Source organism: Coturnix japonica, chromosome Z, assembly GCF_054131305.1.
Source record: "Coturnix japonica strain WE chromosome Z, WE-NBRP24, whole genome shotgun sequence".
Classification (NCBI taxonomy): Eukaryota; Metazoa; Chordata; class Aves; order Galliformes; family Phasianidae; genus Coturnix; species Coturnix japonica.
Genome location: NC_140702.1, coordinates 2,971,105 through 3,087,975, shown reverse-complemented (window position 1 = coordinate 3,087,975; position 116,871 = coordinate 2,971,105). Strand labels below are relative to the sequence as shown.

General features: G+C 46.7%; 7 protein-coding genes and 4 long non-coding RNA genes across 21 annotated transcripts; 6 read left to right on the top strand and 5 right to left on the bottom strand.

Moving 5' to 3' along the window:
* The first annotated feature begins 1,813 nt into the window (after positions 1 to 1,813).
* Positions 1,814 to 15,249, top strand: LOC146753500 (uncharacterized). Of its 7 annotated transcripts, none has more exons than XR_014940012.1 (13): positions 1,814 to 3,481; positions 3,846 to 3,946; positions 4,392 to 4,519; positions 6,136 to 6,264; positions 6,952 to 7,168; positions 9,836 to 9,980; positions 10,072 to 10,276; positions 11,090 to 11,402; positions 12,071 to 12,216; positions 12,701 to 13,037; positions 13,693 to 13,837; positions 14,087 to 14,308; positions 15,044 to 15,249. It is a non-coding gene; the product is annotated as an uncharacterized LOC146753500 (long non-coding RNA). The 7 variants fall into 7 exon arrangements; XR_014940017.1 differs by having other exon boundaries at positions 11,090 to 11,183; positions 11,281 to 11,402; positions 12,701 to 13,837; positions 15,044 to 15,240; XR_014940013.1 differs by having other exon boundaries at positions 1,814 to 3,110; positions 3,376 to 3,481; positions 12,701 to 13,837; positions 15,044 to 15,239.
* Positions 15,250 to 21,545: 6,296 nt separating this feature from the next.
* Positions 21,546 to 28,152, top strand: LOC146753499 (rho GTPase-activating protein 32-like). 2 transcript variants are annotated; one of them, XM_085530545.1, is made up of 14 exons: positions 21,546 to 21,864; positions 22,722 to 22,793; positions 23,140 to 23,262; positions 23,375 to 23,452; positions 23,637 to 23,718; positions 23,989 to 24,132; positions 24,550 to 24,652; positions 24,813 to 24,945; positions 25,438 to 25,517; positions 25,625 to 25,732; positions 25,999 to 26,138; positions 26,623 to 26,815; positions 27,175 to 27,320; positions 27,640 to 28,152. In XM_085530545.1, exons 1-14 carry the CDS (start codon positions 21,766 to 21,768, stop codon positions 28,062 to 28,064), a joined length of 1,926 nt encoding a protein of 641 aa, XP_085386671.1. In that variant the 5' UTR covers positions 21,546 to 21,765; the 3' UTR covers positions 28,065 to 28,152. The 2 variants fall into 2 exon arrangements, with proteins under 2 accessions (XP_085386671.1, XP_085386672.1); XM_085530546.1 differs by lacking the exon at positions 21,546 to 21,864 and adding an exon at positions 22,356 to 22,594.
* Positions 28,153 to 31,239: 3,087 nt separating this feature from the next.
* Positions 31,240 to 33,716, top strand: LOC146753498 (obscurin-like). Its single transcript, XM_085530568.1, has 2 exons — positions 31,240 to 31,393; positions 33,166 to 33,716. The coding sequence occupies exons 1-2, from the start codon at positions 31,306 to 31,308 to the stop codon at positions 33,309 to 33,311; spliced, it is 234 nt and encodes a 77-aa protein (XP_085386694.1). The 5' UTR covers positions 31,240 to 31,305; the 3' UTR covers positions 33,312 to 33,716.
* A 1,673-nt stretch (positions 33,717 to 35,389) lies between these two features.
* On the top strand, positions 35,390 to 47,480 carry LOC146753497 (rho GTPase-activating protein 32-like). 2 transcript variants are annotated; one of them, XM_085530547.1, is made up of 19 exons: positions 35,390 to 35,489; positions 36,601 to 36,707; positions 37,734 to 37,806; positions 37,934 to 38,006; positions 38,353 to 38,475; positions 38,588 to 38,665; positions 38,850 to 38,931; positions 39,202 to 39,345; positions 39,779 to 39,881; positions 40,042 to 40,174; positions 41,180 to 41,262; positions 41,625 to 41,732; positions 42,097 to 42,242; positions 42,693 to 42,891; positions 43,588 to 43,730; positions 44,060 to 45,048; positions 45,336 to 45,421; positions 45,907 to 46,022; positions 46,977 to 47,480. In XM_085530547.1, the coding sequence occupies exons 4-16, from the start codon at positions 37,953 to 37,955 to the stop codon at positions 44,482 to 44,484; spliced, it is 1,821 nt and encodes a 606-aa protein (XP_085386673.1). In that variant the 5' UTR covers positions 35,390 to 35,489; positions 36,601 to 36,707; positions 37,734 to 37,806; positions 37,934 to 37,952; the 3' UTR covers positions 44,485 to 45,048; positions 45,336 to 45,421; positions 45,907 to 46,022; positions 46,977 to 47,480. The 2 variants fall into 2 exon arrangements, with proteins under 2 accessions (XP_085386673.1, XP_085386674.1); XM_085530548.1 differs by lacking the exons at positions 35,390 to 35,489; positions 36,601 to 36,707 and adding an exon at positions 37,192 to 37,361.
* A 5,192-nt stretch (positions 47,481 to 52,672) lies between these two features.
* LOC146753496 (uncharacterized) lies at positions 52,673 to 60,150 on the bottom strand. Of its 3 annotated transcripts, none has more exons than XR_014939995.1 (19): positions 59,995 to 60,150; positions 59,645 to 59,724; positions 59,266 to 59,377; positions 58,866 to 58,955; positions 58,521 to 58,625; positions 58,185 to 58,337; positions 57,876 to 58,027; positions 57,461 to 57,608; positions 57,158 to 57,295; positions 56,862 to 57,038; positions 56,450 to 56,605; positions 56,197 to 56,298; positions 55,977 to 56,079; positions 55,679 to 55,738; positions 55,171 to 55,412; positions 54,799 to 55,025; positions 54,470 to 54,716; positions 53,642 to 53,836; positions 52,673 to 53,324 (listed from the first exon to the last, which is right to left on the bottom strand). XR_014939995.1 is itself a non-coding variant. In XM_085530549.1 (15 exons), the coding sequence occupies exons 1-15, from the start codon at positions 60,067 to 60,069 to the stop codon at positions 55,264 to 55,266; spliced, it is 1,800 nt and encodes a 599-aa protein (XP_085386675.1). In that variant the 5' UTR covers positions 60,070 to 60,150; the 3' UTR covers positions 55,044 to 55,263. The 3 variants fall into 3 exon arrangements, 1 of the variants encoding a protein (XP_085386675.1); XR_014939996.1 differs by having other exon boundaries at positions 52,673 to 53,321; XM_085530549.1 differs by lacking the exons at positions 52,673 to 53,324; positions 53,642 to 53,836; positions 54,470 to 54,716; positions 54,799 to 55,025 and having other exon boundaries at positions 55,044 to 55,412.
* A 174-nt stretch (positions 60,151 to 60,324) lies between these two features.
* LOC146753495 (uncharacterized) lies at positions 60,325 to 62,259 on the bottom strand. Its single transcript, XR_014940007.1, has 4 exons — positions 61,907 to 62,259; positions 60,839 to 60,911; positions 60,591 to 60,711; positions 60,325 to 60,405 (listed from the first exon to the last, which is right to left on the bottom strand). It is a non-coding gene; the product is annotated as an uncharacterized LOC146753495 (long non-coding RNA).
* A 3,147-nt stretch (positions 62,260 to 65,406) lies between these two features.
* On the bottom strand, positions 65,407 to 67,641 carry LOC146753494 (obscurin-like). The gene is made up of 3 exons (XM_085529377.1): positions 67,329 to 67,641; positions 66,076 to 66,345; positions 65,407 to 65,438 (listed from the first exon to the last, which is right to left on the bottom strand). Exons 1-3 carry the CDS (start codon positions 67,639 to 67,641, stop codon positions 65,407 to 65,409), a joined length of 615 nt encoding a protein of 204 aa, XP_085385503.1.
* Positions 67,642 to 67,828: 187 nt separating this feature from the next.
* Positions 67,829 to 75,685, bottom strand: LOC146753493 (uncharacterized). The gene is made up of 6 exons (XR_014940006.1): positions 75,545 to 75,685; positions 74,554 to 74,820; positions 74,323 to 74,402; positions 72,865 to 72,976; positions 72,015 to 72,161; positions 67,829 to 68,067 (listed from the first exon to the last, which is right to left on the bottom strand). It is a non-coding gene; the product is annotated as an uncharacterized LOC146753493 (long non-coding RNA).
* Positions 75,683 to 76,765, bottom strand: LOC146753492 (obscurin-like). Its single transcript, XM_085529375.1, has 3 exons — positions 76,376 to 76,765; positions 75,774 to 76,058; positions 75,683 to 75,732 (listed from the first exon to the last, which is right to left on the bottom strand). Exons 1-3 carry the CDS (start codon positions 76,467 to 76,469, stop codon positions 75,683 to 75,685), a joined length of 429 nt encoding a protein of 142 aa, XP_085385501.1. The 5' UTR covers positions 76,470 to 76,765.
* Positions 76,766 to 98,070: 21,305 nt separating this feature from the next.
* On the top strand, positions 98,071 to 100,460 carry LOC146753491 (uncharacterized). The gene is made up of 3 exons (XR_014940004.1): positions 98,071 to 98,693; positions 99,317 to 99,411; positions 100,314 to 100,460. It is a non-coding gene; the product is annotated as an uncharacterized LOC146753491 (long non-coding RNA).
* A 12,190-nt stretch (positions 100,461 to 112,650) lies between these two features.
* Positions 112,651 to 115,282, top strand: LOC146753490 (rho GTPase-activating protein 32-like). The gene is made up of 6 exons (XM_085529374.1): positions 112,651 to 112,667; positions 112,761 to 112,779; positions 113,081 to 113,162; positions 113,408 to 113,534; positions 113,732 to 113,877; positions 114,197 to 115,282. Exons 1-6 carry the CDS (start codon positions 112,651 to 112,653, stop codon positions 114,604 to 114,606), a joined length of 801 nt encoding a protein of 266 aa, XP_085385500.1. The 3' UTR covers positions 114,607 to 115,282.
* The last annotated feature ends 1,589 nt before the right edge of the window (positions 115,283 to 116,871 follow it).

Sequence of the window (116,871 nt, the reverse complement as noted above, 5' to 3'; positions counted from 1 at the left end):
CACAGGTAATTTAGACCAACAGGCTGTTTGATCAGCTGAGGAAAATAAAGCATCATGCCAAGGGTACTAGATAAGTGAGCAGCTTGAGATCTCCACATTCATGTGATGCTCATGGTTTTAGACAATATTTGCTTCGTGAGGTCACATTGAATGAAAGCAAAATCAAAGATGAATGAAAAAATACACAGGAGAAGAAGCCTCTGAGGCTTCTGAAGTGTTATGACCAGAAGACATAAACTCTGTTAAAGCAAACATTTCTCTCTATTTTTTGTGTTCTTCCAGGGAGGCCTTGATTACCACCTGAACACATGCTGTGGAAGCCCAGCTTATGCAGCACCAGAGCTAATCCAGGGCAAAGCGTCTATTGGCTCAGAGGGATGTAGAGCGGTGTTTGTTTTCCCCTCTTTCCCTTCCCTCTCCACAGAGCATTTAAAGGCAGTGGAGCTCAGGTAGGCTCTCTTGGTTTCCCTTCTGAATTCTGCTAGGTTGCATTGCTTGGTAGCTCTCAGAAGCTGTCAGTGGCCACAGACTAGAAAAGTGCAATTGGTCTCAGTTCACACAGCTGGCTGGTTTGTCTCTGGCTAATCCTGAACTGCCTCAAGCGACTGCTTTGGGGCTTTACAGAACAGCAGCTTCAGAGATCTCTTTCTATTACTAAGTTTTTGAAAGAGCAATTTGCTGTGTTCTAATTATCCATCATTTTTGTGCAGTCTTTTTTGTCAGACTTCTCCTTAGATTCCATGTTGTATGTGAAGATTAATTTGCATTGTGATTTATAATGTACTAAAAATTGAGAGATGTCTGGAATTTTGGAACCCACTACTTGCAGTTGTTAATCTGTCCAAACTGGTCTGGTTTGCAATGCCCTCATCCTTCTTGAATCGCTCTGCTGTTAAAGGCGGAGCAATTCCTACAAGTGCCATGGCCCCACTGTTGTTCTAATTCTTGTTTCTTTGTTTTCCACACACTGCTTTTCAAGCCTCCTTTTTCTTTACAGTCCAAGTGAGAATTGCACTGTGAGGTGTCTGAACCTTGTTGTGCCTCTACATAAAGAGAACAGCAGCAAAGCCTGACAGGTGACTGTGCTGACAGCTCTCGTAGCCAGTAACACGTAACTGTGCTAAATCCCTTGTGACGGCTTTGATTTCATTTTTGCCAGTGAAATCCTTGTAAAAGGAACTGCAGCAGTGTGATGAGCTAAGGTGAAGATGCTGGTTTCAGTAGTGCTCTAAGCTGAGCGGAAGGGCAATTGAATGAGGGTTATATGCTTTCTCTGGGACGATAAGGTTTTTTTTCCTGAGGGAAAGAGCCAGCTTTTCATGGGCTATATGTGGGCTTTGGCAAGGGCAGACAATCCAGTCTGTCAGGAAGCCATTTGAGGTGCTTCAGGTTTGTAAGCTTGTCTTTTTGTTTTTCAGGCGGATATTTGGAGCATGGGTGTACTGCTGTATGCTCTGCTGTGTGGGTTTTCCCTTTGGATGATGACAATATGATGGCACTCTACAGGAGGATACCAGTGGGTATCAGTGGTGCTAGAATACACTGAGAAGGGAAATAGCTGAGCTTGACAAGAGGCCTTGCTTTTTGGATGGCAGAACATGCTGAGCTGTGGGTAGAAAGGCCTGTCTGCTGAATATTGTCCCTGTTTTTGCTGCTTTGTCTACCAGTATTTTGTGGATTTGGTTCTACGCTTGGTTGGCCTATGTGGCACTGTAGCCTGATTCTATACCATGATAGCATACAGAATTTAAGGAGAAGTATTTTCCTGCTTATTTGATTTCCCAGAAATGAATGTTCCTATTGCCAGCTCTTCTCATGTCTACAAAGAGCAAAGTTCTGCATTTGCCATTAGAATTTCCTCTTCCAGAATCAGGAGGTAATGTAGGACCCCACAGATTGCCTTCAGAATTCAACAGTTAGTTCTGTTTCCTTTCTGAGTGCATAACAACCTGAGCACATGAACTGAATGATGTGGCTTTTTAGTCTGGTACAAACTCTGCTGTACACTGAAACTTGGTCCATTTGTAAGCAGGACTTTGTCCATTTTGTAGGACAGCAGAAAACCCTTTGTGCTAATCATGATGCCAAGAAGCAGAATGCGGCAAATGGCAGATGATCCAACTGCTTCAGGTATTCATTGCCTTAAAACTGAGAATAGTTTTGGACTGCGAGTTTGTAAGCAGAACGGAGTTCTTAAAGCTGTCAGAGATTATTTCTGCACTGTTCAGTTCTATCTGCCTAACATACACCGGATCTCAGAACTGCATTGCTTGAACTGGTGGAACTTGTTGAAGTGAACTGGGATGAGCAAATTTTAGAACTTAGTCAGAACGCAGTAAAAAATGGATAATCTCATGGGTATTAAGTTACAGGCTTGCTATTTCTGCACTGAATTTGTTTTTATTTTAAATGGTTGTGATCTGAAAGTTGCTTGAAACGCAGGCACCTCGGCACTGTTGTGTAACTGAATTTCACACATTATTGAACCTCAAATATCCTGGAATCTAAAACTCTGACTTGTTTTCAGTCTGCTGCTTGAGTCTAATCAGGTTCATAGTGTCTTTGTGCAGTGGAGTGTGTGGGGAGATTGTTGCTGCAGATCCTGGGAAGTTGCTGTGTATTTGCAGACAATGGCTGCTGTTGGTCACTGGGTGCCACTGTTGCTCTGCAGAACAGCTGTGCTGTGCATGCAGCACAGCATGCTGTGCACGCCATGGAACTAGGAATCAAGAAGAGAGAGAAGCGTCACTTCTGCTCTAGTAAAAGTTCTCATCTGCTGACAGGCTTTTGTACTTGAATTCAGAACTCAGGACCTGTTGCCACAGAGGGACTAGTTGCTGAAGTTGGACGACTCTTTCTGATTACTCCTTGTAATATGTAGCCATAACACCATTTAAAAAAGAATCTGAAATCATGGCTAATTATTGACTGCTGCACAGCAGAACACTACCATGCTGAGATTGGGCTGTGAGATGACTTGAAAGCTGTTTCCTCAGTATAGGTCTTATTCTTGCAGCTGGGACACCTTGATGAAGACTGTGTAACAGCTTTCTGTGTTTCACAACAAGAGAAGAGAGAGTAGATCAGCATTAACATCAGAGGGAATAAACGTATGTCAGTAATTCTCTGTATTTAAGCCCACTCCTACAGTAAATAACCTTACTGTATTAACAGACTCTAACACTCACTTATTCTCAAACATGAAATATTTCACACCTTTCAGAGGCAAGGTACCACTGCAGAACTTCATAGTCTACCTAATAACTACATTTCTGAAGTTCACATTTATTCCTTTTTTCTCCTTTAATTGTGTTTTTTCAACCTTTCTGTTATATTTTACCATGCTGAAATCCTTATGAATCTCTGGAAGTCCAGGCAGACTCAAAACAGAAACTGATGGATGAACAGCAGATGTCACATGCTGGCTTAACTCCCTGCTTTGAAATGTTTCACTAATAGGTGGAAAATAACAACACATCAGGTAAGGCAACCAAATAAATTTGGAGAATTACAGTTCACAAATACTTCAGGAAATAAATTAATTCCACTAACTTTCGAAAACAAATGAGAAAAGCTGAACTGAGTGCTGCTAGAGATGCTGTATAAATGTCAATAATAACATTCCAAGCTGTAGAAGAGATTTAAAACATGATGGGTACTCTGGCTTTAACCTGAATCTGAAAGTTGTCTCTTGCAATTGAGTTGTCTTTCTATTAAATAGAAAGTGGTAGCATTTGAAGGATTGTTAAGATTTCCATATAACTTTAGTAAGACTAGATGTAAAATGTAAGTTTTATCTAGGCTAGATCGTTTGTGGAGTCACTGTTTCTTTTCTTTATGTACAGGGAATAAAGAGAACAATCGACCTACATGGGGAAAGACTTCTTCAGTTTAAGTCTGTGATATTTTCACAGTCTTAATTCAAAAGACTTCTAATGCCTGATAAGTAATTCAAGCTTATTATACTACACTGAGTCTGTCAAGCATTGTACCCACGGTTCTCATAGTAGTCAAAAAGCTGCTGAAAATCCAGCTGAATGTCGATGCTCCTTGGAGCTGGGCTGAAACTTGCCCCCAGAAATGGGAGTCCAGCTGAAATGCTGTACAAACTGAATTAGTAGGAGCTTTGCCATTCACTTCAGTAGAGAGATTCTGGCACCAGCTTTAGTTTTCACTTCCAGCAATTGTACAATACACTAACTTTAAAGCAAAAACGAGCGTGGTCTGCTTCTTCATCTCAGACATATTGTGTGAATCAGCTGAGGCCTGAAACTACCCTAATGTGATCAGACGTGAAGGTTGCACATCAAGGGGAAAATATGGCAGACATGCAGAAATTTTCTTTGTACTGACTGTTTTTCTGAAGAGATCTATATCCTCTTGTTTTCTAGCGGAATTACGACCAGTTGTGTCAACCTATCTCTTGCTTCAGTCTAAGAAGGCTCGTGGCAAGCACATTCCCTTGAGATTTCCATCCCAAACATGACGTGCCAGTACCACAGAGTCAGGAAGCCTGGGGGTAAGTTTTAGAGTTGAGCACAAGGTTCTGGTCTAAATGCCTCTGTGTGCTGAAGCTCTGCCCGGGTAAACAGTCTGGTGGCCTAAACATCGGTGAGGGAGCATGTGTGCAACCAGTCTTGGTCATCAAATTTTGTTCTATGATAAGGCCACCCACTCAGTGTATGAAGGCAAAGGATGTAATCTTTCTAGATTTCAGGGAGGCCTTTGATCCTGTCCCTTTGGCTGCATGTTCCCAACCTCTCGCTCAGCCACGTAGACCAATAGTACTATTGAGGTTTGAGATCTTTCTGCTGTGGATGGGTTCCTTTTGTTATCTCTTGGTGGTGTTATCTCTTTTCTCCAGTCATCAGGGCTGTAAGATCTGTCAATGCTTGCAGAGTCTGTCCATTTCCTCTTTCTGACTTCCTTCTCTTGCAGTTAGAGTAAGCTCTGTGGCCTTCCTTACTCTCAGCTGGGCTAAAGTCCAGCAGTCTGTGGCCTTTGGCTTCAGCAAGTTTAACTACATCTTCTAGGCAAGTTCTGGGCAAGATTATTCTACTCAGGAAGCACAACAAATGAGAGAACAAAAATAGCCTCATGAAAACAGAACCATAGAATTGTTTGGATTGGAAAGGTCTGCGTTTTAGTGTTTCATGATCAAATGTTTTAGTAAGTTGGACTGGTCCTACGAAGTAGTATGACTGCAGTAAGCAGTGTACATGGTGTGCTGTGAGTACTGCACACATTCCTCTTGGCAGCTTGTGGAACAGAAATTGTGCATTGTTTGGATTGTGTAAGCATTCCTGTTGGTCTCTTGTGATGCTTACCTTCTTAGAGCACCTTTCCTCGTTTGGCTCTACATATTTTGGTACCTTACTTGTTCTGTTTGTCTTAGCAAGGAAGGTCTTCTTCTGAAGCATCCTCAGTCTTGGTCTGGGCAGCATACTTAGAAATGACATGGACATTACATGAGAGGGTGGTCAAAGGAGGGAAGATCTCACCTTTCTGATCAGTTTCCTTTTAGAAGACACGGTCCTGGAGAGGATTTGCTTTCCTTGTTTCCTAGAGACTTGGATTCTTAGATGGTTTTGGCTGCAGCTATTTCTGATGTTCATTCCTTGTTCTGTACTTTAGTAGCCAAGTGCAAGTGGAGTGCTTTGGAATTGTCTGAAGTTGCCAGGTTGCTTGTGATCACATATGTACTGTGGAGATATCTGTGGTGCCAGTGATAATTCAGTGTGATGAACTTGAAGGCTTTCATTAGAATTGCAGCCCTAATACAAACAATGACTTGAACTCTGTAATTCTGTGTAAAATCATTAGCTAGCTTGTGGTCCGGGTCTTCAAACCAAAGGCTATGAGGTGCTGCTCTTGTTGACGCAGGCTGTGAAAGATGACTTGAGCTCTAAGAGTAATTTCCCTTCTGCTCTTGATATGAACGTCAAATCCAAAATTACAGTATTAAGAACATAATATAAAAGTTGGTGCTGCTGGCTTGTGGACCTGCATTAGCTGTTAGCCATAGTTTGGAACTTGCAAAGCAATCTTATTTAGATTTTAGTGATGAAATCTTCTGATGAAATCTTCCTTTTAATTCTGCAAAAGAATCTCAATGGAACATTTCTGTCTGAAAAGGCTCTGACGTATGAAGATGTGCCAGACTGCAGCCATGTGCCAGATGCGTTTGGATCCATGGAATTTTCTGATGTAGCTTCAGTGTTTGAAGAATCTCCGCTCGATCTAAATACTCAGAGAACAAAGCAGGTCTGTGAAGATGTAGTGCTAGTTTCTTACAGAAAAAATACAGCACTTAATCCAGAAATCTGCTTCTCATTGTATATAGAGCTTAGTCTGTATTTAAGTATCTAGTGGACCTTGACCAAAGGGAGATACAGATTCAGCAAAGAAGCATGTTAAGCATAAATTTTGGTGCCTTCTGCCTGTAGGACATGGTTGGTTTGATGAGAAACCTAACTCCAGTGTTTGGTTTGCACAGAAACAGCAAGCAAAGGAACAAGTAAAGGAGTCAGGGAGGATTTTAAAACACATCGGGAAGCGATAAGGCACAGTTCATAAGATTCTGGAGTTAGGCCAGAGGTAGACAGAGCTTGAAAGGTACCGAAAGAAATTCAAGACAAGAACATGCACAGTGATGTGATTGAAATTTTGCAGCAAAACTATGTGATAATTCATAGTTATGTTTAGATAAGCTGGTGAGGGTTAATCCTAAATGGAGAACTGAGATGAACAAATCAAAAAATGGTGTTTGACAGTGTATAAGAAACGAACTTATTCTAGGAGAGAATCAGAGGTTTCAACTCTTTTGTTCAATAGACAAGTAGTGTATGATGTTTTTATAAGCATTGTGTCTGACCTTCTCAGCTGTTAGAATTTCCTTGACAGTAACTTCTCCGGCTGTGATCAGAAAACCTTTTGTTACATCTCTGGCAGCATTCGAGGCATGATACTCAACTGGGTGATATGGAATTCACACTGTCAACTCCAGTGACAAGAAAAGTGGCATCTAAGAAGCGTGCAAACACAGAGAATGTTGATGCAGAGTCAGCGTTAAGAAATGAGCTGCCCTTTGCACTTCCTGCTCCTGCTCTTTTCAAAGAGTCAGAGAAGCAAGTAGAAGGCATACCCTTTCAGGCACCTACTTCCAAAGGTATGTTGTGTCTAACAAATGGAAACCTAGAACATGTGTAGCTTAGGAGTTTTTTAATTTAAATATGAATGCAAGCCTTGTAGGTCCTAAAATTCTGAAAGGTTTCAGTGTGGGGTTTATTTGGTCACAGCACATACAGCCACCAGCCTGTAGATCTGACAGTGCACTGCAAGCGGTTTAACCATCTATCAGGGCACGGTACTTGTCTATTAATGATAGAAGTTCCCCAGTTTCACAAGCAGCATGCCTTTAGATGCATTCAGATAATGAGACAAGTGCTGTGTTCCTAAAACTAGCATGTGCTTCTACTTCCCATCGAGATCTAGTAGATAATTTCTTTAACATTCTTGATGAGGGTTTTGTTTTGTTTTTATTTTTTTCTGGGCTGTTATTTTGAGTGAAAGAAAAGGGTATGCTTTTATTTAAGCGTGCTTTTGATTGCATCTTGCTTCTAAATTAAATGTAACCTACTGACTTCCTCATGATAGCATTCTAGTACTTGCGTGTATCTGTTCAGCATGCCAATGGAAATAGTTTGACTAGCAATACAGACACCTACATTTATGTGATGTACCACGGAAATGTGTCTGTAGTATCAGCACTTCCAAGTTAAAAAATAAAAAAGAAGTTTGTCCTCAGCCTCTTTTAGTGTTGATACTGTGCATATTAAGTCTGCCCTTTAAGATACTAAGCATTTCTTACAATTTGAGATTCTTCTATTCCAATTGCTCAGGAATTTTCTTCAGAAAGGCTGTATCTTTGCAGGCTAATGTGTTATTAGGGGTTACTGATCATATCACTTCACCTTTGTTAAGTGTTCAACAAAGTGTAGTACGAGGGCTAGTTGTTCATATAGGTTTCATTTTTGTCTTAAGACTGCATGTGGTAACGTGTGATGTTTGTCTTATGGTAAGTTTAATAAGTAAAAGTAGGTATTTCTTAAAGGAGAAGTGCAGTAGTGTGATTTCTGCTCCTTTTTGTTAGATATTCCCGAGAGTTAAATAATTAAAATATTTTTGTTGTCCAGTTGGAAATTCTGACATTCAGGGCAGGCTGAAGCATTCCTTAGAGATAATGAATGGTGGAAGTATCGCTTGGAAATGTTGAGAACATCATTGTCTGGGGACAACTGCAGCTATGCAAAGCTGAATCTTTGAGCTTTTAGACTGAGTTGTCTCCACAAACTCAAAACTGTTCCACGTAACTCTTTTCCAACATGTATCCACAGAACTTCTTAGGCTGCTACTTAACACACAGTATTAACTGTGGGTATGTAATTCACACCTTTCATATGAAGGAAAGTACTTGATGTGGAATGGAACTTTATGAGACAGTAAATTCCTCAGTGTTTATTTTGAGACCAGTGCCAGAGCAAGGAAGCAGTTCTGTCTAATTCTCATCCCTTCCAAACCTGTAATACTGAACTGCACCGCTCCCTCAAAGACTTGACTTACAGAGCTCTGGGGAAATCAGTCTTAAGTTTCTTTTTCAGTCTTCTCATTGTAGTTGAAACCTATTTTATCACTCTGAAGATGCAGACTAGAGATAGGTAGGAGGCTGGCTTTAAAAAGTTAATTGCTAATCATGAGAAGTCCTGACTGAAGAAAAATAGATAGATCAGTTGGCAGAACAGGCAGGTGAAGAAGTCTTCAATTCCAGACGGTCCACTTAAAATCTCTGACCCCAAGTCAAAACCTGTAAAATATTCTAAGGAGGACAGGAGTCGAATGAATGACTTAGAAGGGAAGAGAGCAAGCTGACAGGTGGGTGCACACCCACAGGGATAGCTGTTTATGAGTGTGGATAGTGATAGGACAAGGGGAATGGTTTTAAACTGAGACAGGGGACGTTTAGGTTGGATCTTAGGAAGATGTTTTTCGCTCAGAGGGTGGTGTTGCACTGGAACAGGTTGCCCAAGGAGGCTGTGGATGCCCCATCCCTGCAGGCATTCAAGGCCAGGCTGGATGTGGCTCTGGGCAACCTGGGCTGGTGGTTGGCATCCCTGCACATAGCAGGGGTGTTGAAACTAGGTGATGGCTGCGGTTCTTTGCAACCCGGGCCATTCTACGATTCTCTGATACAGGGGGATATGAGTCTATAGGGTGGACAATAGGGGGATGTGCTCGCAGACACTCGTGCAGCCCTGTGCACACACACATGCGTGTGCAGTTCCATCCTCGCTTTATGCAGTCCTGTGTGCACTCACATGTGTTTTGTATTGATTTCCCACTGAATCCTCCTGTGGACTTGTAGTTAGGCTGGGAGTGAAGGGGAGCACTGGGTAGCTGTTTGTGTTCCCTGCTGTGTGCTGTGGGGTTGTGCTGGCAGCGGTGCAGTTGGTTTGTTTTCCTTGGGAGTGTGGGAAGGAGCTTAGCAGGCCTGGTTCTTTTCTCAATGGATTCTGATCCCCCAGTGTCACTACACCAGGGAGTGCACGATCTAAAGGACTTCTGGGTTGTAATAAACTGGTATCTCGGTAGCTTCTATTATTTCAGAATGGGTGTTGTAGTGCAAGCAATCTGGGGGGCATGATTTATCGTCTCCGTAGCTAACGCTGTGTGGGACATTTTGACCTGCTTTGGCTTGCCAGTGCTTTCCTCTGTCTCCATTTGTCTGGAGCCTCGTTGAAGTATATGCCTACTGTGGAAATATTTTCTTCTTTCCTAGCTTTTGTGGTATAAAGAAGCGCAGAAAGGTGCTGGAACAGCTTGTTCTAGATGGCATCTCAAGGCAACTGGAGAAGAGGAAGAATCTTCAGGAATAGTCAGCATGGATTGACCAAGAGCAAATTGTACTTGACCAACAGTGCTAGGTGAGCTTCTGCTTTAAAGCATCAAGCTGTATAAACAAGGCAGTTTTAAAAGCAAGCTTGCCAGTTCTTATTTAACCAGTGATTTTTTCAGGAAGGAAAACTTTGAGATGCTGTTTGCTAATGGAAGATGGAGAGAGGAAAAGCAAGAGAAAGGCATGGTGTGCATAGCCACCACATCCCATCTGCAGTGTTCTCCCCCTGTGCAAATGAGGAGCTTCAAGCATCAAGCTTGGCCTGGGCCATGGAAAGGGAGCATGCAAACATCTGGGCCAACCCCAAACGAGTTAGTTCTGCAGGTTGGTTGTTTTCTGCTGTTTGTCTCACATCCTGTTGCTCAGCGGTAGATTTGTTCATGTTCAGTGCCAACAGGAAACTCTCACAGCATTTTTGTTTCTGCTGTCCCAGCACTTTGATCCCTTGCTGCTGGGATGGGGTGCTTGAAGAATGATACATGTGTTGATGTCCAGCCTGGCTTTGAGGATGAGTCTGCATCCCTGGCGGGACTGAGGGTGGGAGCAGGCCAGGTTGAATCCGGTGCACTTTGCTCTCGTTCTTAGTGCTTGTTCTTGCGCAGGAGGGCAGGTGGTGAACCTCATGAGCCAGTGCCTGCAGGTGGGGTTTGCAGAGAAAGAGGTCCTGCAGGTCTTGTGTGACACCCATGGAACCGTAGCGAGGCTGCATGGGTGTAAAACACCAGGAATCAACAGAGGTGTGAGGGTGAGCTGTGGGCTGCAGTACCACAGGAAGGGATGTGTGTGCTCTGGGTTTGGATGCTTCTGTGTGTTTTAAGTGACTGAGATACCACTGCTCAGTCTGCTTGAGTGTATAGAACAAGTGTAACATCCATTCTGATGGAGAATTGTGAACGGAGTCCTATGGGTTTGAGACCTGCCATTAAGCTTGTGGGCATCATCCAGGAGTTGGGGATGAAGGAAGGAAAGTTGGGGTGAGAGGATGAGGTGTAGGAACAGAAACTTCTTTGGTCCATATTAACTCCTCCCTTTTTTGATTAGGAATCGATGTGGGTTTTTTTTAATAAAGAAATAGACACATTGCGAAGCCTATGAATGAATTGATTCACGCCTGCTGATTGGTGCTGTTCTCTACAGGGAGCTGCAGTGGAAATGGGCACTTGTGGTCCAGTGTCTGGCCCGCTCCCGTGAGCTCAGATCAGCCAAGTTGTCAAGGCCTGGCTCTTGGTTGGTGAGTTGTGCCAAGGTCAGAGAGTTGGATTTTCTGGGCTTTGAGACACGTCTTCCAGATGCACGTTGTGTTATTTCTGATGTGTTGACCTGTTGAGGTCCAGCCCCAAATGAGGATTCAAGTACTACCACTGCAGGAATGGTTTAGATTGGAGTTGGAATGCAGAAGGTTGGAGTCAGCAGGAGCAGGGAATCGATCATCCCCCTGTACTCGGCACTGGTGAGTCCTCACCTTGAGTTCTGTGTTCAGTTCTTGGCCCCTCACTGCAAGAAGGACACTGAAATCCTGGGATATGTCCAAAGAAAAACATTGAAGCTGTGAGGTGTCTAGAGCACAAGTCTCTTTGCAAGCACTATCTTAGAGGCAGCCTTGATTTCTCCAGCCCCAAGCTTTGTGCCACAAGAGCTCTCCTGCTTCTAGCTGTGATGTGAGACCGTATGGAAGGCTCTGCAGAAGTCCTTCCTTTTCTGTATTTTGTGTGGCTTTGGACTTGTTTTCGTCTTTCTCAAAGCCCAGTGCACTGTCCCCATGGGACTTAATAAGACACTTGGTGTCTCTGGCTGGGATCTGCTCGGTGATAAACATGCATGCGAAGAACTTAGTGATAGTGTGGGCTCCAAACCTCTTAAGGTAAACTTCTTTTTCCGTTTCAACACGATGCTTAGTTCTGCTCTCCCCCAAACCCAGGTGCACAATTTCTAGATGGCAGTTTCTACTCACTTGTTTAGCTGGGACTGCTGTGTCCCTGATCATCCAGGAGAATTTCGTCAGTGGCATCACTGTTTGCCCACTGTGGAAGTCTCCAGAGCCCAGTTTTTGGCTACAGAAATTCAGACTTGGGGAAATGACCTTGGGGAAATGCCTTGTAAGATCTGCCTTTTCTTCAGATCCCAGCAGAGCCAATCTTCCTGCGCCAGTGGTGAAGCTGCCTGCATGGAGCTGCAGACACAGTCATATGTTGTGGAATACCTCATCAGCCACACAGATGTCATCTTCTGCTCCAAATCCACACCAGCCGTGGGAGAGTGAGCAGGTGAGTGTCTTCCTCCATTAGCTTGATCTTGATCTGACAGCTTCATCCAATCCAGGGCTTCGCCAAGACCTTTGAAAATTCTATTACTCTCGAGGAGACAGCAGGCTTCTGGGCTTAGATTAGAATATGGTGCCCCATTCCTGGATCCTTAGTGTGTCCAAACACAAACCTTACATGGAGAAAACGGTCACTGCTGTTAAGATTTTTTGCAAGCAGGTGAAGCTTGATTGAAGTGTTACAGCAAAGCTTTCTGAGATCCCTGCCCCCTAGTTTTTCTAGGGTTTTTGTTTGCCTGTTTCAGTATAGTGAGTTGCTATTAATTGTGGCTGTGTCCTTTGCCACTAGCATACCTCTGAGCACATGGTTATTTTGAGCTCCTCTTCTTCCAGTGTCTCAGATAAGCAAGTCTGAGAGAAATGCAGAACTGGGATGGCTGTGCTGCTGCTTTCTGATCCTCCGTCTTACCTGTGGTTTTCCCTTGCAGGGCACAGTTCTCTGCCTGGGCCCAAGTCTGTGTGGGTCTCTCCATCCACAAAGCTGCTCACACTGCAGGAGGCACAGGCTGAGAGGAGAGGCCAGAGCAGCTCTCCTGTTGCAACACGGAGCAGCAAGATACAAGTGGAGGAAGGGCCTGCAGCTGTACTGAGGAACTTCAACGCAATCATTGATTTTCCATCTGAAAGATAAAGAAAGAGGAATTCCCTTTCCAGCCCCTACCATCATTGTTTGGATGATTTTTATTGGTTTATTTTTTGTCCATTATATCTTTGAGGATTCAACTAACACACAGTTGCCCTTTGGCCTCCGTGGAGCCACACAAGGTGCCTTTCCTTCCTGGTTGGGCAGGCAGTCACAAGATGCAGAAAGCCATGCTGGTGTCTATCCTGGTCTGTGCTGGCTGTACCTGGAAACATTGGGGTTTTCCAGATTTCAGGGCCACGCACATGAAACCAATTGTGCTTCTCCTGTAAGCAGAGCTGTTGGTTGGACTTGCTGGCACTAGAAATTAAAGGTGGCAGTGAGCTGAGGCCGAGGAGGTTTTAACGTAAGAATCAGAGACCTAACCAGGTCCCCCAGCAGACACAGCAGTCTGTCCATGGAGCGCTCTGTGAAGGACTTTTTACCTTCTCCGAAGCTGACCCACAAGAGAGCATTCAGTGATGACTTGTGAGCACCGTTTCCTCAGAAAGCAGTTACACCTGCCGGCTCCTGTCCTTTCCTGCTGCTGAGACTTTGCTCACATACATGCTCCGCATCTTGCTTGACATGGTTGAGAGGAATGTAGCCAGCAGGACATGAGGGCTGAGCTGTAGGAATGGATGCATCCTCTGCTATTTGAAACAGAGCGTGTTTCTAAGCTGTGTTTCAGCAGAAAGCAGGCAGTGCCGGGAACAGGCAAATATAGGCAAGGGCTCGGTGCAGCTCATCACTCACCCTGCACCACGACTGACAGCATGCTCTGTTTTCTCTCTCCAGACCAAGTTCTCCCAGTAAGAGGGCAGAGTCAGCAGCTGGCAGTTGGTGTTCCTGCTTCTGCCTGCACAGACCATCCGCTGTGGCCAAACGCCAACTGCAGAGCAGTGCCAGGGAGCCCTCTGAAGCAGAAGTCATGGTCCTGCAGGTAAGGGTGCAAACCCAGCTTTCAAAACACTGCTTGTCAGCTACACAGGTAGAATTCATGCTTTCAGTGGGCTTGTACCTCCTTCTGTATTCCTGCGTTCAAGCCCGTGCCTGACATCTTTGGTTGACTCCTGTCTTTCTCAAATGAGTCTCGCAAGCTGCTTAAAACCTGCTTGACAGGCAGCACCAAGCCTTTGCCCTCTTGGATAGTGAAAGTTTACACTAACTGCTGTGTGTCTACTTCTTCCAGGCGAATCGAGCCCTTGCCAACTCAGGAACCCACCGGCAAGTTGCAATGATGCACGTTGTACTTCCATCAATGGAGTGCACTTAGGATGCATGAGTCACTGCAGTTCCAAGGACACCCTTCCACATGACAGCAATGATGGAGAGAAGGAGGTCTGACCTACTCAGTTTTTGGCCCCTCCATGAGAGAAAACGTTCCGGTTCTGGAACATCTTCAGCTACGAAGGTAGTAAGGGGTCTGGAGCACAAAGCTTACAAGGAGCAGCTGAAGGTGTTGGGATTGTTCAGCCTGTAGAAGAGGAGGCTCAGAAGAGACCTTATAACTCTCTGTAACTTCCTGAAGTTAGGTTGTAGTGAGCTGGGGTTTGGCCTCTTCTCTCGAGTAATCAGTGATAGAACTAGAGGGAATGGTTTTAAGCTGCGCAAGGGAAGATTCAGGCTGGACATTAGGAAATATTACTTCCCCTAAAGGGTATTCAGGCATTGGAATGCACTGCCCAGGGAGGTGGTGGAGTCACCAACCATGGGAGTGTTCAAGAAACGTTTGGAATATGATTTATCCAGGAATTATTGGTAATGGCTGGACCAGATGATCTTCTAGGTCTTTTCCAACCTTGATAATTCTGTGATTCTGAGCTGAGAAGCTTTTCTTGCTCAAGTCCTGCTTCCAAGCTTAACCACCTACAATGAAGTTGATGTCAATTTTCTGGTGTCCTTCAATTACGTGTCCGCATTTGCCCAAAATCAGGAGGTAACCAGCTACAGTGAAGTGAGCAATTTCAGTGCCTGTTTCTGATGGTGGCAATGAGTTCAGAGGTCACACTTAATTGATGGTGCCTGTTTCCATTCTGACAAAGGCTGTAGTTGCAGCTGACTTCCCGAGGCTGCCATACGTGGTGGTGACGCAGCCTTGGGCTTGTGCGTTTGCATGACTCCCACCTTTCCTTTCTGTGTCTTGCAGGTCAGCTGGTGCTGGAAGCGGCCGGTATCTGAGTAGGAATGAAGGTGAGTGCAGGAGCAGCTGCTGAGGGGAAGAAGGAAGTCCATGCTAATGAGCTCTGAAGCATCTGCAGGTCCAGTACGAAAGGAGGCAGCAGTGATGCAGGGGGCTCCCCAGCAGGAAGCAGGCTGATCCAAATGCTTGCTGAGAGTTTGGAAGCCCAAACCCTTATGGTCTCTGTAAGGGTGGCTAATATAAAGATGTTAACCAAGATGATGGTAAATAGTCAAAGGTTGTTAGCAAAGGAAAACTCACCAATGTCGATGCCTTGACCAGAAAGCTGAGGCAGTCTCAACTGGGGAGCAATCTCCAAGAGATGCTGCCTCAGTGGTGGTCAGCCTTTAAATGAGGTCTCAGAGGAGGTGGAGTCGAGATCCACCCCTTCTGGGAGCACAGCTAGATTACTCTCACCTGTGCTCCCGCAGCTGACCCAACACTTGCCTCAGCTGATTAATCAGAGGTTCAAGCTGTGATTTCCCATACAGTCTCTAAGCTGAAGGCAGCATCTCCTTGATCTGATGGTGGTGTGCCTGAGTGAGGGAGTGATCCAAGCTGGATTCAGAAGAGTCATCTTAATTTCTCTGCTATTTTACTTCAGATGACACCTATTGGGTGTTGGTTTCTTAAAATTTGGATCTAGGAGGTGGCCTCTCCCTTTACTTCTGACGAAAGCACAGAAGTGCAGCAGGAGTAGAAGACAAAGAGGTTTTCTTCGTGACAGGAACACCAATTATTTGATTCAAATGTAGAACTGTGATGAAGATGGTGAAGAACAGATCCGCCTCAATGATATGCTTGATCTCATAAGGAATGAGCATGTGATCAAAGACAGACAGCATGGCTTTAGCAGGGGAAGGCCATGCCTAACCAATCTGGTGGCCTTCTATGATGGAGTGATGGCATTTGTGGACAAAAGGAAGGAAACTGATGTCATTGACCTGGACTTGAGCAAGATCTTTGACATGGCCCTCCACCACATCCTTATCTCTAAACTGGAGGGATGTGGATTTGACAGGTGGACCACCTGGTGGATAAGGGATTGGTTGAAAGGCCACAGACAGAGGGTGGTGATTCATGGTTCTGTGTCCAGGTGAAGGCTGATAACAAGTGGTGTCATGCAGGAGTCTGTCTTGGGACCAGTGCTTTTTTACATGGTTATCAGTGACACCAATGATGCAATGGAGTGCACCCTCTGCTGTTTGCTGAGTGGTGGGGCTGATGCAGTGGAAGGAAGGGATGCCATTCAGAGGGAGCTCAACCGAGAGGTTGGCCTAGGTGAATCTAATGAGGTTCAAGACAGCAAAGTGCAAGGTTTTGCACTTGGGCTGGAGGAATCCCAGGCATTTCTACAGCCTGGGAGGAGCAGTCCTTAAGAGAAGCCCCGCAGAGAAGGACCTGGGGGTCCTGGTGGATGAAAAACAGAACGTGAGCCATCAGCGTGCTCTTGCAGCTCAGAGAGCAAATGGTCCCCTGGGCTCCATCAGAAGAGGGGATGGCCAGCAGGGACTGGGAGGTGATTGATCTTCATGATCCTTGAGGTCCCTTCCAACCCGGGCCATTCTATGATTCTGTGATTACACTCGCTGTCAGAAATAACGGCAGCTGTACAGAAGCTGGATATATTTGGGGACAGTTCTTGTAACCAGCTGATTTTAAGACCTTGCCAGAGTTGAGAGTCTAAATTGCATGTCAGAAGAAAGCTGGGAAAGTGGTTATTGCTCATTCTTTTTCATTTGCTGATTCTTTCTTTAGTGTTCCTTTTCCAAAGGAGATTCTGGTGATGGAAGCAGTTGAAGAAAGAACCAAAGCAGCTCTTGCCAAGAGTGCTTGAAGTCCCTGTGGAGAGAAGCAAAGAACTTGGGCTTCCTCTGGGATGCTCCCCACCATGTCTCAGGAAGGAGACAACTGCTGTTCCACTTTCTGCTCTGTGTGTGGAAAGGTACGTCTGGGTTTCTTCTGCTTGTTTTTTCTTTCTTTTTCTGGCTTTGAAGGAGAAGGGGTGGAGCAAGGGGAGACCCACTGGTCATTTGTTACCTCAAGAGCAGGATGGATTCTGCATTGACTGTGAAAAACCTGGGCTAGTAGCATGGGCATGTTTCAGGCTGGACTCTTCTTTTGCTGCTTGGTTTCCTTTTGGCTACAGGGAGACAGCTGTCTAAAAGGTGTGTTTTCAAACCCACTCTCCAAAACCATGTTTCATTGTTGCAGGTGGTTCAGTGTGCTCTTGCAGTGCAGATGCTGTAGTTTGCTGTAGAATCTGAATGGTTTCTGTTCCTAGGGGAGGACTGGGAGGAGGTAATGAGAAGAGAATTCAATGCCTGAGGTGTATATTAGTGAGAAATATTGGCATGAGGTGCTGAAAGTCTTGAGCTGTCAAAGGCCAGTGTTGCAGAAAGGAACCAGGTCGAGACTCGAACTCGTGGGTACTCCAGGGTTGATTTTATTAACAAGCTCAGTGCTCAGGTGAAACATTTTCCCTAACAGCCAGTTAGGCTCAGACTCCTTAACCTGCTGGAGCAGGGTGGAAGCAAGGAGTGGGCACTGCCGTCCCACAGGCTGCACTTGGTTCTGGTCTGCCAGGTCTGTGCTGGCCTGGATTTCTTCTGAGAAGTTTGTTGGAGCTGCTTGGAGTAGTGAAGGGTGGGGAAGAAGTGCTGCTCAAGAGCTAAGGCTCTGCTTGATCATTTTGGATGGATTTAACCATGATATCTGAAGACACAGTTTCCATCAGAATGGTCCCAGCATTGTGCAAGTGTCTCAGCTGAAGCCCCTGAGCAGATGTGTGAGAGCACCCGCCTCCTCCAGCTGAGCCATTGGAAAGCTGACTGTGCCCAGTAATTACAGCTTCTGCAGATTGAATGTGCTTCCAAGTGTTTTCCTTAGTGATCAATCATGTCCCAGCACTGTGATATTCCATCTCTGGCACAATCTGGAGCATCTCTGCAAACCTTGGGTGCCCATTCCCACCAGCATTTCTTCCTTTCTCTCTTTAGAATCAGTGTGGTGCAGTTCCCTGTGTTTGTGAGCAGCAGAGATCCAATGGCAGCTTTCAGCACACAGAGGGATGTGATGGGGACAGACTGTCCTTACCGCCATGCAGAAGGGAGTTTTTACTGTCCTCTATCAAGAAGTATGAAAGAATAGAGTTTGAATGATACTTGTGAGCAGGTGCTGTGCTGTAGGGGATGTCAGGTAACCATTAATTTGGGGGTGCAGGAAGGAGCAGTGAAAGTGATGTATTAGTTTGTGTTTTGGCTGTTGGAGTGCAGTTCCATTTTTGGGAGCAAAACTATGGGCTAAGATGGAAAACAGAAGGGAGAAGGCTGATACCTGGATCGTGGGCTGAGCTTTGGTGACTGCAGCCATTTGCAGTAGAAGTTTTGCACAGTGGGGTTCAGAATGGGAGCTGATGATGAATGGGAGCTGCTCAAGGGACAGACTTCCACATACAAGTTCCAGTGCCTCAATGACTTTCTTGTAGCGAGGAGCCCAAAACTGAACATAAGACTTGAGGCGCAGCCTCCCCAGTGTTGAGTCCAAGGAGATGATTACCTCTCTGCTCCTGCTGGCCACACTATTTCTTAGACAGGCCAGGATGCCGTTGGCCTTGTTGGCCACCTGGGCACACTGTTGGCTCATGTTCAGCTGAGCATCGACCAACAGCCCCAGGTCCATTTCCTCTGCACAGTCCTGCAGCCACTCAGCCCCAGGCCTATAGCGCTGCATGGGGTTTTTGTGGCCAAAGTGCAGGACCTGGCATTTGGCCTCACTGAACCTCATCCCATTCACCTCAGCCCAGTGAGGTTGATCCAGCTTATCTAGATCCCTCTGAAGGGGCCTCCCTTCCCTCAGGCAGATTGACACCAGCTCCCAGACAAAAGACAAAAAGAGAAGAAAGCAGAAATGAAGAAGGCTTCTCTGAGAGCTGACCCTGCACCTGCAGAGGTGAGTCCTTGTTATGGACAGACACAGCTCTTGTTGTCAGGGCCTCCATGATGAAGATGTCACTGGCTGGGTGGATGGGGGGAGAGTGGTAGATGTAGTCTACCTTGATTTCAGCAAGGTTTTTGATACTGTCCCTAGTGACATCCTTATAACAAAGCTGAGGAAGTATGGGATAGATGAGTGGACAGTGAAGTGGGTCGTGAACTGTCTGACTGGCAGAGTGCAGAGGGTTGTCGTTGGCGGTGCTGAGAGGGGATTGGATCCAGGTTTATAAATACCTGAGGTGTGGGGGCCATAGTGGCACGGCTGGTCTCTTTTCAGTAGTGCGTGGGGACAGGACTAGGGGTAATGGGGTGAAACTTGTGCATAGGAAGTTCCACATGAATGTGCACTATAACTTCTTTATGGTGAGGGTGACGGAGCACTGGAACAGGCTTCCCAGGGAGGTGGTGGAGTCTCCTTCTCTGGAGATATTCAAGACCCGCCTGAACACCTACCTGTGCAACGTGGTGTAGGGAGCTTGCATTGGCAGGGGGGTTGGACTCAATGATCTCTAGAGGTCCCTTCCAACCCCTACAATTCTGTGATTCTGTTGGAATGTGGGAATGCAAGAAAGAATATTCTGAGCAAAAGCTGTGGAGTGAGATAAATGGCATGAGAAAGCAAAGCTGATAACCAAGGAGGGCTCCAGAAGAGAAAACGAAGTCCAATAGGGCATATTTAGAGACAGGTGAAGAACCCTTGAGCTCACTGAGGAGTACTAGGGTGCTCTGGAATGTCTCTTGGGCTCCCTACAGCACACATACTTGCTCTGGGGCATGTCTGGATGTCTGTAGAGCTAATTGCGGGGCCCTGAGAGACCTCTGGGGCACATTAGGTGGCACTGGCTTCCATGTGAGTGTTCCCAGGTTCCCAGAAGTCAACAGGGAAGACTTTAGAGACCCCTTGGGAAGATTCAGTGGGGCCCTAGAGTGATGTAGCAGCTTGTGTTGGTTGCATCTGCTTGGCAGGGAAGCGATTTCCCTGATGGGAGCTGACTGACTGGGAGGTGATTCCCTTGGTTTAATTAATTTAATTACCTGGATTATAATTAAATAACACTGTTCAGCGTTCAATCAAGATTAAATTTTTCCAAAGTACTTCAGTCATGCATCTGTAGCAGATTTGCTAAAATATATCGAGTTTATTCAAAATTCCAGTGATGCTCCTAAAGCACTTGAAGTGCATTTGAGGTGGCGAGTGACAAAACAGCTCTGAGAGAATCATCATCAAATCAGAACATGGGAACGGTAACTAATAGCAGAGATTCTGATAAGAATATTTAAATTTTCAAATTACCTTTTTCTAAAGTTGTATTTCACCAAGTTTCATCAATGTGCACACTGAAAAGCTGACTTGCTGTGTTTCTTTTTATAAAAAATCATGTGTTACAATTGAGAAAAGAAGGTATAGCATGTAACATTCTCCAAGTAAAGTGCAAAAAACATTTCTTCACAGTTCCAATTAATGTCTTCTGTTTTGTTCAGACTCACTAAATGATGTATTTCAGGGTACATCACATGGGAATATAAGAAGACTATTCAGAACAGGAGCTGCAGAGCAAGATGAACGGCATGAGAAGGTAAGGCCGGGAACCAAGGACACAGCTTTTGTGTCACTCAGCCACCTGTGGCAGAGGTCAGGATTTCAGCAAGGTTTTCTGCAGACGTTCCTTGAACACCCCCAGGGTGGGTGACTCCACCACCTCCCTGGGCAGTCCATTCCAGTGCCTGGCCACCCTTTCTGAGAAGTAATATTTCCTAATGTCCAGCCACAACCTCTCCTGCCGCAGCTTGAAACCATTCCCTCTAGTTCTATCAGTAATGACATGAGAGAAGAGGTCGACCCCCAGCTCACTGCAACCTCCCTTCAGGAAGTTATAGAGAGCAATGAGGTCTCCCCTGAGCCATCTCTTCTCCAGGCTGGACATTCCCATCTCCTGCAGTCTCTCCTCATATGGCCCCATTGTGCTCCAGACCCCTCACCAGCTTTGTTGCCCTTCTTTGAACACGTTCCAATGCCTCAGTGTCTTTTTTGCAGTGAGGGGCCACAAACTGGACACAGAATTCGAGTTGTGGCCTCACCAGTGCTGAGTACAGGGGGACAGTCACCTCTCTGCTCCTGCTGGCGTCACTGTTTCTGATGCAAAATGTATGTAAGTGTCACATGTGTGACATCCTTTTTGATGGAGTTCTGTGACTGGAGTTCAATGGATTTGAGAGCTGACTTGAAGCCTGTGGGCATCACCCAGGAGTTGGGGTGAGAGGATGAGGCATAGGAACAGGAACCTCTTTGGTCGTTATTAACTCCCAACTTTTTGGTCAGGAATCTCTGTGTGTTACTTTATCATGTAAAGAACAGAGTCATTGTGCAGCTTGTGAATGAATTGATTCACGCCTGCTGATTGGTGCTGTTCTCTACAGGGAGCTGCAATGGAAATGGACACTTGTGGTCCACTGTCCAGCCCCCTCCCATGTTGGATTTTCTGGGCTTTGAGACACGTCTTCCAGATGCACTTTGTGTTATTTCTGATGTGTGACCTGTTGAGCTCCAGCCCCAAATGAGGATTCAAGTACTACCACCGCAGTCCATTGGGACTGTAGTATTTCTTGCTAAACAGAATTCGTGTGCAACCTTGTCTTTCGTCTGCACAAAGGATCTTGTAATCATCTCTGTCTGTGTTTCTTTTAGACCCAGAGATGGAGCAGAGAGGAACACAGACTTGGGTGGATCTTCATTCAGGAGCAGGGACACGTCATGCTCATCTGAGGTGTCTGGCTGACAGCAAGAGCAGAGAGGTAAGTTTCATAGGGTCGCGTGCCCATTTTATTTTATTTTTAATTCATGATGCATAGAGGCGTTCCCCAGACAAAGTGAGCATTTCTCAACTGGACTTTGTAGAAATGAGCTAGGCAGTGAAAATGGGTTTGAAGCATTCCTAAGAGCCCCGCAAGAGAATGCTGAGAGTTAATCTGGCACCCTCCTTTGGAAACGTCCGTTGTCTGTCAGCTCTTCAGCTGTGCCCTAACACCTCCCATTGCGCTGCCACACCAGGATAGAATTCCAAGCCCACACTGAGTCCTGGAATGTTGTGGTGCCGTGTTGGAATCAGATGTGACCACGTGGTCTTGGCTCCCCGCCTTGTGGGGGGTCATGGTGGACCAGGCTGTTGGCCGTTGGTGATGTCATAAGCGGCTGGAATGAGGGGAGGAGCGGTGCGTTCTGTGTTCCTTTGTGGGTGAGCTAGTGGTCGGAGTGGTTTGTTGCGTTGTGATTCTGGTGCCTTTAGTGCCGTTAGTTAGTGCTGTTAGTTAGTTAGTGCCGTTAGATAGTTAGTGCCTTTAGTTAGTTAGTGCCTTTAGTTAGTTAGTGCCATTCGTAGTTAGTTAGTGCGGTTCGTTAGTTAGTTAGTGCTGTTCGTTAGTTAGTTAGTGCCATTAGTTAGTTAGTGCCTTTAGTTAGTGACTTTAGTGCCTTTTTCTTCACACCGTCGTGTGTGAAGATAGCTTGAGGTCATCTCACTGCCAGGTACGTGCCATATTTTTTCCCCCCGCATGGTTTTGCCACAGGGTATGCAAGGGTAGTTCTGAGGAAATGTGTCCATACTGTGCTGTGTGAATAGAGAAAACAGAAGTGTGTTTCTGCTCTGTTCCAGCTCTTCACTCTTGCTGTGATGGGTGCTGCGTGCAGTGGGATCAGCCGTGAGCCAGAGGTGGCGGCGACAGAGGTACAGTATGAAGTTGTGGCTGGTCTTTGTTCCCTGTGTTGAGCCATTAGAAGGAGCTGCAGATGTATTCTCCTGCAGGAAAGAATGGGCCAAAAAGGGCCTGGCCAGCTGTCTGCGCCAGTGCCATTGCTGATTAGTCTGGGTAGAGAGAGATGCATCTTTGCATGGCCTGGCAATGCACACCAGGAAGAGAAATAACTGTGATGAGACATGCAGCTCCTTCTGAAGTGCTCCTGATAAGGACGGAGTGCATTTACTGCAGCTTTCTCTGCAGATGTGCTCCTCACCTTGAAATCCTCCTGGTTTGTCCTCAGCTCCTGACCACGGTCTGTTCTCTGTTTTGCAGGCTGATAACATGCGGAAGCCGCAGCTGGAGCGTGCTGTGTCATCTATTAATGTTCCAGCTATTGCGGCAGCCCATGTTATTAAGTCCTACGTCGCCCAGGGGCCGGGTGAGCTCTCCCTTGAGGTAAGCAGTTAGAGGCATTCCTTGTTGTCATGCATAGAAGAAGGCAGTCGTTTGAGATGTGTTTTCCTACCAGATTTGCTGAATGTGGGATTGACGTTTCAATCTCTTGCAGGTCGGAGACCTGGTGAGCATTGTTTCTACGCCACCAAAGGAGCTGAGCCCCTTTTGGAAAGGCAAGCGTGGCTTTGAGGTAGGCACACGTTTGTGACTAGAGAGCACAACTTTAGTAGAGTCAGGAGTCTCAGGTTGGAGCTGCTCTGCCTGCACAGGATGGCTTCTGGATGCAAACGGTTGCCCTGTGTCGGTGTCAGAGGACCTTCCCTTTCACTCTGGGTTCGGTCTAATGCCCACCTGTCTTTTTGTTCTTATTACAGGTTGGATCTTTCCCTGGTGAGTGCGTGGAACTCATCAGTGGAAAAGTTCCCGAGTCCCTGGTCAATTCCTTGCCAAAGCCAGGTACATATGTTACGTTTGATTATGCGGGTTAGTAAAATGGGGTCAGAATGTGGCTTTAAGGGGGTTCGTTAATGCCCAAGTTCAGCAAGCTTAGCAAGAGTACTGCATTAAGCTCCTTGGGCACCTCCAGGAATAGGGAAAATCTGTTCTTGCGTGTCCTTGTTGGGAATGCTCTTCCCGTTGTTACATGGCCTGTCAAATGCATTATGTTCAGCCTCATCCAACCGAGCCAGGCCTGAAATGAACTGGTTTCTTTGTTTTGTTGTGCAGTGCCAAGGAGACGGGGCAAGCTCATCCCCTTCCTTCGCTCCTTGGTGACGGCCCGCTCCAGGAGAGCAACGGAGCCGGAGCCGAAGAAGGAAGGGGTGTTTGGGTGTGACCTGGGGGAGCACCTTCTTCGCTCTGGCCGTGATGGTAAGGAACAGCCCATTCCTGACATCTTCCTCCGTTGGGCATGTAAAGGTGAAAGGGGGATCATAGCCAGCAATTGTTTCAGTCTGAAAATGCAGGAAGCCTTCTGGCCACAAAGTGCATCCTGCATCCTTTTTGTAGCTCTTCTGGTCTTTCGATTCCTGAGGGAGCTGTGATGGGACTTGCAGTGTCTGTGGCTTTGCCAGACTTACTTTCTCCAGGCTGTTGATATGTCGTGGCATTTCTGGAAAGCCAAGAACACATCTCTGTGCAGTTTCCTTACAGCTGTCTCTGCCAGCTTTCTCCTCTCTGGAGGAAGCAAGCGGTAGCCCGGCTGGGCTTAGAGGATGGGATGTGAGAAGGGCGCGGCCTGAAACAGGACTTAAGAAGCTGAGCTAACTGCTGGCTCTTGTTCTGTAGTCCCCCAGGTCCTGCAGAGCTGCACTGAATTCATAGAGCAGCATGGCGTAGTGCAGGGGATATACCGCCTGTCCGGCGTGGCGTCCAGGATCCAGCGACTACGGTAAGAGTGCTGCGACTGACACAGCTGTCAGTAGGGGCCCGTGCCATGCTGCAGGCGTTCAGAGGAACCCCTTCCTTTCCTTGACTGTATTCTGTGTGGCTTTGGACTTGTTTTCGTCTTTCTCAAAGCCCTCTGCCCAATTCTGTGTCCTTCTCTGCAGCCATGAATTTGATTCGGAGCAAGTTCCCGAGCTCAGCGTCCGAGAAATTCACAGCGTGAGCTCCCTGTGTAAAATGTATTTCAGGGAGCTCCCAAACCCTCTGTTAACCGACCAGCTGTATGACAAGTTCTCGGTAAGCTCAGGGCAGTGTCTTGGTAAAGATATGTACCTCTTCCCGGGGCGTCCTGGCTAGTGATTGCAGCAGTGCCCCAGCTCTGAGGTCTTCTTTCTGTTAGCCCCATGAGGCATGTCTTTGCCACATCCTGCCTCTCACTGATGGTACTTGTAGTGCCAGGAGGTGCTTATTTAAGCTATTCACAATGCTAGTGAGAAATCCCTTTCCTTTGTTGTTCCCCAGCTATTGGTAGAATGGGGTTAATAGTAAATTGTAGATGAATGCGTGCTGTGAGGAGCTGTGCTCCACAATGAGGCTGTAAAGACCTCAGAGTTTGCACTGCTTGGCCTTGATGGCACAGGCTGCGTGCTGCTGTGTTCCCCTGATGCCTCTTGGAAGGCATCGAGTCTGCCTCAGTGCTGACCACCAGCGCGCTGTTTCCATTGTTCCCAAACCTGTGGCAGCTCTCCAGCCTGACTGGTGTCTGAATCCCTTCCTGCCTTTTTCCAGGACGCTGTTGGTGCTGCAGAGGAGGAGCGGGTGCTCAGAATGAAGGATGCCATCCAGCAGCTGCCCGCTCCTCACTACAGGTCAGTGCTGCACTCGGTCTGCTGAGCTGGATGAAGTTATGTTTGTTTTGTGCACTGCAGCACGGCTTGCTTTTTGTTGCTGAACATCTGCCTCTCTTGTTTTCCAGGACTCTGCAGTACCTAATGAAACATCTGGCAAATCTGGCAGGGAACTGCTCCGTGACAAACATGGACGCTAAGAATTTAGCGATAGTGTGGGCTCCAAACCTCTTAAGGTAAACTTCTTTTTTCTGTTTCAACACGATGCTTAGTTCTGCTCTCCCCCAACCCCAGGGGCACAATTTCTAGATGACAGTTTCTACTCACTTGTTTTGCTGGGACTGCTGTGTCCCTGATCATCCAGGAGAATTTCATCAGTGGCATCGCTGTTTGCCCACTGCGGAAGTCTCCAGAGCCCATCTTGACAGTTTTTGGCTACAGAAATTCAGACTTGGGGAAATGATCTTGGGGAAATGACTTGTAAGATCTGCCTTTTCTTCAGATCCCAGCAGAGCCAGTCAGCCTGCTCCAATAGTGAAGCTGCCTGCATGGAGCTGCAGACACAGACAGATGTTGTGGAGTTTATCATCAGCCACGCAGATGTTATCTTCTGCTCCGAATCTACACCAGCCGTGGGAGAGGGTGAGCATCTTCCTCCATTAGCTCGATGTTGATCTGAAACCTTGATCCAATTCTGGTCTTCTCCAAGACCTTTGAAAATTATTTTGCTGTCGAGGAGACAGCAGGCTTCCGGGGTTAGATTAGAATATGGCACCCTGTTGCTGGATCCTTAGTGTGTCCAAACCCAAACCTTACATGGAGAAAACTGTCACTGCCGTTTAGGTGTTCTTCATGCAGGTGAAGTTTGATTGTAATGTGGCAGCAAAGCTTTCTGAGATCCCTGCCCCCTAGTTTTTCTAGGCTTTTTGTTTGCCTGTTTCGATACAGAGAGCTGCTCTTAATTATGACTGTGTCCTTTGCCACAAGCATACTTCTGAGCACACGGTTATTTTGAGCTCCTCTTCGGTGAGTGGCTCTGATATGCAAGTCTGACAGAAATGCAGAACTGGGATGGCTGTGCTGCTGCTTTCTGATCCTCCGTCTTACCTGTGGTTTTCCCTTGCAGGGCACAGTTCTCTGGCTGGGCCCAAGTCTGTGTCTCCTGCTGCAAAGCTGCTCACGCTGCAGGAGGCACAGGCTCAGATAAGCGGCCAGAGAAGCTCTCCCACTGCGACTCGGAGCAGTGAGATCGAAGTGGAGGAAGGCCCCGCAGCTGTACCGGGGGCCTTCCACACTGTCATTGATTTTCCATCTAAAAGGTAAAGAGGACTTCCCATTCCAGCCCCTATCTTCATTGGTTGGGTGGGTTTTATTGGTTAAATATTTGTCCATTATATATATATGAGCCTGCCAGCTCCTGTCCTGTCCAGCTGTGGAGCCTTTACTCACATGCTCTGCATCTCGATTGACATGGTTGAGAGGAATGTAGCCAGCAGGACTTGAGGGCTGAGCTGTAGGAATGGAAGCATCCTCTGCTGTTTGAAACAGCGTGTTTCTAAGCTGTGTTTCAGCAGAAAGCAGACAGTGCCGGGAATGGGCAACTATTGGCAAGGGCTTGGTGCAGCTCTTCCCTCACCCTGCACCATGACTGACAGCATGCTCTGTTTTCTCTCTCCAGAACAAGTTCTCCCAGTAGGAGGGCAGAGTCAGCAGCTGGCAGTTGGTGTTCGTGCTTCTGCCTGCACAGACCATCCAGTGTGGCCGAACACCAACTGCAGAGCAGCGCCAGGGAGCCCTCTGAAGCTGAAGTCGTGGTACTGGCAGGTAAGGGTGCAAATCCAGCTTTCAACACACTGCTTGTCAGCAACACAGGTAGAAATGATGCTTTGAGTGGGCTTGTACCTTTTTCTGGTGTTCAAGCCCGTGCCTGACATCTTCGGTTGACCCCTGTCTTTCCCAAATGAGTCTCTTGTCAACACAAGAGCTGGGCCTGCATGAGGATCACTTTCAAGGCAGTGACACTGTTGCTAGAAGCCTATTTGCTTCTGCCCACCACCACTACATAGCCAAATGGCAAGAACCTCTTTCATGATTCATCTTGTGAATGTTCGACACTAACCGCTGTGCATCTGTTCCTTTGTAGGTGAATCGAGTCCTTGTGTAACGCCAGGACGCAGCACTTATTATGATGCAGCATCCTGTGCTTCAATCAGTATAGAGGTGTTAGGAAGCACAGGATGCTGCAGTTCAAGTGACAGACTTTCATACGAAAGCAACGACGAAGAGAATAATGTCATCCTTGTTGAAGCCGTAATTCATCCCATACCTGCTGAATCTGCTGACCTGAGCCTGCCAGACACCACAAGCACCAGCTTTGATGGTGACCCAGTGCCTTTCGAGGACGGCGCAGCCCAAGCACAACCCGAGTGCCCCAACAGCAACACCATCATGCAGGCTCAGGTCAGCGTCACCGAGGAGAAGCCAAACATTTTGGAGGGGGATGTAGAATCAAACCATGAGTCCCAGGCTACAGAGGGCAACAGCACGACTTCTGAGCCACTCTCGTGAGACAACAGAGGATGAGTCCCATCATTCCGCCACACCTCACATCCCCTTTTTTCTACTATTGAATAAAGGCACGTGTGTGCTCAATCAACGCCTTGACTGAATTCTGAGTCTTCATTCGCAGAGATTGGGATGAGTGCAAGAAACATCAAGGCAGCTCACCTTGGAACGCTCTGGCTGTGGGGTGCGTGCAGGGACACTGTAACCATAGAATCACAGAATCACAGAATTACCCAGGTTGGAAGGGACCTCAAGGATCATGTAGTTCCAACCCCCCTGCCTAGCAGGGCCACCAAACATACACATTTACTAGATCAGGTTGCCCGGAGCCCCGTCCAGCCTGGTCTTGAACACCTCCAAGGACAGGGCATCCACAACCTCACTGGGCAGCCTGTTCCAGGACCTAACCACTCTTCTAGTAAAGAACTTTCCCCTAACATCCAACCTAAATCTTCCCTCCTTCAACTTAAAACCATTTCCCCTAGTCCTGCTATTATCAGCCCTTTCGAAGAGTTTACTCCCCTCCTGGGAGTAAGTTCCCTTCAGGTATTGAAAGGCTGCAATGAGGTCACCCCGCAACCTTCTCTTCTCCAGGCTGAACAAACCCAACTCCCTCAGCCTGTCCTCATAGGGGAGGTGCTCCAGCCCCCTGATCATCTTTGTGGCCCTCCTCTGGACCCTTTCCAAAATCTCCATATCTTTTTTGTACTGAGGGCTCCACACCTGGACACAGTACTCCAGATGGGGCCTCACAAGAGCAGAGTAGAGAGGGACGATCACCTCCATATCCCTGCTGACCACCCCTCTCCTGATGGAGCCCAGGATCCCATTTGCTTTCTGGGCTGCCATAGCACACTGCTGGCTCATGTTAAGTTTCTCATCTATCAGGACCCCTAGGTCTTTTTCAGCCGAGCTGCTCTCAAGGACAACTCCTCCCAGCCTGTACAGGTGCCTGGGGTTCTTCCAGCCCAAGTGCAAAACCTTGCACTTTGCCGTGTTGAACCTCATTAGGTTCACCCGAGCCCAGCTTTCCAGCCTGTCAAGGTCCCTCTGAATGGCATCCGTTCCCTCCACCGTATCGACTGCACCACTCAGCTTGGTGTCATCAGCAAACTTGCTGAGGGTGCACTCCATTCCCTCATCGATGTCATTAATAAAGATGTTAAAGAGCACCGGTCCCAAGACAGACCCTTGAGGGACGCCGCTCGTTACCGGCCTCCACCTGGACATAGAGCCATTGACCACCACCCTCTGTCTGCGGCCTTTCAACCAATTGCTTATCCATCTAGTTTTCCACCCATCAAATCCACCTCCCTCCAATTTGGAGATGAGGATGTGATGGGGGACCATGTCAAAGGCCTTGCTCAGGTCCAGGTAAATGACATCGGTCGCCTTCCCTTCATCCACCAACGCCGTCACTCCATCATAGAAGGCCACAAGATTAGTTAAGCATGACCTTCCCCTGGTGAAGCCGTGCTGGCTGTCTCGGATCACATGCTTGTTCTTTATGTGATCAAGCATGTTGTCCAGGAGGATCTGTTCCATAATCTTCCCAGGCACAGAGGTGAAACTCACCGGCCTGTAGTTACCCGGGTCGTCCCTGCTCCCCTTCTTGTAAATGGGAGTGACGTGACCCTTCCTCCAATCATCCGGGACCTCACCTGACAGCCACGACTTCTCAAATATGATGGAGAGCGGCTCAGCAACCACCTCAGCCAGCTCCTTCAGGACCCTGGGATGCACGCCATCTGGCCCCATAGACTTATACTCATTCAGTCTAAGGAGGCACTCTCGGACTTGCTCTACCCTTACAGTGGGGAGGGATTTACCTCCTTGGTCCCCACATGGAGGTATGGGGGTGCAAGACTTAGGGACGTGAAAAAGACTAGAATCCTGGCCACCAGTGAAGACCGAGGTGAAGAACTCATTCAGCACCTCAGCTTTCTCTTCATCTGTTGAAGCCATTTCTCCTTTTAAATTTACCAGAGTAGGTACGCCCATTTTGGCCTGTCTCTTCTGGCCAATGTACCTGTAGAAGGTTTTCTTGTTGTTTTTCACATCCCTCGCCAAGTTCAGTTCTGCCTGCACTTTGGCTTTTCTGATCCCACATCTGCAAGTTCGGACGGCATCCCTGTATTCTTCCCGGGTGACACAGCCTTGTTTCCAGAGCTTGTACACCCCTTTCTTCACCCTCAGTTCTCTTAGCAGGTCCTTGCTGAGCCATGCCGGTTTTCTACCTCTCCTGCCCACTTTCTTAATCAGGGGAATGGAGACCTCTTGTGCTGCCAGGAGGGCATCCTTGAACAGTAGCCAGCTCTCCTCAACGTCCTTATCTTTGAGGGCAGCGCGCCAGGGGATCTTGGCCAGCATTCCATTGAGAAGCTTGAAGTCTGCTCTTCTAAAGTTGAGCATCCTGGTCCTGCTCTTTGCCAGGCCCACATCGCTTGAGATCACAAACTCAACCAGGGCATGATCGCTGGAGCCCAGGCATCCTCCAACCTTGACGCCTTTGATGATCTCCTCAGCATTGGTGAGCAGCAGGTCCAGCAACGCTTGACCTCTGGTCGGTCTGTCCAATACCTGAACCAGAAAGCTATCATCAATGGATTCCAAGAGCCTTCTGGAGCTCTTGCAGCTCGCCGTGTGGTTTTCCCAACAGATGTCCGGATGGTTGAAGTCCCCAACTCCTGAGGTCTTGCTGCACAAAATATTGTCGGTTGGAGTACAGTCTTGAGCTTCAACTCTAACACAGAAATTCTCAGCCAGGATTTTGTAGCCTTGTTGTGAACTGGGTTTTAGGGTGAAATCTCAGTTTTCTTTGCACCTGACAGTGTGAGAATTTGCTCTGGCACTTTGTGTACCTCCCCGGTGCTCAGCTGTTCCTTCCCTTACTTGGGGATAACGTCATTTATTCAAGGTGATGTCCAAACGAGCTTGTTAACAGTCCTCCGCAGTGCTTTAAGCTGTCATAGGTCAGCCAGAATTTATGCAAGTTCTATAGCCATTCCTACATGTTGAAAACACTGCACTGTGCTTAAGCTTCAGCATATGTTCCAGTAAGCACAGTTCCATTAATTCTAGGGGAGTGGGTGAATTAAGCATAGATCTGAAGGCTGCATTTGCTCAGTGCAGAGATGGAAGGACTAATGGAGATCTGACTTGATATTTTCCCTTCTAGGATGGGAAGGAGCTGCGTCAAAGTAAAAATGTGTGCATTACTTCCCAGGGAAATAAGAGAAGTCTCATGATTCACAAGTGTGAATATGAAGATCAGGAAACATCCACGTGCCAAGCAGCTGAAGACAAGACACCAGCTACCCTAAATGTTCATGGTAAGTTTAACTGAAAGAGCAAATAAATCCTCTTGTGGTGTTTTGCACCACAGGAAGAAATGCTTCATGGGCAGTTTGGGCATTTCTTGGTTAGTCATTTTGGATACCTTTCTCTTTTTTCTTTATGCTTATGACAGATTTTCCCTCCATGTGTTGCACTGGTTAAACCCCAGTCTGTAGCTCATCAGCGGGCTCTGAAGCATCAGACTGGTTACTGAACACACGGGTCTGCTGTGCCCTGGTAGATGCCACCTTCCAAAGGGACGTCTGAAAGGGTGTTTATTTCTGATTTCCTACTAGATGCTGTCCTCATGTGGCCACTTGGGTTCAGTGTTTGCATGAACATGAACATGTGTCCTGTCCCATGACTTTGGTGAACTCTTATTTTCTCTCTCAGTCTGCAACCAGGTTGGGTTGCTGTTTCAGTACTGGCTGTTTTATCATAGTAGCATAGTTTCGTGCGGGTTGGAAGGGACCTTAGAGATCATCAAGTCCAACACAGGGGTTCGAGCCTCTTCTGTAGCAGAGCGGCACTTCTACCACTTGCACCACAGGGGGGGATTCGAACGCATATCATTCAATGAGTGTTTTGACTCTGGAATGATTAATGACCAGGCTGTGAGCAACCTCATCTAGCTGTGAATGTCCCTGTTTATTGCAGGGGAGCTGGGCTAGATGGCCTTGAAGGGTCTCTTCCAATTCTAAGGATACTGTGATTCTAATCTGCTCTCCCCAGCAATTAAGCTCTTTTACTCAATTCGCTCAGCGTTTGAAGGATTTCCTCTTTCTCCTTTCTTTTGCATTTGGTGGATGTTTTTTCCCCAGTATAAACATCTGATGTGTGAAATAGAAGATAGATAAAAGGAGTCAATAAAACAGGAAAATCAAAAGTGTTCAGCAGCTTATCCTTTTAATACTGTGGCCTGCTGTATGAGCTCTGCTCCATGTGAGGGTAATGCCAGTTTTCCAGCTTTAGAAGAGCTGCATCCCAATTACTTCATATGATATCAGTCCCACCCATGGCAATGCAGGCTGTCCCTCCTGTTCCCTGTATTCTCCTACTGATTAGTTCAGAATTCCATAAAGCGTATTCATTCAACAGACATGAAACCGCTTTAGTTTCTATATTGGTGTTGTCAGTACTGGTAAAGATTTATTGATCCCTCTTTAAAAATCTGAAAGCAACTGGAAATGTCTCAACTTCTGTATCACGTTGTTCTGTTTTGCCTGTTTAATTGCAGAGAAGACTGCTGTCTTCATGAAGTCTGGAAAATTCCCATTGCTTCTGATGTAAATGTATCTCATTTTGCCATGAAAATCACCAAACACGTCAAGAATGTCCTGGAAATGTTTCCTTTCTAAACATCCCTAAAATGGAGAAATGGTTCGAACACCAGTAGGGGTAGGATGGAAACAAATTAGCTAATAGAAACATTTCTTGTCATAGGCAAAACCCTTTTTCTCACGCAGCATCCTAGATTTGTCCTCTCTGTTAGGTTTTTCCCTCTGTAGCTCATTGAATCTTCATTGTGCTCCATGGACTGAGCTGCTCTCCTTGTAGTTCTTCCAGAGCAAAGCCAAGAGATTCACGTCTCTTTTTTTTTATAGCTTTCTGGTAATTCTGAGTGTAGAATGTCTTAGAGAATACATCAGTAAGGAACGCAGCCATGTTCTGCAAATCCTGAGTTAAAACACCAGGACTGCTACTCACATCGGTTACAAATGCCTTTTCTCCATATAAACCTCATACTAACCTATCTCTTATCTTCCAGAGCTGAATATTGGCATTAGCAAACGGCTGAAAAACACTGAAATCCAGGAGGTAGAAGATTGCACTTTTGAATGCATTCTGTCCCATGAAAGTATTGATGAGTTCAAGTGGACACTGAATGGAAGCAGAGTGGAAAGTGGTGGGTAATTTAAAGCTTCTGACGTGGGTTGGAAATAGACTCTCCTCATCAAAAGTGTGACTCCTACTGACGCTGGGGAAGTCGTTTTTACTGCCCGTGGTCTAACCTCCAAAGCCTCTCTGTCTGTGAAAGGTAATGAGATGGGAGAGATTCTGGGGTCTGATTCCTTCAGCTGTCTCCTGATAAGTTTATTGTGAGAGCTAACTTATAATGTGGTTAAAGTGAATAGCAACCTTCTACTTGAACCTTGAAGCACTGAGAATTTCTCTTAAAAATAAGTGAAAGGAGGAACCATTTTACACAAATGTGAGAACTACCCAAAGCACTGGGGTAGTGTTGGCAACGGGCATCTCACTCCAGCTTGTTCCATTACCAGTAATTCAGGAATGATCTGTTGAGGGAACTGTGGGAGCAAATATCCTCTAAGTATAAGCTGAAGGGATGGCCTTCACATCATCTAGCTGTACAACAAATTCCTATCTAGAACATGTGCATCTGAGAGCATCATCTGAGGCTCCCAGTGTGATCAGTGGAGAGAAGGAAGAGGCAGTTTTCAGACATGGTTCATCATCCTCAATGGGGTAGATTTAAGACAGAATAAATGGTGCCTTGAATTCTATTGTCTGTACTTTACAGATTACTGCTGGCTGTAGGATGGCCTCTGCTGCAAGTGCCTCTCTAACTTATCTCCAGCATGTAGATGCGTGTATTTTGAGAGAGGCATCCTACCCTAAGTGTATGTTACTCAAAAAGCATGTTTTCTTTCAGAAAAACCTACTGAGGTAACAAAACAGCTGGAGGATAAGACAGCAGCAGCAGGGCAGGACATCAGCCTGAGCCGTGAGCTGTCGAAACCAGATGTGAACATCAGGTGGTACAAGGATGGCAAAGCAATCAGAAAAAGCCAGAAGTACGACTTGCAGCAGGAGGGAACTGGGGCCATTCTGATCATCCATGACTCTACCGCCAAGGCCAGCGGGGAGTACACCTGTGAGACAGAGGACTCTAAAACAAAAGCCAGAGTCACTGTGCAATGTGAGTTGAAAAGCACACTGGGGATGGCATGTAGAGAAGTCGAGGTAAATATCTGCAGCCTGTGGGTGATGTTTTTCTCTTCTGTTTCCTTGAGCGGGATCAATTCTTAGTTTTCAGAAAATATGGTGGATTAAAATATTTTAGTTAAAATAATCTCTAATCTGAATGATAAATGGCATGAGAAAGCAAAGCTGATAACCAAGGAGGGCTCCAGAACAGAAAACGAAGTCCAGTATGGCATATTTAGAGACAGGTGAAGAACCCTTGAGCGCACTGAGGAGTACTAGGTTGCTCTGGAATGTCTCTTGGGCTCCCTACAGCACACATACTTGCTCTGGGGCATGTCTGGATGTCTGTAGAGCTAATTGCAGGGCCCTGAGAAACCTCTGGGGCACATTAGGGGGCACTGGCTTCCATGTGAGTGTTCCCAGGTTCCCAGAAGTCAACAGGGAAGCCTTTGGAGACCCCTTGGGAAGACTCAGTGGGGCCCTAGAGTGATGTAGCAGCTTGTGTTGGTTGCATCTGCTTGGCAGGGAAGCGATTTCCCTGGTTGGAGCTGACTGACTGGGAGGTGATTTCCTTGGTTTAATTAATTTAATTACCTGGATTATAATTAAATAACACTGTTCAGCATTCAATCAAGATTACATTTTTCCAAAGTACTTCAGTCATGCATCTGTAGCAGCTTTGCTAAAATATATCGAGTTTATTCAAAATTCCAGTGATGCTCCTAAAGCACTTGAAGTGCATTTGAGGTGGGGAGGGACAAAACAGCTCTGAGAGAATCATCATCAAATCATAACATGGGAACGGTAACTAATAGCAGAGATTCTGAAAAGAACATTTAAATTTTCAAATTACCTTTTTCTAAAGTTGTATTTCACCAAGTTTCATCAACACTTGGTGAAAACACTGAAAAGCTGACTTGCTATGTTTCTTTTTATAAAAAATCATGTGTTACAATTGAGAAAAGAAGGTATAGCATGTAACATTCTCCAAGTAAAGTGCAAAAAACATTTCTTCACAGTTCCAATTTATGTCTTCTGTTTTGTTCAGACTCACTAAATGATGTATTTCAGGGTACATCACATGGGAATATAAGAAGACTATTCAGAACAGGAGCTGCAGAGCAAGATGAACGGCATGAGAAGGTAAGGCCGGGAACCAAGGACACAGCTTTTGTGTCACTCAGCCACCTGTGGCAGAGGTCAGGATTTCAGCAGGGATTTCTGCAGACTTTCCTTGAACACCCCCAGGGTGGGTGACTCCACCACCTCCCTGGGCAGTCCATTCCAGTGCCTGGCCACCCTTTCTGAGAAGTAATATTTCCTAATGTCCAGCCTGAACCTCCCCTGCCGCAGCTTGAAACCATTCCCTCTAGTTCTATCAGTAATGACATGAGAGAAGAGGCCGACCTCCAGCTCACTGCAACCTCCCTTCAGGAAGTTATAGAGAGCAATGAGGTCTCCCCTGAGCCATCTCTTCTCCAGGCTGGACATTCCCAGCTCCCGCAGCCTCTTCTTATATGGCCCCATTGTGCTCCAGACCCCTCACCAGCTTTGTTGCCCTTCTTTGAACACGTTCCAATGCCTCAGTGTCTTTTTTGCAGTGAGGGGCCACAAACTGGAAACAGAATTCGAGTTGTGGCCTCACCAGTGCTGAGTACAGGGGGACAGTCACCTCTCTGCTCCTGCTGGCATCACTGTTTCTGATGCAAAATGTATGTAAGTGTCACATGTGTGACATCCTTTTTGATGGAGTTCTGTGACTGGAGTTCAATGGATTTGAGAGCTGACTTGAAGCCTGTGGGCATCACCCAGGAGTTGGGGTGAGAGGATGAGGCGCAGGAACAGGAACCTCTTTGGTCGTTATTAAACTCCCAACTTTTTGGTCAGGAATTTCTGTGTGTTTCTTTATCATGTAAAAAACAGAGTCATTGTGCAGCTTGTGAATGAATTGATTCACGCCTGCTGATTGGTGCTGTTCTCTACAGGGAGCTGCAATGGAAATGGACACTTGTGGTCCACTGTCCAGCCCCCTCCCGTGTTGGATTTTCTGGGCTTTGAGACACGTCTTCCAGATGCACTTTGTGTTATTTCTGATGTGTTGACCTGTTGAGCTCCAGCCCCAAATGAGGATTCAAGTACTACCACAGCAGTCCATTGGGACTGTAGTATTTCTTGCTAAACAGAATTCGTGTGCACCCTTGTCTTTCGTCTGTACAAAGGATCTTGTAATCATCTCTGCCTGTGTTTCTTTTAGACCCAGAGATGAAGCAGAGAGGAACACAGACTTGGGTGGATCTTCATTCAGGAGCAGGGACACGTCATGCTCACCTGAGGTGTCTGGCTGACAGCAAGAGCAGAGAGGTAAGTTTCATAGGGTCGCGTGCCCATTTTATTTTATTTTTAATTCATGATGCATAGAGGCGTTCCCCAGACAAAGTGAGCATTTCTCAACTGGACTTTGTAGAAATGAGCTAGGCAGTGAAAATGGGTTTGAAGCATCCCAAAGAGCCCCGCAAGAGAATACTGAGAGTTAATCTGGCACCCTCCTTTGGAAACATCCAGTGTCTGTCAGCTCTTCAGCTGTGCCCTAACACCTCCCATTGCGCTGCCACACCAGGATAGAATTCCAAGCCCACACTGAGTCCTGGAATGTTGTGGTGCCGTGTTGGAATCAGATGTGACCACGTGGTCTTGGCTCCCCGCCTTGTGGGGGGTCATGGTGGACCAGGCTGTTGGCCGTTGGTGATGTCATAAGCGGCTGGAATGAGGGGAGGAGCGGTGCGTTCTGTGTTCCTTTGTGGGTGAGCTAGTGGTCGGAGTGGTTGGTTGTCTTGTTGTTGTTGTGCCTTTAGTGCCGTTAGTTAGTTTGTTCTGTTTGTTAGTTAGTTCTGTTTGTTAGTTACTTCTGTTTGTTAGTTAGTTTTGTTTGTTAGTTAGTGACTTTAGTTAGTTAGTGCCGTTAGTTAGTTCCTTTAGTGTTTTTTTCTTCACACCGTCGTGTGCAGCAGCTTGTAGGTAAGCTGAGCTGGTGTGGGATGGATGGGTGGGCAGTGAGGTGTTGAGAACTGCTGGCTGTCGGAGCTCACAGCACCGTATTGCTTACTCTTGACCATCAGACGTAATTTTCCCCTGGTACACACGTTCCAAAGGGGGTATCAGTAAAGTTGGCACCTGTCCCGTGCTTCTTCCATTGTCTTTGCTCAGTAGTGGAAGCGTTGTAAAGTTGCTGGGTGGACAGACATCACGTAGCCTGAGACTCAGCATGTCTTGCAGCAAGTGGATGGGATGGTTGTGCTGTGTGTGTTATTCCATGACTGTCTTAGCCCTGCTCACTGACCTGCTCTTTCTCTCTCCTCTCCTCGCCCTCCGCCCACTGCCTCGGTGCAGCTTTTGCTCTCATTCCATCAGAGCAAAGCGACAAGGAACTGCTGCAGATAGCTTGAGGTGATCTCACTGCCAGGTACGTGCCATGTTTTGTCCCCCCGCATGGTTTTGGCTCAGGGTATGCGCGGGTAGCTCTGAAGAAGTCTGTCCATACTGTGCTGTGTGAATAGAGAAAACAGAAGTGTGTTTCTGCTCTGTTCCAGTGTCTTCACACTTGCTGTGATGGGTGCTGCGTGCAGTGGGATCAGCCGTGAGCCTGAGGTGGCGGCGACGGAGGTACAGTATGAAGCTCTGGCTGGTCTTTTTTCCCTGTGTTGAGCCATTAGAAGGAGCTGCAGGTGTACTCTCCTGCAGGCAAGAATGGGCCAAAAAGGGCCTGGCCAACTTTCTGTACCAGTGCCATTGCTGATTAGTCTGTGTTGAGAGAGATGCATCTTTGCATGGCCTGGCAATGCGCACCAGGAAGGGAAATAACTGTGATGAGACGTGCAGCTCCTTCTGAAGTGCTGCTGATAAGGACGGAGCGCATTTGCTGCAGCTTTCTCTGCAGATGTGCTCCTCACCTTGAAATCCTCCTGGTATGTCCTCAGCTCCTGACCACAGCCTGTGCTCTGTTTTGCAGGCTGATAACATGTGGAAGCCGCAGCTGGAGCGTGCTGTGTCATCTATCAACGTTCCAGCGATTGCGGCGGCCCATGTTATTAAGAGCCACGTCGCCCAGGGGCCGGGTGAGCTCTCCCTTGAGGTAAGCAGTTAGAGGCGTTCCTTGTTGTCATGCATAGAAGAAGGCAGTCGTTTGAGATTTGTTTTCCTACCAGATTTGCTGAATCCGGGATTGACATTTCAATTTCTTTCAGGTCGGAGATCTGGTGTCCATTGTTGACATGCCACCAAAGGAGCTGAGCCCCTGTTGGAGAGGCAAGCGTGGCTTTGAGGTAGGCACACGTTTCTGACTAGAGAGCACAACTTGAGTAGAGTCGGGAATCTCAGGTTGGAGCTGCTCTGCCTGCACAGGATGGCTTCTGGATGCAAACGGTTGCCCTGTGTCGGTGTCAGAGGACCTTCCCTTTGGCTCTGGGCTCGCGCTAATGCCCACCTGTCTTTTTGTTCTTGTTACAGGTTGGACTTTTCCCTGGTGAGTGCGTGGAACTCATCAGTGGAAAAGTTCCTGAGTCCCTGGTCAATTCACTGCCAAAGCCAGGTACATATGTTACATCTGATAATGCGGGTTAGTAAAACGGGGTCAGAATGTAACTATCAAGGGATTCGTTAATGCCCAAGTTCAGCAAGCTTTGCAAGAGGAGTGCATTAAGCTCCATGGGCACCTCCAGGGATGGGGAAAATCTGTTATTGCTTGTCATTGTTGATACTGTTCTTCCAGTTGTTACATGCTCTGTTGAATGCATTATGTTTGGCCTCGTCCAACGGAGCCAAGCCTGAAATGAAGTGGTTTCTTTGTTTTGTTGTGCAGTGCCAAGGAGACGGGGCAAGCTCATCCCCTTCCTTCGTTCCCTGGTGAAGGCCCGTCCCAGGAGAGCGACGGAGCCTGAGCCGGAGAAGGAAGGGTTGTTTGGGTGTGACCTGGGGGAGCACCTTCTTCGCTCTGGCCGTGATGGTAAGGAACAGCCCATTCCTGGATCTATCTCCGTTGGGCGTGTAAAGGTGAAAGGGAGGTCATATCCTCCAATTGTTTCAGCCAGATAACGTAGGAAGCCTTCTGGACACAGAGAGCAGCCAGCATCCTTTCCCTAACTTTTCTGGACATGGGATTGGACTCCTCTATTCCCCAGGGAGCTGTGATGGAACTTGCAGTGTCTGTGGCTTTGCCAGAATTACTTTCTCCAGGCTGTTGATAGGTTGTGGCATTTCTGGAAAGCCAAGAACACATCTCTGTACAGTTTCCTCTCAGCTGTCTCTGCCAGCTTTCTCCTCTAAGGAGGAAGCAAGCAGTAGCCTGGCTGGGCTTAGTGGATGGGATGTGAGAAGGGCATGGCCTGAACCAGGACTTGAGTAAGAAGCTGAGCTAACCACTGGCTCTTGTTCTGTAGTCCCCCAGGTCCTCGAGAGCTGTGCTCAGTTCATTGAGGAGAATGGCGTAGTGCGCGGGATATACCGCCTGTCTGGCGTCATGTCCAAGATCCAGCGACTACGGTAAGAGTGCTGTGACTGACACAGCTGTCAGTAGGGCCCCGTGCCATGCTGCGGGCGTTCAGAGGAACCCCTTCCTTTTCTTGACTGTATGTTGTGTGGCTTTGGACTTGTTTTCGTCTTTCTCAAAGCCCTCTGCCCAATTCTGTGTCCTTCTCTGCAGCCATGAATTTGATTCAGAGCAGGTGCCAGAGCTCAGCGTCCGTGATATTCACAGTGTGAGCTCTGTATGCAAGATGTACTTCAGGGAGCTCCCAAACCCTCTCCTCACCAACCAGCTGTATGACCAGTTCTCGGTAAGCACAGGGCAATGTCTTGGAAAAGATACGTACCTGTTCCCTGGGCGTCCTGGCTAGTGGTTGCAGCAGTGCCCCAGCTCTGAGGTGTTCTTTCTGTTAGCCCCATGAGGCATGTCTTTGGCACATCCTACCTCTCACTGATACCGCTTTTGGTGGTGCCAGGAGGTGCTGATTTAAGTTATTCACCATACTTGCGAGAATTCCCTTTCCTTTGCTGTTCCCCAACTATTGGTAGAATGGGGTTAATAGCAAAGTGGACTTGGAGAGGAATGCCTGCTGCAAGGAGCTGCAATACGCAATCAGGCTGTAAAGCCCCCCAGAGCTTGGCCTTGATGGCGCAGGCTGAGTGCTGCTGTGTTCCCCTGATGCCTCTTGGAAGGCATCGAGTCTGCCTCGGTGCTGACCACCAGCACGCTGGCCCCACGGTTCCCAATCCTTTGGCAGCTATTTAGGCTGACTCGTGTCTGAATCACAGAATCACAGAATCACAGCATTGTAAGGGTTGGAAGGGACCTCTAGAGATCATCAAGTCCAACCCCCCTGCCAAAGCAGGCTCCCTACACCATATCACACAGGCAGGCGTCCAGGCAGGTCTTGAATATCTCCAGAGAAGGAGACTCCACCACCTCCCTGGGCAGCCTGTTCCAGTGCTCCGTCACCCTCACTGTAAAGAAGATCTTTACAAATGTGCGGAACTTCCTATGCTGTACTTTCATCCCATTACCCCTAGTCCTATCCCCACACACTACTGAAAAGAGACCAGACTCACCACTATGGCTCCCACACCTCAGGTATTTATAAACCTGGATCAAGTCCCCTCTCAGCCTTCATTTCTCAAGGCTAAACAGACCCAGTTCCCTAAGTCTCTCCTCACAGGGGAGATGCTCCAGGCCCTTCACCATCTTAGTGGCCCTCTGCAGGACTCTTTCCAAGAGATCCCTGTCTTTTTTGTACTGGGGAGCCCAGAACTGGACACAGTAATCCCTTCGTTCCTTATTCCAGGACGCTGCTTGTGCAGCTACCGAGGAGGAGAGGTTTGTGAGAATGAAGGATGCCATCCAGCAGCTGCCCGCTCCTCACTACAGGTCAGTGCTGCCCTCGGTCTGCTGAGCTCAGCCCTGCTGCCTTTCAGAGGGTGATGATGCGATTCCAGGTGTTGTCTCACACCTGCAACATCATTCCTGTGCACGCTGCAGCAGCTGAAGGCTGCACTGTGTCAATTGATTGGGTCATTTTCTTGGCATGGGATCATGGTTGGTGCAGCCGATGGCTGCGGCTGTGCTTTGCAGGGCTTGGTGCTGCGGCGTGGTGGCACTGGGAACATTTTATCTACTTCATATTCAGGGACTGTAGAAATGACATCAACCACCATGAAGTGAGGTTTGTTTTGTGCACTGCAGCACAGCTTGCTTTTTGGTGCTGAACATCTGCCCCTCTTGTTTTCCAGGACGCTGGAGCATCTGATGCGTCATTTGGCGTCTCTTGCTGGGAACTGTTCGGTCACCAACATGGATGCTCACAATTTAGCCATAGTGTGGGCTCCAAACCTCTTAAGGTAATCTTCTTTTTCTGTTTGAGCACAATGCTTAGTTCTGCTCTCCAGAAAGAAAGCAATCCTCCCTTCTTCTTCATCTAATGTGCTCTTCTCCTGTAAAAGCTGTCAGAAGTGGCTGGCAGCAGAGGTAGAGCCTGAACTGCTCTCCCCCAACCCTAGGGGCACAATTCCTAGGTGACAGTTTCTGCTCTCTTGTTTAGCTGGGACTGCTGTGTCGTTGATCAAGGAGAATTTCGTAGGTGCTGATGCTGATTGCCCACTGCAAAAGTCTCCAGAGCCCAGTTGGACTGCTTTGGGCTGCAAAAATTCAGACCTGGGGAAACAGTCTTGGAGGAATGACTTGTAAAATCTGCCTTTTCTTCAGATCCCAGCACAGCCAGTCAGCCTGCGCCAGTGGAGGAGCTGCCTCCATAGAAGTCCAGACGCAGACAGCAGTGGTGGAGTTCATCATTAGCCACACAGACGGCCTCTTTGGCTCCAAATCCACGTCAGCCATGGGAGACGGAGCAGGTGAGTATCTTCCTCCATTATCTTGATCTTGATCTAATTGAGGCCACGATCTTTCAAATACACTTTGACTCTCAACGAGACAGGAGGCTTCTGGGCTTAGATGAGAACATGGCACCCTGTTGCTGGGTCCTGAGAATGAGAACACTGTCCCTGCCTTTATGATGTTCTGAATGGGGGTGAAGCATAATTGAAGTGTGGCAGCAAAGCTTTCTGAGTTCCCGGACCTGTCTTCTAGGGTTGGTTTTTTTTTTTTTATGCCTCTTTTCATACAGTGAGCAGCTCTTAATTGTGGCTGTGTCCTTTGCCATGAGCATACCTCTGAGCACCCAGTTACTTTGAGCTCCTCTTCTTCCAGTGGCTCGGATAAGCAAGTCTGAGAAAAATGCAGAACTGGGATGGTTGTGCTGCTGCTTTCTGATCCTCCGTCTTACCTGTGGTTTTCCCTTGCAGGGCACAGTTCTGAACCTGAGCCCAAGTCTGTGTTGGAGTCTCCTCATGCTGCAAAGCTGCTCACCGTGCAGGAGGCACAGGCCCTGAGAGGCCAGAGCAGCTCTCCTGCAGTGATAAGGAGCAGTGAAATCGAAGTGGAGGAAGGCCCCACAGCTGCACCAGGGAGATTCCACACAATCATTGATTTTCCATCTGAAAGGTAAAGAGGACTTCCCTTTCCAGCCCCTATCATAACTGGTCAGATGGGTTTTATTGGTTTACTTTTTGTCCATTATATCTTTGAGGATTCAACTAACACACAGTTGCCGAATGGGCTCAGTGGAGCCACACAAGGTGCCTTTCCTTCCTGGTTGGGCAGGCAGTCACGAGATGCAGAAAGCCACGCTGGCGTCTATCCTGGTCTGTGCTGGCTGTATCACGAAACGTTGGGGTTTTCCTGATTTCAGGGCCACGTGCCTGAAACCAGTTCCTGTTCTCCTCTAAGGAGAGCTGTTGGTCAGACTTGCTGGCACTAGAAATTAAAGATGGCAGTGAGCTGAGGCCGGGGTGGTGTTAGCATAAGAGTCAGAGATGCTTTTGAACTTCCCTTATGTCTGCACAGTTCCTCAGAAAGCAGTTAGGCCTGCCAGCTTCTGTCCTGTCTGGCTGTGGAGCCTTTGCTCACATGCTCCGCATCTTGCTTGACATGGTTGAGAGGAATGTAGCCAGCAGGACTTGAGGGCTGAGCTGTAGGAATGGAAGCATCCTCTGCTGTTTGAAACAGAGCGCGTTTCTAAGCTGTGTTTCAGCAGAAAGCAGGCAGTGCCAGGAATAGGGAACTGTTGGCAAGGGCTCGGTGCAACTCTTCCCTCACCCTGCACCACGACTGACAGCATGCTCTGTTTTCTCTCTCCAGTCCAAGGCGTCCCAGAAGGATGGAATCACCTGCTGGCAGTTGGTGTTCTTGCTTTTGCCTGCACAGAACATCACCGGTGGATGAACACCAACTGCAGAGCAGTGCCAGGGAGCCATCAGAAACAGAAGTCGTGCTCCTGGCAGGTAAGCGAGCAAATCCAGCAAAAATCCAGCAAAAACACTGCTTGTCAGCAACACAGGTAGAATTCATGCTTTCAGTGGGCTTGTACCTCCTCCTAGCATTCAAGCCTGTGCCTGTCATCTTCAGTTGACCCCTGTCTTTCCCAAATGAGTCTCTTGTCAACACAAGAGCTGGACCTGCACAAGGATCACTTTCAAGGCAGTGACACTGTTGCTAGAAGCCTATTTGCTTCTGCCCACCACCACTACAAAATGCCAAATGTCAAGAACCTCTTTCATGATTTATCTTGTGAACATTCAACACTAACCGCTGTGCATCTACTCCTTCCTAGGTGACTCCAGCCCTTGTGCGCCTCGAAGACCCAGGGCAAGTGATGATGGTGCATCCTGTGCTTCCATCAGTATTGAACTGTTAGGAAGCACAGGATGCGGCAGTTCAAAGGAAAGCCTTCTATGTGACAGCAGCGAAGGACAGAAGAGTGTCATAATTGTGGAAGCCCTTATTCATCCCATCCCTCCGGAAGCTGCTGACCTGAGCCTGCCAGATGCCACAGTCACCAGCCGGGACTGTGGCCCGGTGCCTTTCCAGGACAGCCCAGAGCAAGCCCAGCCCGAGTGCCCCGATAACAACACCTCCAAGCAGGACCAGGACAGCGTTAATGAGGAGCAGCCGAGACTCTTGGAGGGGGACTTGGAGTCAGGCCTCCAGTCCCAGGCACCAGGAAGCACCACGAGCTCTGAGACACTTTCTCCTTAACATCAGAGGATGAGTTCCATCTTTACCCCGGACCTTTCATTCCCTCCATTCTCCTATTGAATAAAGGCACGCTCGTGCTCAATCAACGCCTTGACTGCATTCTGAGTCTTCATTCACAGAGATTGGGATGAGTGTAAGAAACATCAAGGCAGCTCAGCTTGCAACGCTCTGGCTGTGGGGTGCGTGCAGGGACACTGTAACCATACAGGGAAAGGCTTCCACTGCTTCCTCAAGCTGTAGTCCAGCCCTGCTACTGCTCTGTGGCACAAAGCCCTGAGGGATGTTCCATATTGTTAACCTAAGTGAAGCCAGCTTCATGCACTGTGTTTTGTTGTTGCTGGGTGAGAGGGGGATGCACGTTGGTGAGAAGATGAGCATTGCTGGATCTGCCACGAGTGTCCCTTCTGCCTCTAAGAATATGTCCTAAGTAGGATGTGAACACTGCTGGCACTTCCTCATTGCACGTGCTTGGAGGATCTTCAGTTCTTGCACATTTCAGGATGTCTGTCAGTGACTACGAGGAAATTCTCAAGTACTAGGAATTCCATGAAACAGTTGGAACGGGTAAGTGTCATCTTTGTACAGAAACAGCACGCCTAACAGTCTGTCTCACCACTCTAGAATTAATCTGAGAATAGATTGACAGCTCTTGTCAGTTCTCTAAGTCAGGTTTCATTAGTATAAACTTGGAATTGGATTTTTGAGACCTGTTGGAAATTGATGGTGCTGATTACCTCTTCCTCTAATTAAAGCATTACACACAGTGTATGCTAGGTACTCTGCTTTACCTGTAATATTATATTAGAGAAGAATTCATGCTCAACTTTAAGCATCTGTGTTTTGATTTGTAGGTGGTTTTGCAAAGGTAAAACTCGGGCGGCATCTTCTTACTGGTGAAAAAGTTGCACTAAAAATCATGGAGAAAGTTACTGTAGGGGTAAGCCAAAAGGCATTTAAATATGATAATATCTTCTGTTGGAGTTGTGGAGTTCTCAGGAACATGGGGGCAGGTGGGATGGTACATAGGAATGCAGCCTACTGGTCCCATTGCCTTTTGAAAGATGCTGTAGAGCTGGAAAAAGTTTAACAGAGCACCACAAATCTTGTTCCTCATTGTTCAGAGGGCAGTATTCTCTGGCTTTAAAATGGAGGAAGTTATTACGTTATTACATTACATTACATTATTGTTACATTATTACAGCAACTTTACCAAAATGCCAATGAAAATGCTGAATGTTTTGTTTTTCAGTTTTCACAGCTCTGTTTCACAATTTCTATGGGAGTGATGTCAGCCATTGCTGAGTTGATGTTGAATTGTGTACTGTCCCATATGTGCTTGTTCTGTTCCACAGCAGTCAGATGTGGTACCTGGTATGTCACAGTAGTTAGCGATTTCATCGCTTGCTTTTATGGTCTCTTAAGGATGACTTGCCTCATGCTAAAACAGAAATTGATGCCATGAAGAACTGAAGTCATCAACATGTTTGCCCATTGTATCATGTAAGAGAGACATCAAAGAAATATTTATAGTCTTAGAGGTAAGAAATAGTTTCTGCTCTCTGTGCTGTCATTGTTACTTATCTTTCTCTGATACTCTCTAAATGCATTTTCAGATAACCTTATCTTACAGGGAAGCTGTTTGATGACATTGTTTCTAAGGACCGCCTTTTGGAAGAGGAAGCTCCAGTCTTTTTTTGACAGACTGTTTCAGCAATTGCTTCTGTTCACAGTCAGGGTTATGCCCAGAGACCTCAAACCAGTGAGCATGAACTGCAGTCAGTCTTCCATAAATAATAATGAATGTGTTTTTATTTTTCTGTTGGCAGAGAAAGTTACAGTACTCCACTCCATTCCAGTGGATTGCAGGAGAGAACTGAAGGGGGAAAAAACAACACAAAGTAGAACTCATGGGTTGAGATAGAATTATGTTCTGAGATAGAGAAAAGGATAATAGTTATGTTGAATGCAAAAGCAATTGCTCACCACCTACCAATCAGTGCCCAGTTAGCCTCCTAGTAGTGGAAGAGATTTACATGAACTATTTACCCCCTTCAAAACTCTTTCCACAATATGTCATATAGTATGGAATATCCTTTGGCCAGTTTAAGTCAGCTGTCCTAGTTCTGTTCCTTCTCACTTCTTTGGGCTCTCAGCTGAAGTCTTGGTCCTGGCAGGTAAGGGTGCAAATCCAGCTTTCAAAACACTGCTTGTCAGCAACACAGGTAGAATTCATGCTTTCAGTGGGCTTGTACCTCGTTCTGGTGTTCAAGCCGTGCCTGACATCTTCAGTTGACCCCTGTCTTTCCCAAATGAGTCTCTTGTCAACACAAGAGCTGGACCTGTATGAGGATCACTTTCAAGACAGTGGCTCTGTTGCTTGAAGCCTATTTGCTTCTTCCTGCCGCCACTCTATAACCAAATATCAACAACCTCTTTCATGATTGAACTTGCAAACGTTTGACACTAACCCTTGTGTTTCTGTGCCTTCCTAGGTGATTCGAGCCCTTGTCAACCCCAAAGATCCAAACCAAGTAGTTATGTGCAGTGTGTTTCCATCAATGGAGAGTTCTTATTAAGCACAAATCGCTGCAATTCGGATGACAGCCTTCCACATGGTAACAGTGATGGACACAAGGGGCTCATCCACGTTCATGCTCTCATATCTCCTGGCTCTGCTGAAGCTCCTGACCTGAGCCTGCCAGACACCACAGTCACTTGCCTGGATTGTGACCCAGCGCCTTTGCAGTGCTGCCCATCCCAAGCACAGCCCGAGTGCCCCAACAGCAGCACCACCATGCAGGAGCAGGGCAGCATCAGTGAGGTGAAGCTGAGCATCTTAGATGGGGACTTAGAGTCAGGCTGCCAGTCCCAGGCACCAGGCAGCAGCACCAGCTCTGAGCCACTCTCATCTTGACAAGAGGAGTCCTATCTTCACCCTTGACCTCTCAAGCCCTCCTGTCTTTTATTGAATAAAGTCACTCTCATGCTCAGTCATCGCCTTGGCTGCATTCCGAGTCTTCATTCACAGGGATTGGGATGAATGCAACAAACAGCAAGGCAGCTCAGCTTGCAATGCTATGGCTGTGGGGTTCGTGCAGGCAGAGCTCTGGGTTCCCATTTTGCCTGGCTTTGGGATGTCAGCAGCAAGATCTCTACCATTTTGTATGGGAGCAAATAATCTCTAGCATCCAGGTTGCTGCTCATGATAATCCCAGTCTTCCTGGCTGTGGCTTTGTGATACCTTTCAAAGCCTTTTGATACTCTTTGATGCCTTGGCTGCTCCCTAACACCTCTGTCCTCCTGCCATGTTGACTCATGTCTCCCACTTTGAAGCTGGCTTTGCAGATCATCTCCAGCCCTGTCATCATCACGCTGCAGCAGGAGGTGCTCACCTGGCCCAGTGTCTGGCAGTGCTGCTTGTTCTGCAGATGAGCAGCTGCCTCCTCATCTCTTCAGCTACAGGAGTTTTTCTCAGGGCAGTTAGATGCAGTCATGCTCCTCTGGATTTGGTGTGTTAAATCCATGCTGCATGGCAGCAGTCAGTGCAATACAAAGGTGTTCTGTGTGCCACAGCATTTCTCCAGGGGCTGCCAAAGGTAGAAGCACAACACAGCACCATCCTTCTGACAGTGCATATATTTTTTTTTTATTTCTAATCTTTTGCCAATGTCAGTTAGATTGTTTTAAAATATCCACACACCAAAATCTGACTACCAAGCAAATGTAATGAAAATGAAATGAAGGTGAGTTAGCGGAAAGCACAAGGACATGTTATATTAGGCTCTAGCAAATTTACAGGCAGTCACTGCATGAAGAGGTAGATTTGAGTTGCACATTATATGATTCCCACAAAGATTAAGGAAATCTGAAGCTTTCAATATATTTTTTTATTCTTTTTTCATTTCATTTTTTAAACACCTGACCCAGACCCCAACCCTCACAGGAGCTGTAAAGACAACAGCATTAACCCGCAATGTAACTCTAATCCTAACCCTTACCCTGATTCTAAAATCGTCTCTAACTCCAAATGTAACAACAAAAATGATGCTACAAGTTTGTAGCAAAAGGAACCTTAACCCTGATCATAATCCAAAAAAACAATCATTAAGGTAACAATAATCTTTACCTTAAAAGTAATATTAATCGGAGCCCAGATGATGCCTGCATCCAATCAGAAGCATGCTTTGCATTATTTAAGAGTTGTATTTTTTCCAATGAACTCTCTCTATTATCACGTTTATAAAGTAACAGAGTCTGTTCTTTTTCTCCTGACACTGTGCCTTACTCCTGACATCCCCTGGAAATGACCCAGATAGGGCACCATCAAAGTAATGCTAATAGTAATGTCAGTCCTAAGGGTATCTCTAGCCTCAGTGTTAATGGGACGCTAACAACAATCCCGACAGCCTTAAACATTCTGGTGGTGTGACAGAGGTGCTGCCTTGCACATGCTGGGCAGTCCCGTTGCCTGTTCAATGCAGGCGGCAGCGTAGAAACATGATGCCCGTGGTCAGAATGCCCTGTGGCAGATCCTGGCACCGGAGAACTGACTGGAGAACCATGAGAGAACTGACAACAAATCACTCCACATCAGAACCTGATCAGAATCAGAATCTGAGTTACTGGTTCTACCACCTGTAGTGTAGAATAGGTAGCCAATAAATGCTTTTCAACTGTGATGTATCTTTATTCTGCTCCATGCCAAACCCGTGTCCAAAACCTCATAGGGGTTCACAAAGAACTCTGGCTCTGCCAGAGCCCCCATCCAGACCCTTCTTGAGTTACATTCACATCTAGTTTGGATCCTCTGTATTTCCTGTGGAATTCTAAGCACAGTTTTCTAACAGATTTCTCATAAGCAACCAAAGCCATTTCCAGTTAGCCTCAAAGTCCATCAGTTCTAGTGCTCATGAATGTTGTACCAGCACACTGTTTGTTTTCTTCTTCCACAGAGCCATCGTGTCACATTTTACTTCACATTAAATCATGGAGATGAAAAAAGAGTGTTCTTGTGGATTAACACAGGACTTAGCCCCAGGAAATACTGGTTCTATTCTCATCCTGGTCACATATGCAGCAAACACATCATAAGCCTCTTGATCTATCTGGAATCAAATTTGCTGGCAAAATGGCAAAGAACCCTGCAGGTCTCATTTCTCTATTTGTATCACGAAGCAATCATGGTATTCTAATCCCTTGGGGAATCTGAGGGTAGTCATTCACCCCAGTACCGAGATTACCCTTATACTTAGTAAGTGTTAGATAAGAATCAGGAGAGAAACACTAATCATACATGAGATAAACAAGTAGCAAATGGATTATAAGAGAGTAATCCTATGTACAGCATAGTCTAATAAAATTAACATTGGAGTGGTTGGAGATAGAGAGCCTTTGGGGATGAGAGCACTGGAAACAAAGAAATATTGTAGAGATTCCTTGGAGTTGAGAAATAAAACAAAACAAACTCAGTTTTATTGTGACTTCTCCATTTTCCTACATGCAAAATTAAAGAAGTGATTGAATTATAAATGATAGAAGCAGAAAGAAAATTGGTCTGCCTCTGTGCCAGACTTCATTAAATATTGGCCATAGCAGTATATAAAGCCACAGAAAGGTAAAGTAAATGCAAAGCACTGAATGAGAGAAATGCCGTTTTACCACATGCACCATCACAAGAAGTAATTTCCTGCCTTCAGGGGTAACGAGAGCAATGACATCTTGACTTCAGCTGTTTCTGTCTATAAAGAAAAGTAGACCTGTGGAAGGAGGGAGAGATTTCCTGAAGCTGAGGATCAACCACTGTGAGACTGAGGGTGACTCTGTAGTGAAGGGATGTGGATCAGATCTGTGGGTGTCAGAAGCTCTCACAAGCTTGTCCAGTCAGCAGTGTAGTTCTTACTCTGTGACTGGGTGATTCTATGATTCTGTGCCTCTCCCTTCTGCAAATAGCTTCATAAGTCCTGAGCTCCTTATAAGTGCTTGGACCAGAAGGATTTCTCAGAAGAATGAGAACCCCCAACTAGTTGCCCTGTATTACTGGAAATTTCCAGTCTGGAGCCAGAAAGTCTTCAGATATATATAAGCCCACAGTAGTCCCAGTGCATACAACTGAGCCCTGCACTTAATTGTTTCATCCAATACTTAAGCTCACTCTTTTATTTGTATTTCTTTCTCCTTTCCCCTGTTAAAGATTTCATGGCTGCTCTCAGGTCACCTTGGAGCCTTTTGTACTCCAGGCTGAACAGCCCCAGCTCTTTCAGCCTGTCCTCATAGGAGAGGTGTTCCAGCCCTTGAATCAGTTCTATGGCATGTATCAGTGACCTGTCCATGCTCCAACAGGTCCATGTCTCTCCTGTACTGAGGACTCTGCATCTGGATGCAGTACTCCAGATGAGGCCTCATCAGCACAGAGTAGAGGGGCAGGATCGCCTCCTTTGCCCTGCTGGCCGTGCTTCTTTTGATGCAGCCCAGGATATGGTTAACTTTCTGTGCTGTGAGAGCACACTGCTGGCTCATGTTCAGCTTCCCACCAACAGGAACCCCAGGGATTTTTCGCCAGGACTTTGCTCAATCCTTTCAGGCATTTCCCTTCCACTGAAAGCTTGATCCAGGATCTGGCCTTGTTCATGTGCACGGTGCTTTCTCACTTCATTGTGTGCACGGTGATTTCCCAAATAAGTCCAGATTTGCAGCATTTCCTTTCCAAAAAGAACTGAAGGTGGGGAATAAAGTGGGGAGGAGAGAGATAGATTCCAGCTGTATCTGCTGATCCATCTTTGCCTCATAGCAGGAAATAATCAAACACCTGTCTTAGTTCCTGGTGCTGTTCAAAGAGGAGCTCCTCATGAAAGATGAATTTCTTCCTCAAGTTCTATTGATCACAATACCGGTCTGTTTATCAGTGTTCTGTTTTGGACCCATCACTATAAGAAAGATATTGAGGCCTTAAATCTTGTCCAGTGAAAGGCAACAAAGCAGTGAAGGATCTGGAGCAAAATTAAGCTGGGCAGTTCTTTTTTTTTTTTTTTTTGAGAACCAAAGCAATGATATTTTTATTTTATTTCTTTATTTATTGCTTACATCCCACTGAATGCAGCAAGAATATTCAGAAATATAAGTGTGAGGTGTCACTTCTCTCTTGCTGGTGCAAAAGCAGATCAAACCTCTGCACATCAGGAGCAAAAAGAGACAGATTTTGCAGAGCACTCCATAGCTGGGACTGCAGGAGGGCTCAGCCTGCTGTGCATAGCAAAGTTTCTCTTGTGTCCCTTGTCTCACTGCAGCTTTAAGGAATTCCCGAGGGGAGCTGCCTTAATAGCAAGTTGTACCACTTTTAAAGCTACATTTGTATCGCTCACACAGCAAGAGCTCTTGTCACATGGAAGCCATCGAATGAAAACACTGACATGACAAGAGAATAAGGCGAGATAATGAGAAATTAAGAGCATGAAAAGTAAATGCTCTAGAAAAGCTGACACTTCATAACACTTCAAGTGAACACTTGCCTGAATTTCAAAGTCGACCGATAAAAAATTATTTGCTTTTCTTATGTAACAGAAATAGATAAAGAATTCTGTTTGGATAGGAAAAGATTCCACTAGGCTGCAATTTACATATGGATGCTCAATATTTAAGGAAATTGATTCTTTTACTTTGTAAAAGTGCTGTGCGTCACAGGGCAACCATGGGTCCTGTGATCCATCCTGCCCAGCCCCACAGCACGGGGCTCAGCTGTGACCCAGGAGCAGCCACCATCCTGTCCATGGCAGGGTGACCCTGCGCATGCCATCGTGCCCTCCACCAGGCCATGGAAACTGCATTTTCTTCTTCCCTCCCCCATCCCCAGAATGATAAAAGACAGACTCCATCAAGTCAATAGAGATGCTCCTGTTTCAAGGTGTGCAGAAATTCCCACCCTGCAGTGGTTTGAACAAGGACTGGTGACACGAAACAAACGGGGCTGCAGAAAGCAGAAAGAAATTGGTCTGTGCTTTATGGGGCACATCCTGGAGCTCCTCTGAGATCCGAGTTCAGCACCAATGGGATCATGCAGAGAAATCCTTAAGTCCGAGTTCAAAAGTCGTTTCTTCAGTGACCAAAGGGAAGTGAGAGCGCATAAGGAGAGAATACCACTGCCAGGGCTCAACGCAGCCATTCCCCTGCAGCATTTGAAGCACGGACTCAGATGTGAATGATCCAAATCCTTTATTACAAGTTCTCACATCTCTTATAAACCTTCACAAGTTTTTTTTTTCTAACATATCCAATCAGAGCCGTGAGTCCCTTCTTCTCCTTCCAGAGGTGTCCTTGGTTCTCAGGCTGTTGATCTGGCTCCACAGCTGCTGCTCTGAACAGCTTTTCTTGTATTCCCACATTCCCCCACGAGCCCAGCGCGGGGCAGGGCAGGATGGAGCAGGGGATGCTCCAAGGGACCACAGGAGAGGTAGAAGAAAGCTCCAGTGTGAGACCAGGGCCTCGTCGGCCCCCTGAGCAGAGAAACATGAGCAGGGCAGCTGGAGAGGCTGCGTCCTCATTGACACTCCTGGGCTGAGCCTTCAGCCCTCTGAAGGGCTCCAGCCATGCACCATCGTTCTCTGTAGGATTGTCCTTCAGGTGTGCAGCCGTGGGGGAGTCGTGCAGGATCAGGGTCCAACCCGTCCACACTCCGCTCCTGGCACAACCATCTCCATCCTCACCCATCTGCAGCCCTTCCCCACCCCACTGCAGAGCAAAGTGGGTACCCAGGGAAGAGCAGAGGGTCAGCAGACGTTGCAGTTGGGATTCAGAGATCTCTGCAGGGAAGCTCAGGGTGAGCCAGGTCAGATGCGCAGCTCCGGCTGCTGCACAAACAAAAGAGAGTGGATTTCAGAGTCTTGCTGCCAAAATGCTCCCCAAGAACAGCAGGGGATGCCCAGCGCCAGGGAAGAGGGGACCCTGCATGGGGATATCCCAGAGAGCAGGCAGGGGACAGACTAAGACAGCAAGGTGAGAGGAAGGCACTGAGGGACCAGAAAGCTGCAAGATCCCCTCTGCCCTCTTCGCCCTCCAGGCTCCTGGCCCCACTCAGTGCAAACCCACCCAGGCCCAGGGATGACAAGTCAACACAGGGCACTCTCACCTCCTGCAGGATCTGGGGAGCACCAAGCCCGAGGCTCACCTGGAGGCAGTGAAGATGTGCTTGGAGTTGGTGCAGATGGCGTTGATGGGGCTGCCCTTTGATCTCCCCAACTGGGCCGAAGTTATCCATGTTCCAGACTTTGATCACGCCTCCTTGGTACGCACTCAACAACATGGGGCAGCCAGGGATGAAGGCCAGGGTACAGACCCAATCTTTGTGTGCTCTTGGGATTTGCTGTAGGTACATGGCAGAGCAGAGATCACAATCAGCCTCATGCACTCAGCTGCAGGGCTGCAGATCATCCACTGCTGCCCCAGAGTCAATCCAAATCACCAAGCTGGACTCAAGACTTGGGGCCCGAATCCTCTTCTCAGAGAGTAACATAGCAACTGATGCTCCAAGCCTATGTCCCAAGGGGAAGTGGCAGTTCTGGGTGCCCTTCAGTACACACCCATAGGCACACAGAGCCACTTGGCACACACACTGCCAGATCCCCAGGCTGCCTTTCCAGGATAGCAGGACCTAGACCAGGTCCCTCAGCCTTCCTCCCTCCACACTTCCACATACCCTCGATCACAATTCCACATACCCTCTATTACACTTCCACATACCCTCAGTTACACTTTCTTATACCATCAGAACAGTTTGTCCCATTCAAACACCTTTAATACCATATAACGTTCCCTTAGCAATCCGTATTGTTCAGTTATAAAGTTACTTTCTCTTTAACCCTTTTTCCTTTGTACATGATTCCACTATTTATACCCTCAATCAATGGTTCATACTGCATGTGATGTTATGATGTGGAATATGGACAGCAACAGCACAAAACCATGACACAGTGTTACCGACCCAACAGGCTCCGACCTTAGAGCCGCTCAGGACTTTGCTAGCAGATCTCAGCAAGGAGGCTCCCACCTCCGTCTTCGGCACTCCATGGGAAGATTGTCGGAGTCACTGAGCTGCAGCAATACAACAGGGCTGGCAAAAATGTTCTTGGTTGGTGTGAGAGAACCTGAGCTGGGGCTCATCCAAGGAGATTCAGCGATCACAGCTTCTAGTCCTGCACTTCACACATAGCTCCAGGCAACAGCAAATTAACTGTCCCTAAACACTGCAAAAAGAGGATGGATCCAATTGGATGGCCCCTGAGATAGACAAAACTCACCACCCAACACAAAACACAGTCCTCTCACCTGCTGGTCAGCAAACAACAGAGCACAACACACACCAGCATCCAGGACTCGTGCAAAAAAAGAAGAAAAAGAAATTGCTAGATGGTGTTTCTCAGAAGCACAGAAGCACAAGCCAACTGGAAGATAGCTGCAATTATTCTTGAAAACAATGTCCTTTGTTATCTTGATGTGGCCAGTGTTGAGCGAAGCAAACAAAGTCAGCCCGATTTTCTTACATTCAGATTAATCTGCAAGGCACAAAGTAATAAAGGAATGATTTTTATTAATAAACTGAGTGTTAGCAGCTGTCAGAAGAATGAATGTGTCACACACAGAGGTAAATTCCCACAGCAAAACTAGATGTAACATTTCCTATCCGTGTTTCATCCTCACAGGAAAAGCCTTTCTTCGCAAGATCTTCTGGAAGAGAGATGGTAAGAGACATGAAAACTGAAGGATCCAACGTTAATGAACAAGAATTATCCCTCAGAAGGCTATGCAGGACCAGCGGAAAAGTGCTGGGAGCCTTCTCCGTGCTGGTGCCGCCTTCTGCCTTTGGTGTCTCAGCTTCTGGATGGTCTCAGATGCCACAGAACGGACTGTCAGATGGGGGTCATCTTCCAAAGGCTGAAGGGCTGCAACAGAAGGAAACAGAGCAGAGATGGGACCCCCAGTCTACAGAGAGCCACCAGCTTCCCCTCTGGGCCTTGCCAGCCCCACTCCTTGCTTTTCCTGGCCAGGAGGAGTACGGGAGACTGACGGGTCAGTGGAAGACACTGCTCAGGACTGCCATGAATGATCCTCTGCCCCTGCAGCATTTCCTTGCAGCAGGGCAAAGCACAGCTGCATGCTGCCCAGCTCTGCCCCCAGCCCCAACACACACAGCACTGCCCTCACTCACCACTGCAGAGTTCATTCAGCATCTTCTCACTCTGCTCCCTGGCGTGCTTCCCAATCAGCCCTAGGGAAAGAGCTCTGTCAGACACCCACTCCCCAACATGCTGCCAGAAGCTCAGACCCCAACCCCGCCAGCCCAGCTGCTTCCCCTTCCATGCTGCAGGCAGGGACGGCACCCGAGGGGGGACCTGAGCAAGGCACCCACTGTGGCTACCGGCATGGGCAGGCTGTACCTGGGGGCTTCAGGGCTGTGCCTTCCTGCCAGGGCAGGGCCCAAAGAGGGACGCAGGGGTTGGGCTCACCAATGAATCTGACAGCCTCGCATCGCAAGGAGGCCTGAGAATCCTCCAGGTATGGCAGGCTCTGCTGCAGGTGGCCTTCCACTCCCTTTCTGTCCTGCTGCAGCTGAAGAAGAGCACAAGAGCATGGGGCTTGCAGAGCAGCCACAGCTGCTGCTGCAACCCCTCCTCCAGCATCCCCTTTCCCCCAGCAAAAAGGTGGGGGCTGTGAGATTGTCCTCACCAAACACTTCATGATCCCCACTGTGTTCTTCTGCCGGACCTGCTGCTTGAGCTCCTTCCACTTCAGGAACTTTGCACAGGACACAAGGGCTTCCCCAGATGCCTGCAGAACAACAGATGCAGGGACATGGCACCACACACACAGACACACTTCCCAGTGTCTGAATGCTTGCTCAACTTGCTCTCAATTGCACATCACAGCTGAACTGTCAGCACACCACTGCCTGCACACTGCTCAGCTCTGAAATTCGTACCTGTGCTACGCTCGGGGTCTCGTCACTCATGTGAAAGAGCAGAGGGAGCAGGGCCCTGCGCACGGTCTTCTTCATGCTTCCCTTCTGAGACCACAGCACAGCGTCCATCACATCCATGAAGAGGCGGATGGAACCTTCTCGCACTTCAGATGATGCCTGAGGGAGAACAGGAGGACGTCAGACCTCAGTAGCACACTCTCACTGCCCATGGTGAGCATGAGTGTAGGCTGAGCCCCAGCACAGGGGCCTGACATCACCAAGAACAACCAAGCTGCACTAGCAGGGACATGGCCAGCAGTGCTACAGAGCCCACAAGACATCTCATTCCTGAGAGCCCAGAGAAGGAAAGAAAGGAGAAGACGCTCCTGTCAAGCACCCACCCGCAGAGCTCAGCCTCCCACAACAGACTTACGTGATTAAAAAGAGGCAGGATCTTCTCAGCCAGCTCCAGAGCAAACGGACTGGCGTGCCTCTTCCCCAGATGGTGCATTGCATTCCTGAAGATATTCAGCACCTTCACAGTAATGGCTGTGTTGGCAAACAGCAGGTTCTCCATGATGCCTGGAAGCAGGGCCCGGATTTCAATTGCCTGTACAAAACACACAATTTCCTTTCCATCAGGAGGACAGATGCCAAGGCACAGTGTTGCCTATTGCCCCAGCGCCAGGCTGTCAACATGAGGCCTTCGTTTGACAAGGTCCTGCTCACCATCTCAGGTCTATCCGACAGCAGCACGAGACGTCTGAGCACCAGCCAGAGCACTGGCAGGCTTTCCACATTCAGAAGCTTCTGGAGCAGTGCTGGCTTACACAGCTCCTTCAACAGCTCTTCAGTGGGAGGCATCGCCTGAAACCAACACAGCAGTGAGAGGCAGGCAGAGGCAGCAGGACATCCTGCACCCTGCAGCTCCTGGCTGCTCTGGCAGCTCAAGGCAGGGCACTAGGGAGACACAGCCCAGCCTGAGCTACCAGTGCTCTGTAGGAGAGCACAGTGCATTGTCCAGTAACTCACAGTCAAGCGAAGGAGGCCCAACTCCTCTGTGCTGATGCTCAATATCTCACACAGCTGTTGGTCCTGTAGAACACTGCTGAGCTCATCCCAGATCCGCTTGGATGCTTCCAGCAGGGTCAGCACACTCTTCAGTATGTCCAGGGTAGTGCTATAAACAGAGAGCAATGCTGTGTCAGCAGGGCTGCCTTAGCCACAGCACCAGGGCTCAGGCAGGAGCCTGATGGGGGGCTCTGGGCTGCCATGGTTGGTATTGGCTGCTGCAGCCCTGAGCAGCCCACCAGCACTGGAAAGCACAGTGGGATGGAGGGCCTGCTCCTCGGGATGTCCTGCAGCTTTCCTTGGCTCTGGCACCCAGACCATTTCTGAGCCCTGTTCTTCACATGGAACAAACGTGTGCGGCTGTCTGGGCTGATACCTGTCATTCTGTGGGAGGTCGGTCAACACACTCCTCAGCACATCCCTGGGAAACTGGACGGTCAGCACATCGAGCACTGAGAGCAGGATCTGCTGGACTGATGTGCTCTGGATCTTCAGGTTGGCGTGGATGAATCCCAGAATCTCTGGCACCTGTTGTGAGAACACAGGGAGACTGCTGCTGCCACTGGACTGCAGCCATTTGCCTCCCAGGCTGTGTTATTACTGCCCTTCCCACAGCTCTTTGCTGCCTTCAAATGGCTTCAGTTCCCAAGAGCTGTGGCGGGCAGGGTTGCCTCACTCTGCTTACATCCATCAGCCAGGTGCCAGGGTCTCTCCAAAGCACATCCAGCATAGTCTCAGCCCACTTCTTCTCATCAAAACCATAGTCCCCAATGATCTTCTCCAGGGTTACAAGGGCAATGTCTGTCCTCTGAGAAGGGGCAAGATTTTTTCCAAGGGGCTGCAGTAAGAAGGAAAAAAGGAGGGAAGGCATGTTAAACAGAATGAGAGAATAGCATCTGGAGCAGGATGAGCACAGGCCAAAGGAAGGATAAAGACCCTCCCTTCATGTCAAAAGCATTCTGAGGGTTCACACCTGAGCCGCAGCTTTTCTCACAGGTACACAATTTTCATGTCTCCTTACCTGCTGCCAGAAACTGCTGGTCATGAAGCCACTAAGCTTCCAGATGCGCCCCAAAGCCCTCTCACACACAGCCTGTGTCTTGGAGATGCTGAAAGGCAGCAGCACCTGTGAGGAGAGGAGCTGCTGGTTAGCCTGGGAGCTGCTGATGCCCACTGCAGGTCTGCTGAGCTCCTGGCTGGAATCACAGCATCCATCCAGGCTTCCCCTGAGCTTAAGCCAAGCCCATCATGGGGCTACTGCCGCCAGGGTCCCTTGCCGGCTCCAGCTGCTGCCAGTGCCGTTTCCATGGAGTGAGATAAACTACTAGAAGGGAGCTGTGGGGGCAGAACTTCACAATAGACAGACCTCCAAGATTCCCTGCAGCCGACTCTTGACAGTGGCAATGGGACAGACATCTAGCACAATCTGCAGCATGTCGTCCATAGCTTCCAGGGTCTGTAAAGAGAACAGTGGGTTGTGGAAGTCTTTCAGGGTTCCCTTTCATACCCAGTAGACTGCTGTGAACCCCTCTGGCTGCCAAGGAAGGATACCCACAGATCTGTGCACAGGGGCACCCTGCAAGGCTGCTGCACTCAGAGCAGGCTACAACACAGGCTGTTTGCCAAGCCCAAGGCAAGAGTGAGAGGGGTGAGGGCAAGCAAGGCTGCTACCTTGTCCCACAAACATCTTGATACATCTCTGGACACAAGTAATGCAAGCGGCAGCCCAGAGGCATGGGGTCAACAGTAGATTGCCCAGTACATACCTGACTGTAGAGGGAAATGTTCAAGGCCCTGGCTGGAGGAAGATAGAAGACGACGCTGCAGCACACCTTGAAGAGATGGAGTATTTCTTCCTCCGTAACTGCATTAACTGTGCTGCAATTAGAGAGACACTGATGCTAGGAGCGGTGCCTGGGTGCTGAGGCAGGGCTGGAACAGGTCCTCCCCTGGGCAAGGCTCCCTGAGAGGGATGGGGAGCCCTGCCAGGAGGTGCCTCCTCCCCCATGGGGCTGCTCTGGGTCAGAGGACAGTCCTGATGTCACCAGCTTTGGGGCGAGGGCCAAGACTTAGCGGGGAGCTGCGTCAGGGCCACCAGGATGGTGCCCGGTGTTGTGCTGGCAAAAGCAGAGGCTGGGCAGGTACCTCAAGGCAGCAATGGTGTTCATGCAGCAGTATCTCAGGCCGGTGCTCAGCTGCTCCATGGGCTCCTCACGCAACAGAACCTGCAAAGCACAATCAGGATGGCACCTGGCAGCTGCCAGCACCCAGCAACAGCAAACCTGCCACCGGCCGCTAGGGCCTGAGTTGCCCCAGTGGCCCTTGACAAACACTGGCACACTGGTGCTGCTGTCCACCTCCACTGCTGAGCTCTCAGCAGCACCTGGAGTCCCATCTGGGGCACTTGGGTGTCTGTGCATCATTTCCCTGCCTCCCTCTCCCCCTGTCCTGTCCTTCTCACAGGGTGCAGCTACCTGGGTGCCATGTCCCCTCACCTCAATCTTCTTGCACTGATTTTTCAGCAAGCAGAAGATATCATGGCTCAGTGTGAGGCTCGTCTGTCCAGCCATGCTGCACAGTATACAAATGGAATTGAGGAACTGCAGCTTCTGCACCAGATCCTGGCAAGCACACAGAGACCGAGGAGTGTGAGTGGGGACAGCCATGGCCAGGGAGACCAGGCGTTGCGGGGTGTGGAGCAGCGCAGGACAGCTGCAGGACAGCAGCAGCTCTGCCCGGCCATCAGCCCTCCTGCAGCCTGAAGGCAGAGCCAGAGGGACCATCTGGAGATGCAGGTATAGCCACGATGGAGATGGCTGCTCTTACCATTTCCTTGCTGATGGTGTTGGCTTGGATGAAGTCCACTGCCTCCTGTTCCACATCAGACAGAGGCAGCAATTCAGCATCTGAGCAAGGAGAGAGAGCAGTGCTATAGAGGGGCCAAAGGCAGGCAGGAGCAGAAGGAGCTCTGCCCTCTCCGGCCCTGGGCTCGCTCCCATGGCAAAGTCTGCCCGTGACAAGGGTTCCTGGTGTGGAGCAGGGGGCACTCGCTGCCCCAGCCCTGCCCACCCCGCTTTAGACCCTCACTCACCAGCATGCAGAGGGATGACCTCGGTCACTTGGTAGGGCTCCGCTGGAGATCTTCTGTCCTGGGGAGCCCCACTCTCCTCCCCGGCCATGCACGCGACGTCCATCACAGCAGCTGTGACGTGCTGGAACAGAACGGAAACACACTTCTGTTTTCTCTATTCACACAGCACAGTATGGGTACAATTCGTCAGAACTACCCTCGCATACCCTGCAGCAAACCGATGTGCGGGGACAAAATGTGGCACGTACCTGGCAATGAGATCACTTCAAGCTATCTGCAGCAGTTCCTTGTCGCTTTGCTGAGATGGAATGAGAGCAAAAGCTGCACCAAGGCAGTGGGCGGAGGGTGAGGAGAGGAGAGAGAAAGAGCAGGTCAGTGAGCAGGGCTAAGACAGTCATGGAATAAAACAAACAGCACAACCGTCCCATCCACTTGCTGCAAGACATGCTGAGTCTCAGGCTACGTGATGCCTGTCTGCCCAGCAACTTTACAATGCTTCCACTACTGAGCAAAGACAATGGAAGAAGCACGGGACAGGTGCCAACTTTACTGATACCCCCTTTGGAACGTGTGTACCAGGGAAAATTACGTCTGATGGTCAAGAGTAAGCAATACGGTGCTGTGAGCTCCGACAGCCAGCAGTTCTCAACACCTCACTGCCCACCCATCCATCCCACGTCAGCTCAACTTACCTACAAGCTGCTGCACACGATGGTGTGAAGAAAAAAACACTAAAGGCACTAACTAACTAACGGAACTAACTAACTAAAGTCACTAACTAACAAACAGAACTAACTAACAAACAGAACTAACTAACTAATGGCACTAAAGGCACACGAACAACAAGACAACCAACCACTCCGACCACTAGCTCACCCACAAAGGAACACAGAACGCACCGCTCCTCCCCTCATTCCAGCCGCTTATGACATCACCAACGGCCAACAGCCTGGTCCACCATGACCCCCCACAAGGCGGGGAGCCAAGACCACGTGGTCACATCTGATTCCAACACGGCACCACAACATTCCAGGACTCAGTGTGGGCTTGGAATTCTATCCTCGTGTGGCAGTGCAATGGGAGGTGTTAGGGCACAGCTGAAGAGCTGACAGACAACGGACGTTTCCAAAGGAGGGTGCCAGATTAACTCTCAGCATTCTCTTGCGGGGCTCTTAGGAATGCTTCAAACCCATTTTCACTGCCTAGCTCATTTCTAGAAAGTCCAGTTGAGAAATGCTCATTTTGTCTGGGGAACGCCTCTATGCATCATGAATGAAAAATAAAATAAAATGGGCACGCGACACTATGAAACTTACCTCTCTGCTCTTGTTGTCAGCCAGACACCTCAGATGAGCATGACGTGTCCCTGCTCCTGAATGAAGATTCACCCAAGTCTGTGTTCCTCTCTGCTCCATCTCTGGGTCTAAAAGAAACACAGACAGAGATGATTACAAGATCCTTTGTGCAGACGAAAGACAAGGGTGCACACGAATTCTGTTTAGCAAGAAATACTACAGTCCCAATGGACTGCTGTGGTAGTACTTGAATCCTCATTTGGGGCTGGAGCTCAACAGGTCACACATCAGAAATAACACAAAGTGCATCTGGAAGACGTGTCTCAAAGCCCAGAAAATCCAACACGGGAGGGGGCTGGACAGTGGACCACAAGTGTCCATTTCCACTGCAGCTCCCTGTAGAGAACAGCACCAATCAGAAGGCGTGAATTAATTCATTCACAAGCTGCACAATGACTCTGTTCTTTACATGATAAAGAAACACACAGAGATTCCTGACCAAAAAGTTGGGAGTTAATAACGACCAAAGAGGTTCCTGTTCCTACACCTCATCCTCTCACCCCAACTCCTGGGTGATGCCCACAGGCTTCAAGTCAGCTCTCAAATCCATTGAACTCCAGTCACAGAACTCCATCAAAAAGGATGTCACACATGTGACACTTACATACATTTTGCATCAGAAACAGTGACGCCAGCAGGAGCAGAGAGGTGACTGTCCCCCTGTACTCAGCACTGGTGAGGCCACAACTCGAATTCTGTGTCCAGTTTGTGCCCCTCACTGCAAAAAAGACACTGAGGCATTGGAACGTGTTCAAAGAAGGGCAACAAAGCTGGTGAGGGGTCTGGAGCACAATGGGGCCATATGAGGAGAGGCTGCAGGAGATGGGAATGTCCAGCCTGGAGAAGAGGTGGCTCAGGGGAAACCTCATTGCTCTCTATAACTTCCTGAAGGGAGGTTGCAGTGAGCTGGGGGTCGGCCTCTTCTCTCGTGTCATTACTGATAGAACTAGAGGGAATGGTTTTAAGCTGCAGCAGGAGAGGTTCAGGCTGGACATTAGGAAATATTACTTCTCAGAAAGGGTGGCCAGGCACTGGAATGGACTGCCCAGGGAGGTGGTGGAGTCACCCACCCTGGGGGTGTTCAAGGAACGTCTGCAGAAATCCCTGCTGAAATCCTGACCTCTGCCACAGGTGGCTGAGTGACACAAAAGCTGTGTCCTTGGTTCCCGGCCTTACCTTCACATGCTGTTCATCTTGCTCCGCAGCTCCTGTTCTGAATAGTCTTCTTATATTCCCATGTGATGTACCCTGAAATACATCATTTAGTGAGTCTGAACAAAACCTAAGACATTAATTGGAACTGTGAAGAAATGTTTTTTGCACTTTACTTGGAGGATGTTACATGCTATACCTTCTTTTCTCAATTGTAACACATGATTTTTTATAAAAAGAAACATAGCAAGTCAGCTCTTCAGTGTGCACATTGATGAAACTTGGTGAAATACAACTTTAGAAAAAGGTAATTTGAAAATTTAAATATTCTTATCAGAATCTCTGCTATTAGTTACCGTTCCAATGTTCTGATTTGATGATGATTCTCTCAGAGCTGTTTTGTCACTCCCCACCTCAAATGCACTTCAAGTGCTTTAGGAGCATCACTGGAATTTTGAATAAACTCGATATATTTTAGCAAAGCTGCTACAGATGCATGACTGAAGTACATTGGAAAAATATAATCATGATTGAATGCTGAACAGTGTTATTTAATTATATTCCAGGTAATTAAATTAATTAAACCAAGGGAATCACCTCCCAGTCAATCAGCTCCCAGCACGGAAATCGCTTCCCTGCCAAGCAGATGCAACCAACACAAGCTGCTACATCACTCTAGGGCCCCACTGAGTCTTCCCAAGGGGTCTCCAAAGGCTTCCCTGTTGACTTCTGGGAACTTGGGAACACTCACATGGAAGCCAGTGCCCCCTAATGTGCCCCAGAGGTTTCTCAGGGCCCCGCAATTAGCTCTACAGACATCCAGATATGCCCCAGAGCAAGTTTGTGTGCTGTAGGGAGCCCAAGAGACATTCCAGAGTGTCCTAGTACTCCTCAGTGCGCTCAAGGGTTCTTCACCTGTCTCTAAATATGCCCTACTGGACTTTGTTTTCTCTTCTGGAGCCTTCCTTAGTTCTCAGTTTTGCTTTCTCATGCCATTTATCATTCAGTTTAGAGATTATTTTAACTAAAATATTTTAATCCACCATATTTTCTGAAAACTAAGAATTGATCCCACTCAAGGAAACAGAAGAGAAAAACATCACCCACAGGCTGCAGATATTTACCTCAACTTCTCTACATGCCATCCCCAGTGTGCTTTTCAACTCACCTTGCACAGTGACCCTGGCTTTTGTTTCAGAGTCCTCTGTCTCACAGGTGTACTCCCCGCTGTCCTTGGCGGTAGAGACATGGATGATCAGAATGGCCCCAGTTCCCTCCTGCTGCAAGTCGTACTTGTGGCTTTTTCTGATTGCTTTGCCATCCTTGTACCACCTGATGTTCACATCTCTTTTCGACAGCTCACGGCTCAGGCTGATGTCCTGCCCTGCTGCTGCTGTCTTATCCTCCAGCTGTTTTGTTACCTCAGTAGGTTTTTCTGAAAGAAAACATGCTTTTTGAGTAACATACACTTAGGATAGGATGCCTCTCTCAAAATACACGCATCTACATGCTGGAGATAAGTTAGAGAGGCACTTGCAGCAGAGGCCATCCTACAGCCAGCAGTAATCTGCAAAGTACAGACAACAGAATTCCAGGCACCATTTATTCTCTCTTAAATCTACCCCATTGAGGATGATGAACCATGTCTGAAAACTGCCTCTTTCTTCTCTCCACTCATCACACTGGGAGCCTCGGATGATGCTCTCAGATGCACATGTTCTAGATAGGAATTTGTTGTACAGCTAGATGATGTGAAGGCCATCCCTTCAGCTTATACTTAGAGGATATTTGCTCCCACAGTTCCCTCAACAGATCATTCCTGATTTACTGGTAATGGAACAAGCTGGAGTGAGATGCCAATTTCCAACACTACCCCAGTGCTTTGGGTAGTTCTCACATTTGTGTAAAATGTTGCCACCTTTTACTTATTTTTAAGAGAAATTCTCAGTGCTTCAAGGTTCAAGTAGAAGGTTGCTATTCACTTTAACCATATTATGAGTTAGCTCTCACAACAATCTTATCAGAAGACAGTTGAAGGAATCAGACCCCAGAATCTCTCCCATCTCGTTACCTTTCACAGACAGAGAGGCTCTGGAGGTTAGACCGTGGGCAGTAAAAATGACTTCCCCAGCGTCAGTAGGAGTCACACTTTTGATAAGGAGAGTCTATTTCCAACCCACGTCAGAAGCTTTAAATCGCCCACCACTTTCCACTCTGCTTACATTCAGTGTCCACTTGAACTCATCAATGCTTTCATCGGACAGAATGCATTCAAAATTACAGTCTTCTCCCTCCTGGATTTCAGTGCTTTACAGCTGTTTGGTAATGCCAATATTCAGCTCTGGAAGATAAGAGATAGGTTAGTATGAGGTTTATATGGAGAAAAGGCATTTGTGACTGATGTGAGTAGCAGTACTGGTAACTCAGGATTTGCAGAACATGGCTGCGTTCCTTACTGATGTATTCTCTAAGACATTCTCCTCTCAGAATCACCAGAAAGCTATAAAAAAAAGAGACGTGAATCTCTTGGTTTGCTCTGGAAGAACTACAAGGAGAGCAGCTCAGTCCATGGAGCACAATGAAGATTCAATGAGCTACAGGGGGAAAAACCTAACAGAGAGGACAACTCTAGGATGCTGCGTGAGAAAAAGGGTTTTGCCTATGACAAGAAATTAACTGTTTCTATTAGCTAATTTGTTACCATCCTACCCCCACTGGTGTTCAAACCATTTCTCCATTTTAGGAATGTTTAGAAAGCAAACATTTCCAGGTCATTCTTGACGTGTTTGGTGATTTTCATGGCAAAATGAGATACATTTACATCAATAGCAATGGGAATTTTCCAGACATCACTGCGCTAAATTGCAGTAATACAGTTCTATTGTAGAAACTATTAAGGCTCGTGGGGGAATAGGTGTAAGACATAGTGACCACACTGAATGTGCTTTCAGCACTCCTTTACTTTCCACAGTACTTACCCTGAACGCCGACCTCTGACTTGGCAACATCAGTGCCAATATCACAGGTATATAAACCTGCATCTGACTTCTCGAGGTCATGGATAAGGGGACATAGGGTCTTCCCAGACTGTACCAGCTCATACTTGTTGCCAGAAGTGAGCACAACACTGACCTTTTTCCACACTGGTTTGACCTTCTCTTTAGAGACTTTGCGTTCCAATTTAATCACACCCCGCTCCTCATCAAAAACATCATCCAAGGACTTCATGAAGACAGCAGGCTTCTCTGCTATTAAACAGGCAAAACACAACAATGTGATACAGAAGTTGAGACATTTCCAGTTGCTTTCAGATTTTTAAAGAGGGATCAATAAATCTTTACCAGTACTGACGACACCAATATAGAACCTAAAACGGTTTCATGTCTGTTGACTGAATGCGCTTTATGGAATTCTGAACTAATCAGTAGGAGAATACAGGGAACAGCAGCGACAGCCTGCATTGCCGTGGGTGGGACTGATATCATATGAAGTAATTGGGATGCAGCTCTTCTAAAGCTGGAGAGCTGGCATTGCCCTCACATGGAGCAGAGCTCATACAGCAGGCCACAGTATTAAGAGGATAAGCTGCTGAACAATTTTGATTTTCCTGTTTTATTGACTCCTTTTATCTATCTTCTATTTCACACATCAGATGTTTATACTGGGGAAAAAACATCCACCAAATGCAAAAGAAAGGAGAAAGAGGAAATCCTTCAAACTCTGAGCGCACTGAGTAAAAGAGTTTAACTGCTGGGGAGAGCAGATTAGAATCACAGCATCCTTAGAACTGGAAGAGACCCTTAAAGGCCATCTAGCCCAGCTCCCCAGCAATAAACAGGGACATTCACAGCTAGATCAGGTTGTTCACAGCCTGGCCATTAGTCATTCCAGAGGCAAAACACACACTCTGAATGATCTCTCCCTGCAGTCATAAATCCTTGCAGACAACAGCATTGACACTGCATGCTACTGAAGCAGTAAAAGAAATTGCTCTTGTAAGTCTCCTTGTGTTAAGTAAAACGATGGTAAAAAGCAATGGAATGCTTTGGCAGGACACCAAAACCATCCTCCTTCGTTGATATCTGCTGCAATGGAACCTTCCACTGGAAGAAAGCCCCTGATGACTTGTCACCCCAGAGAGGTGAGCTTTAAAAGCAGGATTGCTGCACAATAGAATGAACTGGAGCTCCTTAGCATCTCTTACATCCAGGAGGGGAGTGATCAGACCCACCTATCACCTTCAGGCGCGCGCTTTCTGACACCTTGTCTGACTTCACTGTCACTGTGCCAGCATCCTCAGGCTTAACCTGCTTCATTGTCAGTGTGCAGCAATTGCCAACGTTCTTGATGTCATTGTAATTGTTGGTGTAAAGGAGGTTGCCATTCAGGAACCATTCCACGTCCTCGACATCATGGGACAGCTCGCAGGAGAAGACAGCAGAGCTCTCTTCTTCAATTTCCACATCCTGCAGCTGCTTCGTTACTTCTACATTGTGGGCTGTGGGGAAACAAGGTGAACTGTTACCACTGTTATTATAAATCATACTGGGATGTGGTAGAATGGTTGGACTAGATGATCTTTGTGTAATCATCTATGTGAAGATTATACATTAATAAAGTTAGCAGGAGAGAATGTCAGAAATCAACCTCAAGAAGAGAAATCGGAGGTGAAATAGGACATGGAAGAGGCCACCCTCCCTGCTCATACCTTCAGCTGTCAGTGTGGCCTCAGTCCCTGCAATTCCTGCCTTGCACTTGTACACACCAGCTCAGCTTCAACTTCAGAATCTTGAGCTCTGCTGAATGCTTATCCCTCTTGATCTTGTATTTCTCAGAGGGCTCGATGGGTGTGTGGCCCTTGAACCATTTCATAACCTTTGGAGAAGGCTTGAAGTCACAGGACAGGATGACAGAATGACATTCCAAAGCTGTCTTGTCCTCCAACTTCCTGGTGATTTGTATATGGGAATCTGCAAAGCAGGGGTGGAAGAGAAGAAAGGATGAGGACAATTGGAAGAATAGGAAAGTCTCTTACGTCTGTTCCATTCCAATTAATGTCATGTTCACAATGGTTCTTTGAACCACTCTAAAGATAAAACAAATGATTGCCTATAGGGAATGCAACTGACTACATTTCTATAAAGTAATACTGTATATTATCTACCAAATGCAAGGTCCAGCTCTTGTTCTGTGCTTTTTAAATTACTCCCAGTTGAGGCTTTTATTCAATTAAGAGTGAGTTGAAAATATAACAAGTACTTTAGGATGTGAATGGAGACTCTTACGCTGGGGACAACAGCAGATAAAAAGCCTGGAAGTTTCTTTCAGATGAAATCAATGACAAACTGCATCAAATTTAGGTGCTACCAAACTTAAACTTGTCTAGTTCAGAAATACAATTAATTTCACCTGATTTGACTTCTTTGGTATAGCCAAGGACAAAACCTCAGCTCTGTAGATCTGAATAGTAAGCACATCACAACTATTCAAACAGATCTTTTACTGAGATGCAGCTGTCTCATTTGGTGTCCAACGACTTTGAACTGGAAATGGAGCAGACCCTCCAGACACACACACAATATTTCAAAGACTCCAGTGAAGGAAGCCTGTACGTTAATTAATTCTTCATCTTCAAGATGTAAACCAAGCCTGGATATGTTACCTCTGACGAGCAGATTGGCTGTGGATTTGGATTTGCCAATTGAGAACTGAATGGTGCCTGTCATATCAGTGGTGGTTTTCGGTATGGTCAGCCGGTGGATGGTACCTTCTTGCTGCATAATCAAGTTTCTACCAGCCTGTAAGACTTCCCACGTAGATACCACCTGCGAGGTTTCACAGAAGGAATGGATATCTCGCATTCAAATTTGGCTTCTTCAGGCTCAGTCACATCCTCATCACACAACTCCTATACTAGACTAATGGATTGCTCTTTAAGAAGGGTGGAACAAGAGAAAGCAGAGATTTAGAAGGAATGTAAAAAACCCTTACATTATCACCCTACTTACTCATGTCAACATTACTGCACATGAACACTACACCTATCAGCTCAAAATGCCTTAAAACATCATTAAAAAATAATAGAAAGAAAGGAATGTTGTTAAGAAGTCAGACAATAAGACTGACAACCTGAAGAGAGCCCAGATCTTTTGATTCTTACTCCAACATCCAAATCAAACCATGACCTTCCCATCCCGATATCAAACTCCTCGCATTATGAAATGGAATAGAGGTTCAATGAAACACAGACATTGATAATTACTTTGGTTAAATACAGCAACTTAGCTCTGAACAACAAGTTTTCTCCAGCCAGTTCCCTATCCTGCAACTGGTCCATCCATCAAAACCATTTCTCTCCACTTTGGTGACCAGGATGTCATGCAGGACGGGATCAAATGCTCTGCACAAGTCCAAGTAGATGATGTCAGTAGCTCTCCCATTATCCACTGATGCTGTTACTCCACCATGAAAGACCACCAAGTTTGTCAGCCATGGCTTGACCTTGATGAAGCCATATTGGTTACCACCAATCACCTCATCTTTATTTTCCAAACTATGCCAAGGAGAACTAGACAGAACTCTACAATGTCGTGTCACTACAAACCTGTCTGAACCATTGGCTTCTCTGCATGCTCATCACTAGTCTCTCCTTAGCTTGTGTGCCAACAATGTATGGGGAATGTCAGCCACAAATCTTACCTAGGGGACATCATTGCTTCAAAATCCCTTGAACATCACACAATCCCTTTTAACTCTCCAGGTCTGCACTTATTTATGTCAGAATCAGACCGTTTTTCTGTGCTACTATTTCCCTTTCCTTCTGAAGGGTCTGGATACAACTTGGATTAACCTCAGGAGCAGAGTTCCTGTATTGAATCATAGAATCATAGAATTACCCATGTTGGAAAAGACCTTGAAGATCATCAAGTCGAACTGCAGCTCCCGTAGCTGCACACTCCCGTAGCTGGGAGACCACAGAACAAGTGGTTCTGTGAGCAAAAGCGAAACCACTGCCTAATCCAACTCCTCCAATCTCTGCGCTCTGCCAGGAGGGACATGTACAAATAGGGTGGCAGATACACACAGGAGATAAATATTTCCACTTCCCTCAGCCAACACTGCTCTGAATTTCTATGGGACATGCAGTTGGATGAAAAGGCATTTGACAAAGAAGGAAATGAATGAGTTTAATCTGCTGTGTCATTCTCTCGGTAGCCAGAATAACTAACCCTCGCCAGTGTTAGTTCAAAGAATAGGCAGATTTTATCTCCTGACATGAGCAGTAATTCAAAGAAGCTGGTATATGATCCAGTATCCTGCATATTCACTGCAGGCAGGCAAAGACATTATGAGATAAGGGAGATCTACACATCACTTGTTATGAACACCTCATAAAGATAAAACCACACACAATGGGAGAGTTTATGAAGAGGACTACTCTTGGACTGCTTTCCAAGAGGGATCAATTAGTAACTCCCTTCGCTCATTTTTCACACTACTCTACAGTGTCCTCCTGAGCCCCCTTACTCCTGTTGCCAACTGCTGTTGCAGGGAATCCTGAGGAACCAAGGATTCATAGTTGTTCCATCAGTAGTCCTTGGTCAGCTCTCCCTCCCTGCCCCTTCTGTTTTGATCCCACTAACCAAATTTCAGTTAGTCTGAAAAGAGGATGGAAACCTCCGCAGCAATTAGTTTCTAAATATCTTGCAATGGGCAGCTTGTAGGAGCCCCATCTCAATGCTCACAGCACAGGAGGCAGGACTGCTTAGTCCATGCACTAGTGCATTTACCAGCACAGATGTAAGCCCAGATCTATGCACACCAAATACAGGCTCTCAGTTTGCACAAGGAGGCATCCATGGAGCTGAAGTATTAGGCAGATATTGTGGTGGGGCAGCAGTTATTGAGACGCCAGACAAAAAGGACACAGATAAGGTGGCAACTCAGCTTTACCATTATGACTGCTGATGGAACATCTAATTTCACTGCTCAAAAGAGAACTTCCATATAACTGGAAAGGATGAAATTCACAGGGGAAACCACACACAGACACACACAAAAGCAATACAAAGGAGATGAAGGATGGTTCACATACTGGTGATTCACTCTGAGATGCAAGCAAATGAAAGAGTATCCCCAACCATTTGCCTCCCCAAATGCTAAATATATAAACTCGTTGCTGTGATAGCTCCACCAGACGTGAGCAATACATTGTAAAACCTTATGGGGTCAATCAGTTTAAATTCATAAATTCATTACACCACCAAAAACAGACCAGTGTGACCAGGCTGGTTCATTTCAGCTCTTCAAACCTGTTGATGAAAATGTCTGAGAGCTGACATGCTTACCAGCCAAAGCTAAAAACTGTAAATCAAATGTAATAGGCTGGCTTTGCCTACTGTATAGAAATGATGCCTGAAAAAAAGAAAAGAGAAAAAAAAAAAAAAAAAAAGAACCTAAACCAGAGCAAATGGAATGGCTGCATAAAACAGCCAGTACTGAAACAGCAACCCAAACTGGTTGCAGACTGAGATAGAAAATGAGAGTTCACCAAAGTCATGGGACAGGACAGATGTTCATGTTCATGCTAACACTGAACCCAAGTGGCCACATGAGGACAGCATCTAGTAGGAAATCCTTTCAGACGTCCCTTGGGAAGGTGGCATCTGCCAGGGCACAGCAGACCCGTGTGTTCAGTAACCAGTCTGATGCTTCAGAGCCTGCTGATGAGCTACAAACTGGGGTTTAACCAGTGCAACACATGGAGGGAAAATCTGCCTTGAGCATAAAGAAGAAAGAGAAAGGTATCCACAATGACTAACCAAGAAATGCCCAAACTGCCATGAAGCATTTCTTCCTGTGGTGCAAAACACCACAAGAGGATTTATTTGCTCTTTCAGTTAAACATACCATGTACCTTTAGGGTAGCTGATGTCTTTTCTTCAGCTGCTTGGCACGTGGATGTTCCCTGATCTTCATATTCACACTTGTGAAAAATGAGGCTTCTCTTATTTCCCTGGGAAGTAACACCCACTTTTTTACTTTGATGGAGCTCCTTCCCATCCTAGAAGGGAAAATATCAAGTCACATCTCCATGAGTCCTTCCATCTCTGCACTGAGCAAAGGCAGCCTTCAGATCTATGCTTAATTCATCCACTCCCCCAGAATTAATGGAACTGTGCTTACTGGAACATATGCTGAAGCTTAAGCACAGTGCAGTGTTTTCAACATGTAGGAACAGCTATAGAACATGCAGAAATTCTGGCTGACATATGAGAGCTTAAGGCACTGCTGAGGACTGTTAACAAGCCCGTTTGGACATCACCTTGAATAAATGACGTTATCCCCAAGTAAGGGAAGGAACAGCTGAGCACCGCGGAGGTACACAAAGTGCCAGAGCAAATTCTCACACTGTCACGTGCAAAGAAAACTGAGATTTCACCCTAAAACCCAGTTCACAACAAGGCTGCAAAATCCTGGCTGAGAATTTCTATGTTAGAGTTGAAGGTCAAGACTGTACTCCAGCCAACAATATTTTGTGCAGCAAGACCTCAGGAGTTCACAAGAAACCCAAAACAGCTTGATAAATGAACTCAGGACAGAATAACAAAGATTGCTGATCTGGGCAAGTAAAAGAGCATAAAGAAAAGAGAGCAGTGCAAAAGCTATCAAGCAAAAGCTCAGACTTGCATCCCTTGGAAGTGAAATTAAAGGCTCTCATTCATTTCCAGACAAGTCAGAAAGGAAAATACCACTACATGCCATACCTTGAACCACTTGACGTCCACTTGGGCCTGGACAGCTCACACTCAAATGTGACCTTGTCCTTCTGAGTGACGCTCATGTCTGCCAATGGTTTGCTGATTTTCACAGGCAATTCTGAGAAGGAGAAAGAAGGATGTGGATTTAGTTGGGAATGAGGTCTCTAGGAGCATCTGGCATAAGGAATAATGAAAGGCAGTGCCTACTCTCCATGCTCACTAGAACTTGTCATTAACAACAAAAAAACCTATTGTTTTGAGCACATTATCATTACTTGTACTAGGGACAATCATGTTACAACAATCCTCTTGATATTGGAGGGATACCCTGGTGGCAATGGCCCAGTGCATAACATTCTTATATGCATTATTGACATAATTGCGAATAGAATATTGGCATAACTGCCAATAGAATTGATAAGTGCACATTTTGGGACACAGAAGCAGAATTTTGTGACAACTCTCAGCCCGGAATATGTTGATGAAGAAGATGTCCTAACAGTGCATGCCAGTGATTTGACAAACCCTGCTCAGTATGACACAGTTCGTCTTCAAATTTTGGTATCTCTGATTCCCAGTTGGCTCTTAGGCAAAAATAAATAAATAAATAAAAATGCACCCAAACAACCTAGTCCTCCCTCATCTCACCCTTCCCATCCAGTTGCTGCCTCACAGAAGGGGTAAAATAAAAACTCTCTTGTACTAGCAGAGAGATTTGCTATGGAGTAACTTAAATAAGGATGGGAGACTGAAGGTGTTGGGGAAGACATCCAGGCTTTAGCTACGGGGCATGCATGCAGAATCACAAAACAAAGGCCAGTCAGAGAAATCACAGCTTCGTGAGAATTAATGGGGTTGTTTCTACATGCCCACCCTATCTGCCAGTGTAAACCCTTCCAGTGAAAAAAAGGAAAGCTACATATAGGTGGGGAGAATTGTTGGTGAAATTATTTGTGATATTTTTTGCTAATAATATGCTCAAAATCCTGGAGCAAGACTTCAAGTTAAGCAACTCAGTCTGTGTAAGTAGACTTACAGAAGGGAACGATAAAGCTTATGGAAGGGAACTTTCAAGCTAATCCACAGCTAAAACAGAGTAGAGACGAATTGCAGGAGCTTGTTTACTTACTTTGCACAAGTGTGAGCTTTAACCACTGCTGAGCTCCTAGTACAAAAGTCTGAACCAACAAATTTCACCACCATGGGAGCTGATGGAGAAGAAGAAACCACTTAGGAGCACATGAAAGATGTGTCCCTAAGTGTATGAGCTCCTTTATGTATGAGCACCTTCAAAGAGCCAAAAGAGTCAATGATTTTATTGGAAGCATCAGATTTTATGACCCGCAGGAAGTGATCACCATAACTCACACTCACATCTCCTGCCTGTAGAGGATATCCTCTTTGCATCTACAAAGATGCAAGAAGAAAAGAGGCAAAGAAGGGGTAAAAAAATTCCCATCTTACATTTGGGATGCTTAATTCCAGACTTGAAGGCTGATTTGCCCACTTAACTGCTGTGCTCTTCAGAAGCAGTTGTTCCACAGCTATTTAGAGAGAAAGACAAGTTTTGTACTAGTTGTTAACACAGAGAACAGCATAAACACACAATTAAACTCAGCTTTGCAGTGTTGTAATGGCTGATGAGGGAAGCCAAGGATCCTTCCGCACTGTCAGCCTTCATTTCCAGAGACATACCTTTGGGGGTGATGGTAATGCTGCTCTTGTCATCTCTGGACTCACAGAAGTACTCTCCCTCATCCTCAGCCTGGATCCCTGTTATTGTCAGGGTTCTTCTGACCCCTTCCTCATCAATCTGGAAACGTTTGCTGGGTTTGATCTCAACTGCATTCCTGCGCCACACCACCTTCCCTTTGGCATGGCTCACTTCACAGCTTAAAGTGACACTGCCTCCAATCTCAGCATTAACAGCTTCGAGCTTCTTGGTGAACTTCACTGGGATTTCTAAGAAGCAGAGGAAAGAAAAGAACTATGAGAATGCACAAGTTAACAAACGTGTTCTACAAAACCAAATAAAAAACCCCATGAACAGACACACTTGGGGATCATGGCAGGCTGAAAGAAACCCAGAAGAGAGAAATCTGGAGATATTATCAGCATGGAATTATATTATCATTCTATTTCTGCAATGTAAGAACAGTGCTTTAAAGAGGCTTAAAGACTACCTTCCAGTGTCTCTAATCTTCTACCTAATGAGATGTGTGGTGGTTTTTTGCTGCTATTGTCGGTTGGTTGGGACTGTCTCCTATTGCTGCTTTGATTGTTCTGTTTTTTAACATCAGAGTCTAATTTGCCTGACTACCATTAAAAATCTGTACAGATGGAAGAACCCCAGCAACCACATTTGTATTTCATGTCACTGGAGACACAGCCAATGGAATCAGAGATCTGGGAATGTGACACATTCAACCTGTTGACATGACCTGCTAGCAACCACTCCCATGCAGTCACAGCCAAAGGGAGCTGGTGGGGTGCATGCCAGCTGCAGATTTCTCCAGTGTAGGTGTCTGAAGGGACACAAACCCCATTCTACATCCTCCTCATCAGCTCTGACATGCTTAGCAGAGTCAGGAAGAGCTGAGGCTCTGAACACACCCTACCAACTACTTTAGGAAGAGATAGAAACTGGGTGATGACAGTGAAGAGCACACACTAGAAAAGAACCCACCATAGTCCCTGAGCTCTCAAGTGGGCAGCAGAGGACAAACTTGGATCTCTGGAGGCAAGAAGGTCTTTTCTGGTCTATGCTGGGGTTGCTACAGCAGCTGCAACAGCAATTCAAGCGTCAAGCTTTTAAGAACAGCTGTTAAGAGAGACCAATCTTCTTCACTTCATCCTCCCATAAGAAAAGAGCAGCTGTAAAGAAGGACACAACATGCGGGCTTCTATCTGCTCACCTTTCACTTGTACTTCCAATTCCTGCTTGTCATTCTTTGTCTTATGCGTATGGCAAGCATACACAGCAGTGTCTGTGCTCTCTGCCAGGATCACCGTCAGAGTCCTGGATGCCCCGTCACTCTTGATCTCATACTTCTTGCTCGTCCTGATTTCCTTTCCATCTTTGTACCACTTCACTGCAGCAGATTCAGGTGTTCCTGAGATAGTCAGAGTGATGCTTTCATGCTCTTGAACAACGAGTGTCTCCTTCTGGACAAATTCCTTTTCAAATTTAGCCTCTGGTTCTGAGAAAGACATTGAAACAGGAAAATTAGTAACTTCTCAAATCCTTAAAGTCAGCAGTTTTCAGTTTCTATGCCTCACAATTCTATAACAGCTCATCCATCATCTGTTACAACATAAAGAATATGGCTAATAGAATCTTTTGCTGAGCGGGAAGGAAGAAAATGATCCAACAAGAAATCCAGAGCTTCTGCTTAGAAGAGAAGCAAAGGCATGGAAATTAAAATAGATATTTTATCTGCTTGTACCATTTTACTTCAGTTGGATCCTGTGCTACTTCACAGCTGAGGGAGGCACTTGATGCCAGGGCAGCACTCACCTCTTTCTGCACCTTCTCCTGGTTTATAAACACAGGTTTTGGCTCTGAGGGAAGAAAAGAAAAAGTATTGACTGAGGGACTGAAATGAGACCATCTTGCAGGTTTTATGTACAGGTTGGAAAAGGTTTAGGTTACCACTTGTGCCCAAACTAATAGCCTTCACTAGAGAATATCAGCTCTTCTGTTAAAACAAAGTGTCAAATCTAGGCAAGAAAGAACCTAGGAGCTGAAGAAACCAAGAGGGTCCAAATACGCCTAGTATTTGAAATGTAGGAGAACAGATAAACCCTAAATAAATGGGCTCCCACTTCTATTAAATGGTTTGCCCTACAAAAGGCTATAGAAGTGCAGAATATTTCTGACGCACTTACATCATGGACTTCTCTAGTGCTAGCCAGCTTCTAACAGCAGCCCAATTTTGAAGAAGCTTCCTATGCTTGTCTGGGTCCCAGGAAAGATCCCAGGGTCCTGATGTTGATACCAAGACAGAGGCTCCAAGGATGAATGCGGGACTAGTAGGTGTGAGGGGGACTGACATTGCCTTTTATTTGCAGTGGAGACATGGAAGACCACTCCTTCAGATCATTCATGCAAGCATATTCAGGCATACCCAGCTCAGGTGACCGGGAAGGCTCCTGCTCCCCAGCAGTCATGGCAAACCCTTCCAGGACCTGTCCCCTATCTCCTCCCTCCTCGCTGTCACTCTGTGAAGCCTTCTGCTGCCATCCCTTTCCCTTCCTTCATGACTTTCTCCTCTGCATGCTGTCTGAATTCTGAGTGGCAGCAGCTGCCCAGGAGGGTAAGTTCAGCTCAAGTTGCTGTGCTGCTGACCGTTGCAGTACGTGCAATCCCAGGATTCACACCACAGCTCTACCACCAGCACTGCAGTCCACTGAAGGCCAGGGAGCAGGGCAGCAAGCCAATGCAAGAATGCAGTTGACACACTCTACATTTGATCTCCCTGCTTGTATTGACTGTAGAAGCATCATTCTCTCCGCCCATCTTCAACAGCCCCTGTTTTGACTGATGGTTTTCAGGGGAGGTTCAAGTTGGATGTTAAGAAAAACTTCTTCTGAAGAGGAATGGTGATGTGGTGGCACAGCTTTGCAGGGAGCTGGTGGGGTCACCATCCCTGGAAGTGTTCAATAACCATGGAGATGTGGCACTGAGGGACGTGGGCAGTGTGCATGGTGGGATGGGTTGAGGCTGGATGTGGGGATCTCTGTGGTCTTTTCCAACCGCAATGATTTGATGAAGATCAGAAGGCTTGCTCATTAGCAAGACAACAAACATGGCCTAGACCAACCAGGTGATGCAAAACTTCTCACAAATGCAATGGAGCTTTGGCCCACTTCAAGTAAGGATTTCAGCGTGCACCACAAATACTGAGATAATGAGATGGCAGAATCAGCCCTTTTTACTCTAGTTTTCTATAGGTTTCCAAGGTGTGCAGCACTTGTTTCTTTTAAGCAAGAAGGTCTAATCTGCATCCCGTAACACTCAACACTGAGTACCTAATATTCAACATGTCCTTAAAATAGGATTGTTCTGTGCTACCATTGGAACCCTGGGGTAGAGGAACCCTGAAAAGCTTTCTGAGTGCAATGGGAAGAGGATCAATTAAGACTCAGGACTCCATTCCACTTTGGGCGAAGCTAGTAAGATGAGGATTCCTGTAGTGAAAGAGCCAACCACTCCAAGAGTACTCATAATCCCTCCTGACTTTCACACCACATCATTTTGCAGTGAGGGCTGGACTGGCACGTCATGTTACAGTGGTACACATGAGAAATACAGCAACGGTAGCTAGGCAAGCACTCTCCACGTATGGCAGAGGAGGAGGTATTACATTACCCTGTGCAGCCATGAGCTCATCCGGTCTGAAAGAGAACAGAAAACCTTTGGTTTCTGAGGCAAACAGCTAATAATAGCCCTCAGCTAGCAAAATTCAAGTGGAAAAGCACTACATTTCTGGGTTTTCTCCCTACACCTCTGCAATAAGACGTGGGCTGGCTTTGGCTGCTGAGGATTAACTTGGTTGATTCCAGCTGTTGCCATAGTCTTTCTGTCAACGTTCATGTTTCATTTGCTCTGACAGATACCTCCCAAATCTACCCTGTCTGTAATCCACTCTTTGCTGAAACTGCCAATTTCCTGAGCCAAAAGCATGAGCTACACAACTCACGGAACAGATCCAAAGGCCCCAGAATAACATCCACGTGGTGTGGGAACAGTAAGAGCTGATAGTTTAGAGTCTACACCACAGGCAGCAGCAAAACTGTCTACTACAGGAGCAGAGATATATTGCACACCAGGGACTGAAGGAGCAGAATGCCCCAAGACGGAGAGAGCAAAGACTGCAACCTTTACAAGGGAACAGAACGCAAGCTATGCCCTGCAAGGACACCAGGTCTGCGTGAGCAGAAAGGCAGCAGACTCCCAGTACAGTTGCTCCTCCACAGAGCTGATCAAATGCCAAACCTTGACCAGGATTAAGCTCCAATGTGTTCACTGCCATAAGAAAGAACAGGAGAAAACAGATTCCCTGTCCTGATCAGCTCAGAATACAAGACGACAACTGTAAAGTTAACAGAGAACAAGTTGACTTATGAGCAAAAACCAGTAGAGTGCAGCTACAAATAAAACAGAAGACAAACCCTCGTCATCAGCCAGCTCACTAATGGTCACTCAGAATGCAGCTGATGTGCCCACGGCTATCTGGAGTCTAAGTTAAAATTTACCGGATCTTGTGCAAAATATACTGACACCAGAGCAATCTCTACTGCAGCTGGAGTGAGAGATCTACCTCCGTGCTAAACTCTCAGACTAATGAGAAACGTACAATTAGAAAGGTATCAATGGATTCACGACTGATCATTACATTTACAGAACATGGAACGAATGGTCGTCAACGTGGGATTCAACAAGCCAAAGGCAAGTGCAATGCCTCTGACTAAAAGTTCTTAGGACACCGACAACCAAACCTTCCTAGTGCAGCCACAGTAGAGATCTGTAACTACTACTGTTGAAATATCAACTGGTAGAGCAGTGTTGCACATTGTACGAATCACAGTTGGACATCCATGGACAGATGATGATAAAAGTAGTTGTAGGGGAAGAGCTGGATGAAACATTGTTAAAAGCAAATAATCATTTTACCTGCACGTTTGTAAGCAATTCTTTTCATCCTCCCCAAAAGTTTCATGGCAGAATCAAGAGGACACGTTCACACAGATGTTTCCACAGTCAGACTATGGAATAATCAAAGAATATCAAGCAAAACGTGTTTCCTACCAGTTACATGAACCTTGATGGTGAGTTTCTGGCCAGCAGCCTCGCAGCTGTACTCCCCTGCATCTTTCTTCTCCACCTGGCTCACCACCAGCCGACGCTGTTTGCCCTCTGACTCAGCCTTGAACTTCTTGCTCCAGGTGATCAGTTTCCCCTCCTTGTACCACTTCACCTCAGTCTTCTCCTGGGCCACCTCGCAGCTCAGCGTGGCATTTTCTGTTGGTGCAGCCTTCACCTCCTTCTGCACCTTCTGCTTGTTGATAAAAGCATCTTCTGCTTCTGGAATTGAAGGCAAATGGGCACATTTAAGACATGAATCTTTTCTACACAGCCTTCCCCAAATGCCCAAATTAGTCTTTGGACTGTACTGTTGAGGACAGCTTTCCCACTCACATTTCCTGACGGTGCTATGAACTGAATGAGAACATCTGAACTATATCAATTGCCAGTGAAGAACTTCCTCCCTGCCAGACCAAAACAGCTTAGATAGCCCTAAACTTGTTTTCATTTCCACCAGTATCATGTTCCAAAATCTTCAAAAAGAAAAAAACACCCCTTTCCCCACTGTCTAGCAGCACACCAGCATACGCAGTCATTGAAAAGTCTGTTTCATACAAGGGGACAGGCATTAAATGGTCCAAACAAGCTGACAGCTGTAAGTTGCTTTGCCAGCAAAAGCCAGGTGAGGGTCAAGGTTAAATTCTGTTTGTGATTAAGTCATAGTGAGGAAATGTATTTTTCTCACCTACTTATTTCTGAAAACAGTTCTAATATCGCCTGAGTTTTCAGAGGCAGTAATAAAATGGTTTCCCCTATGGAATCATAGAACGGTTTGGGTATAGAAGGAAGCTTTAAAGATCATCCAGTCCAACCTCTTGCCGCGGTCAGGGACATCATTCACTAAATGAGGCTGCCCAGGGTCCCCATCCAGCCTGGCCTTGGACACTCCCAATGATGAGTCACCCACAACCTTCACTGGACAATCTGTTCCAGTGTATCACCACCCTCATCATAAAGAACTTTTCTCATGTCCAAACTGAGTCTACCCTCTTAACTTTTGAAACCATTGCCCCTTCTTATGTTGCTATAGACCCTAGGAAAAAAGCCTTTTTCCACTTTCTTATCAGACACTCCTAATAAATAGAACGCCTGTCTTCCTCCATTTCTGGAAAGAAAAGCACCGGCTTGAAGCCTTCCTATTTTTAAGCATTTCTTTTGCACCTCTTATAGAGAAGAAAACAAAAGAAAATATGGGAAAGCCTTTTTAGTTGCAGGTTTCTTTAATTTAATACAAACCATTAATGCCGCCTTCAAGCATTGTGACCAAATGCTGTCTCTAAGACTATCGAGGAAGTAGCATTTGCAGGGGTGTGCTTGTGCCCTAAAGATATCTTTAATATTCTTTAATTTCCCCTGTAATTATTGACTTCTCATTTTGCTATCATTGCATCTACTTGAGATCCCCAGGGAAATTCCCCAATTATTTCCAGCCTGTCTTAAGCTGAGGCTACCCAAGTCCTCTGTGTTCATAGCTTCAGAAGGCAAACAGAAAAGTACACGAATTAAACAGAATTTAAGCACCATCTGCATCACTGAATGCTGGGGTTGCACATGTCAAACCACTTAACTTTCCCCTCCTTCTTTGTTGGGGAGTTCAATACAATCAAAACAATTTCTCTCACCTGTGACATGAATCTTGAAGGTGAGTTTCTGGCCAGCAGCCTCGCAGCTGTACTCCCCTGCATCTTTCTTCTCCACCTGGCTCAGCACCAGCCGACGCTGTTTGCCCTCTGACTCCACCTTGAACTTCTTGCTCCAGGTGATCAGTTTCCCCTCCTTGTACCACTTCACCTCCGTCTTCTCCTGGGCCACCTCGCAGCTCAGCGTGGCATTTTGAGTCAGTACAGCCTTCACCTCCTTGTCTACCTTGTCCTTGTTTGTAGACTCAACTTGGGAAATGATAGGCATATCATATCATATCATATCATATCATATCATATCGTATCGTATCGTATCGTATCGTATCATATCATATCATATCATATCACAAAGCTAAACGTTTTGCAGTCTAATAGCAGATTTGGACATGAGATTTAGAACACCTGCATGCACTGCTGAACCTCCTCCCTTCTCTTTTTTTCTTCTCATGTCTCTCTACATTTCCAGTAAATCAGAAGGGAACGGCCCTCTAGAACAGGTTGCCCAAGGAGACTGTGGATGCTCCATCCCTGCAGGCATTCAAGGCCAGGCTGGATGTGGTTCTGGGCAGCCTGGGCTGCTGCTTGGCAACCCTGCACATAGGAAGAAGGGGGTTGGAACTGGATGAGCACTGTGGGCCTTTGCAACCCAGGCCATTTATCAGTCTGATTATTGGCATTTTCCACCTCATTGTGTCATTCAAATTTTGTAACCAGATCTCTTCAACCACCTCCCCTTTTCTCACTCCTTGCATGCCTGGTGTGCTCTTGCACTGTAACCCTGCAGACACCAGCTGACTACAAGAGCTGCACAAGTTACCCTCCTTGCCTATTGTTTGTTGCAGTAATTCATTCCTGGATGGAGAAGCACATGTAGAAAAGTGTTGCTATGACACTAGATGACCAAGAAAGTCCTATAGCCAAAATGTTTTGCACCAGAGAGGCTGTCAGTTGATCCTCCAAATGCAAGACACACAAAATGAAGCGTTCCTTTATCTCTGGGATTCCAAACATTTTCTCACCTCTGACTTTCACTTGGAATGTTGCTTTGTCATCTTTTGTTTCACAGCTGTAGCTCCCTTGGTCTTTCAGGGTCACATTTTTGACCATGAGCTTGCGGTGCGTCCCCTTGGAGATGATGGTTGTCCTCTGGTCCTGCTTCACCTCTGTTTGATCTTTCTCCATACGACAGCTCCGCTTGCAGCTGACACCTCACACACCAGCTCCAGGTCTTCAGAAGGACTGACTGATATTTCTGGAGTTGTTTTGGGCTTGTTGACAAAATTAATGGCTTCATCTGAAGAAAAAAAGAGAAAGTGGTTTACATCCTGACTCAGGCTTATTCAGCACAGCATGAAGATACAGTTAGAACTGACTGTAATGTCTCTGCTCATTACATTTGGGTGATCAAGTTTCACCTCTGGAGGTACTCACATACAAACGTGTGCTTGATTCTCCTGTGTAAGGAAAGAGTAAGTTCTATGCAGACAGTTGTTATTTCTTTTAATCAATTCTGTATTCTGCACACGTTCTTCTGAAGCTAAAATGAAGGCAGATAAGTAACGTGTTTGCAATGCATGAACAAACCTATTCAACACTTTGTCTCTAAGCTAACAAGCAGAGTTTGATGAGCACATCAGTATTTCATGCCCTTCATTTCATCCAGACACAACCTGCCTGAGGAGCAAGCTGATGGCTGTCAGCTACAGGCAGACCTAGCTTAGTACTGCATTTCTTAGAGCAACAACTGTTGCTTTCAGTCACTGAATATACCAAGGCCAATTGCTATGCCAGGCACATTTATGGCATCAGTGAACAAATAATGCGTTAAAAATTGTAATAGACAGGAGCCATCTATTCTTTTAAAACTAGGTGACCAAAGAAGAACAGTCCCTCTAGAGTCAAGCTGTTAAGAACTAATAGCATCAATCAATATCACTTAGATAGATTATTTCCCTGCCCTAAGACCATCTTGTGACCATTTGGTGCTCCTAATTAAGCCCTCTTGATGGCTTTTTTGTCTGAGCCATGTGACATTTTGTGATAGGAGTTACTGCTAGTGCTCCCTTAACCCTACACCAAAGTAGGAGGTATCCATTCTCAGGGAATCATGCAGGCTTCCTCTGGATTTGATGCTCACAGACAGCCCCAGAACTTTTTAAATCTTAGCTTAGCTCTCATCCAATAATGTTCATCAAACAGTGCAACTTGTCCTTTGGGGATGCCTTTGTTCTGCATCAACCAGTTCCAACGGAGTCTTCTCTGCTTGTTTTAGATCAGTTTGTCAACAGATAAAGCCAGGGACTTTGAATTACAAAGTGAAATTGCAGAATGCATGATTCTCAACCAAACAGAACGGGAGGTGGGATGCAGGGTGAATACCTGAGCCAACACCACCTGCAAGCAATCCTTCAATATCTTAGGAATCTCTAGCCATCCCAAATCCAGTGTTGGGCTTGATCTATCATCTCTGCTGAGTTTTTAGCTAGCTGATGGTGAGCATCATGGTGGTGATGGGTGAGTAGTCGGACTAGAGGGTCTTAATCAACCTTAAGGATCCTGTGATCAGAGGAACGTGAATGTGCTGTTAGAGGTCACAAGCGCTGCACTGCAGCATGAGCATACACAGCGAAAGGCTTCCAGCAGAGCTTCAGTTCATAAATGAGGACTGGGTTATGGAAAATAGGCTCAAGAAATAAACCAGAAAACAGATCTTAACGCCAGGTTCTGTGATTGCAGCCAGCTGAATTTCACAGATATTGAATTTCAATGACAATTTCTTGTGTTATTTTACCCTCCAGCTCCACCCTGAACAGGAACATGTCAGTGACAAGCATTACTCCTCCAGGCTTGACCTGACAGTGCTTTACTTGCACTATGAGCTAATGGCTGTGCTTACAGCACCTCAGGGAGACACCTCGGAGATCACAACGTCCTTCGCGTACAGCAGGAGACACTCAACTCTCCAAATGTGGAGTTTAATTTGTCAAAAGAGGAGACAGGATTCCCATGCTAAGAACCTAGGACCATTTCAGTCATAGGTTTAAAGATGATGTAAGTGCTGAGGCAATTCATGAACTGGAAGAATGAAGCCCAGATGTCAGGGCTCAAGTCATGACTCCAGCCCCAGCTGGAGATAAGGCTGTCCTGAATTCATCACAACACAGTTACATTATTTGCTCGTACTGTGGATTTGCATAGGGGCAACAGGAAGGTCAGAATTGCTTCAATAGAGCTATGCAATCTTTGTCCTAAATACTGGAAACCCACAGGGTTGGACAAATCAAATGAATTAAGTCTGAAGTGCTTTACATGGATTGTGATCCCATGTTTGCCTCACAAACTTACCTGAGACTTTCCAATCAAAAATCAGTGTCATCTCCAATTTTGCAGATGTATGTTTCCTCATCTTCTTTCGTTACAGGTGAAGCCAGAAGATTATGCAGTTTCCCTTTATCTTCCATTGTGAACTTGTTACTAGTCATGATTTCTTTGCCATTTTTGTACCACTTCACCAGGACATTGCAAACAAATTGAGCCTAAAAGATGGAGATATCATTCAGGACCGAAAAGAAAAAAAGAATTCCTTTATGGAAATTAATTGGAGCTCAAAAGTTAGATGATGAAACTGGCCCCTATTAACACACACTGGAATAATTGACTTCAAAGATTCAAAATCTCACCACTTTCTTAGCCAAAAGTTTAAGCCTAAGGCCACGGTCCTATTTTACTGCGGGTAATGGAGTTTGTTTTCCAACTTCTTGTTAACATATCATTTCAAAACAGCGCATACAACTGAGTTGGGTCTGTTGAGAAAGCGCAGTCAGAGCTGCTAAAATCAAAGTCTGGATTATGCATGATTTGTTCAGCAGTTCCAAGAACACGCATGTATAATACAAATTCAACAATGTTTTACAGAACGCCTGTCTTTTAGGAGCTTGAGAGCCAGCTGATGGACACTGGGATGCCTGAGATCCTGTCAATACATTTAACTCCATCCTATCATACAGTCAAATTTCGTTCATTTTTTCAGCAACTGTCTCTTATCATTGTAGTTCCCTCACCACTGCTGGATGTGAGCCCAGCCACACAAAAGCAGCTGCTGGTTTTCACTGCAGATACTGCAGGAAGGAGGAACAGCCTCCGGACTGGACCAGCTGAGCGTGGCCCTACCAGGATTTGCTCCAAAGGTCTTATTACCAGTAGTGCTTCCTGCTGAAATACATGGGGGTCCTCCTTTGATTCCAACCCCAACCCACCCCACCATGCCCCCTGATAACATCCATCAGGGCCACATCTCGACAGCTCCTGAACACCTCCAGGGATCCCACCACCTCCCTGGGCAGCCTGTGCTAGTTAATTCTGAGGGCAGACCTGCCAGTATGAAATATTATGCTAGCATGACAAAGAGAGAGAAGAAAAGCAAAATTAAGACTAGCTGACAAGCCTTGGCAGGAAGTTCTGCTCTCCTTAAATTTATACCCATTATTCAATTCTCTTTGGAGCTGTCTCCATGCCTCTCTGGAGTTTGTTCTTTGAGAAGAAGCAATTAAGTAAGCTCTCCAATGCCAAAGTGCATACACAACTCTAGGGCTTTATTGTTTCTCTTTGGATCAACAAGGGTGAGAAGCCAGCAGAATATGATGAAGAGCCTCATGCACACTCAGTGTAAAAAAAAAAAAAGGCAATTGTTGCTGGGAAGAAGGTGCATTTGCATTTGTGTCATCTGCAGAGGGTACTGCAGAAATGGAAAGTCTTCCACTGGAGCAAACAAAGGGCTCTCATTTATTGCAATCAAGGCCCAGCGTGTGGATCTCTGAGATCAGACCTACACCCTGCAGCAAAACAGACTTTCCCTGCATGGGAAAGTTCAGTTTCTCTCTACATCTGTGTCAGAAAAAGCCCACCATGGAATGACAGCTAAGGAAACATCCCTGTGACTCTTCACAGGTCTCTTCTACATTTGGGATCACTGCTACAAAAAGAGCTGTTGACATCATCTCTCGTGGCCACCCAGAGAGAAGAGCAGGAAGGCTGGGATGCTCTTTTTCCTATCTTTCCCTTCATTTCCTCTATGTTCATCTTAGGGATGAATCACAGGACAGAACACAGAAATCAAATGGCTGTACAAAGCAGACTGGCCAGTTCAAGTCAAAACAGCCACTGAAAACACCCCAGATGCTGTCTGACAACAGCTGGACTGTTGGGGAGTCAGGTGAATGCAGTCTGCTGGCCCTGGGCAGGAAGAGGACAGCCCAGACTGTCACATACCTTTCACTGAAAGCTGATAGAGCATTTTATCCCCCTCACACATGCACTGACAACTTCCAGCATCATCCATTGAAATGATGTGAATTTTCAGGGTGTGTTTCTTCCCCACAATGTGCAGTTCATATTTTTCACTGGCCTTGAGCTCCTTCCCATCCTTCATCCACTCCACAGTAGCGCCTGTGTCTGAAAGCTCAGCCTGCAGTTTGGCTTCCTCACGCAGCCGAGCGGAGATCTTTTCTACATCTTTGCTCTTATTGGTAAATCTCACTGCAGCACCTGTCAGGAGCAAAGGCCTCGTTATTTCAATTTAGATCACGCTAACATGGTCAATGTCTGCTGCAAGATCTCTGAAAAAGTATTACCTTCTAATCCTGCACTCATCATTGTGTCACCGCTGAGCAATTCAAGATATTACATTTGGTCTTCTTTTTGGATTTACTAAGTAAAAATCAACCAAACATCTCCTTCTACTGATCAATAATGCTCTAAACATGCTTCTGCAGAGGTTTCCACCCAATGACAAACAGGTCCTCCCATCATGAATGTTTATTTGTTCTATTTTGTCTTGCAAAGCTGGTTGATAGAGATATTATTGGAACGATTGCTCCCCTACTTCTAAACTATTCCAGTGCAATCAGAAAGGCTGTCTGAACCTGGAGCTGAAAGTACTGCTCTATGGTGATGCAGTGGTAAACCTGCTGACTGAATGCACTGCCAATAGCTGTGAACTGCAGACATTCATCAGCTGGCATGAAGCAATCTGGTTCAGACACCAAGCAGCTGGGTAGATTGGCTTACCCTACACTCAGTGCTATCATGTTTAGGGCAAAACCAGGACTCACGTCAGTCCATGGGGTGCAATTTCAGGTATTTGGTACAGTCAGTGAATGCCTGCAGCCCCAGTTCTAATCATCAGATCACAGCAACTATGCCTTGACTGTAAGAGGGAAGGAGAAGGATCAAAGCAAATACCTCTCACTCTCATCTTGGGGCTGACATCAACATTTTTGGCAACAAATTTCACTTCTGCTCCATCATCGTTCTTGGGGACGTTCTTTATGATTAGGCTGTGAGTAGTTTGGGTTCTCTTGATGATGCAGGTCTCGCTTTCCTGTAAGACTTTACCACTGAGGTACCAAGTGCCACAACACGTTGTTGTAAGGTCAATAGTAAACATGGCATCCCCTCCAGGTACAGCTTCACCAGTTGTTAGGGGGGATTTCACAGCCAGGACTGGTTCTGAGGAACAACAACATGGATGTCTTAATGCTCTTTAGATGCAAGTCTGGTATCTCATCTAAAGATGGAAGATTAAATCATAGGTACATTTCTACTTCTCCCTTTGCATGAGTGCTGGAAGAAGCACTTCTATGCTTCAGATCTGTTACAGAAAGTTCTGCCTCTTGCACATGTGAGATATCAAGAGATAAGGATTTTCATGTCTCTGTCACAGAAACAGAACTTGTATCACTTTAGTGGTAGCTGGAAGTTGATAGGAGATAGGAGAACTAGGAATAAGGGAAAGCCTTTGGTGTGTTAATGCACTACTATCCTTAAAGTCAAAGGAAACATCTTTAGGGAACCAACACAGCTGCTCAGCACACACTGACCCAATTTCCATTGGGGTTTTTGTGCTTATCAAGGTGCACGCTCCCTGGGAATTCCAGAGACGGGCTCTGTCCATGCGCATTGACTGCAGACACTCGGAACTGATCATCAGCCTCTTCAGACAGATTGCTCACCGTGAACTCTGGGACGGGGACATGAGACTCGTGGCACCTCACCCAGGTGAAGCCAGTTAGTTTATTGGGTTCCACAATGTAGCCATCGATTGGAATGGGGCGGTGCATCTTTGGAGAGGACCATGCCAGCGTCACTGAGGTTTCTGTTTTATTTTTCACCACGGGGTCAGCTGGGGGCTGGGTGGGAGGTTTTCGGGGAGCTGAACAGAAATAAATACAGAAATATTAGCATGAGGTGATTTAGGCTGGATGAGACCTTCAAGATCAGCAGACTCAACTTTCAGCATGACCTACTGAGTCCCACCATTAACTACTGTGGTACCTGAGGACATACATGACAAGCTTATTCCTGCAGGTATTTGCACAGTGAACATATTCACCCTCTGGTTGCTTTGGAACATTTTAGAGGTTAAAATCCCATCAGACTTTTTCACTGTGTGCAGCCACTGATACAGGCAGGAGGCTGGGAATTACCTGATGGGCTCTGGTTACAGACTACTGACACAGTAAAGGATTGATTTCATTTCATTTTGGCCATCAGAAAGTTTGGTGTCTGGTTTAAGTCACCCAATTATAATTTAAGACTCCAAGTATAATCCTATGGAGAGCAGCGCATTCAGGAGAACTCATCTCATCTTCATAAACCTGAATGAAATCACAGAATCATAGGATCACGGGAGGGCTTGTGTTTGAAGAAACCTTCAAGATCATCCAGTTCTAAACACCCTGCCATGGGCTGGCTGCCCACTAACCAGCTCAGGCTGCCCATCACCCATCCAGCCTCGCCTTCAACACCAAGGACTGGCATCCACAGCTTCTCTGGGCAGCCTGAAATGGAAGCAATGAGCCACATGTTGAAGATACTCAAACATTCATGACTGTAGAGAGAGCCAAATACTCCATACATATTGCCTGACTGGTAAATGGTATTAAAATGCCAACAACAGACTCATCCAGCTCACTGAAAATGGTGTGAACATGGCGAAAAACACCTTCCTAAGATCCAACCTAAACCTCCCCTGTCTCAGTTTAAAACCATTCCCCCTTCTCCTATCACTATCCACCCTCATACACAGCCATTCCCCCTCGTGTTTATATGCTCCCTTCAAGTACTGAAAGGCCACAATGAGGTCTCCCCGCAGCCTTCTCCAGGCTAAACAAGCCCAGATCCCTCCACCTTTCCTCATAGGAGAGCTGCTCCAGCCCTCTGATCATCACAGTTTTCCTCCTCTGGACCCACCCCAACAGCTCCACATCCTTCCCAGGCCTGGACACAGTGCTGCAAATAGGGCCTCACAAGAGCTGAGCAGGAGGGGACAATCACCTCCCTCTCCTGCTGGCCACCCCTTTTTCAGTGCAGCCCAGAACACGCATGGATCTATCTTTTTCATACGAATATTCCCATAGATGTACATATATATACCACACCTACACACCCACAATCTGCTACAACTGCATAGAATTATCAAGGTTGGAAAAGACCTATAAGATCATCCAGTCCAACCATCACCAATACTTCCCAGTTAAATCATAGCCCTCAACACAACATCCAAACTTTTCTTGAACTTCCCAGGGTCGGTGACTCTACATGAGAGAAAAGGGCACACAGATAAGGGATTCTGCATTTGCTATTAGCAGGGGTGGGATGAGACCGAGCACTGCCCCAGCTCCTGGGATAACGCAGAAGGGCTGAGACCTTCCAGCTGCTTCCACCCAGGGTCACACAGCAAAGCCGACCCTGCAGGAGTCAGCATCATTCTTTGCATGGCATTGCTGAGAGGAAGATCCCCCCCCTACCCTTGGCTCTACACTCCAGGTGCTGTCTGCCATCTGTAAAGCCACCACAGCTCTCCTACTGGAGTTCCCATCTGCACAGTGACAGCTTGGTTTCTTCTTACTGTCCAAACAGCCACAGCCTCAGTGCTTCTCAAATCTCCCCTTTTCAGCTGATTTCCTCTTTCTAGTGGCTGGGCAATTCCTCCCTCTCACAGTCATCCCTCTGCCCCACTCTATGCCCACAGACCCACAGAGGGCACACAGAGCCAGCCCTGTCCCAGCAGCTGCTGCTTCACATCTGACAGTCTCAGGAGCTGAGATCCAGGCCGAGACAGCACTGCCCAGACATGGTTTGTAGGACGTTTGTGAGAGGAAATAGGGAGGTTTGTGATTGAACCTGCCCCCTAAGGAGGAAGGCAATGCTGCCTGCAGCCCCAGCAGGCATTACAAAACATTCCCTAGAGTCCCCATAAACTCCCTTTACAGCCCCTGCACAGCTCTATAGAACAGTCTGATAGAACTACCTCTAGTAGAAGCAATCTCCACACAGAGATCCTTTCCCAGTGGCACTCAGCCCTTCAGTGGGGTCTAAGAGAGCTGCAGCCAGACTCAAACACAACTGCTCACACAGCTCAGCTGCCTTCACCTGTGCTCCAGACGCTGACACATTGCAGCCCCACATCCCCCTCTGCCCCCCCACAGCCCCACACCCCCCTGTCCTCCCCGCACTCCCCATCAGCCCATCCCACCTCAGTGCTGCCTCTGTCTCTTCTCTCCTCTCCCCGTCCCAGCGCCGGCCTCCCCCGGCCTCCCATTGGGCAGCGGCAGCTCCGCCGGCTCCGATTGGCTGAGCTGCAGTGCGCGGGAGTGGCCATTGTGGGGGGGGCAGAGGGGGATGTGGGGCTGCAATGTGTCAGCGTCTGGAGCACAGGTGAAGGCAGCTGAGCTGTGTGAGGATATGGGCAGGTATGGGGCTTGAAGGGGTGGTGTATGGAGAGATAGAGGGTTGTGGGGGCCTTAGGGTGATATGGGGCTACTGGGGGCTGTCGGGGGCAAATATGGGGAGGAATATGGAGTTGTAGCAGATTTGGGGGTGTAGGTGTGGTATATATATATCTATATATATAGATCTGTCATTGTCTTCATTCGAAGAAATCTGAAAATTAGGAGTCCCAGCTGATAGTAAAGACTACCCAGAGGGATGGGATGACCATATGGACTGTAGAATGTGTGATAAACACTGTAAAGCAGTGTTGCTCCGGGAAATGGCCCAATACGACACAGAAGCAGCTTTAAATATCTTCCAGTCACAAGCTGTTCATATCTAATGTCTATTTTACCCAATGTTTTCCAGTTCCAGAAGCAGAGGATGCCTTTATCAACAAGCAGAAGGTGCAGAAGGAGGTGAAGGCTGCACCAACAGAAAATGCCACGCTGAGCTGCGAGGTGGCCCAGGAGAAGACGGAGGTGAAGTGGTACAAGGAGGGGAAACTGATCACCTGGTGCAAGAAGTTCAGGGTGGAGTCAGAGGGCAAACAGCGTCGGCTGGTGGTGAGCCAGCTGGAGAAGAAAGGTGCAGGGGAGTACAGCTGCGAGGCTGCTGGCCAGAAACTCACCTTCAAGATTCATGTCACAGGTAAGACAGGTGTTGTCTGAAATACAGCAGAGAACAGTAAAGTAAAATCTAGTTTCTATTATACAGTGATCCAGTTGCAGTAGTCTGTGCTGAGGATTTTTCCCTATACTTGATTGCCTGGGTTTGTAGAAAGTATTTGGTTTTAGTATGGCACAAAGACCTGTTTCAGTCTGTCTGTAGAATAATAATTACTGATATATGTACAGTGGAAGCAATATTCAAGATATTATTCAAATCTCTCCTGTGCCTGAGATCCCAAACTGTAATTCTTGTTCACGGAAACATTTGACTAAGCTAAGTATGTGCAGTGAGGCTGGAGTGCATGTTGTGCGTGCAGCCTTTCATGGCAGGAGAAGCAGGAACTTCTCCTAGTAGTACACTGCCTTTTTACTATGCCTTTATGTTGGAGGCTGCATCTGGATAGGTGAGTCTGCTACTCCCAGTAAGAGACCTGGTAGAGCTGACTATTGCCAGAGCTCAAAGTAAAATAGATATCTGCAAATCACACACAAAGAACAAAGGACTGCGTTGGTGAGCATATTTCCTTTGTGCCTTTGACAGTCACAGTTGTGGCAATGGTAGAGGCCATGAGGAGTCTGTTCAGGAAGCCAGGAGTACTATTCTGGGTCATGAAAAGGCAGCCAGTGGTTTGACTATCACATGTTTATGTGTTTTGATGTTTCACAGTGGGTCTTAAGTAAAAGGAACTCAGGTTTTGGTTGCCTGCAGGACAGATGTTCTTTTGGGTTCAATATGTTTGCATAGTGACTTGCAACCATGGGACTGGTGTTCAAGGACCCTCTTGGTTCCTTCAGTTCCTAGGTTCTTTCTTGCCTAGATTTGACACCTAGTTTCAACAGAAGAGCTGATATTCTCTGGTGAAGGCTATTAGTTTGGGCACAAGTGGTAACCTAAACCTGTTCCAACCTGTACATACAGACCTGCAAGATGCTCACATGTCAGTCCCTCAGTCAATACTTTTTCTTTTCTTCCCTCAGAGCCAAAACCTGTGTTTATAAACCAGGAGAAGGTGCAGAAAGAGGTGAGTGCTGCCCTGGCAGCAAGTGCCTCCCTCAGCTGTGAAGTAGCACAGGATCCAACTGGAGTAAAATGGTACAAGGATGGAAGACTGCTTGCCTCCTCCAGAAAGTTCAGAATGGAATCTGTGGGCAAAACACGGCGTCTGGTTGTGGAGCAGCTGGAGAAGAAAGATGCTGGAGAATACATCTGCGAGGCTGCTGGCCAGAAGGTGACCTTCAAGTTGGAAACAACTGGTGAGATGGGAATTTTTTTATTCCTTCTTTGCATCTTTGTAGATGCAAGGAGGATCTCCTCTACAGGCAGGAGATGTGAGTGTCAGTTATGGTGGTTACTTCCTGCGAGTCATAAAATCTGATGCTTCCAATAAAATCATGGACTCTGTTGGCTCTTTAAGGTGCTCAAACATAAAGGAGCTCATACACTTAGGGACACATCTTTTATGTGCTCCTAAGTGGTTTCTTCTTCTCCATCATCTCACAGGGTGGTGAAATTTGTTACGCGTCTCAACAACGTGGCTTATGAAAAAGGCAAAGAGGCTGTGTTCAAGTGCACTGTTTCTCCTAGTGATGCTGTGGTCCTCTGGTTCAGGAATGGCGTCAAGATTGAAGCCAGTAAGAAACTCGTGATCTCACAGTAGGACACCAACCACAGCCTCACCATCACCGATCTGACACTGGAAGATGCAGCTGAAATCTCTGCCAGTGCTGAGGGCGTAGAAAGCACAGCCAATCTCAGAGTCCGAGGTAAGGGGCTGTAATGCCCCATTGATAGGCTGTCACTGGTGCTGTGGTTTGTGGGTTTCACATGTTGCCTTTCCTCTGGTTATGGTGACGATATGGAATTTTGCTTCCTTAAATAGGGTTCCCCTGAATGCACTGGGACTGGAACCACTGTTTATATTCTTTCTAAAAAAACTGTTTGGTGGATTCACTGTGTTCTTACTGTTATTTTTTCTCACTGATCAGAGGCCTCAGTCTCATTCAAGAAGAAACTGGAGCCTAAAACTGTTGAAGAGAGAGAGACACAGTGACCCTGGAGGTAGAGCTGACCAAGCCTGCAGAAGTCAAGTGGATGAGGAACAGCATTGTATTGATGCCCAGTGAAAAAACAGAGATCAAAGCTGAGGGAACAAAGTATATCTTGATAGTTAAGGACATCTCCTTTGCAGACAGGGACTTTTACTGCTGCGAGAGTCCTGACGACAAGAGCCAAGCCAAGATCAATATGGAAAGTAAGTGGAATGATTGCAAGGTCTGTAAAGACACTGGATGTGATTTGAACTTGGTTTCAGGTCTTCTCTATGATCACAGTGGCTACTGCCAGCCCTACATGCCATGGGGGCAGGGAGACACAGCCCTGGGCTTGGACACCATTGTAATGCTTGAAAGAAGGTGAAAGAGAGGGCAGTCTTACCACTAACCCTCTTTATAATCTTTATAAGCAGTCAGAGCTAAAAGAAAAAATAAAAATAAAAACACAAGAGTGCATCTATCTATGGATGCTTTCCTTTCAAGTAAGCTAACGGTGTCTCAGCTGTAGCCCTGTACTTCTGTTCTATTTCCTGCATCCATTTGTCATGTTTGCTACGGAATGGACAAGGACAGAATTGAAGGTCTATCTGATTTTTGTCTACAAAGCCCTTGCCACCAATTGCTGCTGTGTAGGTCATCAACAGGTACTAAAAGGCTTGATAGCAGGCTTTGAGTACATAAAAGGCTCTTAGAAAGTGGAAGCAAACAATCTGTTCTCTGTGCAGAAATAATAGACCTAAATTGCAATGATAAAGATGCAAGTTCTACAACAAAAAAGCTTTTTAATGGTTGGATGACTGGATAAGTCATTTGGAGGGGCTTTGAAGCCTTCACTGTGGGTTTCAGGAAAGGTTAGTGAAATATCTGGGGCACAAAGAGCTGAGCATGTCCTGGAGCAATGGAGAAGGGCTGGATGATTTTTGCGGGTATTTTCAGCCATAGAATTTTGTGTTCTGGTGGTGTCAGTACATTCTTTCGTGCAACATGGACGGGTTGGTTTGTTGCATTGGTTCAGACTTTTGTACTAGGAGCTCAGCAGTGGTTAAAGCTCACACTTGTGCAAAGTAAACAAGCTCCTGCAATTCGTCTCTACTCTGTTTTAGCTGTGGATTAGCTTGACAGTTCCCTTCCATAAGCTTTATGGTTCCCTTCTGTAAGTCTACTTACACAGACTGAGTTGCTTCACTTGAAGTCTTGCTCCAGGATTTTGAGCATATTATTAGCAAAAATATCACAAATAATTTCACCAACAATTCTCCCCACCTATATGTAGCTTTCTTTTTTTTCACTGGAAGGGTTTACACTGGCAGATAGGGTGGGCATGTAGAAACAACCCCATTAATTCTGACAAAGCTCTGATTTCTCTGACTGGCCTTTGTTTTGTGATTCTGCATGCATGCCCTGTAGCTAAAGCCTGGATGTCTTCCCCAACATCTTCAGTCTCCCATCCTTACTTAAGTTACTCCATTGCAAATCTCTCTGCTAGTCCAAGAGAGTTTTTATTTTACCCCTTTTGTGAGGCAGCAGCTGGATGGGAAGGGTGAGATGAGTGAAGACTAGGTTGTTTGGGTGGCTTTTTTTTTCTCAACCGTCCCTTCCAACCTGAACCTTTCTCTGATTCCTTTGATGATTCTATTTCTCAGCTGCTTGTGTGAGATCTCCAACCTGTCCCCGTTGTCTTTCAGTGCGGCAGATGAAGCTGGTGAAAGGTCTGCAGCCCCTGGAATTCCCTGAGAAGGGAACTGTCACCTTTTCGGTGGAGGTGTCCCATGAGGATGTGGAAGGGACTTGGCAGAAGGACGGCGTGTGGCTGAAGCCTGCACCAAATATCATGATGGGTGTCCAGGGGAAGAAACATTCCTTGACACTTTCTTCTGTGAGCCTTGAAGATGCAGGACTCATTTCCTTTAAAGCAGAAGGCATTAATTCATCGGGGAGGCTCACTGTGACAGGTATTGGTTGGTGCAAGGTGTGATTATCTGCTCCTGTCCCAGATTACTTGAACAGCAGAACCAGCTTTCCTTCCAGCTGCAAAGAATGTTTTGCACTGGGCCATTGCCACCAGAGTATCCCTGAAATATCAAGAGGATTGTTGTAACATTGTTGTCCCTAGCACAAGTAATGATAATGTGCTCAAAACAATATGTTTTTTTGTTGTTAATGACAAGTTCTAGTAAGCATGGAGAGTAGGCACTGCCTTTCATTATTCCTTATGCCAGATGCTCCTAGAGACCTCATTCCCAACTAAATCCACATCCTTCTTTCTCCTTCTCAGAACTGCCTGTGAAAATCAGCAAACCATTGGCAGACATGAGCGTCACTCAGAAGGACAAGGTCACATTTGAGTGTGAGCTGTCCAGGCCGAAGTGGACGTCAAGTGGTTCAAGGTATGGCATGTAGTGGTATTTTCATTTCTGACTTCTCTGGAAATGAATGAGAGCCTTTAATTTCACTTCCAAGGGATGCGAGTCTGAGCTGTTGCTTGATAGCTTTTGCACTGCTCTCTTTTCTTTATGCTCTTTTACTTGCCCAGATCAGCACTCTTTATTATTATGTCCTGAGTTCATTTATCAAGTTGAAATGGAAGTTTGTTTTGTGTTTCTTGTGAACTCCTGAGGTCTTGCTGCACAAAATATTGTTGGTTGGTGTAGAGTCTTGAGCTTCAACTCTAACACAGAAATTCTCAGCCAGGATTTTGTAGCCTTGTTGTGATCTGGGTTTTAGGGTGAAATCTGAGTTTTCTTTGCACCCGACAGTGTGAGAATTTGCTCTGGCACTTTGTGTACCTCCCCTGTGCTCAGCTGTTCCTTCCCTTACTTGGGGATAACGTCATTTATTCAAGATGATGTCCCAACGGGCTTGTTAACAGTTTTCCACAGTGCTTTAAGCTGTCATAGGTCAGCCAGAATTTATGCATGTTCTATAGCCATTCCTCCATGTTGAAAACACTGCACTGTGCTTAAGCTTCAGCATATGTTCCAGTAAGCACAGTTCCATTAATTCTAGGGGAGCGGGTGAATTAAGCATAGATCTGAAGGCTCCCTTTGCTCAGTGCAGAGATGGAAGGACTCGTGGAGATCTGACTTGATACTTTCCCTTCTTAGATGGGAAGGAGCTCCATCATAGTAAAAAAGAGGGCATTACTTCCCAGGGAAATAGGAGAAGTCTCATGATTCACCAGTGTGAATATGAAGGTCAGGGAACACCCACGTGCCAAGCAGCTGAAGACAAGACATCAGCTACCCTAAAGGTTCATGGTATGTTTAAATGAAAGAGCAAATAAATCCTCTTGTGGTGTTTTGCACCACAGGATTAAATGCTTCATGGGCAGTTTGGGCATTTCTTGGTTAGTCATTTTGGATACCTTTCTCTTTCTTCTTTATGCTCAAGACAGATTTTCCCTCCATGTGTTGCACTGGTTAAACCCCAGTTTGTAGTTCATCAGCTGGCTCTGAAGCATCAGACTGGTTACTGAACACACGGGTCTGCTGTGCCCTGGTAGATGCCACTTTCCAAAGGGACGTCTGAAAGGATGCTTTTATCTGATTTCCTACTAGATGCTGTCCTCATGTGGCCACTTGGGTTCAGTGTTTGCATGAACATGAACATCTGTTCTGTCCCATGACTTTGGTGAACTCTCATTTTCTCTCTCAGTCTGCAACCAGGTTGGGTTGGTGTTTCAGTACTGGCTGTTTTATGCAGGAATTCTGCCCCAGAGGTTTATCCAAGTTGTATCCAGGCCCTTCAGAAGGAAAGGGAAATAGTAGCACAGAAGTATGAGCTGATTCTGACATAAAGAAGTGCAGACCTGGAGAGTTAAAAGGGATTGTGTGATGTTCAAGGGATTTTGAAGCAAAAATGTCCCCTAGGTAAGATTTCTGGCTGACATTCCCCATACATTGTGGGCACACAAGCTAAGGAGAGACTAGTGATGAGCATGCAGAGAAGCCAATGGTTCAGACAGGTTTGTAGTGACATGACATTGTAGAGTTCTGCCTAGTTTTCCATGGTGGAAGGTGGTGTTGTTACCAGTTTTCTTTAACATTTTTGTAGGCAACATGGCCAGTGGACTCAAATGCACCCTCAGCAAGTTTGCAGATGACACCAAGCTGAGCGGTGCTGTTGATGTGCTAGAGGGAAGGGATGCTACCCAGAGGGACCTGGACAGGCTGGAGTGGTGGGCCCTTGGCAACCTCATGAACTTGAGTGTGGCCAAGTCCAAGGCCCTGCACCTGGGTCAGGGCAATGCCAAGCACAGGCACAGGCTTAGAGGAGAATGATTTGAGAGAAGCCTTGACCCTGAGGAGAAGAGTTGGTCTGGAGGGAGGTGTCCCTGCCTATAGCAGTGGGATTGGAACTAAATGACCTTAAAGATTCATTCCATTCTATTGTTTTTCTACCCTTAATTTTGCTTGAAAGGTTTTAGAATAAATGAGATTCTGGTTTCCATGAAAACTGTTTGCAGGGAGCTCCATTGTAGCTAGTAAGTCTATGTTTAAGTTCAAGGCCAATAATGCTTTTACTGTGTTGAAGAGAGAAATGACGCAGGAATGGATGATGGTTTAGAATAAAACATAATCCTACTTATTTTCTATGCAAGTATGTGTAAGGAAAAGATGCTTGACTCAGTTCTGGAAATACCCTGACAAATATATCTCTACTGTTTCACAGCTGGAGATATCAAGATTGTGAAACCAGTGGAAGATGTGGAAGTGAATGAGTATGGGAGTGCATCTTCTGTCTGTGAGATTTCACACGATGAGGTTCAGAGCCAGTGGTACAAAGATGACAACAAGCTGAAGGCTGATGACAACATCAGAATGCGGCAAGATGGTAGGGTGTAAGAGGGGGATCTTTCTCCTGAGTGGGGGGTTGGTTGGAGATCAAACAGAAAGGACATCTGAAATGAAGTGAAGAAGGTTCAGAAGGGAGTTCCCCTTTTGTTTTGGGACTGAGGTTAGGGTGGAACAAGTGACAGGTGGGAAGCTTAGTGTGGGAAGTGTGATGCTATCCCACCATCCCACACTGCCAGGAGCAGGTAGGAAATGAGTGCAGTTCTTTCCAAAGTGGGGGTGAACAGGTCAGTCAGTTCACCTCTCCAAAGAGGTTTTGTCTGACAGTGAGTGTGATCCTTCTGTATCAGGTACTTTGAAGGTGACGGCGGCCGCATTCGGTCAGTCCTTGTAGAAGCCATGTTTAGATTCTGCTTTGGTGGGGATGTGGATATGGGGGAATGGGTGGTTTCATTGACATGAGAGAACAGGCAGTGATGCTGTGAAACCAGATGGATGATGCTCAGCCTGGCCATGTTCCTCAGAGCTCTTTGCTCAAGGAAGCCAAGTGTGGTTGTGGGTTTGCTCTCAAGAGCACAGTTTGGTAGGGATGAGTTGGCGGTTGGACTAGATGACCTTAGTGGTCTTTTCCAGCCTTAGTGACTCTGTGGTTCTCTGCTTCAGGAAGGACCTACTCGCTGACTTACACACGTGTCCAAGTCAAGGATGCAGCAGAAATAAAATCTGTAGCAGAAAAAGTGCCCATCTTACAGTGAAAGGTAATTATGCTTCTGATGACGATTTTGCTTAAATTATCTTATGTTATAAACCAGCCAACAACTTTTGCTTTAATGTCAAGGAAGTTAAACACCACCAGAACCTTTCACAGAAATAAAAACTCCTAGCTACTTACCTTTCTGCCCACAAAATATGCAGCTTGTCTTTTGGGATTTACTTTTGCTAAGTAAAACAGATTATTTTCTTAGGAGGTTGATTTTCTACCTCTAGACTTCAGATTTGTGTTTGAACGTTGAGGGATAAAAAATATAGCTTGACTTCTTCTTCACTTTCTCTTGCTGTTCGAAAAGAGCACAGTTTCTTTTTTTTTGTTTTTTTTTTTTAAATACAATGTTAGGGTATATATATGATGTTAAGTGTGATAAAGAAAAGGGAGACATTTGAGTTAGCACAGTGCTCAAGAGTTCAGTCCCCAGCTTTGCCACTGTTATAAGGGCAAGAACATCCTAGAAGATGAATTTCTACTAAGTTGAGTCATTACATTTGAGCTACAGAGACCTTTACTAGGTGAAAACTTGTTTTTCCGAGCTAAGTTGCTGTATTTAATCAAAGTAATTATGAATGTCCGTGTTTCATTGAACCTCTATTCCATCTTGTAATGCGAGGAGTTTGATATCGGGATGGGAAGGTCATGGTTTGATTTGGATGTTGGACTGGGAATCAGAAGATCTGGGCCCTCTTCAGGTTGTCAGTCTTACTGTCTGACTTCATAACAACATTCCTTTCTTTCTATTCTTTGTTTAATGATCTTTTAAGGCATTTTGAGCTGATAGGTGTAGTGTTCATGTGCAGTAATTCTGACGTGAGTAAGTAGGTTGATAATGTAAGGGTTTTTTACATTCCTTCTAAATCTCTGCTTTCTCTTGTTCCATCCTTCTTAAAGAGCAATCCATTAATCTAGTAAAGGAGCTGTGTGATGAAGATGTGACTGAGCTTGAAGAAGCCAAATTTGAATGCGAGATATCCATTCCTTCTGTGAAACCTCGCAGGTGGTATCTACGTGGGAAGTCTTACAGGCTGGTAGAAACTTGATTATGCAGCAAGGAGGCACCATCCACCGGCTGACCATACTGAAAACCACCACTGATATCATAGGCATTATTCAGTTCTCAATTGGCAAATCCAAATCCACAGCCAATCTGCTCATCAGAGGTAACATATCCTGGCTTGGTTTACATCATGAAGATGGAGAATTAATTAATGTACAGTCTTCCTTCACTGGAGTCTTTGAAATATTGTGTGTGTGTCTGGAGGGTCTGCTCCATTTCCAGTTCAAAGCCGTTGGACACTAAATGAGACAGCTGCATCTCAGTAAAAGATCTGTATGAATAGTTGTGATGTGCTTACTGTTCAGATCTACAGAGCTGAGGTTTTGTCCTTGGCTATACCAAAGAAGTCAAATCAGGTGAAATTAATTGTATTTCTGAAGTAGACAAATTTAAGTTTGGTAGCACCTAAATTTGATGCAGTTTGTCATTGATTTTATCTGAAAGAAACTTCCAGGCTTTTTATCTGCTGTTGTCCCCAGCGTAAGAGTCTCCATTCACATCCTAAAGTACTTGTTATATTTTCAACTCACTCTTATTTGAATAAAAGCCTCAACTGGGAGCAATTTAATAAGCACAGAACAAGAGCTGGACCTTGCATTTGGTAGATAATATACAGTATTACTTTATAGAAATGTAGTCAATGGCATTCCCTATAGACAATCATTTGTTTTATCTTTAGAGTGGTTCAAAGAACCATTGTGAACATGACATTAATTGGAATGGAACAGACGCAAGAGACTTTCCTATTCTTCCAATTGTCCTCATCCTTTCTTCTCTTCCACCCCTGCTTTTCAGATTACCATATACAAATCACCAGGAAGTTGGAGGACAAGACAGCTTTGGAATGTCATTCTGTCATCCTGTCCTGTGACTTCAGGCCTTCTCCAAAGGTTGTGAAATGGTTCAAGGGCCACACACCCATCGAGCCCTCTGAGAAGTACAAGATCAAGAGGGATAAGCATTCAGCAGAGCTCCAGATTCTGAAGCTGAAGCCCGATGATGCTGGTGTGTACAAGTGCAAGGCAGGAATTGCTGAGACTGAGGCCACGCTGACAGCTGAAGGTATGAGCAGGGAGGGTGGCCTCTGCCATGTCCTATTTCACCTCAGATTTCTATTCTTGAGGTTGATTTCTGCCGTTCTCTCCTGCTAACTTTATAAATGTATAATCTTCACTGAGAAGATTACACAAAGATCATCTAGTCCAACTATTCTACCACATCCCAGTATGCTTTATAGTAACAGTGGTAACAGTTCACCTTGTTTCCCCACAGCCCGCAATGTAGAAGTAACGAAGCAGCTGCAGGATGTGGAAATTGAAGAAGAGAGCTCTGCTGTCTTCTCCTGCGAGCTGTCCCATGATGTCGAGGACGTGGAATGATTCCTGAATGGCAACCTCCTTTACACCAACAATTACAATGACATCAAGAACGTTGGCAATTGCTGCACACTGACAGTGAAGCAGGTTAAGCCTGAGGATGCTGGCACAGTGACAGTGAAGTCAGACAAGGTGTCAGAAAGCGCGCGCCTGAAAGTGATAGGTGGATCTGATCACAGCCCTCCTGGATGTAAGAGATGCTAAGGAGCTCCAGTTCATTCTATTGTGCAGCAATCCTGCTTCTAAAGCTCACCTCTCTGGGGTGACAAGTCATCAGGGGCTTTCTTCCAGTGGAAGGTTCCATTGCAGCAGATATCAACGAAGGAGGATGGTTTTGGTGTCCTGCCAAAGCATTCCATTGCTTTTTATCATCATTTTACTTAAGGAGAGTTACAGGAGCAGATTTTTTTACTGCTTCGGTGCCATGCAGTGTCAATGCTGTTGTCTGCAAGGATTTATGACTGCAGGGAGAGATCATTCAGTGTGTGTTTTGCCTCTGGAATGACTAATGACCAGGCTGTGAGCAACCCGATCTAGCTGTGAATGTCCCTGTTTATTGCAGGGGAGCTGGGCTAGATGGCCTTTAAGGGTCTCTTCCAATTCTAAGGATACTGTGATTCTAATCTGCTCTCCCCAGTAATTAAGCTCTTTTACTCTACGCGCTCAGAGTTTGAAGGATTTCCTCTTTCTCCTTTCTTTTTCATTTGGTGGATGTTTTTTCCCCAGTGTAAACCTCTGATGTGTGAAATAGAAGATAGATAAAAGGAGTCAATAAAGAGGAAAATCAAAAGTGTTCAGCAGCTTATCCTCTTAATACTGTGGCCTGCTGTATGAGCTCTGCTCCACGTGAGGGCAATGCCAGCTCTCCAGCTTTAGAAGAGCTACATCCCAATTTTTTCATATGATATCAGTCCCACCCACGGCAATGCAGGCTGTCCCTCCTGTTCCCTGTATTCTCCTACTGAATACTTGAGAATTCCATAAAAATCTGAACACAACTGGAAATGTCTCAACTTCTGTATCACGTTGTTCTGTTTTGCCTGTTTAATTGCAGAGAAGCCTGCTGTCTTCATGAAGTGTTTGAATGATGCTTTTGTTGAGGAGTGGGGTGTGATTAAATTGGAATGCGAAGTCTCTAAAGAGAAGGTCAAACCAGTGTGGAAAAAGGACGGTGTTGTGCTCACTTCTGGCAACAAGTTTGAGCTGCTACAGTCTGGGAAGACCCTATGTCTCCTTCTCCATGACCTCGAGAAGTCAGATGCAGGTTTATATACCTGTGATATTGGCACTGATGTTGCCAAGTCAAATGTCGGCGTTCAGGGTAAGTACTGTGGAAAGTGAAGGAGTGCTAAAAGCACATTCGGTGTGGTCACTATGTCTTACACCTATTCCCCCACGAGCCTTAATAGTTTCTACAATAGAACTGTATTTCTGCAATTTAGCGCATTGATGTCTGGAAAATTCCCATTGCTTTTGAAGTAAATGTATCTCCTTTTGCCATGAAAATCACCAAACACGTCAAGAATGTCCTGGAAATGCTTCCTTTCTAAATATCCCTAAAATGGAGAAATGGTTTGAACACCAGTAGGGTAGGATGGTAACAAATGAGCTAATAGAAACAATTAATTTCTTGTCATAGGCAAATAGCTTTTTCTCACGCAGCATCCTAGAGTTGTCCTCTCTGTTAGGTTTTTCCCTCTGTAGCTCATTGAATCTTCATTGTGCTCCATGGACTGAGCTGCTCTCCTTGTAGTTCTTCCAGAGCAAATCCAAGAGATTCACGTCTCTTTTTTTTTATAGCTTTCTGGTAATTCTGAGTGGAGAATGTCTTAGAGAATACATCAGTGAGGAACGCAGCCATGTTCTGCAAATCCTGAGTTAAAACACCAGTACTGCTTCTGGTCACAAATGCCTTTTCTCCATATAAACCTCATACTAACCTATCTCTTATCTTCCAGAGCTGAATATTGGCATTAGCAAACGGCTGAAAAACACTGAAATCCAGGAGGTAGAAGATTGTACTTTTGAATGCATTCTGTCCCATGAAAGCATTGATGAGTTCAAGTGGACACTGAATGGAAGCAGAGTGGAAAGTGGTGGGCGATTTAAAACTTCTAACGTGGGTCGGAAATAGACTCTCCTTATCAAAATTGTGACTCCTACTGACACTGAGGAAGTCGATTTTACTGCCCGTGGTCTAACCTCCAAAGACTCTCTGTCTGTGAAAGGTAATGAGATGGGAGAGATTCTGGGGTCTGATTCCTTCAGCTGTCTTCTGATAAGATTGTTGTGAGAGCTAACTGATAATATGGTTAAAGTGAATAGCAACCTTCTACTTGAACCTTGAAGCACTGCGAATTTCTCTTAAAATAAGTAAAAAAAGGAACCATTTTACACAAATGTGAGAACTACCCAAAGCACTGGGGTAGTGTTGGCAATGGGCATCTCACTACAGCTTGTTCCATTAACAGTAAATCAGGAATGATCTGTTGAGGGAACTGTGAGAGCAAATATCCTCTAAGTATAAGCTGAAGGGATGGCCTTCACATCATCTAGCTGTACAACAAATTCCTATCTAGAACATGTGCATCTGAGAGCATCATCTGAGTCTCCCAGTGTGATCAGTGGAGAGAAGGAAGAGGCAGATTTCAGACATGGTTCATCATCCTCAATGTGGTAGATTTAAGAGAGAATAAATGGTGCCTTGAATTCTATTGTCTGTACTTTGCAGATTTCTTCTGGCTGTAGGATGGCCTCTGTTGCAAGTGCCTCTCTAACTTATCTCCAGCATGTAGATGTGTGTATTTTAAGACAGGCATCCTACCCTAAGTGTATGTCCCTCAAAAAGCTTTTTTTCTTTCAGAAAAACCTACTGAGGTTATAAAACAGCTGGAGGATAAGACAGCAGCAGCAGGGCAGGACATCAGCCTGAGCCGTGAGCTGTCGAAAATAAATGTGAACATCAGGTGGTACAAGGATGGCAAAGCAATCAGAAAAAGCCAGAAGTACGACTTGCAGCAGGAGGGAACTGGGGCCATTCTGATCATCCATGACTCTACTGCCAAGGACAGCGGGGAGTACACCTGTGAGACAGAGGACTCTGAAACAAAAGCCAGGGTCACTGTGCAAGGTGAGTTGAAAAGCACACTGGGGATGGCATGTAGAGAAGTTGAGGTAAATATCTGCAGCCTGTGGGTGGTGTTTTTCTCTTCTGTTTCCTTGAGCAGGATCAATTCTTAGTTTTCAGAATTAGTGATGGATTAAAATCTTTTCCTTAAAATAATCTGGAAACTGAATGATTCTCCAGTGTGATGTGGATCTGGGCAGCCTGGTCTGGTGGTTGGTGGCCCCTTGGCAGGGGGTTTGAAACTAGATGATCTTTGTGGTCCTTTTCAACCCAGGCCATTCTATGATTCTGTGATCATTCTATGATTCTATGATCCTGGGTGTCAGTGAGCCAAGAAAAGATGGCAATCTGAATTAGTCTATATTGAATATGTGTAGTCAAAATTAGATGCAGTTGATCAGATGAGATCGTACCAGCGCATGTATAATGGTATTAAACTTTACAGATATCTTCTGGAATTATCAAGCCTATGTAAATGGGTGGACTCTGTGGTCTTCTTAGACCCTTTTCATCTCTATGTGATGTTCTAGAAGTGAGGGCAAAGGAGAGTCAGGACACCTCTGTATGCTTGGGACTTGTTGTGGTAACAAATCCCTTTGTCCTACAACCTCATTCCCCTTTTTTCCTTCCAGAAAATGCTAATTATTAAGGAACTTTCAGATCTGCAAATTGAAGAAAGTGGAACTCCAGTTTTTACATGTCAGAGCGAGAAAGGCTCATCCTCTGTCATATGGAGGAAAGGCATTGCTGAGCTCAGGCCTGGTGGGAAATACGAGATGGCACGGAAAGGATGAGACCTGCAGCTGAGCATAAAAAATCTGGAGAAAAGTGACAGTGACGTGTACACCTGTGACACTGGTGATGCCCAGTCCAGAGCCAACTGGTTGTACAAGGTATGTGTGAGAGCCATATGACTGCACATCCTGTTTCTCCACTCCCAAGACATTATCCTGGTAGAATTTGTACATTTATGGCAGGTCTTTGGGGCTGCAGCTGTCTGGCCTGAATAGCGGTTCACAAGCCATGCACAGAGTGAGCTGCATGGAAAGAGAAAGAACTACCAACTAGAGCAGTGCCATTGAGAACTTTATGTATCATTAAAAACCAAAAATGCTGATGTACGGTGAGGCTGGTGACCCAGAAATCAGTGTGAACTTTCTATCTCTGACCTTTCTGAGTTAAAAATCGTCCTCCAAAGTTCTAGTCAAAAATTCCCTGATGCTGCATTCTGGGTAGTTGTCACGGTTTAAACAAAAATCTGCCTGTGTCCGTGACAGGGGGGCCACAGGCAAGCGAGGTGCTAGAAGGAGCTGAACCTCTGTCCCAACTACTTCAGAAGCAGCCCGAACCCCCTCATACACGGCTAAGATCTCCTTCTCAGTTTAAGCATAGCGCTCCTCAGACCCTTTATATGCTTGACTCCAAAATCCCAGGGGTCGGCCTCGGGTCTCTCCTGAGGCTCTTTGCCACAAACTCCAAGTGGGACCTTTCTCTCCAGCAGCAGTGTAGAGGATGTTCTTTACATCCTGTCCTGTCTGTACTGGCCCCAAGGCCACGGCATGGGCTATCTCTTGTTTTCTCTGCTCAAAAGCCTGCTGCTGCTCAGGACCCCATGAGAAATTATTATTCTTCTGTGTTACCTGATAGAGGGGGCTCACTATGTGGCTGTAGTTTGGGACATGCATTCTCCAAAAGCCCACTACTCCCAGAAAAGATTGGGTCTCTGTCTTGTTGGCGGGCGGAGACATAGCAGTGATTTTGTCAGTCACATCTGCTGGGATGTGTCAACTCCCATCTTGCAATTTTACACCTAAGAACTGGATTTCCTGGGCAGGCCCCTTCACCTTGCTGCGCTTAATGGCAAAACCAGCTTGCAAAAGAATTTGGATTATCTATTTTACTTTCTTGAAAACCTCTGCTGCTGTATGGCTCCACACGACAATATCATCAATATACTGCAAGTGTTCAGGAACATTACCCTGTTCCAAGACAGCTTGGATCAACCAATGGAAATGGTTGGGCTGTGCTTCCACCCTTGAGGTAAACGGTTCCAGGTATACTGAACAGCTCTCCAGGTAAAAGCAAACTGTGGCCTACATTTTGCAGCCAATGGGATGGAAAAGAAGGCATTAGCAATGTCAATGGTGGCATACCACCTAGCTTCTTTTGACTCCAGTTCATACTGGAGTTCTATCATATCTGGTACAGCAGCACTCAGTGGAGGTGTGACTTCATTCAGGCCACAGTAATCCACTGTCAGCCTCCATTCTTCACTGGCTTTACGCACTGGCCATATGGGGCTGTTAAAAGGTGAGTGAGTTTTGCTAATCACTCCCTGATTCTCTAATTGGCCAATTAGCTTGTGAATGGGGAGCAATGAGTCCCTATTGGTGCGGTACTGCCGTCTGTAAACCACTTTGGTGGCAATTGGTACCACTTGGTCTTTTACCTGGAGCAACCCCACAGCAGAAGTATCATCTGACAGACCAGGTAAAGCTGACAACTGCTTAACACCATTTGTGTTAACAGCAGCTATCCCAAAGGCCCGTCGATACCCCTTGGGATCCTTAAAATATCCCCATCCTAAGGTAATCGATACCCAAAATACATGGAGCCTCTGGACCAGTCACAATAGGGTGTTTTTGCCAGTTTTTACCAGTGAGGCTTATTTCGGCCTCCAACGTAGTCAATTCTTGGGAACCCCCAGTCACTCCATGGATATCTATTGGTTGTGTCCCTTGGTGACTTGAGGGCATTAAGGTGCATTGTGCAGCAGTGTCCACAAGGCTTTATATTTCTGTGATTGTGATGTGCCAGGCCACCTAATCCGCACAGTCCAGTATACTCTATTGTCCCTTTCCCTGCCCTGGCTGGGGTCAGGGCCCCTCTATTTCACTCGTGCCTGAAGTGCAGAAGTGGATGAATTACACCACTTCTTCATATCCTCCCCATGATTACACAGGAAATACAACAAAACAACACGCATGGTCTTATTAGTAGTCATAGTCATTTGCTTGAATACAAGGACGTCTCTTTTTTATGGTTGAGATTTTCGATGATATGGGTCGGGAGGAACTCAGGTTGTTTAGCTTTCTCAATAGACAATCGTGGGAATCCTGGTCTCCATCATCTGGTACCACCGTGGAATCATCTACATCAGGCACAAGTGAAAGAATTACAATGCAAAACAGCCACCAAGGTGAACACTTCCAAAAGGGGGAAAGTTCCAGTTGCTGCAAGCCACCGAGGTAACCAGTAAAGGGGCTGGGAACCAAGGACAGATCTTTTGTGTCACTCACCCACCTGTGCCACCTACAATGAAGTAGATGTCATTTTGCTGGAGTCCATCAATTCCATGTCCATCATTTCCCAAAAGCGAAAGAATATGGAAGTAACCACCTGCAGAAAAATGAGCAATTTCATTGCCTATTTCTGATGGTGGCAATGAGTTCAGAGGTCACACTTAATTGATGGTGCTTGCTTCCGTTCTGACAAAGGCTGTAGTTGCAGCTGACTTCCCGAGGCTGCCATACATGGTGGTGACGCAGCCTTGGGCTTGTGCATTTGCATGACTCCCACCTTTCCTTTCTGTGTCTTGCAGGTCAGCTGGTGCTGGAAGCAGCCGGTATCTGAGTAGGAATGAAGGTAAATGCAGGAGCAGCTGCTGAGGGGAGGAAGGAAGTCCATGCTAATGAGCTCTGGAGCATCTGCGGGTCCGGTACCAGAGGAGGCAGCAGTGATGCAGGAGGGCACGTGGTGAGTGCGTGGATATGGTGGCACAAACGCGTGTGTGTACTGAGGAGTTGGGTTGCACACAGGTGCACACAAAGGGGTGTTTGTGGAAGGTGTAGGCAGGTAGGTGTTCCCAGGGATGGTTTGCACACGTCTGTGAATACAAAGGAGGGCACATGATGCGGTGTGTGCATGGAGGTGTGCAAAGCAGGCAGGGTGGCACACAGGTGTGCGTGTGCATGTGGATAGGGGAAGGCTGGGGTTGCAGGTTGACCTGTGCTGAGGTGAGTGGGGGCTCACGGTGTTGCTCAGTGGTAGATTTGTTCACACTGAGTGCTAACAGGAAACTCGCACACCCTTTTTGTTTCAGCTGTGCCAGCGCTGTGATCCCTTGCTGCAGGGATGGGGTGTTGGAAGGATGGTGTGCGTGCTGAGCTCCCATCTCTTGCAGGAATCAAGTGTAGAGCAAAAGGGATGTTTGGGCCAGGTGACTGTAAGAAGGCTGGCTGCTTTGGATGGTGGCAGCAGATGGAAACAGGTGTTGTTGTGACCGTTTAGCTTTTAACAGAAGTCAGGGGTCCTGCAGCAAGGACAACTAGGTTCTCAAATGGCTTCAGATGTGCACACCGAGTACGTCTGTCCTGCAGTGCCATCTCTGCTTTTCTGTGATGAAAGCATTTTCATGACCACGTGTTGGGCCTGTTTGCTTGTAGAAGGAGGAATGTTCGGTGCAGTTCTCACTGAGAACTACTGATAGGATTTCTGTGTAATTTGAATCATGAGTGTTAGCACAGTGAGTTGAAGGAGGGCCCCGGAAGCAAATTTGGTGCTGTTGAAGCACTGTGTGATGAGCAGGTGGGAGGTAACAAGTGCTGGCAGGTGTGGAAACCACTTCGGGATTGAGGTGTGGAGGAAAGGAAAGGCGATGAAGGAGCTTGAAGGCAAAGAGCTTCCTGGGGAGGCTTGGTGCTTGCTTGCGACTCTATCCGATGAACTTCATGTTTGCTGGTGTCCATCCGGGGTTTCTGGAGCAGTTTTCATCCGAGGGTCTGTCTGGTAGGACTGGGGCTTGAGCCAGGCCAGGGCGAATCCAGTGTGCTTTGCTCTTGTTCTTAGTGCATGTTTTTCCTCAGGAGGGCAGGTGGCAATCCTCACGGAGCAAGACCTGTGGGTGGGGTTTGCAGAGAAAGAGTTCCAGCAGGCCTTGTGTGAGACCCATGGAGCTGCAGCGAGGCTGCATCTTTGTAAAACAAGGGAAATGCACAGAGATCTGAAGGTGGGTTGTCGTCTCAAGTTATGCCGGAGGGGATGTGCGTGCTCCTTTACATATGCGTTGTCTGCCTGCTGTAGGTGGGTTGGCTTAGAAAGCTGATACCGTGTTTCTGTTGTCGGGAGAAGCGAATATCAGCTATTCTCTCTACTGAAAGGTTTAACAAAAGAGCCTCTCCTTGCTTCTTAGCGTATGAATCACAGAATCATAGAATCACCAGGGTTGGGAATGTCCTAAAAGATCATCCAGTCCAACCGTTCTCCTATTACCACTAGCTCCCACTAAATCACGTCCCTCAACACAACATCCAGTCATTCCTTGAACACCCCCAGGGTGGGTGACTCCACCACCTCCCTGGGCAGTCCATTCCAGTGCCTGGCCACCCTTTCTGAGAAGTAATATTTCCTAATGTCCAGCCTGAACCTCTCCTGCTGCAGCTTAAAACCATTCCCTCTAGTTCTATCAGTAATGACACGAGAGAAGAGGCCAACTACCAGCTCACTGCAACCTCCCTTCAGGAAGTTATAGAGAGCAATGAGGTTTCCCCTGAGCCACCTCTTCTCCAGGCTGGACATTCCCATCTCCTGCAGCCTCTCCTCATATGGCCCCATTGTGCTCCAGACCCCTCACCAGCTTTGTTGCCCTTCTTTGAACACGTTCCAATGCCTCAGTGTCTTTTTCTCAGTGAGGGGCCACAAACTGGACACAGAATTCGAGTTGTGGCCTCACCAGTGCTGAGTACAGGGGGACAGTCACCTCTCTGCTCCTGCTGGCGTCACTGTTTCTGATGCAAAATGTATGTAAGTGTCACATGTGTGACATCCTTTTTGATGGAGTTCTGTGACTGGAGTTCAATGGATTTGAGAGCTGACTTGAAGCCTGTGGGCATCACCCAGGAGTTGGGGTGAGAGGATGAGGCGTAGGAACAGGAACCTCTTTGGTCGTTATTAACTCCCAACTTTTTGGTCAGGAATCTCTGTGTGTTTCTTTATCATGTAAAGAACAGAGTCATTGTGCAGCTTGTGAATGAATTGATTCATGCCTGCTTATCGGTGCTTTTCTCTACAGGGAGCTGCAATGGAAATGGACACTTGTGGTCCACTGTCCAGCCCCCTCCCGTGTTGGATTTTCTGGGCTTTGAGACACGTCTTCCAGATGCACTTTGTGTTATTTCTGATGTGTTGACCTGGTGTGCTCCAGCCCCAAATGAGGATTCAAATACTACCACAGCAGTCAATTGGGACTGTAGTATTTCTTGCTAAACAGAATTCGTGTGCACCCTTGTCTTTCGTCTGCACAAAGGATCTTGTAATCATCTCTGTCTGTGTTTCTTTTAGACCCAGAGATGGAGCAGAGAGGAACACAGACTTGGGTGGATCTTCATTCAGGAGCAGGGACACGTCATGCTCATCTGAGGTGTCTGGCTGACAGCAAGAGCAGAGAGGTAAGTTTCATAGGGTCGCGTGCCCATTTTATTTTATTTTTCATTCATGATGCATAGAGGCGTTCCCCAGACAAAGTGAGCATTTCTCAACTGGACTTTCTAGAAATGAGCTAGGCAGTGAAAATGGGTTTGAAGCATTCCTAAGAGCCCCGCAAGAGAATGCTGAGAGTTAATCTGGCACCCTCCTTTGGAAACGTCCGTTGTCTGTCAGCTCTTCAGCTGTGCCCTAACACCTCCCATTGCGCTGCCACACCAGGATAGAATTCCAAGCCCACACTGAGTCCTGGAATGTTGTGGTGCCGTGTTGGAATCAGATGTGACCACGTGGTCTTGGCTCCCCGCCTTGTGGGGGGTCATGGTGGACCAGGCTGTTGGCCGTTGGTGATGTCATAAGCGGCTGGAATGAGGGGAGGAGCGGTGCGTTCTGTGTTCCTTTGTGGGTGAGCTAGTGGTCGGAGTGGTTGGTTGCGTTGTTGTTCTTGTGCCTTTTGTGCCGTTAGTTAGTTAGTTTTGTTAGTTAGTTAGTTTTGTTAGTTAGTTAGTGTTGTTAGTTAGTGTTGTTAGTTAGTGTTGTTAGTTAGTGTTGTTTGTTAGTGTTGCTAGTGTTGTTAGTTAGTGTTGTTAGTTAGTGTTGTTAGTGTTGTTAGTGTTGTTAGTTAGTGTTGTTAGTTAGTGTTGTTAGTTAGTGTTGTTAGTTAGTGTTCACACTTGCTGTGATGTGTGCTGCGTGCAGTGAGATCAGCCGTGAGCCTGATGTGGCGGCGACGGAGGTACAGTATGAAGCTCTGGCCAGTCTTTGTTCCCTGTGTTGAGCCATTAGAAGGAGCTGCAGATGTACTCTCCTGCAGGAAAGAATGGGCCAAAAAGGGCCTGGCCAGCTGTCTGCGCCAGTGCCATTGCTGATTAGTCTGGGTAGAGAGAGATGCATCTTTGCATGGCCTGGCAATGCACGCCAGGAAGGGAAACAACTGTGATGAGATGTGCAGCTCCTTCTGAAGTGCTCCTGATAAGGACGGAGCACATTTGCTGCAGCTTTCTCTGCAGATGTGCTCCTCACCTTGAAATCCTCCTGGTTTGTCCTCAGCTCCTGACCACGGCCTGTGCTCTGTTTTGCAGGCTGATAACATGCGGGAGCCGCAGCTGGTGCGTGATATGTCATCTATAAACGTACCAGCGATTGCGGCGGCCCATGTTATCAAGAGCCACGTCGCCCAGGGGCCGGATGAGCTCTCTCTGGAGGTAAGGAGTTACAGGCATTCCATGCTGTTGTGCACAGAGAGTAGTATAGGGTGTGAACACCTCAGGAATACTCCCTGATATTTTGTGTCGTAGAAAAAGGCAGTCGTTTGAGGTGTGCTGAAGCTGGGATTGACGTTTCAATCTCTTGCAGGTTGGAGATCTGGTGTGCATCCTTGATATGCCACCAAAGGAGATGAGCCCCTGGTGGAGAGGGAAATGTGGCTTTGAGGTAGGCACACGTTTTTGACTAGAGAGCACAGCTTCAGTAGAGTCGGGAATCTCCGGTTGGAGCTGCTCTGCCTGCACAGGATGGCTTCTGGACGCAAACAGTTGCCCTGTGTCGGTGTCAGAGGACCTTCCCTTTGGCTCTGGGCTTGGGCTAATGCCCATCTGTCTTTTTGTTCTTATTACAGGTTGGTTTTTTCCCTGGTGACTGCGTGGAGCTCATCAGGGGAAAACTTCCCGATTCCATCCTCAATTCCTTGCCAGAGCCAGGTACATATGTTACATTTGACAGCACGGGTTAGTAAAATGGGGTCAGAACATGGCTTTCAGGGGTTTCGTTAATGCCCAAGTTGAGCAAGCTTAGCAAGAGGACTGCATTAAGCTCCTTAGGCACCTCCAGGGATGGGGAAAATTCGTTCTTGCGTGTCCTTGTTGGGAACGTTCTTCCCATGCACTCAGCCTCGTCCAACCAAGCCAGGCCTGAAATGAACTGGTTTCTTTGTTTTGTTGTGCAGTGCCAAAGAAACGGGGCAAGCTCATCACCCGCCTTCGTTCTCTGGTGAAGGCCCGGCCCAGGAGAGAGAAGCAGCCGGAGCCTTTGACACTCTCCGGATCCATGTCGTTGCTTGACATCGTTGAGAGGTATTTAGCCAACAGGACTTGAGGGCTGAGCTGTAGGAATGGAGACATCCTCTGCTGTTTGAAACAGAGCGCGTTTCTAAGCTGTGTTTCAGCAGAAAGCAGGCAATGCCAGGAGCAGGCAATTATAGGCAAGGGCTCGGTGCAGCTCTTCCCTCACCCTGCACCACGACTGACAGCATGCTCTGTTTTCTCTGCAGAATGAGTTCTCCCAGTAAGAGGGCAGAGTCAGCAGCTTGCAGTTGGCGTTCCTGCTTCTGCCTGGGCAAACCATCCCCTGTGGCCAAACGCCAACTGCAGAGCAGTGCCAGGGAGCCCTCTGAAGCTGAAGTCTTGGTCCTGGCAGGTAAGGGTGCAAATCCAGCTTTCAAAACACTGCTTGTCAGCAACACAGGTAGAATTCATGCTTTCAGTGGGCTTGTACCTCCTTCTGGCGTTCAAGCCCATGCCTGACATCTTTGGTTGACCCCTGTCTTTCCCAAATGAGTCTCTTGTCAACACAAGAGCTGGACCTGCACAAGGATCACTTTCCAGACAGTGACACTGTTGCTCGAAGCCTATTTGCTTCTGCCCACCACCACTACATAGCCAAATGGCAAGAACCTCCTTCATGATTCATCTTGCGAACGTTCAACACTAACCGCTGTGCATCTACTCCTTCCTAGGTGACCCAAGCCCTTGTGTATCCCCAAGACGCAAGGCATGTTACGATGATGAATCTTCCATCAATGAAGAGTTGATACTAAGCACAGGATGCTGCAGTTCGGATGAAAGCCTTCCATATAACATCAGCTTTCAAGAGAAGAATGTCATCATTGTTGAAGCCCTCATCCATCCCATCCCTACTGAAGCTGCTGACCTGAGCCTGCCAGACACCTCAGCCACCAGCCTGGACTCAATGCCTCTGCAGTGCAGCCCACCCCACTTGCAGCCCGAGTGCCCTGACAGCAGCACCACCATGCAGGCTCAGGTCAGCGTCACCGAGGAAAAGCCAAACATCTTGGAGGGGGAGGTAGAATCAGGCCAAGAGTCCCAGGCTCCAGGCAACAGCACGACTTCTGAGCCACTCTCGTGAGACAACAGAGGATGAGTCCCACCGTTCCTCCAGACTCACACACCCTCCTTTCTCCTTTTGAATAAAGGTATGCTTGTGCTCAATCTGCGCCTTGACTGCATTTTGAGTTTTCATTCGCAGAGATTGGGATGAGTGCAAGAAACATCAAGGCAGCTCAGCTTGCAACGCTCTGTCTGTGGTGTGCATGCGGCTGAGATCTGGGTGTGTTCCCATTTTGCCTGACTTTGGGATGCCTGCAGCGAGAGCTCTGCTACCATTCTGTATGGCAGCAAATAATCTCTAGCATCCTGGATGCTGCTCATGAAAAACCCAAGCTTCCCGGCTGTGGCTCTGTGATGCTTTTCAGGGCCTTTTGATGCTCTTGGACGCCGTGGCTGCTCCCTAACACCTCTGTCCTCCCACCGTTTCCATTCCTGGCTCCCACCTGTGAGCTGTCCCTGCAGATCATCTCCAGCCCTGCCATCATCGCGCTGCGGCAGGAGGAGCTCACCCTGACCAACATCAGGCAGTGCTGCCTGCCTCTCTCACTCTCTAGACCAAGTGTAACTACACTGTCGTGGAGACAAATGCTTTCTGTCACATCCTCCATCCCTGCAGACATTTACTGGTAGGCGGCTCTTGCAGAAGATTCAAGCAACAGAACCTTTTGCTCAGCTACAGCACACGAATGCTACAAAAGCAGAAACAACCCTCAAGCTCTGGGTCTATTTGTCTTGCAAAGGCATGAACCGACTGCATTTGATGGTACCCCCCATCCTTGATTTCCTTCCCTGCTTCTTGTCTGATGGCACTGCTGAGCCAGGAACAAGCTGCCCAGTGTGGCAGAGCATGGTGCAGAGCTGTGCTGGGACCTCCTCCCCTTCCTCTGCTGCAGATCAGTGCCCCACATGTGCCATCGGGATGCTCTGGCACGGGATGTGCCTCCAACCCAAAGCTCCTTCCCACCTCCCAAGGAAAAGCAAAGCATCCCAAGCATCTCCAGCAAAGCTGCCCAGCAGACAGCAGGGAATGCAAACAGCTTCTGGCATTGTGATTTATAATGTACTAAAAATTAAGAGAGATGTCTGGAATTTTGGAACCCACTACTTGCAGTTGTTAATCTGTCCAAACTGGTCTGGTTTGGAATGCCCGCATCCTTCTTGAATTGCTCTGCTGTTAAAGGCGGAGCAATTCCTACAAGTGCCATGGCCCCACTGTTGTTCTAATTCTTGTTTCTTTGTTTTCCACACACTGCTTTTCAAGCCTCCTTTTTCTTTACAGTCCAAGTGAGAATTGCACTGTGAGGTGTCTGAACCTTGTTGTGCCTCTACATAAATAGAACAGCAGCAAATCCTGGTTTTAGTACTACACTAAGCTTAGTGGAAGAACAATTCAATGAGGGTTATATGCTTTCTCTAGGACGATAAGGTTTTTTTTCCTGAGGGAAAGAGCCAGCTTTTCATGGGCTATATGTGGGCTTTGGCAAGGGCAGACAATCCAGTCTGTCAGGAAGCCATTTGAGGTGCTTCAGGTGTGTAAGCTTGTCTTTTTGTTTTTCAGGCAGATATTTGGAGCATGGGTGTACTGCTGTATGCTCTGCTGTGTGGGTTTTCCCTTTTGATGATGACAATATGATGGCACTCTAAAGGAGGATACCCGTGGGTATCAGTGGTGCTAGAATACACTGAGAAGGGAAATAGCTGAGCTTGACAAGAGGCCTTGCTTTTCGGATGGCAGAACATGCTGAGCTGTGGGTAGAAAGGCCTGTCTGCTGAATATTGTCCCTGTTTTTGCTGCTTTGTCTACCAGTATTTTGTGGATTTCGTTCTACACTTGGTTGGCCTATGTGGCACTGTAGCTTGATTCTATACCAAGATAGCATACAGAATTTAAGGAGAAGTATTTTTTGCCAATGGGCTGCAGTTTTTGTATCTGGTTCTTCAACTGGCTGCTCCCTATACTATCTGTAGTAAAAATAGAGACACATCATTTGATTTCCCAGAAATGAATGTTCCTAAATGCCAGCCCTTCTCATGTCTACGAAGAGCAAAGTTCTGCATTTGCTATTAGAATTTCCTCTTCCAGAATCAGGAGTTAATGTAGGACCCCACAGATTGCCTTCAGAATCCAACAGTTAGTTGTGTTTCCTTTCGGAGAAATTAATCAGAATGCAGTATAAAAATTGATAATCTCATGGGTATTAAGTTACAGGCTTGCTATTTCTGCACTGAATTTGTTTTTATTTTACATGGTTGTGATCTGAAAGTTGCTTGAAACGCAGGCACC

Excerpts from the sequence above, each read along its gene's own strand:
- LOC146753494 (XM_085529377.1), bottom strand. The coding sequence starts at position 67,641 with ATGATTTATAATAACAGTGGTAACAGTTCACCTTGTTTCCCCACAGCC. Across the intron at positions 66,346-67,328 it reads CGCGCGCCTGAAGGTGATAG|CAGAGAAGCCTGCTGTCTTC; the intron begins GTGGGTCTGATC and ends CCTGTTTAATAG. Across the intron at positions 65,439-66,075 it reads GTCAGAGGTCGGCGTTCAGG|AGCTGAATATTGGCATTACC; the intron begins GTAAGTACTGTG and ends CTTATCTTCCAG.
- LOC146753492 (XM_085529375.1), bottom strand. The coding sequence starts at position 76,469 with ATGGTCTCATTTCAGTCCCTCAGTCAATACTTTTTCTTTTCTTCCCTC. Across the intron at positions 76,059-76,375 it reads AGGAGAAGGTGCAGAAAGAG|AACCAGAGGCTAAATTTGAA; the intron begins GTGAGTGCTGCC and ends TGTCTTTCTCAG. Across the intron at positions 75,733-75,773 it reads ATTGGAAGTACAAGTGAAAG|CTGCTCTTTTCTTATGGGAG; the intron begins GTGAGCAGATAG and ends CCTTCTTTACAG.
- LOC146753490 (XM_085529374.1), top strand. Across the intron at positions 113,163-113,407 it reads CAATTCCTTGCCAGAGCCAG|TGCCAAAGAAACGGGGCAAG; the intron begins GTACATATGTTA and ends TTTGTTGTGCAG. Across the intron at positions 113,878-114,196 it reads TGAAGTCTTGGTCCTGGCAG|GTGACCCAAGCCCTTGTGTA; the intron begins GTAAGGGTGCAA and ends ACTCCTTCCTAG.
- LOC146753498 (XM_085530568.1), top strand. The coding sequence starts at position 31,306 with ATGATTCACAAGTGTGAATATGAAGATCAGGAAACATCCACGTGCCAA. Across the intron at positions 31,394-33,165 it reads AGCTACCCTAAATGTTCATG|AGCTGAATATTGGCATTAGC; the intron begins GTAAGTTTAACT and ends CTTATCTTCCAG.
- LOC146753496 (XM_085530549.1), bottom strand. The coding sequence starts at position 60,069 with ATGGCTGGACAGACGAGCCTCACACTGAGCCATGATATCTTCTGCTTG. Across the intron at positions 58,028-58,184 it reads CTGGCACCTGGCTGATGGAT|GTGCCAGAGATTCTGGGATT; the intron begins GTAAGCAGAGTG and ends TTCTCACAACAG. Across the intron at positions 57,296-57,460 it reads TGGGCCTCCTTCGCTTGACT|GCGATGCCTCCCACTGAAGA; the intron begins GTGAGTTACTGG and ends TGTTGGTTTCAG.
- LOC146753497 (XM_085530547.1), top strand. The coding sequence starts at position 37,953 with ATGGGTGCTGCGTGCAGTGGGATCAGCCGTGAGCCTGAGGTGGCGGCG. Across the intron at positions 39,882-40,041 it reads TCCAAGATCCAGCGACTACG|CCATGAATTTGATTCAGAGC; the intron begins GTAAGAGTGCTG and ends CCTTCTCTGCAG. Across the intron at positions 41,263-41,624 it reads CTGCCCGCTCCTCACTACAG|GACGCTGGAGCATCTGATGC; the intron begins GTCAGTGCTGCC and ends CTTGTTTTCCAG.
- LOC146753499 (XM_085530545.1), top strand. The coding sequence starts at position 21,766 with ATGGAGCAGAGAGGAACACAGACTTGGGTGGATCTTCATTCAGGAGCA. Across the intron at positions 22,794-23,139 it reads CAGAGGTGGCGGCGACAGAG|GCTGATAACATGCGGAAGCC; the intron begins GTACAGTATGAA and ends TCTGTTTTGCAG. Across the intron at positions 27,321-27,639 it reads TGAAGTCGTGGTACTGGCAG|GTGAATCGAGTCCTTGTGTA; the intron begins GTAAGGGTGCAA and ends GTTCCTTTGTAG.